Here is a 141,976-nt window from a genome sequence, read left to right as displayed (position 1 = left end):
TTTTCGGCGCGATCGCGCGGTCGACGGCCGAGATCTTAGGGGGGGGCCTGGGAGGCCCCCCCCCGGCCATAGGAACTCCCAAAATACCCCGGCCTAGATAGGGTTAAGATACATATTTTGTATTAATATTCCAAGTAATGTTTTTGTTTTCATATACTTTCATTTTTTAGACAACTCACCCCCCCCCAAAAAAAAAGAAGAATGATTCAAAAGGTTCCCCAAATGAAGAAAAGAAGAGAAATTATTGTCACATGATAAGCATGTATTGTAATTTTTTCTCATGATCCTGTGATTTCATGAAATAAAACCTTGATAGTTTTAGTGTTTTTTTTCTTCAATAGCATACCTTAGCCATTGTTTAGACATATATCACATATACATGTAATATTCCATCACCTATATTTGTATGTTCATCTACATGTTTATTAAATTATTAGCAACTTAACCCTAAAAGGACACCCCCCCTCTCAACGCATTTTTCTTTGAAGTCCTATAATCAGGATGACATCGGAAAAAAGAAGAAAATTTGAAGTGAAATTGGGGGTTAAATGTGCTAATTATGTTTTATCATGAATAAATTTGCATATTTTATTCATAATAAATAAGAAATAATTATTTTCAGAATTTTTTTTCATACTGGCTTGTAGTTTATGTGGTAAAGAATGTGCGTGCCAAATTTTGGCGCAATTGCACAAACGACAGCCGGGATCAGTCCTCGATACATCTCAAACAGCCCAGTCCTTTTAGGGTTGAAGGGAAAATCCACCCTTCTGTCAAGATGGTTATGTTAAATTTTGAAACTTGATAGAGTGGAATACATGCATTCTTTAATGAAAGATCGCTATGTTAAAAAAGATACTAATATGAACATTTGCAATGTGCCAGTATACATGAGTGAATGCTTATGATGCAGAATATAAAGGAAACCAATATTAGAAAATAGCTGTTTCAGGGCTCAAAGGAATTAAAGCTAAACATTGATAAAAGACAAGTGTAAGGATAAGTGAAATTGTAGATCTGAATGTCTTTTACAATGTAAGAATAACGTAAAGTGAGAAAGGAGAAAACCTAATGAAAATTTGTAGGCTTGTTTTTGTCTGCTTTTATTGAAACGAACATGACATTTTGGTGGATTTTCCCTTAGAAATTAGTAGTGAGAACTATTTATTCATTTTCACTGTATGATCTTAGTTCAGTAGATAGACAAATTCCTTGATATCGATCATGAATGCAGACTTGTATATTTGTATATGTTTACAAAGGATTATATATTTTTATGACATAGTTTAGTCATACGTTTATCAATCATATTATTCTGTATCCCATGTGATCATGTCCACATTATGTAGACCAATTTGTTTCAGGATTTCATTTTTGTGATTTTTTTTTATCTTGGGGCCTCAAATGTGGCCTACAATAGATCATGAGAGCATCAACTTAACACCAATCCGGGGCCTTTCCAACAAAGAGTTAGGATAGATTCAAGCAATTTAAGGAGTTGTGTGGTCTAGTGGTTAGAGCATTGGTTTAATAATCGCAAGGTTGGGGGTTTGAATCCCTACTCTACCATTTCTCAACATTGATGAAAAGACCATAGAGTAATATCTGTAAAGGTCAGCCACTATGACTGATTAATGTAGACGTTAAAGAGAAATGCCAGTAGTTGCAGTAAACACTGGTTTCATGAGAAAGTCTGTAAAACCAGGCTTAATTGTCAGAATATCATTGAGGATCTAGATCTGGTACAGTTACATAAACTGAACTTTGTGAAATCTTGAAATCTATGCTGAAAAACGTTCACACTGAAGATCACCAACACAGATAGGCACACGTTGGACAGTGTATTATTATTGCTGGAATAAAGACCCGACGGATGTGACCGAATCCGCGCTTATTTTGCTTATTTCTCAGCAATTACACAATTTCTCCCAGAATCCTTTGGCACATATTTTTTATTCATACAAACAGACACTTGGGTGGTCATTATATTAGATTCTGTAAAAAGTCATTTTGAGATCGCTACCAAAACTGGAATTTATCTTTAAAAGGTTTCCTATGTAATTGGGTATATACCAGCTTGGCATTTACCAGCATAAAGCTGTCCTGCCGAGTTCGTATTTGAGTTATCTGTCTATTCTTACGCACACGACTCGAGATTAAGCTCCTCCTGACCTTCCCAGTGCTCAATGAATTCACCTCACCTGGGTGGAGAGCAGCACAATGTGGGTAAATTTCTGGCTGAATGAAAACATGCCATGGCCAGGGTTCAGTGTGTATAAATATCAGGGCCCGCGGAACGGTTTTCAAAGTTGGGAGGGGGGGCTGAGCCAAATGTGGGGGGCCTGACCATGCAAAAAAATGCAAACATGGTCATTTGTACTTTTTTGTACACGGTTTTGGAAAAAAAGTGGTTCAGCCCCCTCCCACTGCCCCTGTGCATGGTAGGCCAATTAGTTTAAATATATTCAAAACTTGCTTCGCTGTGATTGGATTACATGTAAATGTAACTAAGCTATACAGAAGTTGCATAAACCCTTTCAATGAAAAAAAAGGATACAGAAAAGACACTGAAACTTATTCAGATACATCTTCATATGTTTATTAAAATACACTGTATGAAAATATATAACAGCTTGTTTACAAATGCTTTTCAATAATATTGTGTATTTGTTTTTATTTAATATTATCAATTCCCAACTCCCAAAGGTGTACAATGTACGGTAAATTAATTTACCACACTAAGTATGCATGCAGTGATATCTTTGTACAAAATACACAAATGTACAGAGAAAGGTTGATATTAGTATCTACCCAACACATGTATTTCTACCCACGTAATGGCTATTTCTCATTTGTTGAAATTGTTGACATGGCGACATAAGTTAACTTCTTAAAAGTATGGCGATGTAGGGTGTTGTCAGCGTGAGAGTCTGCACCTTCTTGGTTTCTTCAAGTTTCCAAAAATAGCAATCCACAGTCTGGCCGAAAAAAAATATCATGCAGATGCCAAATCTATGTATGTAATGTAGGTATTTCTAATGTAAACAACTGAACCTCAAGTCTAGTGGTATGAATGAGCATGTGACTTTGTGGAGAGCTACCAGAACTGTGTCTTGCTGTCGACCTACTTTCGTGCATACCTGGGACTTCACTACTCTGGATATTAACTGAGATCCAAAAGAAAATGTCAAAGTTCACAAGCGCACTACACAAATTCCACTCCGTCAAAATGAACAGAATTTTGACACAGGCTAGCTTAAATAATCTTTACTAGGCACATGTCACAAATTAAAAGATTGGTTTAATAACAAAGAGGCTGTAGCCCCTCAAGTCAATTGGTTCCGGAATCCAAAGTCACAAAATGGCAAAAGAAATACCAATGAAAATGAGACGGGATAAAACAAACTTACATGTACCAGTTTATAAAGAGTCACAGTATGACCATCAGCAGGTTTCATTGATTGCCTCTGTAATGATATGAATTAAAGGTGCAAGTTTAACTCTTGCCTTGCATAGAGCCTGAATGAATGAAAGAAAGTTATGTAAAATACTAACAGGTGCAAGCATAACTCTTGGGCATAGAGCCTGAAGTGAATGATAAAAAAGTTATGTACAATACAGGTTAGCTTGTATTGTACATGTATGCCTGCACCAGGCAAGGTGCTTAATGAATAGAAACAATTTTTTGGTTTGGTTTTTATGGTATGTCCTGAACAGGACCATTGATACATGTATGTATTGAGAGAGTATAGACAACATGTACCGTGCTATGCAACCTGGAGTTGACTCTTCATGCTCTTCAACCTTGTACATGGAGTTGTATGTGAACTCGGTTCTTGTGAAGCCTGAAGACTATTGGAGTTAAAAGCTGAAAAAAGTGATTATAAAGTGATTTTCTGATATCTATACCCCGTATATTTCAACTGCTAGAAACTGGATAAAACTCCTTGCTGTCAGACAATATGTGAATAGACAAGAAACTGCTACTGTGTGCATACAACTCTGATAACTAGTGAGGATAGCATGCTTTTATGGAAGGCATACAGTGACTGTTTATCGCTCCTGCATGCACTGCGTTACTAAAGAGTCATGACAACATGATGGTCAGATGGTGCTGTAGCTGGAGTGGAGGTCAAGTGGTTCCAGTGACATCTATCCTCTGTGTCTGCAATATCAATTATCTAAGGTGGAACTGGAAGTTGCAGGTTCGGAATACCGGTATGTGATGTTTACTTCTTCTTTTTGAGACTGAGAGTAAAATCTTTGTTTTGTGAAAAGCATTTGCTGACTGAGGAGCCCAGCAGAATTTGTTTGAGCTGTCCTAGCTGTTTCATCATCTAGAGAATAGCCTTTGTATTTTGGAAAGTGTGGATACTTGGGGAAGATGAAAATGGCATTTGACCCATACGAAGGAGGTTCAAAACTGCATGAGTAAATCTAGACCTAGAAGTACTGTTATGAGTTTCCAATAAGAAGTTACAGGAAGTTAAAATTAACATTTTAATCACACCTACATTGTAGTGAGGTCAAAAAAGCATAATGCATGAATGAACTAGACCATGTCAATGCAGTCATTTGGTTGAGACTGAAGCGAAGACTTTCGTGACTTTGGATTCCGGAACCAATTGATTTGAGGGTCTACAGCCTCTTTATTATTTAACAAAAAACATCAAGAATTAATGTTATAGCCTAAAAAAATATTTTCTGAATGAATGACTAATACACACAACGTGTGAGCTGCGGGCGTGGCGTGTCTCGATGAGCAATGCATGGAGTAGCACCATGCTCGTAGTAAGCTATACTACACTGTATACTGTACGCACGATATATCCTTGAGTAAATCGCGATCGTATTTAGTGTAGGCCTACCATTTCTATATTATATTACAATTGGTGATTGCTAGAAAAAATGCCTAAGACAAAGCTAATGGAAAGGAAGAAAGGTGTAGTTAGTCAGGAGAGAGGAAAGAACTGGGAGCCAGAGGAGGTGGACTTGTTAATGGAGTTGTGGACGAGAGAGGACGTGTATAAAACAAATTGGATGGGAGCATCAAGTCGGTTATCACTCACAAAATCATTGCTAATCATCTCCAAGAGCATGGCTCTGAACGGAGTATCATCTCCATCTAGAACAAGGATGAGGCCCTCAAAAGAAAGTTTAATATAACCCCTTGGTGCCAACAAGAAGAGTGGTGCAGGGAGGAAGACTTTCAAATATTTTGACATCTTGCATGAGTATGTGGCAATAGGCCGTCAAGTACACCATTGATCACAGGGCAGGCAACAGAAGAGATGCTTAATACAAAGTACCATCATAACAAAATAATACTAGGTTACTAAGGTTTAATGATGATAGACAAGACTTCTTATGGTAATGTTCCTAAAATGTTTTGAACAAAATTAGATATCAAGCTACTGGCTATACTTTAAATACGTGGGCAAACAGAATGTGGCTCACAGAGCATTGTAGGTATCGGTGATGTTTTATCTGATTTGTGTTTTTGTCCCACAAGATGAGTCTGATCTGCGAGCTGGGGTGTGTAAACGCGACACAGAATAATGCGCAGGCCAAGTCTGCTCCACAAGGCGGGTCTGTCCCGCTAGCCAGCGCAGCGTGTAATCACGGTAGATACAAGACAGCATCAAAGAGGTCCAAAAACTTTACAATTTAAAGGTCACTGAATAACCGCATTAGAAAGGAAAAAATAAAGTTAGAGAAGCACCTTGAAAAGATAGAGAAAGAAAACCAAATATACACTGTAAGACAAGGAGGACTGCTAGCTAATATGTTGTTGGGATGAATGAGGTGAAGGATGCCATAGAAGATTGTTCAAAGGCTCTGGAAGATATACTTTAATCCAAGTTCAAACTCAAAATAAAAGTGGAAAGTGCTTCCTATGCTGGGAAACAAGGAGATAGACCAAGACATATACATGGAGTTGTGACAACCTGGTGTGTGTTTCATAAAGCTGTTCTTAAGAGCGACTTTAAGAATGATTGGTGATCCTTTCTTGTGGTAAATGATACATTCATAGGCGATGGTTATGTGTATAAAAAAAGGTTCACCAGTCGTCTGAAAGTCGTTCTTAACTTACGAACAGCTTTATGAAACGGCCCCCTGCTTTCACAAAGAAAAAATGCAGATGATGATGAAGGCCAAAGTTGCTGTTAAAAAAGAGGATGCATGTATATACTGTACCTCACAGATGATCTAACAAGGATTGATCTAGAGGAAAATGAAAAATACAAGAGCAGGGTCCAAGACCCATGTGCCAAGGGCACAATCTACATGTATGTTTCTTTTATGGACATTGGAGAGGAAGTAATGCACCTCTAAAATACTGGAAATATGACGTTTTCAAGCAAAATTTATGACAGATTGCACAGCACATGTAAGTCCACGTCAAGAAGAAACATTTAGGCCTTCCTGATGATGCCCTGCGTATCAAACTGGTTGTCGAAATGACAATTATTTTTTTCTCAATTTTATATATGATAATATATATGTAATTGAGAGAGTCAAGGTCACAACAGAATTTGTAAACATTGATTTATCTTGAATTAACAAGGGAAACAAACTAACGAAGAATAAAAGATGAAAAGATTTTTATGATTAATGAAGTTTAGAGGTTCCAACCAACACCAACCATTAACCGTAGTGACTGTAAGTTTACACAATGATACTGCAAAATACCTTATGTCGCCATGACAAGTATCATTCTACTCATAGATGTTGATTTGCTAGAAATATAGCACAGATGACAGAAGTTTTTAGAAGTCAATTTGACAAGAAACCTTACATCACCATGTCAAGATAAAAAGTCAACTTGAAGAGGCTAATATTAGCTTGACAAAATAAAAGTATCTTGCCGTCTCATTAAAGTACATTGCATGTTAAATCTTCCATACATATACAATATCTTTGAGCATGTACATGATCTCTTCATAATTACTTCAGTCATTTCTTCAAAAAGTGAAAAAATACTGATTTTCACAAGAAAAATATTTTTACATATTATAAAACAAATCCCAATGAACACCTATCCACATCATGTCTTGGTGACTATTTTCAATCAACTGATAATACAATATAACATTGTGCATCTGACAATTTTAATACAAGCAGTACTGTATTGCACTTAGTGAACAAACATGTATAGAACTTTCAATGTGTAATATTATAGCCCTGTGAACTCAGACCATGCATTGAAGCAGTCTACAAAGTTAAAAAACCTAACTGAACATAAACAATACAGAATTTGTCGCGTTCCCGCAGAAAGGCCGTGAACGCGCCCATGTGCGCAAAAAAGTACATTTTCAAGAAAACGCAAATTATGTTTTGACCTTATTTTTGTGCCTTGCTTAAATGGGCTATTTCAGACCAGTATATACAAGGGGGGGTCAATTTGACCCCCCCCCTCAGATCTCAGCCGCTGATCGCCGCGAAAATTTGCAAGCGCGAAGAGCCGGATGTAAACTACAAGACTGTATAGTTAAATTTTCAAAATATTAATTGTTTACATTCTTTATTTAATTATGCAAATAAGTATATGAAATTTGCCCTAAATTTGTTTTTTGTGTATGTTTTGGCTTTTAACTCAATTTATATAGCTGGTAAAATGCCCATTTTTGATGGGATTGTCAATTATTACATTTCTAACCTACAAAAAATTGCAAAAATGTAATTAATTTCTTATGTATTTCATTGTTTTTTAAAATTCTTATGTATTTTTTTGTTTTTCAAACTTTTGTTTTTTAATTGTTTTTTTCCAATGAACTTTGTCAGGGACTCTTTTGCAATCATAAATAGCATATAAAATAATTTGAAACCAACAAAAGTAAAAATAAGCATACATTTATGATTTTTGGTTGAAAAACACAATTCGCATTGACTTTGTACACGGAATCACGTTTTGAGCAATTTTGGGTCTGACATGCACTTATTAAATGTTGTGTAATTTCAGAACCGTGTACCCGGGCGTTACAAATTTGGTCGCAAAAGATGCGCAAGACTTGAAAATAAAAAATCAGCGAGCGGCGTGACGGCGTAGTGAAGAAATTTGTTGAAGGGGGTCAAATTGACCCCCCCCCCCCCGATTAATAACGGTTAAGCAGCTAGTGTATTATTTTCTGTCCTAATTCTCATACTTTCTGATAAAGCAAGATGTTTTCTTCATTGATATTTTTATTGTTCTATTTAAAACACTCTGAACGCTTTCTAATCGTAAGAAGAAACACCTTACGCCCTTTTCCCGGGAAGAAAAATGCGCAATCCGCTGATCCAGTGACCGCAGACAGGCTGCTAGCGCGAATCGGTCTATGTGCGCACGCTAGTTGAGAAGCGTCTTGTTCCCAGACTAAGGACGTATCTATGTGCTAAAGCACATGGGAATGTTTTTGCTTATTATGTCATGACATCAAATTAAGGTTCAAGAATGGTTACAGAAAAAATTTTGTGACATGCTTTTTCCATTTGCAATAAAACAAATTTCATGTTTTGGCGCCAAAATACGTTAACAGCCTTTCTGCGGGAAGGCGATGGATTATAAACATGGAGATTAGAAAAATCACCTCATTGAATGAACTATTGACTTTGTACACGGAATCACGTTTTGAGCAATTTTGGGTCTGACATGCACTTATTAAATGTTGTGTAATTTCAGAACCGTGTACCCGGGCGTTACAAATTTGGTCGCAAAAGATGCGCAAGACTTGAAAATAAAAAGTCAGCGAGCGGCGTGACATCGTAGTGAAGAAATTTGTTGAAGGGGGTCAAATTGACCCCCCCCCCCGATTAATAACGGGTAAGCAGCTAGTGTATTATTTTCTGTCTTAATTCTCATACTTTCTGATAAAGCAAGATGTTTTCTTCATTGATATTTTTATTGTTCTATTTAAAACACTCTGAACGCTTTCTAATCGTAAGAAGAAATACCTTACGCCCTTTTCCCGGGAAGAAAAATGCGCAATCCGCTGATCCAGTGACCGCAGACAGGCTGCTAGCGCGAATCGATCTATGTGCGCACGCACGTTGAGAAGCGTCTTGTTCCCAGACTACGGACGTATCTATGTGCTAAAGCACATGGGAATGTTCTTATTATGTCATGACATCAAATTAAGGTTCAAGAATGGTTACAGAAAAAATTTCGTGACATGCTTTTCCATTTGCAATAAAACAAATTTCATGTTTTGGCGCCAAAATACGTTAACAGCCTTTCTGCGGGAAGGCGATGGATTATAAACATGGAGATTAGAAAATCACCTCATTGAATGAACTATTCAGCATTTCAAGTTCCGATATGATTTTATGATAGCATCATCATCAACATTAACCATTCAGTCTAATAAAAATTCTGAAAGATTTCAATATGACATCACAATCACCATTGAATTTATTGTCATCATGCGATAGGAAGTTTCAATATTCATCATCATCTTCATCATCGACATCGTCTTCTGATTCGAACTGCTCATCATCGATGTCACCACTGGACAGGATGATCTCAGGGCACTTGAAGTTGAAGCGAGGACATATCACATCAAAGTTCTCACCTGGATAAAAGAAACAGATGATGGTACGCTCAATACCTTCAAATGCAAACAATTTTTGTGTAACTGTCAGAAATAATTTAGATAAGTAAAAAAAAAAAACATTTTTGTTCTTTGCCTAATGTAAAAATTTATCTTCCAATGACATTAATTTTTATGGAATTGTCAGCGGTAGTTTAGAAGTAAAGATTTACTGAAGTTAACAATTTTCTTTCCCTTCAATGCGAAATGGGATATCTTGTTGTGGAATGAGCATCATACATGTATTTGACATAAAGTTACATATGAAGAAACATTTCAAGACATTCTAATCCTGAAGATATTCTGCAATTGAATAATGGGCAAGATTTGCTGCTCTCTACACTATCATCAAATATTTCAAAAACTTAGCCTTGCTCAAGATTTCAATGTTAATGACGTGGCCACCACCTCCATCATCGGAAAAGCAGCACAAATAGTCTCATTCTGCTATGCAGGAGAGACAAATGTGTTGATAAAAACTCTCCATTTAAACTTTGTGAGACACTGTCCAGTTCCTGCTTAGAATGCCAACTCATATGCGTACGAAAAAAGTAAAACTCACCGGTTTTAAGATTAACAAAGGTAAAATGACCCTCCATGAAACCACCATCACTATCGAGTGGTGTCCAGCTACAGTATGAGAACTTAGCCCCAGGCTTCATCACAGGGTATAGTCCTATAGGATAAAGAATGGGGGAAAATTTACATGGGGGGCTTGGGCAGTTTTACCCCCAAAATGCTGAAAAAGAGCCCTGAAAATTAAAAAAGCCCAGGATATTCCCTTTTTTTTAACTGCAACGTTAGAGCTTATTCAATGCAACAGATTTAGGCTGGACACATAAAGTAGCTCCAAAAATAAAAAATATACATATTTTTTTGGGGGGGCTTATATGTTCCACTTTTTTGCAGAAGTGCAATTTTGTTTGACCATCTTGCAGATGGTCTAATTATCAAATCAACCAATGCCATCATGGCTAAACCCACTTGGTCTAAGTGTCATTTAGTCTAATTACTGTTTGGTCTAACTGTCATTTAGTCTAATTACTGTTTGGTTCAACTGCAACGTTAATCAATTGGTCTAACTACCATTTAGTCTTATTACTGTTTGGTCATTTAATCTAATTTCCACTTTGTCTACTTATACCTTTTCATATTTTGTCAAATGAAAACTTGTTTCATATTATTTACATAGTTGATATGTGTACGCAAGCAAATGGGAGGCTCAATGTCACACATTCGTACCGTTGCACACAAGACGTACCATCCAAAATGTACCATTGCACAGCTTTAGGAGGTGACGTCACAATGCGATTTCATTGAATAAGGTGACAATGCGCGTACAGCCCGCTGGCTAAATGCGCAATGCTGTCCAAGATCATGTGCTTGTGGGATTTGCTTTTCGCTTTCAATATTTTTGCTCCCTTTTCATAGATTACAGGTGGGAAAAAGTTTTTTTTTTTCATATTTTCAGTAGATTCCAAGGCGTTGTACAACACAAATAGCGAACATTCTTATTTGTGCAATGGTGCGAGATTTCGCATTTGGTGAAAGAAAGAAACGCTCTATTCAGCTCGGCTAACGCATCGTTGAATAGAGCATCTTTCACCTCATGCGAAATCTCGCACTCAAGCCTATTCGCTATTTGTATATAATCATATAACCTATTGTTTAAGTGGATGTCAGACGAAAAAGGTATAGCCGAACTGGAAATTCCCATACCCTTGCCGACCATGTATATTATATACTCACCAATCACCGCCTCACCGTTGACCTCGTGATACTGTCCCTGGGAATCAGTTATCTCCCAATGCCGGCTAAGTAATCTACATGATCCTAGATGAAGAAAATTAGACAAATGCTTTATAAACCAAAGCGCCAACGATAAAAATAGGGTATGGGACCACGCACAAATCTGATGCTGAGGTTTGGCAAAAACAAATCACATAACTTTCCAATGTAAGGGATTTAAAGTAGGGTGATTCTTGTCACCTGTCAGTGAGCTGTTTTGCTATTATAATAGTCTTCTTATGCTACGTAAAATGCCACACTATCAACTATTGGTCAAGTACCTTTTACAATGCACAGGATTTTCAAGGGATGAATCCTACCATGTCCCCATTTACCTCATCTGGGGTTGGTGTGGCAAACTGTGGATAAATCCCTTGCGAGAGAAACTTAATGCCATGGCTTCTATTCAAACCCATAACCCTCTGATTGAAAGGCGAAAGTCAGAACCACTAGACCACAATGCTTCCAAAGAAGTAGAAGAGAACACAAAATCTCATTAACTATCCTTTGTTTTTCCAAGAACCAAACATGGCTTAAAGTACCAGCAACAGAAAGTGTTGTTTGCATAAGACATTGCGCGCATACGACAATAGTTTCCCTTGATTGAAACATCACTTACTGTCGGCTGGTACGTTTTCATCCATCGTCATGGAGATCCGATATGCAAACAGAGTCCTCATGTTATTGTTCTTCCAGATGTGACTGAGACTTGGTACAAATGACGTTGACACAGTAACCTTCACATCTCTTGTCACGGCAACACATGATGGTTCATGGTAAAACCTATCAATAATTGGAAAGCAAAAATATTTTTTTCAAATTGAAATATTGGAAGCCTGTAATATAAAGTCCTTAAATAGGAAAAGTTAATAAATATTTGACAAAAATGCTATTCCGTATTGCTTTAAATCAAATCAGAACTACATAGGTTGGTACCCAAATGCCCGCTTTTCATGGGCAAGCAACGATTTCGTTTCTCTCCCCAGCTCTCGCAGAATTGTAGCTCATAATGAACATACTATATATAATGAATTTTCAGACTTGGCGATATATCATGTTATCGGCAATATTTTGCCAGCAATAATCAACTAACAATGAAATCAAATATCAACCAGTACTACAATCCTAACCTTTATTTCCAATATAAAAAGGTTCAATATGTTGCCCTTTTTCAAAATATAGACCCAATGGCCGTATTCTGAAGTCAGGTTTAACTTAGACCATGGTCTAACTCTGCTGAAATTATCGCAAGCCAAAAGTGTCAAAATTTTTTATTAAGTTGTATGCTTCTTATGTTTACTGTGCTCTTTCCTGATTCATTGATGGGGAAGACAATCATCTTATTTCAAGTCCTAGACAATTATGAATGATTTGGGAGCCAAATGAGCTGAAATATGATGCCTCTACCATTAGTGATTTATGCAACAATTGGCTATCCATACTTAAACCACAACTTTAAACCTGAGTTTAAGTTACACCCGATTTCAGAATATGGGCCAATGAATTGAATGATCAGAAATCAAACAAGCATAGCTGACCTAGTGATTTTGGATGAAGAAACAATGAGTTCTGGATCTCCAAGCTTGGTAGCGAGTTTCTCTAACCATTCCATGTAGTTTGATGCCTCCACAAAATAACCTGCAAACTTCTGTCTCCTTACCTACAGGTAAAAGTAAGAAACATACCGATAAAATAAAAACCTTGGAGGTGTCATTGATTGGTGTCTTGTATTTCAATGCAGGGGTTTATCTCCTGTTACTGTGTCAATTTCCTAGGGCAAATATAAAATTCCTTTTTTGCTGCACTCAACCCAGGTGATGAAACCGGGGATAGTTCTGCTAAAGCCAAAATAATTATGTTGCATTACTGTTAAAAACTCTTACAAAGATAGTAAATGATGTGTTTCTTTTCTCACAGTGGCACTAATACATGATAACTGCAGCATTCAAGAAGCTACAGTAATCCTTCATAATTACTTTGACAAATCTGCAAATCTTAAATTTTATTTGCAGTGGACATATACATGCCTCCTGAACGTTACATCACGGTAATGCCGGATTTCCAAATATTTGGGATTTGTGAATAACTATTTTTGAGCAAGCGCCCTGAGTACCCCGCTGAGGCGGATACCGGCGCTATACAAGAACCCATCATCATCGTGGGTCGTGTGGTCCAGTGGTTAGAGCATTAGACTCATAATCACAAGGTTGTAAGTTCAAATCCCTACTTTGCCATTGTCTTTACTTTGATTAAAAAAGGCCCGAGAGCAATTTCTGTCATCTATAAATTCAGCCACTATGACTGATTAACCTAGACGTGAAATGTTTCCTAGGTCATTGGTTATATACCAGCTTGGCGTTTACCAGCAGAGCGCTGTCCTGCCGAGTTCCTACGGGAGTTACCATGAACAGAAACAGATACAGTGTTCCTGGGTTCTGTGTAAAATATATGTTAGATATGACCAACTGTACAATAAGCGTAACTTATATCTATGATCAAAATATGTAAGAACGTTTACAATCACTTGTGAATATTACATGTAACCACATCGCTATTGTAACACCCCCAAGATTTGCATCACTTACCTGGGTGAGATAGTAGACACATCCTATAGGCAGACCCACTTTCTCACTCACGCACACAACCTGACCATAGTTTGTGTAGGGGCACCAACTCAATGCTAACATACCCTGAATATGAAGAAACATATACTCTATGGTATTATCAGGAAAAAAACATTTGGATTACAGATAGGGAATATTTTATAAATGAGGGTACTTTCATAGCTACAATACAATCTCACTAATGAAAAATAAATGAGAGAATATGGCTGAGTTATGCACTGCTCACATCATACAGGAAAGACTGATATACATAGAATAAAAATCCATAGATATCTCACATTCATGGTAAATCTTAATCCTAAATAGACTGGGCTATTTTGACACCTAACGGGGGGGTCCTTATGATCTCGGCCGTCGATCACGACAAGAATTGGCACATATGCGTTATCCATGGCATAATCTTCAAAACTATTAGATCAAATTCTGCAAAATATCTCATTAATAATTTATACATAAATTTTTTTCGTTCATAGACTCTTAATAGGAATCTGATCAAATGTATTGTAAACAAATTTAACATCACATATATTTTCTTATTTATTTCATTGTTTTCTAAATTTCTCATGTTTTATTTTTTTTTTCAATGAAAACTGGACTTTATTTTGACCATAAACAAGATGAAATTGATTGGTTTTAAAGTAAAAGGAAAAATAATGATACTATAATGAATTTTGGCTAAAAAACACTATTTGCATTGGTGTACACAAATTCACATCTTTCAGCAATAAAACCCAAATGTTTCAAAATTTCTATTGATTCATTCCTATTAAGGACTGGACATCAACACATAGGTATGTCATAGACCATACCTAGAGAAATAACCACTTACTATTTTTGGCAGGGCATTCTTAATATTGAATGCCAGTGGCACTGCTACCTCCATGCTGTGATGGTCATAGACCTCTAGGTTCCCAAGCAGAGATCCCCTCCCAGGAATGACATCCTGGCCATTATGGATAAGATAGGAACAAGCCAATTCTAGAGGCAAAGGGCGATCCATCATGGCTTCTATTGCATCTAGCTCACTCTGGTCTATCGGCCCTGGTAAAAGAAGACAAGATCGAACATACTGTAGCTTCTAATTTAGTTTCTCATTTGTGTCTCAGATTGTTGTTGAAGACATGGCATGAAATTTAGTCAAGCAACAACTGCTCCAATTCACAATACACACAATTTAACAATAAAGTAAGGATTCAGAAATCTTTAGGCAAATTCTTAAATTTTCCTGATTCATTGAGCATAAATTGTAGGTTATAACTTATCGCAGATTTTTTTTTCACATCAATAGCTTTGAATGATATCATTATCTTGTTTAATTTCCTTTGGCCAACTTATCTTATATTTCAGAATAAGAGGCTTCTTAATTTAATCTATATGAAAAACTGAGTACTATTATTACAATGATTGTATATTAGTATTATTAATGTATATCAACATCATCACTGTCATCATCATCATCATCACCATCATCATCATCATAACCATCATAACCATCACCATCATCATCATAATCATCACCATTTTCATCATCATTATCTTCATTATCATCATCACCAGCATCATCACCACCACCATCACCATCATCATCACCACCATCATCATCATCATCATCATCACAATCATCATCATCATCACCATCATCGTCATCATCATTATTTATTCATATTTTTATGTACATTGATTACCTTTGAGAGATGATCTTGTTCCTGGGCTTCTTGCCTCCAATGCGCTTTCAATCTTGTTCCAAGCAGACCTGACCTTGGCGTAACAAGTTATGTACTTGCCCCAGTTCCTGTGCCACTCCAGGAAATTCTCCTTCCAGGAATCTGAAGAATGCTTTCTCCTGAGGGACAAGGAATAAAAAATTATGGGGAAATTTTAAATGCATCGTTGACACTGACCGACATACAAGTAACTTTGTAGCCCAGACTTTGAAACAGAGGGTCGTAGGTTCAAATCCCAGCCATGGTATAATTTCCTGCAGCAAGAAATTCATCCACATTGTGCTGCACTCAACCCAGGTGAGGTGAATGGGTACCTGGCAGGATTAATTCCTTGAATGCAGGACCGCTGAAAGGCAGCTCGAGCTAAAGCTGGGGTAATAATAATAGTAATGCGCCTCGGAATAGAATATTTATAGATAGATGGCGCTATATAAATGCCTATTTTTATTAACTCCTTTTACGCCCTCTCCCATTTCTTTTTATAAAACTGCAATTAATCTGAATGCAGGAAGATGGGACTCTAATGCCATCAAAGCCAGAAACGAACACGCCTATTTGATAATCCCAAAATTGGATGATTATGAATACACGAATAAACCTATTAACATCTTTACCATTCTCATCATTGCCCCTTCAAAAAATAACTAGAAATACCACTGGAGATAAATAATACCCCCTTCCCTATTACGGTGGCCATATGTGGGGAATACATTGAATTGATAACGCTGTAATAAAATGAGGTAGTTTGCTCTGCAATGTTTTCCTTGAATTGTTGCAATAATATGCTGTTACCATAGCAATGCAATTACCTGACATAATACGAGAATGCATCTTTCATGACTTTGCACCAAGACTAATGTATGTGTAAAGCCCCCTGGGCATTGGGTGATAACTGAGGAAGCAGTTTTATCCACAAAATTTGCAACAGACCTTCTAACTGCCCAACTGAACCCTGTTTTAATACTATTTTTATAAGGGGGGGGGGGGTTACGAATAAAACTCACTCTTTGTCCAACCAACACAAGTCTGAAAATTTCTTCCATAGGTTCTCTGCATTTGAGAGCTGATTCAACCTTTGGCAAGTACATGCCACACATCTGTAGGAGAAAAAAAAAATTATAGAGGAAGTGAAAGAGAAAGAAGATGATAATTGAGGAACTCTTCTAGTTATCATGCAAAGGATGTGGAAAAGGTGGAGGATGAGAAAAAAGAAAAGATCGGGAAAAAGGTCAAGTTAAGAAGGAGAGATAGAAAAGGATGAGAAAGAGGATGGCTCAAAAAAGGAAGATGACCAAAAGGAATTGTCAACTTGTAAAATTGGAAGGGGAGTACATGTATGACAAAGGAGCCAATGAATGATTTATCCAGTAGATGTGAAATGGTAATCAGTTATAAATATTTTACTGAAAATTTGTGAAAATTGAGTCAATGAATATATTGATGAAGAGAACAAAGGGGAAAAGGAGATGAAGCAAAATACAAATATTAGGAATCTATTTATTAAACAAAGAGTCATACCGTACCTAACCAGACATTGTATATCAAGGCAGTCCAAGATCTTTATAATAAGCTCATCTGGCAGATCTAGAAGAGTTCTAGCTGCAGCCATACTGACATTGAAACACCTACTCTCTCCCTGTATAATTAAAAGAAAATGAGATTAATTGCAGTTAATCTATCCTGATTGTCATTCATTTCTCTAACTTCTCAGTCTACTGGACTCCAACTTGCTTCAGGAGGATAGAAAAGTATTTCTAAGGGAAAAGTCCACCCCAACAAAAAGAGTGAAAGATCCAGCAAGCATAACACTTAAAATTTCATCAAAATCGGATGTAAAAACGAAAGTTATGACATTTTAAAGTTTCGCTTTATTTCACAAAACAGTTGTATGCACATCCTGGTCAGTAAGCAAATGAGGAGACTGATGATGTCATCCAATCACTATTTCTTTTGTATTTCATTATATGAAATATGAGATATTCTAATATTCTCCTCATTGTCAAGTGAAAAAACAATTCCTCCATGAACATGTGGAATTAGCATTGTTCAATACTATATGGTTCAGTCAAGTTGGTCCTTAATGTCACATCTGTAAAATATGAAATATTGTATAACTCAAACAGTAAAAAGCAAAAGAAATAGTGAGTGATGGACATCATCGACTGACTGTTTTTCATGACACTGAGATGTGCATATACCCGTTGTGAAAAATAAACAAAACTTCAAATGCCATAACTTTCTTATTTTACATTTTGATGAAATTTTCAGCATTATGCTAGTTTGATTTATTTAAAATTTATTCAAATCAACATTTTTCTGAAGTGGACTTGGCCTTTAAATGCTTAAAAAACTTCTCTGAAGTGATTTATTATTGAAGAACTCATAAGGCCATGAAGGCAGAACTGCTAGCTAAGCCATGGAAATTTAACACTATGTACATGTGAAAAAGTCACTGTATGCAATCATCAATAATAAAGAGGCTCGTAGTCGTGCAATTTGCACCTTGATTAATTAAAACCCAGGATTACGACGTTTACCTTCAATCAGACTTCAGTTTCACTTCACTCAGTGCAGACTGCAGTCAGACTAGCCAGGCGTCTTCTAGAGAGTAAAAATCATAAATTTACCAACGTAAGGTTACTCTCAGGGCAAGTCCAAGAAAAAGTCACCCTAGAAGGCAAAATTTCATTTTTAATTTAAGAAGTTATCTTTGGTGGGGCAAGAAAGCCCAAATGTTGAATTTTAAAATTTTATTGAGAAAAATTTGATAATATGCATATTTTAGCTAATTTGGGGCACCTAATTTGCATAATTGGTCAAATGGGCATTACGTATGGGACAATTATGAACTCATAGAAAATAATTTAAACAAAACTTGTGAGATAAAGTCATAGGTGGGACATGGACCCCTTAACATCTTATTACTTTTGGAGGAAAAAAAGTGGTGTCATCTAATTAATTATGCAAATTAGGTCTTGTCCAAGGATGGAATGTCCCATACGTAACATTTTGAGGATGTTTTTTTAAGTTATTTCTCATAATACAATACTTGTATTGTTGCATCTCTTGGAAGTTCTAATTTATAAAGTATGAAAATGTTATACCCAAATAAAAAAAAATAGAGTTTACTTTTTTAATTAAAAGTTAATTAAAAAATTGTTACGTATGGGACAACATGTTACGTATGGGACATTTACACACAATGTCAATGGGGAGATTTATGTACAAAGTGAATGGAGAAAAACAAATTTCTAGAGTGCTCTACTTTCCTTAGAAAATAACGAGCGTAGAAATGTCGGAAATGAAGTTTACATGATTTAGGGCAAGATCTTTTCTAAGGTCGAAAGTAGAAATCTCGGGGGTGAAAGTTTCAGGTTTTGGCTTCCGTCGTGTGTGTTAATGAGAAGACCTGGCTTCCTTTGAGAGTAACCTTAGTCCTTACGTTAGTAAATGATTTTTACTCTCGAGTCTAGAAGCCGCCTGGCTAATTCAGAGAGATACTAGACTGTCTAGAGTCTCAGGAACGTCAGGAAAGGAAGGTCTTTTTCCTTATTCATTTGATTTATCGCCAGGTCTGGCCTCTGAATATTTAAGTGCAGTGATTCATCGTATGTATCATTCACAGCGCTCTAACTTTTAACATTAAAATGTGAGCTGGCCTACATCTGAATGGAGCTAAGCCCAAGCCGCCCCGCCCACCATGCCCGCCACTGGGGGCCGCGGGGCCGGGCCCGGGGGTCAACGTTCGCTCCTCCATCACTCCCTCTCTGCGGCATTTTACTAATTATAGTAGTAGGAGCTCGGCTTTAATTTCGATCCTCTTCCCTCGCCTTTTTTTCTTCAGGCCATTAAACATCGTAATGCGCATCATTATGTTTACTGATCGACTCACCTAACTTGTTAGGCCTATTTTTCATCAGTCTACACGGGTACCACTGCACAGCCACACAGCTAACTTCATGGGATTTGTTTTGTGTGATGACAAAGACGCTAAATAACGAGATATCACAATCCTCCGGCGCGGCGCGGCAGCTGCAGGAGGAATTATGTTGCGCACTCAAAACGCCCCACCCCCGGACCCCACCCCTGTTCCCATTAAATCGATGTAATGGGGTTGCCCCCCCCCCATGGAAAATGAAAATGAGAAAAAAAGGACAGACGCCAAATCAAAGGGTGAACAAAACATCAAAATCAAGCTGAAAAGAATAGAGTTAGTGTAGTGAACGGTCATGCACTAGCTGCCCCGTTCCCCCATAAAAAAAGAGTAAAATGGGGCCGCGGAAATGCTCTTGGCCACTGATCGTAGCAGCATACGCGGGGGGGGGGGGTTACAGAGGTTTGAACCCCCTAAAAAATGTTGAACCCTTCTTGTACGCAGGGAGGTGGCCCGGGGGGGCCACTTACATTGACGAGTGGATACCATGCGCGACCAAAAAAACACGTAAAAAGGATGTCTTTTTCACGATAGGGCACGTTACGTACGTAACGTGATAAGGGTGTCAAAAACACAAAAATAATGAAAAAAGGGTATCTATTTCTCTAGGAAAATTACGTGTTTAGGGTCGAATTTGCGGGATGATAAAACAAAATTAAAATGTATTATAAAGGATGTCCTTTTAGCCCCAACACTTCGTGTTTAGAGTCCGATTTGCGCGAGGTGTAGAAGGTGGGGTCGTATACTAAACCAAATAAGGTAAAGCCGACGACCGAAGGACCCGTAACAAGAAAACATTCCTGTACTTGGTTAGGGGTTCATTTCAGGGAATATTTGCCAAGAGTAGTTTTGTTTCCAATACTTGTTAAGGGTATAGGTTTCAGACGCCAATACTTGTTAAGGGGTGCATTTTCAGAATATGGAAATTACGTGTTTAGGGTGCTTTTCGAGACCCCATGGTCGCGCATGGTATCCACTCGTGAATGGAAGTGGCCCCCCCGGGGGTGGTGATATGCATGCAGCCCCCCACCCCCCCCCCCTTAATTTTTTTTCAAAACTTTTTTTTGCTTGTCCAATTTTTTGGGAACAAACGACCTCATTAAGACCCTTCCCCCTTAGTTTGCAGGCACAGACCCTGATTGACACTTTGATCAACAAAGACCTGGCATTCAGTAGCTAGGCCTACACAAGGCATGCCCATAGCTGCAATTCAGACCCTTAACTCGAGTAAAGGGTTTGCACAGCTGGCCCCCCTTCAAAAATCCTGCTTACGCTACTGACTGATTGCTACACCCATCTCCCAGCAATTAATGAAGAAATTAATATTCATGAAGGAAAACGAGTGAAACGACACAAAATGAATCGATCGAGAGACTGATTGGCCGGGAATCGAACGGAGAGAAAATAATTCCGGGGAAAAAATGAGGAAGAATTAAAGATCAAGTCCACCTTAGAAAAATGTTGATTTGAATCAATGGAGAAAAATCAGACAAGCACAATGCTGAAAAATTCATCAAAATCGGATGTAATATAAGACAGTTATGCATATGACATTTCAAAGTTTCGCTTATTTTCAACAAAATAGTTATATGAACGAGTTACAGGCAAATGAGAGAGTTAATTATGTCACTCAATCATGATTTGTTTTTTATTGTTTGAATTATACAATATTTCAATTTTTACAAACTTGACGATGAGGACCTCCTTGCCTGAAGCACAAAGTGTTAAAACAATGGAATTCCACGTGTTCAGGGAGGAATGAAACTTCATTTTACATGACAATGACGAGAAAATAGAAATATTTCATATAGCTCATATAATAAAATACAAAAGAAATAGTGAGTAAGAGATGTCATCAGTTCCTCATTTTGCATACCGGCCGAGATGTGCATCTAACTGTTTTGTGAAATGAAGCGAAACTTTAAAATGCCATAACTTTCTTCTTCCACATTTTCAGGTAGACCGTTCCACAAACGGATGGTGTTTGGGAAGAACGTATCCTTCAGTAGTGATGTGCGTGATCGTGGGATTAGAAATCTCTTGCTGTGGCCTCTGGTTGGAGTGTTGAGCGGTACCAACTGGTCGTCGGGGATGTCAATCAGATGGTTGGTGATTCGGTACATCATAGTAAGCTTTGACACTGCTCTACGATGTTGCAGGGTCTTCCACTGAAGCGCATCAATCATGGTTGTGACGCTACATCGTCTTGAGTAATTGTTCATCACATAGCGAGCTGCACTCCGTTGCACAGATTCTGCCTTGGAAATGGCTTTGCTGGTGTGGGGATCCCACACACAACTTGCGTACTCCACGATAGGCCGAACAAGTGTGTTGTAACAGGCAGCTTTGGTTTCCTTGGAGCATGACTTACCGGGCAAGTTTCTCCTTAAGAAGCCAAGTGTCTTCATTCCCTTTTTGGTAATGTTGTCAATGTGTCTGTCAACCCAGGACCAAAATCCAGTTAAAACCAATTAGAGCAAAACCAATTGAAACCAGTTGGCCAACTGGTTTCAATAGGGAAATTGGAACAACTGGTTCCAATTGAAAACCAGTTGCCAATTGGTTCCAGTTAAAACCAATTGGGCAACTGGAACCAGTTGGCAATTGGTTTCAATTGGTTTCCAATTGGTTCCAGTTGTTCCAATTTCCCTATTGAAACCAGTTGAATCCAATTGGAGGTAACTGGTTTCAATTGGTTCCAGTTGAAACCAATTGGAGGCAACTGGTTTCAACTGGAACCAGTTGAAACCAATTGATTTCCAACTGGATCCAATTGGAACTTCCAGTTGGAATGAACTTAATTAGTTACAAATTAATTAACACTTGCACTAACTATTGCTCATGTCAACACAGAAGCAGTGTTATGCCTGTATATACCAATGTAAAGGGCATTGATAAAATACAGACTTTCATTATGTACATATTTATGGAAGATCTTCAAATATATGTATTTTTATTTGATGCAATTTGGTAACAGTTAGTGGTGTACTAATTATCTTTTAATCTATTCTAATTATAATCTATAACATTTATGAACATGGTTTTCACTGCTAAGTATTCCAAACACTTATCTAAGTGTGGTACTTCAAATTAACAAAAATCAACAGATATATTGTAAATTATGATGAATCTCATAAAAACATTGATTTGTGCACACTGGCAGAAAATATGCAAATTAACTGGTTTCAATTGGATCCAGTTGGGTAACTGGAAAATTTCCAATTGGAAACCAATTGGAAATCATTTCCAGTTACCCAACTGGATCCAGTTAGGATTTCCAGTTACCAAACTGGTTCCAGTTTTATTTACAGTTACCCAACTGGTTCCAATTAGAATTCATTTCCAGTTACCCATCTTTCCAGTTAGAAGTCATCTCCAGTTACCCGATTGGTTCCATTTAGGATTTCCAGTTACCCAACTGGTTCCAGTTAGAAATCATTTCCAGTTGGAAGTCATTTCCAGTTGCCCAACTGGTTCCAGTTAGGATTTCCAGTTACCCAACTGGTTCCAGTTAGAAATTCCAGTTGCCCAACTGGTTCCAGTTAGGATTTCCAGTTGCCCAACTGGTTCCAGTTAGGATTTCCAGTTGCCCAACTGGTTCCAGTTAGGATTTCCAGTTGCCCAACTGGTTCCAGTTAGGATTTCCAGTTACCCAACTGGTTCCAGTTAGGATTTCCAGTTGCCCAACTGGTTCCAGTTAGGATTTCCAGTTGCCCAACTGGTTCCAGTTAGGATTTCCAGTTACCCAACTGGTTCCAGTAAGGATTTCCAGTTGCCCAACTGGTTTCAACTGGAAATTGTTAAATTCCAGTTAAAACCAATTGAAACCAGTTGAAACCAATTGAAACTAATTGAAACCAGTTGGAAATCCAACTGGTTTCAATTGGATTTTGGTCCTGGGAAAGGAGAGATCACTCGAAATCTCAACGCCCAAGTACTTGGCAGATTCAACAGGCTTCCATGGACTGTATATGTATGGCTATGTCGGTCTTTTTTCTTCCGTTTGGAGACATGAAGAACCTGGCATTTCCCGGGATGAAATTCCATTAGCCATTTCCTTTCCCATTCTTGTAGTGCATTTAGATCTTGTTGCAGCTGAACTGCATCATCATGGCTGTTGATGGCCCTATACACCATGGTATCGTCGGCAAAGAGCTTGACATTGGTGCCATCGGAGACACAGTTGGGAAGGTCGTTGATGTAGACCAGGAAAAGGAGCGGCCCAAGTACACTGCCCTGGGGTACACCTGAGGTTACTGGTGCAATGTCGGAACTTTCCCCGTCAATTACTACACGCTGAGTACGGCCATGAAGGAAATTTCTGATCCACGTCAAGAGGCTGCCGGAGAGACCGTAGTACTCTAGCTTACGTAAAAGATGAGGATGGGGCACCTTGTCAAAAGCCTTGGCAAAGTCAAGCAGAATCACATCAGTCTGGACACATGCGTCGATGTTGCGAGCAAGGTCGTCCACGGTTAGGATCAGCTGGGACTCACAAGATCTTGCCTTCCTGAAGCCATGTTGCACATCAGTGAGAATCTTATGAACATCAAGATGGCCCATTATGGTGCTGTGGATGATATGCTCTAGGATCTTACAGCATATGATGGTCAAAGAGATCGGGCGGTAGTTGGATGGTAAACTCTTGTCCCCTTTCTTATAGATGGGTGTTACATTAGCAGATTTCCATGCCTCTGGTAGAATGCCAGTGTCAATTGATGCTTGGTAAAGAGTGGCAAGAACGGGACCAAGAATATCTGCGAGTTCTTTCAGAAGTCGGGGAGGAATGTTGTCGGGTCCAGATGCTTTGTGTGGGTTTAGTTTCTTAAGGAGTTTGATTATTCCATTTGAAGTGACGTCAATGTGCGATAGGCGGGGGTACGGACTAGGACCAAGGTTGGGGATGGGCTCCCTGTCCTCGTCAACGTTGTTGAAGACTGATGAAAATTGGTCGTTGAGGAGGTTTGCCTTGTCCTTACTGCTGGTGAAAGTTGCGCCAGTTGGTCCACGAAGGGGGGAGATGCCATTACTATCACAGCGCTTGCTTGAGATGTAGCTCCAGAATCTTTTGGGGTTAGATCGAAGATCAGGACAAATGATGTTGTTTATGTATGTCTCGTAGGCCTCCTTACAAGCTTTCTGCGTTTTCCTCTTCAGTGAGATGAATTTCTCCCACATCCGTGCCTTCCTCGGACCACAGTATGAGCGGGCCTTGTTGTAGGCTCTTTGTTTCTGTCTACTTAACCTCTTAACTTTCCTGTTGACCCAGGGTTGATTGTATCTTTGAGTGGTGAATTTTGATGGAACATGTTTGTCAAGTATTTCCTGTAATTCTGTTTTAATGGATGACCACATCTCATTTACCGATGAGGACGCGTCGCTTGCTAAAGAATTCTTCAGCCATCCTTTCACCTCCTTTACGGACATCCTCCATGTTGACCTTGTCCCACAGATAGATCTTGCGTTTGGCAGGTTTGCGTCTGCGTGGTATGATGTCGGTGTTGATACACACTATGTCATGGTCACCAATTCCAGGCATCGACTGACAATTGTTGATGAAGGCTGGTCTATTTGTCAGGAACAGGTCGAGAGTATGTTCCAGTCTAGTGGGAAAGGTGACAATCTGCTCAAGACCTGCTTCGACGATTGTAGTGAAGATGTCATTATTCACTGATTGCGTGTTGCGGTGGCCAGTGACCACATAGTCACTCCAGTCGATGTCTGGTAAATTGAAGTCTCCTCCAATCCATAAGACAGACTTTCTGTGTTGTTGAGCCACATTTCTTATGTTGGTGCAGAGACTCTCCATGTAGTCATTCCGAGAGCTTGGTGGTCGGTAGACTGCTCCAACAATGATGGACTCCTTCCGACTCCTGTTGGCTGTAATATTAAGCTCGATAAACAGTGCTTCACAGTCATCTGCAGTGTGAAGATGTTTTGCATCAAAACTCCTGGAGATAGCGACTGCTACACCTCCATAGCCATCTGATCGATCTCTTCTGAAAAGCTCATAATGCAGACCTTGTGGTAAGATCTCACTGCTCAGGATGTTCGAGTTCAGCCATGTTTCAGTAAGGATTATGATGTCGGGCTTTGCTGTTTCAATGATTATCCAAAATTCGGCCAGTTTATTCTTGATGCTTTGACAGTTAATTACTAACACACTAATGTTTTTCTGTTGAGCACTCATGGGCACCGTGTCTGGGGCATCTGGTAGCGGTGTTGAACAGGCCTGGGGATGACCAGGTACAGGACTCTCTCTACCAGAGTTCACCGAGTCTAAGATGCTGTCAGGTATTGAAGATTCAAAGAGACTTGAATGGAATTGAGGTAAACCGCATGAGCAACATATCCAGTCTGCGTTGAATTTTTCCAAGGCATTGAAGACCGCGGTACTGATATTGACACAATTCTTGTGGTACCATATACCACAGCTATTACAAGCAATAGCTGGCGCCTTCCAGGTGACAGACCTATCACAGATGCCACACGGAAACTTTGGTTTGGGTAGCATTATCGAAAATACAATAATAAGGCAGAGAAAGATGTAGCGAAGCAACATATTAGCAATGAGGTCATAGGCATAATGGAAGAGTTTTCTTATTTTACATCCAATTTTGATGAAATTTTCCGTCATGTCCGTGTTATTCTTGTTGAATTTTTCTCTCTTTATTCAAATCAAGTTATCAAGTTTTTTTTGTGGACTTGTCCTTTAACAAATTGGGCAGAACGAGAGAATGTGAAAGAGAAGAAATAAAAAAAATATGAAAGTATTCTCATTGTGATTCGTTCCTAGGGAGCCGAAAGCCCTTGATTCCTCCTATGTTAAAATGGCAGTATGCCTACCGAAATAGGCAGGTCCGGATCACGGAAATATTCATTATGAAAGCGGCAAATGGAATTTTGGCAGCGCAAAAAAAGAGAGAAAATGAATGCAGAAAACGAAACTAAAGAAAATTAAGCGAATCAATGGTCGATGAAAAGTGAATCAGATAATATGGAGAGAAATCAGAGAATGTAAATTTGCAAAAAGCAAACATCACTTTAATTATACCGCGGAATATGCGAAATGAACTCTCGATTAATCTGAAGACCGAATTTATGTTTACAAAACTAAAGGGTTGATGAAGAATGAATCAGATAAAAAGAATGACTTGAATTATAAGCTTGCTCACAGTAGCGCATACAGAGCTCTCGGAAGCAAAAAAGGGGGAGAAAAGGGGGGAAGAAAGAGAAAAAAGGGAGAAAAGAGAGAATAGACGGTGAGACGAGTGAAAAAAAAACAAGGAGAGAGAAAGGCTTGCCTGGAAATTACAAAAAAAAATCATGTCACTATAATTGTATTTATTAAAGGCTATTTAATTTGTATATGTTATGTAACTATTATATATAAGAATATATAGGAGGCTGCACACAAGCTCCGCATTTTTAGCAGCCTCCTCCATTTCCAACCTGACTATAATAATCTTGAATCTAATTTTTGTACAGGGATACTTGAAATATGTTTTGTTATTTATATGTCAAAATTTACAAAACCAATTAACTGTTATTGTTGAAAATGGAATTAAACGAAACGAATTGCTATTTATGTTTAAGTTTATGGTAACTCGTATGAACTCGACAGGACAGCGTGCCGACAGCCAACCCATGCATCCTATATCATTATGAAAAATACGAGACATTTGGCTTCCTCCATAGAGATGTATATACATCTCTATGGCTTCCTCCTGCTCGTACGCACGGGCGTCCGTCGATATAACACATGATATTTTTATGAAAATATGCACCCTTTTTCTTAAAAGTTGATGGAGAGGGAGAAAAATTAATCGTATCAAGTCGGGGTATTCAGTAATGAGTACAGGAGAAACTATATTTCACTGATTTTCATGATTCATTCCATTTGATTAACTCATCTATTCGTGTTTTGGGGCTAATCTTTCCCTTACGCATTGCTTTTTGGCAGAAGTTCTATGGAAAATGCACCTTTTTTCACACAAACTTTGAGACACTCTGTATTCATTCCCCCATTGCTCGAGAATGAATGGGCAGTTAACGACGGGGTTAAAAATTTATTGAGGAACGGAATGTATATTTCATGAAAATGAAAGCCATTTTCCCATTGGATATCTTCAATACGTGTTTTTTACTAGATGAAGTTAGTTGTCGAATAGGCTGTCCTGGCATTTGAGGTCTCTATCGGTGACGTCACTCAGGATCGTCATGCCTGAACCATCGGCCGGGCAGGGGTCGCAATGGTAGTATGATTTATGGATAATGCACTCGATATATACAATAATCTTGTCCTCCCGTTCAAATGAATGTGAAACTCATATAATTTTCATCAGAGCATTCAACAGGAGTACTGTAGTACACATTTCTTTGTTATAAGTGAATTAAAGTCCCTCCAGTGAGTTTGATCACACCTATTGCGAAAATGTATCACCCCTACGTTGTAACACAGTCAGCTGTTTGCACTCAGGGTCACTCCGTGACCTGTGTGTGCGTTCAAGAGTTGTACACGATTTTCTGTCTCATCTAGGCAGAACTCTTTCATAATATCTATCATGATGATTACAAAAGTGCTTTGTATATATGATATTATGTCTTGTTATTTTATGTTTATTATTATGTACAACATTGTGAAACGGAAATCAATAAATCAAATGAAATGATTAAAAAATGTATAAATGCCCAGATTCTAGGTCTAAATCTTAAAAAAAAAACACGCACATGCATGTTTAAGATACGCAGCTTGTTCGTCAGTCAAAATGTTTTTAAATTATCCATTTTCAGATGAGAATACCCATCCATCGTTTTCATGATTTACAAAACATGAATAGAGTGTCTCGTTTTTTAGGTCTGAAAAGTCACTTTTTTCCGCTCACCCTTCGCGCTAGTGATTGTTTAATTAAAAAGTGCTTCGATTTTTTTTTTGGGGGGTCGCAATGTCATTTTTTAGCTCGCGATTCACGCTCGCATTATTTAACTGTTTAAATATCTATCGTCTTCGTGGCTAACTGCAAACAGTCGTTATATTAGATCAGGCCAGAATGATTATTAAAAATTTCTGCTCGCGCTTCGCACTCGCAGTATATATAGCGTCTTGTTCAGGATCACAATCATTGCCCAGAATGTTCAATTTTCAGGACAAAATACATAAAAAAATCTCCAAAAACTTTTTCTCGCGCTCGCAATATTTAAAAAGGGTTATCAAATATTAATATTGTTTAAAAATCTACCATAGGAAATGATTTCTGATTACCCCAGCTAGTTGACTGTCCTTCTAGAGAACAAACAAAAATCAACTTTAATCGGCCTATTTTTGTTTTGCATAGTGTAACTGTTTTGTGAAAATAAGTGAAACTTTAAATTGTCATAACTTTCTTATTTTATATCCGATTTTGATCTTTTTTCTAAATCCGGAAAAGTAAAACCTCATCATGGGCACAAAGGATTACGGTTGTAGATAATTAGTATACATCTCTATAGTGTATCCCATATACTGAATGAAGTGAGATGTCTTATTATATCCGGTCTTTGCTCCGTAAACCGCAAAGCATCTTGGGTAAAAATTCTTTCAACGAAAATATCGAGTGCTACTCTCAAAATTTACTTGTTGGTATGTTGGGTCACTTTTCAAGTTTCATATGTTAATGATTGGACTATTTCGACTTTTATATAAGTTATGTTTAGATCATATAAATGAAAATGCGCATAGGCATAGATATATTGGTTAACAAACTTCACACATTTCGTGTTTCCATGCCCACCGGTGACGCTGATCGCCAGCGGATTGTTGAAGACAGTTGACCCGAGGCACGCCGGCACCCTCGCGGTCGCTTGCTCGGTAGCGTTTCGTGTCGCTTGCCGCGGCCGTGTCGCTTTGAAAGAATTTTAACGTTGCTCCTCATTGATTTTCCTTTAGACGTATTGTATGCCTGATCTACATCTGCACTATGTCTGCCATCATCACGTCTCTCTGTCAGTGTCAGCACCATGTCTCCCAAATAATGCTGGTTTTTAATCCCTCACCTTTTTTCAGTAGAGGCGCACGGCCAATAATTATTGGAGACTGTCTCCAATGTGGGAGATTATCTTCAGAGACTTTTGTAAAGAATTTGGGTATCCAATTTCACAGACAGTCTCCAATGTCGGAGACCAATTTCCTTTGTTTACATTTGCTGCAAAAGGATTACCTTGGCGGCAAATAAAAATGTGATAAGCAGATTCCTCATGAAAAATTACCCCTTTTCACCGTCTACTTTAAAATTCACCATCTACTTTTGTTTTGATAAGGATTTTTGTTGTCAATCACACACAAAACAAATGGGCCTCTGACCTCAGTGAAACAAAATTTCGGGTGGAAAAAATCATGCTTTTGTTTGTGTTGTTTCTTTTGTGCTTTTACAAAGCAAGTCTCCAACGTGGGAGATTGTCTCCCCTATTGGCCGTGCGCCTCACTGTTTTTTGCCTGTTTGGCTGGGCTTTTTTGGCCCGGGCCAAGTTTAAATTTGCTTCTTTTTTTTTTATTATGTGACTGGTCTGAGTCTGACTCGTGCTCTCTCTTTGGACTTGGGCTGACCATAATTTGGCATTGCTATATTTTATTGGGCACTTTTCAGTTTTCAAAAATTCAAGTTCTAACTTTGTTAAACGTACTGGTTCAGTTCACACAAAATTAATTAAAATCCTAATGTTAAAAATATTAAATAAACATGAGGCTAATATAAATTGAATTGAGGCAAGATCAAAAGTGTCAAAAGAGTCAAAATCATCCAGCGTGACGGAATTAGAAATTAGGTCAAGCAATAAGGGTTTCGCTGGTATTATTTGTATCACGATCTCAATTACAGCGATCGACTAATGTGTGCTTGGCTTAATTTGAAGGTGTCATTAAAAAGTGACCTTCATTTGCACACAATCGTTTTGCAAAGCCAAAGCCTTTAAAAGAGAAATAGATCTAGGGTCTAAAGTAGACAAATGCAAAATAATCAGATGGAGGTTAAAATCTTATTTCACTTAAATCTACCTGTTAGTAATGTTACGTGTTAGCTGTTTGCTGTCGTCTGCTCGCAAAATGGTGTTTGCATGATGCTTGTCGAGAAGTTTGGATTTTCTCAAAATGGACGCAAAAGATATGTTTGCCAGTGTTTTGTGGATGTTTTGCCAATATTCTAATCTTCAAGTAATATGGGGAATTTTACTAGTTCGCACATTCTGTAGGATTTATCATATTTTAAGCTATTAATTACTTTTTTAGATATGTGACAATGTGCAAAATAGGGTAATGAGCAAATTATATGCCTAATCATCTGACAGTCATTGAGTCCAATTGTTAATAGTAACCTAACTATATGGATTAGCTGGATTACCGAGATGGGATTATACTCAACTTAAGTCCTGGGTCAGTCCTTCTAACGGGTGGAATACTTGAATTGTCTATGTAGGATGGCTGCAATGGAGCTCAAAGTACTTGGTGCATAAACTTAGTATATTCAGTCTGTCGTGTGAACTTGACTGTGCGAGATCGAGAGTAGTCGAGGGTACAGGTGTTGAACTAAGAATGGCGTCGTATATGTCGGGATGGTCTGTGTGTGTGGAGGGTTTCTGGGGGACATGGTCGGTCGTGCGTAGTGAGAGATATAATGACGCACTTCGCGCGGCGACCAAGTTCCCCATATGTTTTACATGTACATGTAGGATTGAATTTGAATGTTTCTTTTCAGTTTTTTACAAACCTGCACAAAATTTTACAGAGAAAAAAATATTGGGATAATAATGTATGCTATTATTTCTTTTTAAATGTTCATGGTTTTCCCAATCATTTGCCCATAATCTAAGATCACTGATATATTTTGCTCATTTTCGAAACAATCCTGGTTTTGAATTCCTGTATTCTAAATCATATGACATCATCTGAAAGAGAGCACTCTAAGTTGTAGAAAAGTCCTAGCCTGAAAGTGAAAATTTACAATTTTATAGCCAACTATGAAAATAAATCTAGAGCTAAGTTGTAAGGGGTCAATTTTTTACAAAAAATGGCTTGGTGAAAATTTTTCGCAACTGTTAGTTGTACAGGATCTAACTTTCAATTCATTGCAGGGTGTCCAAATTTCATGAAATTGACTTTTGGTTAACTGATGTGAAATTGTTCAATGGAATGAAAAAAAAAAGAAAATGCTTAAAACTACTTACTGAGACTGAACTAGCAGGGATGCCGCTTTTTAGAATTTAGGCATTTAAAACTTATTTTCAGCCATTATAGTTTTTACATTCTGTGGTCTGCTTGTGCGATCACTTATCTGACTGTAGGGTCTATGAAGGGAAGTTTCTTGAACCTTGGACCTGGAAGTAGTAATCCCTTAAGCAGCTATTCCAAGCTAAACTGGGATGGGATGTGCTTTGACAGGAGGTATTGGTGCAAACAATTTATTGGAATTTTATTTACAATAAGAATGGTGAAGTGCAAGTAAAAACCATGTTTCCAGTGCTTAAGCTTCCTGGAACCTACAGGAGGCTGTAACCCTCTGATGACTGGAGGGGTAGCCCCCTGGAAGACAGCAACTGCTGGGGCAGTAACTGCTGCAGCTGGTAGTTGGTTCCAGATGCGAATGGTACATGTAGAAGGATACATGGATATTTGTATGCATCAATCGTTGCTTCAGGTACAGGGGCCGGTATTCTGATAGCAGGTTTAACTTAAACTCAGGTTTAAAGTTGTGGTTTAAGTATGGGAAGCCAATTGTTACATAAATCACTAACAATAGAGATATTCTTCAGCTCACTTGGCTCTCAAATCATTCATAATTGTCTAGGAATTATAGATAGATGATTGACTTCACCATCGATGAATCAGGAAAGAGCACAGTAAACGTAAGAAACATACAACTTCATAAACACTTTGATACTTCTGGCTTCCCATACTTTAACCACAACTTTAAACCTGAGTTTAAGTTAAACCTTACATTAGAATACGGGCCAGGGAGTTTTAGCATATGATCTCTTCTACTGATTTACATGCATGGAGCCTGGGTTGTGAAGTGCGGAAGCTGGATGTTCACAAGCTGGTGGTGTATTTGATTGACTTCTCATTTATTAGTGTGCCATAAATTTCCTTTTCTTCCATAGTCGGAGACGGTGATATAAGAACAAAATGGCAATGCAAAACCTGCATCTTGCTGGAGAGGATGACGATGAGATGTACTCTGGCTACAATGAATACAATCCATTTTTTGACACAGAGGTAAGGAAGGAAAAGAAGTTTGGACATGATTTCTAATTGGATGCTAATTAATGTTGTTGTGGATGTGGCTTGATTGACTTGTAACTCACTTTTAAACTTCTCAGAATACATGATTTGCAACCAAAAATGTAGGATAATCATTACAAACCTTTTAACAGTACTTGTAACAGTTTTCAGAAAACCATCTGTGACTGTTTCTTTTAGATGGCGATGTTGTAAATGATCATGCCTGACTGAAGTTAGGAACACCTTTTTTCATACATAGAGCATATATTACTTGAAATAAATTTTATGAATTTAAATTTATTGTTAATCTGTGTATTTATCTTCCTTTCAATGTTCTATCAATTATCATTATTACAGACCAATTCTGGGTACAGGTACATGTAGCTTTGTCGGGGAGGGAGACCCTCGAGTCACAGTTATCAAGTTAACTTTTCCCATATGCAGGCAGCTAAGCTACATGTACCCATCTACTGCTCTGCTTATATTTTGTTTAAATTTTATTGTATATTGTAATTGCCAAATTGATAATGAATAAATAAATTTTTTTTTCCTGCTACAGAACCTTGAGCAAGATGAAACCTTTCAGAAAACAGTACAGAAAACAAGTCATGGGAGAAGACCACCCGTAAGTTTGATCTTAAGACCTTTTATGATCAACCTGCTTGATAAGACCTTTTATGATCGATTCCTCCCTTAAGGTTTGCTTTTTTTACTCTGCCCAACGAGTATTTTTCTGACTCTGCTCTGAATGTTATTCTTTGTGACTATATTTCATTCTAGCAGTTATACATGTACCTAATTCTTCACAAAAAGTGCTGATTACATTGTCCTCTTCTTATTTCATTCATCTCTCATTTCATTCAATGCTATAAAATTCAAATGATATGTTCGTCCTTAATTGGGGAAAACAAACTCTATTTTTGTAGTTCATTACACAATTGTACAAAAAACACCAGCCCAGACTGACAAGAATATTAGCCTACTACAAAAGGTGCTTAATTTAATCAGCTTATTATTGGTTGAGCTACCTTGAATAACCAATGGTCTGGTTCTGTCACTTAATAGTTTAATACCATATCTTTCACTTTATTTTTATTATTTTATTTCATTTATTTATTTATTGACTTTTTTTTTTTCGGGGGTATATTTCAGGCCTGGTATATATTGTCAATCCTTTTCTAATTCCATGGAAATTTTATCATGGACCCTTTTGCCATTCAAATTCTATACTTTTTTAAAACATGTGTCACTTGTTGTCCCCCACCTAACTTTTTGTCATTTTTGTGCAGGATTGTACTGTTTGATATGTAATATGTCTGTCATATTAATTCTTTGCATGCTTTGTGTAGAATGCTCTCTAGTCTAATCATATTTCTTCTTTTTTCTGATAACTTGTTTCATTTCTACATCTCAAACTATTTTATGATCTCAGATGACAGCTGCTAGGCAACCCCAGGTGAGAATTCTTCTCTTTTCTTTTCGTTTATTTCACTATTAAACTCATTTGTCCGGATTCTGAAGTCCTGTATAACTCTAGACCATGGTCTTACTGTGCTAAAATTAAGAGAAGCCAGAAATAGATAAAAAAAAATTGTGTAGATCGTTTGTTTACTTTTTTGTTTGGAGTACCCCTTTAATCATATGTGAATGTGTGAACAAGGCAACAGCAGAGCTGCCAAGTAGGACAGATTTTCCGTATTTAGTACTGAAAAATGAGAAGAATACTGATGGTTTCATGCAAAATACTGATTTCTCAAGTTTCAGTTTTGTGTGTTATCCTATGGTATTTCTTTGAAAATACTGATTTCCTTGCCAAAATACTGATTTTCAGCTTTAAAAATACTGAAATGTTCTTGTTCAGGTTGGCAGCTCTGCATAAGACAACTCTAGTTTGTGGTCACTGGCAGATCCAGGGGGGGGGGGGCATGGGGGCACAGCCAGCCTGTGCCCCCCTTTTTTCGAGGCACAATTAAAATTTGTAATGAAAAAAAAATGCCAGAAGTGTGCCCCCCTTTGAAAATGAAGACCTTAGAAGACCTTTTTTTTTTTGCTTTCATGGACAAAATTCACTTAATTTTTGGTTGAAACCCTTTTTTTTTGCTTGTCAAATTTTTCCTCGGGGAAAATGTGCCCCCCCCCTTTCGAAAAATCCTGGATCCTCCCCTGTTTGTGGTCATTTTAAAGGAGAGGTGGAAAGGAGGATACTGATTGGGAAATAGAGACAAGGAGCAATTTATCAAATTACATGGATGAATTTGTTGAACTGGCTGGTAGTTAAAAGACAAATTGACCATTTGCAAGATGCAAGGCACATATCTCAGAAGTAAAGCAGCTTTCAAGAAATGCCCATTCCTTTCCATATATATGAGTATTTGAAACCAATTGGAAAGTCATTATCGGCTTTTCATTTTTTCATCCCTTAGCATCAGAAACTGGAAGGTCATAGGATGCAAAAATCTCCCGCTCCTCCCACCCCTTACTGTCCTGTTATACCTCCAGAGCTTTACATAAACTTTGAATGAACTTTTTGAAATATTTGTTCATGCTTTATATATTTTTTTTAATAATGTTATGGTGATATTATTTCTCATTAAGTATTGCTTTTTTATCTTTTCCTGTGATTTTATCTGTATAAGTATGTACAATTCAGCTCATGCTGGAAACCAGTCTTGAAACAAAATACCATTATTATTATTTTATACTTTTAATATAAAGCAACTCGTACTCATATAAGTTCTTTTGAATTTACAGATTGGTGCACAGAGAGGTATGATGGGAACAGCTGCTGGGGTGAGTAATGTCTTTTCAGTTCTTCTGCACTAGTTAATGATGCACCAAAGTTTACATGTGATCAAGCAATAATAAAAGCCAATTTTTAAAACTACTTTAATAATGCTCATGCCCACCTGACATGAGTTTTTCTTATAATAACGGTACTCCTGTTGCCGCAGACTCCACAGCTCTTGCCCCTTGCTCCGAGCATGGCTTCTAAAATAGGCTTTCAAAGAATCATTTCCTGTCAAGTACCCTTGCCTCGCCTTCATCCAGTGTGAGAAAGATGACCATGTAAATCATAATAGAATACCTTGAAAATATTTTAACCAAGTTGACAGATGGGTCACATGGTCTAGTGGTCAGAGCAATGGACTCATGATTTAAAGGTTGTGAGCTCTACCATATTCTTCACTTTCATAAAATGACTTGAGAGTAATTTCTGTAGTCTATTACATGTAGTTCCGCCACAATGCATGATTGACTTAGATTTAAAATTTGTTTCCTATGTAATTTGTGATACCAGCTTGGCATTATGCCAGCAAAAAAAGTTGTTCTGCCAAGTTCCTAAATAAGAACTATCTCATAGATCAAATTTGTTATGCTAGGTGCTTTCATCCATTGTTAATGTTTGAAATTTACAAAATTTCCACCTATTTGTTAACAGAGTCGTCTAAAAACGGGTCTTACATCGTCAATGGGAGCTAGGCCTATTACAGGGATGGCACCTCAGGTAAGTTTCAAATGTAATTTTTGAAAAGATTCTTGTAGATGGTAGGTCGTGAAGGTTGGAATTGAATGAAGATAAAAAGGGAAGGAAAACACTATGGGAGAGGGATATAAGTAAAATTGAAATGTGATGATGGTGGTGGTGGTATTGTTGATGATAGTGATGATAATGGTGATGATGATGATGATGATAATGATGTGAATGATGGTGGTGATGTTGATGATGATAATGATGATGATAATACTTTATAGGGTTATGATGGTGATGATGATGGTCTGAAACTCAAATACAATAAAATGTTAGAGTAAATGTATGTGTACAGACAAAAGAAAAACCACATTGCTGATCTTAAGAGCAACTGTTCAGTAGTAAGAACTCGAGTAAAGATGCTGATATAATAACATTGATAAAAAATGATAATGAAAATAATTATATGAACACCAATTGATATGGAATTCATTACTTGATTTTCTTTCCATTTCTCTTCAGGATGGCAATGTTGCTCGGCCAATGACCGCTGTCAAAGCTGCGGGATACTCATCAACTGGCAGAGGTAAATACAATATTCTTTTAAATACTTTGGGTACCACTATTCCTTTTAATTTTTTTTTTTTCCCAAAATATATGTATTGCAGGTTGTCATGGTAAATGTTTTCCTTAATCATTGGCTTAAATTACTGATACACTGTAGATGGACTATAAAAGTTGAGCTTACCTGACATAATTTGTCTATCTGTTCTCATTCCTTTTCCTCCCCCCTGTTCACTGTTATCCAGGACAAGCATTTGACCCATTAGGTCAGTCATCGAAAGGACCAGCGCCCCCATTAGAGACCAAGAATGAAGACTCGTGAGTGTCCTAAAGTATTTCTTTTAACGATCATAGTTAAGCCTTTATCCATCCTTTTGTTTTTGTTTTTTAATAACTTGCATGGTTTGAATTGAAAAATGGAGGGTTAAGTATGAAAGGTCTGTCGTATAAAAGCTGAATATCAGTCAGAGTAATGGATGCTTAATTTACTCGGTACCCAGAAGCAAGGTAAATGAGTTATCCCTAAAAAGACTGGGCTATTCCGAAACCTAAGAAGTCAGGGGAAGGAATCATCTTGGACCCCTACAATCTTGGCAATTGACTGGGCTATTTTGCCGAAAAGTTTATTGTTATCAAATATCAATTTACCATGATGTTTCAGTTGATGCTTTCTCTAAGGGATTTTGTGATGAAGATTAATGCCTTACTATAAACAGATCTTGGCTCATCAATCTTGAATCACCAGGTCCAAACGAAGATTCTCTGTCAACTAAGCTTTCACCTTGTTTACATTTCCACTCTCTGGCCCGTATTTTGCACTCAGGTTTAAATTAAACCCCAGTTCAAAGTTATTTAACTATATTGTGCCAATTGGAGCACATTCAATTTATTTTCTCATTTGACACTCAAATTGTTCATAATTTTCTGTGAATGATAAACTGAAGTATTTTTCTTCATTATGAAAGCAAAAGGAAACAAAATAGTAAACATAAGAAATATACAATATAAACATTATTTTTTAATTTTCGGCTCCCTATAATTTTAGCACAGAGTTAGACCATGGTCTAAGTTAAACCTGACTTCAGAATATGGGCCATTGTGTATTTTGGGGATTTTACAGATTATCATTCCTTTGAATTTCTTTATCCCATGATCAGTGCTGAAGAGAAAGTAAAACAGCTTGAGAAGCAAGTGAATGATCTGATAGAAGAAAGCTGCTTTGCTCACAGTAGAGGAGAATTTACTCTGGTAAGAATAGGGAATTTGTTGATACATATTGATCATAGGCAAAAATCAGTAATGATGATTTGCTGGGTTGTATTTTCAGTTGCACTGTCACTAACTCACTATAAAAACTTGCTCGTAGAGCATAAAGCTGTTTGCGTATTCTCACCCAACTGGTTACTCGGTTTTATTTGCATCTGAATAGATACTCAGAAATGCATATAGGCTTAATCTTGATTGCAAACATTCAATAATTTTTCAAGTTCTATTACTTTGGCTGTTTATGTCACAGATGAGAATACAATGTATGAAAATAAAATAACCTGTGTTTCATGAAAGTTGTCAGAATTGACAATGTCAGTCAAAATCTCAGTTTTTGATGTGCTGATATGCACCAGTCTCTGATTGTTATTTTGCTAACTGTCAGAGAATGACAAAATGTCAGAGATGGCACAATTTCAGTTTCTTGAAATTGTGCCCATCCAAGAAAGAACTCTAACAGTCTTAAAGTACAAGGTAATAGATTATGACGACCCGCTAATTAAGTTTTGAATGAAATCACCTTAATTTATTCCTAGTTATTTATATGTTTAATTAATTTTATTGCATAGGCTCTTGATAAGGCAAAGGAGGCTGGACGGCAGGAGAGGAGACTAGGATCGGTCAGAGATCAACTCAGTAACAACGAACAGGTCAACCTTGACTTGACCTACTCGGTGAGTATATTCTACATTGTTTCCATAAAACCTATTCGTTTCAAATAATGTTGAATAGACTGATATATTAACAACATTTCCTTTGTCTGCATGCAATTGCTCTTCACATGAATACACTGGTTGATATTCTCTTAGCATTGATAAATTAAATTCTATTTTATTTTACCACTTTATGTAGTGTCTGTTGCCAACTCATACTCAAAGTGCAGATTATTTCAACCCTGCATTTTTGTGATTTTTATTTTCCGTTTTATTTCAGCAGGGTAGCCCTTTCAGTTACAAAACTGCTGTGCCAAGGGGCCCTTCACAATAAAAAAATAAATACATTTAAATAGCAATTTACACACACAAAAATAAAACTATAATACTATAATACATGAAATGTTTTTTGCAGTGATGATAAAAAAATAAAATGATTTTTTGGGGATGAAGTGAGAAGAGAAAGTATAATTATAAGATGAATTTCAATTGATTTTTGGTACTTTTTATATTTCATGAAAATATAATTTGTTAGAGAAAACTTAAAATTTCTTTTTTTATTAGGTCAACTTCGGAGAATGCCGCCCTCTGCTTAAAGTACATGTGGAAGCCACCTTAAGTAATAACAGAAGAAATGAAAAGAGAAATGAATGGTCCAGTTAACAAACAAATAAATGTTTTCTTTAATTAACAATGACTTGTAATTTATTACTAGTAGTGTTTTCAAAATGTTCTCTCACTGCCTATCTGTATTCGTATTTATGCTCTTGTCTTGTAAAATCATCAATACTTGAGTGTTATTATGTCATAATTTTCCTTTCATTTGATTTAATGTTTGTTTACTTTTATATTTGAAATAATTATTTGTTTTCAAATATTTTCACTTAATGTTTCTAGGTCTTATTCAATTTAGCCAATCAATATGAAGCTAATGAGATGTTTACAGAAGCCCTCACTACCTACCAGGTTATTGTAAAGAATAAGATGTTTTCAAATGCAGGTGAGTGAATGTACATGTAGGGCTGAAATTAATCTAAGGCTATGGATAACATTTTACTGGCTTCAATGACCCTGTTATTGGTCTCAATTTTTTTTGTGCCATTTTTGTCTCACCTGCGAAGCAAAGTGAGACTATAGGCGCCGCTTTTCCGACGGCGACGGCCGCGGCGGTGGCGGCGGCGGCGGCGTCAACATCAAATCTTAACCTGAGGTTAAGTTTTTGAAATGACGTCATAACTTAGAAAGTATATGGACTTAGTTAATAAAACTTGGCCATAAGGTTAATCAAGTATTACTGAACATCCTATTAGAGTTTCATGTCACATGACCAAGGTCAAAGGTCATTTAGGGTCAATGAACTTAGACCATGTTGGAGGATTCAACATCGAAATCTTAACCTGAGGTTAAGTTTTTGAAATGTCATCATAACTTAGAAAATATATGGACCTAGTTCATGAAACTTGGACATAAGGTTAATCAAGTATCACTGAACATCCTGCATGAATTTCACGTCACATGACCAAGGTCAAAGGTCATTTAGGGTCAATGAACTTTGGCCGAATTGGGGATATCTGTTGAATTCCCATCATAACTTTGAAAGTTTATGGATCTGATTCATGAAACTTAGACATAATAGTAATCAAGCATCACTGAAAATTTTGTGCAAGTTTCAGGTCACATGATTAAGGTCAAAGGTCATTTAGGGTCAATGAACTTTGGCCGAATCGGGGGTATCTGTTGAATTACCATCATAACTTTGAAAGTTTATGGATCTGATTCATGAAACTTGTACATAAGAGTAATCAAGTATCACTGAACATCCTGTTCGAGTTTCAGGTCACATGATCAAGGTCAAAGGTCATTTAGGGTCAATGAACTTTGGCCGAATCGGGGAAATCTGTTGAATTACCATCATAACTTTGAAAGTTTATTGGTCTAGTTCGTTAAACTTGGACATTAGAGTAATCAAGTATCACTGAACATCCTGTGCGCATTTCAGGTCACATGACCAAGGTCAAAGGTCAATGAACTTTGGCCGAATTGGGTGTATCTGTTGAATAACCATCATATCTCTGTAAGTTTATTGGTCTAGTTCATAAAAAGTGGACATAAGAGTAACCATGTATCACTGAACATCTTGTGCGAGTTAGAGTAGTTTTCAAAGTCAGCACTGCTGCTATATTGAACTGCGTGATGCAGGTGAGACGGCCAGAGGCATTCCACTTGTTAGATTTTCACATTTGCTTTATATTATAGAAATGGGTAGCATAGCATAGATAAGTGCCCCCAACAACAACTGGAAAAAAAGACACTTGGAATTGATAATAAAGAGGTTTTGTCGACTAAAGAATGAAATCTGGTTTACTAGACTTAGTTAAAATCCGGGATTAGGTTTCATAAATGACTGAATTTATCTGACATATACGGTATATTTACAGTAGTTAATCAAAAGCCATGAATTCATCGGATGTGAAAAGTTGCCATAATTTTGTTATTCATGAAATATCATCTGTCTGAGAAATTGGTGATATCAAAATTATCATCATGTTATGATAACTGTAAAAGTTTTATTCCGCATCGAAGATGAAAAATTCTTTGTAGTTCAGTGAAATTTTGAAGGGAGTGAAGTCTAATAATGTCACTGATAGACAAATTGACCAATAGTATGTCGTCCAAACTATTGCAATATTAGGTTTGATCAGCCTGAAGACCGTTTCATTGATGTAATCGTAGCTTTGTGGATTTTAATCGTATGCTCTACTTTCCCTGTCAGGTCGTTTGAAGGTGAACATGGGTAACATCTACTACAAGCAACGCAACTACCCCAAGGCTATCAAGTATTACCGTATGGCCCTTGATCAAGTCCCCAATACCCACAAGAGATTAAAGTAAGTTTACTAACTTCTGGGGCCCATTTCTTAATCCTGCTGTGATAATGAATTCCCAATAACAGTTAAGAATTACTGAAATCCTTTAATCTGATTAACTGATATTAAACTTGTTGTAGAAATTGTGCATTTGTTATTGTAACAAGTCTTTATGGAACAGGACACTGGCATGGATATATCTTTATATCGCACCATTTGTCAGAATAACTGTAATAATCATAAGGTGAAAGAAATCAGAGGATACTTGAATTATTTATTTACTTTCATTTTTTGGATGTTTGCAGAATAGATTATTTTGTTTGATATATATGACCAAAGTTATCTATTTCACCTTTTTAAAGTGAACTTGACATGGACGCTCATAAGGTGTAACCTTACTTCAGCTAAACTGTGATTACATACTGATTTTGGCTAACTTCTATGAATTTATAGTTTGTTAGAACAAGTGACAAATACTTCATATGCGTCTACATCTCTCTTGCCCCCTCCCCCCTTCACCTATTCCCACCCACCTCCCTCTGTCCAGGATGAAGATAATGCAGAACATCGCCAACGTCTTCGTCAAGATGGGCCAGTACTCCGACGCGATCACCTCCCTAGAGCACATCATGGCTGAGAAGTCGGATCACTCTACAGCGTTCCATCTCATCCTCTGTTACTACGCGACGGGAGACAGAGATAAGATGAAGAAGACCTTCCAGAGGCTCCTTGGAGTCGAGATGAACCTGGAGGACGAGGACAAATACCTGCCGCATCCTGTAAGTCGTCACTCAGAGTCTTTTCTTGCGACTACCTTGGGATTTTCCTTCCTATTTCTTCACTCCTTTCTTGTTCGCCTTTATCTGCTGTAACATTTTTCCAAACTGATGAATAATCTCCACATTTGCTTGTGGACTTTGTGCAATTAGAATACTATGCTGTGTAGTTCATGGTTTAGAAACTTTTGTCTGTATGTTGTGTTAACCAATATTCCTCTTTATCATTATTGTAGTGTTTATCCATTGTTCCAATTTATTTTGTTCGTATCCCTCCTGTTTCCTATTCTTTTTGAGTAGAGCACTCTTTTTTTTCATTTTCTTTTGATTTTACATTGAATGTTTGAATTCAAGCATTTCCCTCACAACCAAAACCTTTCCCCATAGTATATTGTTCTTTATTTACCTCCATCCCCCCCCCCAAACTAGCAGCTTAAGTCACATCAACACCCACAAATCACTGCAGTTTTTTTTTGTTGTTGTTGATTCAGTCAAAGTTCACAATTTCATTTCCATGCACATTTCATGCTTTTGTCCTTCATTTTCCTCTAAGTTGTCATTATCCTTTCTGCTTTGTTTCACATACCTTTGCTTCTTCCCTTCCATTTTCTATATGTTATTAAATGTAAAAGGAGGAAGAACCTTTTATACCAGCACCGGTGAGTGTTCTAGTTTAGAGTTTATGTTATCTTCTGATAGCTCAGACTAGTGTTAGCCTGGCTATATCAGAAGTTTAAATTGCATTCAGTCATTTCTTTTAGTTTTGTTTAATTCCTATCATTTTTTGTGTGTTTCATGTCTTATCATTAGTTACTACTTTCTTATCTCATGTTAACTTGAAATTTGAGCCTCTTTAAAAGATCAATCACTGTAACCAAGTGCCTTTGCTGCTTTCAGTGGTCATTTATTACTTTGTTGATGTTGTTTCCCTCTTAAATATCATTCTATCGAAACTAATCTAACATTTTATTATTTGAGTTGTTCCTTATTGTTGCAATTATTTCAAATTAACCATTTTTAAAAACTATCCAATATTTCAAGAAAAAATTGCATTTGACTTGTTCCTGCCAGTAAAGTTGCCTATCAATATCTTCAAATCATCAACAAAGCATGTGCTTGATATTTTGTTTCTATATATGTGTTTTAAATTCATCTTGAAATTTGCATTAAAAACAGTATAAGCCAATTTCAGAGTTGTCCATTAATTTTCTCTTCTGTAAAATTATGAAACCCACAGTTTAGTTAATATTAAAAAACATAAAAAGTGTAGACAGCGCTGTTGTATAGGGTTACTTGAAGATCAAACTATGTAGTTCTTGCCTGTGTAGCACTTAATACCACCTTATATTCCATTGAATCTGTATGTAATATGTCGCTGAACTTTTTCGTTCTGTTTCTTAACAAGCTTTGGATTAACATGGCTTGACTCCTCCATTTCCTTTTCTAGGATGACAAGCATGCTAACATGATCCTAGAAGCAATTAGGAACGACGGTCTCAGGCAGGCTGAAAGGAAAAGGTAAGGAGGCTAAACAAATTCTGTTTATAAAATATTTGTGTTATTTGGAAGGAGATTAGACTGAAAGAATAAATAGGGCAAGCCTTATCTCATTGAAAATAGCAAGAGTATCATCTTTCATTGGAAAGAGCAGTCATAGTCTTCTCATTGAAAAAAAACACCACAAGTAGTATTTTATGCCTCGTAATATGAATGTCGCTTGTACAAATGGTTTGACCATCAAACACAAGGTGGTCCTCTTTTTGCCTATCCCCTCACTTCATCCAATGGTAATTATGTGCCTAGTATATACATATGTGTGATGTGTTCTCGGCCCTGTAACAGAAAAACAATTTTGCAATGAATTATAGCTGTAAGTCTGCGCCAAACCATGTACGAAAAGTTATTATCAATTGTAGATATTGATCACAGCATTTTATGTTGCCAGACCCTGCTACATGTTTATGTGAATTTCTATTGAAATTGTCACAAAGTCTTACAATGAAAATGCAATGTATGGTTTGACTGTGCTAATGTTTGAGTAGTAGTCTGTTTTCAGAAATTAAAATGAAAATTTTGCATTTGATTGTAAATTGGATAATGTGACCTTTTTTGCTGATTTATCTCTTTAGGAAAGCTAGTATGGAGAAATGCGTCATGGCTGCAGCCAAGCTGATAGCGCCCTCTATAGAGCAGAGTTTCTCAGCAGGATATGATTGGTGTGTTGACTGTGTCAAGCAGTCCAATTACATTGACCTTGCCAACGACCTTGAGATCAACAAAGCCCTGATGTACCTCAAACAGAAGGAATTCAATCAGGTATTCATTGATTCAAGTTGAAAAAGGTATCAGTTAACTCTCAGAAAAATCATTAAATTGACAAGGATGCAACTTTTCAGGTTAAAGCTTGAATTCAGATTTTTTTCCAGGCCGTAGATAACAACTTTTATTTGTTTTATTTTCATTTATTCATTCATTCATCCATCCATCCATCCATCCATTCATTCATTCTTTCATTCATTCATTCATTCATTCATTTATTTACCCATTCATTCACTCACTCACCCACTCATTTATCAATTTTTTTTTTTTGGGGGGGGGGTTGAAATTGTTTCATTCTAGATGACTGTCTCATGAATTCTTGTGGCATACCTGATTTTAAATTAGCCATGCAAAGTTACAGTCTATAACGAATAAGCAGGTGAATGCCAGTTGATTTACAAAATTTCAACCTGTAGACATAAACAGTGAATTTTTTGCTCATTCATGTACCAGTATTAAAAACATTTGTATATTCACTGGTAAAAAGTTTTCTGTTCAAGATGGCAAACATATCAGGTTGTTACAGATCAGTGCTTTTTTATGCCAAGACCAAAAAAAATTCTAGTCCACAAGTCTGTGGAATGCTTATTTTCCTTTTATGTATTCAATGTACATGTATGTGAATAGGATATTGTGCCAAAGATTTGACTGAAATTCATTGTATACTTGTGCTACTTTTTTCATCTCATTGCATTGAAAAATTCATTTTCTTTTCTTAAAAATTTCTGTTCCAGGCTGTAGAGGTTCTAAAGACCTTTGAGAAGAAGGAGTCCAAGTGTGCCGCAGTGGCTGCAGTCAACCTATCCTTCATCTACTTCCTACAAGGTGATATAGCTATGGCTGAGAAGTACGCAGAGGTTGCCATGACAGCAGATCGATACAATCCTCCAGGTATGTCAGCATTAGATGAGGGGTGGGAAGGGATAGGGATGAGGGTGTATCATAGCTGACTGTTATTTTTCAGTTCAAACCCAGCGCACACTATGCGATCCGACACGACGCGATTTTCTAATAAATTGCATTTTGCTTTAAATGTGAAGGTTCCAAGAAGTCAACTTATTTTATCTGAAGTTCGACATTGCGTTAAAAATAATATAATCATAATTTTGCTTTGCGACAAGTCCTATGGTCGGAGTAAAGTCCAAATCCAAGTCGCAGCTGATGATGACGTCATTACGATTTGAAATTGAATTTGCTTTTATTTCTACAGGGAGGCACAAATTTGACTGAATTTTGATTTCAGTAGTCCTACTGATCTCTGATCGCTAAGATTTTATCGGCTGGAATGTTCATATCAAACGTTATTACAATTTCTTTGAAATTTGGATTGCATAGTGTGCACCAGACTTAACATAGGGAACATTCAGCGAACTATGCACTGATGGTAACGGTTTGCACTGCTTATTTTTTTCATCTTCTTTCAGCCTTGGTGAATAAAGGTAACTGTGTGTATGTCCAGGGAGATCTTGAGAAGGCCAAGGAATGCTACCAGGAAGCACTCAGAACAGAAGCATCCTGCACAGAAGCTCTCTATAATCTAGGTCAGTATATAAATGAGATATTGACTGGCCACGAGGGCAATACAAGAATACATTGTCCCATAAGAGAATGATATTGTCCTGAGTCTCAAGGCAATATATTTCTTTAAAGGGCAACATTTCCTATGTTTCCAAAGTAGAGCCAGACATTTTAGTTTTACAAAAATTAAAAACAGCTGTTACAAACACTACAATAGTTAAATAAAAATCTATTGTCCACTATTGTCTCACATTTTCACTAAAATTTGAATACATATCCAATGGTTACCATTGACTTTCAGTATTTTCAAACTACAAATATTATGTACTGATACCATACATCAAAATTATTTTCATTTAAATGTTAACCAAGGACACTTTGACAAAATTTTGTCCCTGTAATCCAGGTCATGCGACCAACAGGCTTCGTAGTTTGATATATTTCTAATCTCATATCACTCTTTTTAATAGGTACTCCACCTATCAGAAAGAAATGTGACAAAACCTGCATGAATTGAGGGTAATTGCTTTGTGTAATGAATTAGCATATCTTTATAATTTTTTAGGTCTCGTCAACAAGAAGCTCGGTCATCTAGAGCCAGCGTTGGATTGTTTCCTCAAACTCCACGCCATACTCAGAAACAATGCTCAAGTAATATTCCAGATAGCATCAATGTATCCTTGATAAATAACACTTCTTTGTAATATTTCAAGATTTTTAGGGGATTATTTGATAGTATTCATTTGGGGAATTTTCTATTTTTTTAAGTGTGCAATTTGATAATTAGTTCTAGATAGAGGAATTATGTTCTGATTACTTCATATTCAATTTAATATAATTTATTTCCATATTCTATTCAATAATTAAACTTTAATACTAAATATAAACAAATGTGGACTCTTAAATGATACAATCAGATAGCAATAAGCAGTAAGTAATATAAAAAAATCTGACTCTTCACAAAAAGTGTAAATGAGCATTATACTCCAGGTTCTCTTTTCACAAAGACTAAAAAGGTAAACTTGCCATTGTGGTAACTAGCATGGCATCAAGTTTCTGCATCCAATAAAAAGTCAAGTTTTCAAGGTATTGCCATAATTGTGAAGATTCCATAATTGTAAGTCCCTATAGTAACAGTGCCTCTCAGCCAATCAGAATCAAGGAAAGATGTCAGATCTGACAACTTGTCGGCTGAAAATGTTGATGAAACGCCCCCCTGATTTAGCTATTCGGGGGGGGGGGGGGGCATACATTTTGACTGTATAGTGAGAATCCATCAAAGTGTAGCTAAGCATAGGGTTAAACCATGATTTTGTCTTACATGTAGCCAATCAAATTGCTAAATTTAAACAGCTTTCAACTGATTATTGATAACAACATGAAACGGGTCCCTCCTTTTCACTCAAAGTTCGATAGAGCTCCAAAAGTTCCTTGACCTTATGTTTGATGTATAGCTATGAGATGTTAGAGGACATCCCTCAAGCCAGTGAATGGTTCATGCAGCTGATAGGCATCGTACCAACCGATCCGGGTATCCTCTCCAGAATGGGAGAGCTCTACGACAACGAGGGCGACAAATCACAAGCCTACCAGTACCACTTTGAGGTCAGTATCCATTGAAACTGACGGACATTGAGGTCATGCCAGTATCAGTGCTGTGGTCACACCTGGTGGTACTGCTAACCGCCATTTTGGTTAGCACCTCACCATAGCAATAGACAGGAATTCACAAATGTTAGAGATATATTTGTAGTTTGTAAAATTGTTTCTTGATGAGTGGTACAGCAGGGAAGGAGAAAGGAAAGATAGACCTTCATCTGTGCTTGTCCATGAAAGCGGGCATTTGGGTACCAACTTACAAAGCTCTGATTTGGTTCAAAGCAATACAGAGCAGCACTTGTGGTCAATAAACAGTGATAACCTTTTCATAATCTACAATACTTTGGGCATATCACCTTACGACGATTTTTCAACACAATCATAAACCATTATCGAATATTCAATATTTTGTCAATATCACATATTTTCGATAATATTGAAATATTGCCCAGCTCCAATTTTATAATAATGTTCATTTTCTCCCATACAGTCATTCCGTTATTACCCGTCCAACATTGAGATCATCGAGTGGTTAGGGGCTTACTTCATCGACTCTCAGTTCGTCGAGAAGGCCATTCATTACTTTGAGAGGGCGGCGGTCATCCAACCCAACCAGGTCAAATGGCAGTTGATGATTGCCAGCTGTCATAGAAGAAGCGGTAAGAATTAATCTGTTGCTTATTAGGTCTGTGTGATCTCTTTACAAGGCATATGGGAATTACAGAATTCATTAGTCAATATGTTAACAGTGATAATTTTGTTCATACTGTTAAAAGATACCTTTATGTGCACATTTATACAGGAAATGGAAACCCCAGCGACATTTATGTGTAATAGGTTGAAAGCTTATAGGGTGACAACAGTAAATGTCTTCTTTTCTGTGCAGCCTGGTTGAAAAGTGCTAGAGCCCGTCAGAATCTACAGAAGAATGTTGTGTTTGTGTGCAAACTCTATTTTATGTCAGCTTTATGTTGTGCATCTATTTACAGAGAAGATGCTCTTGATTGCCATACCATGTCTAAGAAATAGAAGGGGGAAAACATTTGTGGGAATCGATATGTTGTGTAATAAAAACCCATAATGCCTATTCTTACAAAGGAAACATTTGGTTGGAGAATGCCCTGAACGAATGTTTCAAACTGTAACAGTTTGTTTCTTACTAATTCCTTCCTGAAAGACATAATATATTTGCTTATGATGAAGCATAGGAATAAAGATTCTGATACCATCGTGAAATATCTCTCATTCATATACATCAAACAAATTTGATTAAGCTATAAAGTTTAAAAATTAATTGTACCAATGTAAATCATATATGATTCTCTTTCAAATACAGGAAACTATCAACAAGCCTTGGAGACCTACAAGAAGATTCATAAAAAGTTCCCTGACAATGTAGAATGTAAGTGAAACCTTAGTCACTTCTCCATAGAAAATATCATAGATCGTGAATAATCACTTAGGAAAAGGTACATGTAACAGCGAAGCTGTAATCAAAGTAGGAAAGGATCGTAATAATTCACCACCGTAGGTACAGTTAGTTATCTTCCTTATGTAGTGGAAATTGTCTTTAGAGACCACCTAAGGGAGACAAGAGAAATGGTCTTCATGAACAGGTAGCGTGTATGGTCATGTTATGTATGTTAAATTAATATGTGTTTCAATGGGGAACAGTTAATGGAAACAAAGTTTGTTGTCAGTCCTTCTATACAGTCGATCATTAAAGCAGCTTTTTATGTAGATTTTGACAAATATCCTTTAATAGCCAAGGACTGACGCTTTGATTTCTCATGACAATTATTCTATTATCTGGCTAGCATGTAAGTCCGCATGAAACTTAGCAGTGATGTTATTTAGTCAATCCTATCTCAATTTGTCTCTGAGGCTGACTTTATTAGAGGTTTTTATGCCATTTGTCTGATATCATTCTTTAGGTTTGAAGTTCTTAGTACGTCTTTGCTCTGATCTTGGACTGAAGGATGCCCAAACATACGCAACCAAACTGAAGAAAGCAGAGAAAACTAAAGAGCTCAGAGAACAGGTTTGATAACAAAATCATTTCTTTCTTACATTTGTTCATTTCTCTATTAATATATATGTCTTGATATTTATGTATGTGTTCATTTCTTTATATAGATATACTTATTAATTTTTATTAATTTTATTCATTTATTTTTATTTTTTTTGTTAAATATTTATTCAATGTTTATATTTTTGTTAAATTTTTTTTCCCCTTGTCATTTCTAATTCATTTAAATCCATATTTGGATTGTCAGGGGGAAGGGTCAGCTCTCTAGTCTGCTCTCCAGGATCAGCTAATTAAACATCACTTCGGTTTACCAAATTTCACTTGATTTGGAATGTTCAGAAAGCAATAACAATATACAGTGATATCTGCATATCAAAAGCCACACAATGAATAAAGGTCTTTATGATTTTGTGGTCTGTATAGACAAATTACTGTAATAGTTGTTTCAATGGGGAAAACAATTAAATTTCCTATGATCAGGAATGTTTGGACAGTAAAAAGATATGCAGTAAAACCTGCATATAAAGACCAATGCAACATTTGTTATTTTGTAAGCAGGTGCCCAGGTGGTCTTTATTAACAGGTTCTATAATACATGTTTCAATCAGGAAACTTTATTCAAGTGAAACCAAATTGGTGGGCTTAATTTACAGGTGGTCATTAAATTAAGTTTGACTGTGTCACTGTACAGAAGGGCTGTGGTCATTTTTTTTTTAAAATCTATTAATATGGCCTATTAAGATTGTCATGTGAAACTGAAATGATAGCTGGTGGGTGTCTTATAAAGCTGTTCGTAATTATGAAAGACTTTACGAGCGACAGGTGACCCTTTCTTGAGGTAAATCATGTGCACCAAATGGTGTGGATGTAGCTCTTAAGCAAGGATCACCAGTCGTTCATGAAGTCATGGGTAACTTACAAACAGCTTTATGGAACTCCCTCCTGGATACAAAATTAATATATTCAAACAGCCAATGATAAGGTACTAAATAGAAAATCTAATTATTTTGTTTGTTTCAGAGGGCCACCAGTGGTAACAGACGTGGTAGCGGTCGTGGTGTACGGCAAGGAAGCGCAGGTCAGTTATTTCATCGTACACAAATGCATGTTTCATCATGTTTATGAATTACACTTTAATATCTCATCTCATATTTCAGTAATTTATCAATTGATGTGATTAATAAAAATAGCAGTACCCAAGGGAAGGATATATCTGTCACTTCCTCAAAATCATACGTTTGGTCATAAAACATTAACATTCATCCATTTTACAAGTACAAATTGATTGCCGTGTTTGTTGTATGATATATACTCCCTATTGACATCTAATTTAATTATGTATTTGATTTGATTGTTGACCATTTATTAACTGAGAGCTTGATTCAATGACTCCAACCAGTTTGTAGGCTCAGTTGGTAGAGCGTCCGTCTCACAACCGGGAGGTCGGGGGTTCAAACCCCGGCTGCGTCAGACCAAAAGACGTTTGATGTTGAACGATTAAAGGGAAAGAGCCTCGTCTATCTGGCGCTGCACAGCGACTGCCGGGCCCACGAACAGTTGGGCAAAGTAAATTTTCATAGTACTTCATTTCATGTCTATTTTGACCAATAAATAAAATGAAAAAATATGGATTTGGGTATTCTGATTAATTCATATGATAATTATAGTTAATCGGAGGGAGAAGGGGGATATATAAATAAACGCAACTGAAAACTTAAGCCCCAGATCCGCTTGAATACATACCGGTACAAAAAACTTTGTCATATCTCAGCTGAAAATTGAATCACATTAAATTCATCAGTGAAATTATGATAAGGAACAAAATGTAATAAAACAAGAATTAAAGGGTGAGTGATTAGTTTCATGCAGATTTTAGAATAACTCAAACCTTGTGTTAGCTTATTTATGGTTTGCAAATATATATTCAGGTGTTTATCATATATGTTAGTTATTCTCATTTGGTAAACAATTTTGCTGCTTATGGCAGTCAAAGTGGTCGTTGATTAATTTAAAGATTTGTTTTACCCGTATTATCCTTTTTCTTCTAGCCAAATCATGCCCATTTTGCATCTAAATCGTAAATGTTGAACTATTCAATTCACATCATCCATTATTTTATTGATCGTACAAGGCTAATATCCTTTCGGAATTAATTTTGATAATTTAGCATATCTTTCTAAAATACATACATACAAGTAGCTTTCAGTTTCCATGAATTATATTCAATTTTCTTGCATTCTTTGTTTAATTTCTGCTGCTATTGTATAGACATAAGAGGTGAGAATTGGCATGGTTTTGAAAAAAAATGGAAATATGCACAAAACATTTCATTTCCATGGTTATATTTCTCTATAATTGTTTTATTTGGCACAGTGGCACATTTTTGGGTTTGAAGATGATTTGTTTTTGGTTTGGGAATTTTTATTTTAATTTTGTTACGAAGCAATTAGTAGTGTCTTATTCTTTTTGATTTTTCTTTGGGTAACTCGGAATTAGCACTTGTGAGGCAATGTGAATCACATGACAGTTTTCTTTATTTTTGATGGTTTTATTTTACTGGAACAATCTGTATATGTATTACTAACACTGTGCACATGTGTTTTATCCTGAATTTAATTTTCTTTTAATCACAATTTATATAGACAATTAAAAAAAATTCAAACCACCTTTCATCAATTGAAATTTTTTTCCCAGCAGTCCGCTCTAACGCACCATTCCAATCACCTTAATGCAGTTTTAAATTTATTTAATTAATGTACAGTACTCACATAAATAATTTTGGTACCTTAACTCAAGTGACAAGTTTAATGGGGCTTTTCAACAGTGATAACTCACTCAAAAGTATTACAAGCAACTGAAATCATTGCATCTGATGAGTTGAGAGTGAATTTGATTCTGAAAATCGCCAACAAGGTGTTTGACGAAAAGCTCTCCTTGGGGGCTGTTTAATTAAGCTGTTTGCAACTTCGTAGTTCTTAATCAGATCCTCAATCATGTCAAATCAAAATGGCCAGAGTCAAAATGTGATCTTTGTAGATTGGAATTCTTGTCGTAAACAAACATCTCAATGCAAAGTTTATGACTTGTTGAAAATTGATAAGGGTTTTTAGGAGATTCATTCCCACACATGAAAATAATAGGCTCATTTTAATTCCAGTTGTTTGTAAAGCATAAACTACACCACCTTGGAATCTATCACAGATAAACATTTGCCTTGTCATTAATATTAGCACATTTAAACGCTCCAAGTCACAATTTTCACTAATTTCATACTGCATTCATCAGCATATACATTCTCCCATTTATTGAATGCCCATCTTCATGAGTGTCGAAATGATGAATCGTTGGCCCTGTTAGTTTGCACACCTAAAATATAATTTTGTTTGTTTCCTCTGAATTGAAGTCATTTCTATACCATATTGTGCTTATGGACATACTACTACCATACAAGTACATGAAATATGTTTCGCATTAAAACTGCTTTATTGATACACTATGAGTTAATCAATTGCATGATGAAGCCCTTGACATTTCACCTCATTCTCATAAAATACACAGGTGATATTGCAAAATTTAGTGACTACTTTTTTCTTCATGCAAAAATTTTGTAAACCAAATCCATAACATACTGGTGTAGTATCGTAACTCTAAGTGACATTTTATAGGACAATGTCATGCCATTTTTTTTTGTAATTTGTGTACAAATTCAATGGAAGAAGAATCCCTATCCTACCCCCCCCCCCCCATTTGAATTACAATTTGATATAATATAGGTGATGCAATATTCGCTGGGGCTTTACTTTCATTAAAAGATTGAGAGTCGAAGAGTGAAATCTGGCTCCAATCTCTTAATTAACTATGATACATTCCCAGTTTATGATTCAATTGCAACAGGGGGTGTGTTTCACAAAGATTTAATTGTGAACTAAAGTCACTCACATTGCATTATTGGGTACATACATGTATGAGATGACTATTTTATATCATATGTGTGTTGACATCGAAGCATGACTTTAAGCCACACTTAACCCTTGGTGAAATACTCTTTTCTAAGTCATTATTTATCACTAGAGGGCTTTGCACATGTACATGTAGTATAAACTAGCTATGGTAATAAATTCACCCACCCCTACCACCCACTAATCTGATAACCTTGTCACACACTACCATTTAATGATACCCTCTGGAAAATGAGTTTGTATATGATGTATCTGAAATGGAATTTGAATTGAATTTGAAATTGAAATCTAAATCGAAATTGAAATTAAAATTAGATTTTAATTTGAACTATGTGAATTTCAGTCATGTAGTTGATTTATAGACGTACATATACGTATAATTACCGTAGATATGGACAGATGGCTTAAACTTGAATAGCAATGTTCAAATGGAATCTGAGGCAGTCTACGCACTGCCGGACGAAATATTATTATAAGTTGGAGACAAATGGTAGAGTGTGACAGGGTCTTAACATTAACACTTCACATCCCTTGCACTGGTTCTGTGTGTTGTTGTTTCTTGGGTCAGGTTCAGAGCGAGTTGGTAGTGGCACGAGGAGGGGTCTGGAAGACGACCGCCTCGATAGCCCCGCTGGTAAGTTCATGTATGGGAGAACTGGTTATGCTGTATCTGATTGTCATTATGACTGTACATTTTGCATAAAAAGCACTTCATGCTGTTTATGGTAATGTATTTTGTCGCTGAGCTGTTGAAATCTTTTATCTCAAATTTTTTTTAACATTAAAAAAGTTAAAAATTTGAACCTCAGCTCAGCAAAATCTTGATTTTAGAGTTATGATATTAGTCATACTGTTTTTTTGCATACAAACAATTCCCTACTATAATACTATAGGTCAAAATTGCCATATTTCTAAGATAAAACTTGAGTTTCCCTCAAATTTTTCTTTAAATATGAGCTTTTAACGGCACAGCGACTTTATACAAAAATTACTGTGAATTCTTCATGTGGTATATCTAAGTGAGCTATGTGCCTGCAGGCTGCATAAGAACAAATATAGGTATTGTTATCAGTATATTACATTACCTTGACCAAATCTAGCCAGCATAATTAACATGATTGCTTTTCATAAGAGCCTTCTGACTTTCTTTACTCCTGTCATTAGATCAGCTTATGTAATAGAAGAAGACAATTGACAGCAGTTCTTTCTGCAGAAATCCCACACCCCAAGGGCAGATCCAGGATTTTTGGAAATGGGGGGGGGGCACATTTTCCAAGTAAAATATTGACAAGCTGGAAAAAAGGGTTTCAACCAAAAATTAAGGGGATTACGTCCATGGAAAATTTGAAACTTTGTTTGACAAGCAAAAAACAAAAAAACCTCTTCACTTTTAAAAGAGAGGGGGCACACTTTTGTCTTAACGGCATTTTTACATTACAAGTTTTAATTGTGCCTCTCAAAGGGGGGGGGCCTTGGCCGTCTGTGCCCTCCCCTGGATCCGCCAGTGCTCCACCCCCCCCCTCCCACAAAAAACAGAAGATATGTTATACTTTGTAGCCCACTGTCAGAGTTCTGTAGGTAGTAAAAAAGTAAAACAATATTTACCTATTATCAATGCCTGCCTACTAGCAAAGGACATTTCCCCCTTTTTTATTTCAATTATTGTTATTAAACTCACAAATTGTCTAGCAGCAATTTTGATCAAGTGCAAGAAATTCTTATGCCAGGACTTGTCATCCATTTTATTTTTTTGTCTATTTTGTATTTATATATGATATTTATAAATTGAATGTCACCAATATTTATTCTTTTTATTTCAAATTGCAGCATTGACTCTAATATGATAATACTGTCATTTAAAATGCTTGTATATCTGCGTATCTTGTTAACATTACATTCATAAACTTAAAAGTTCATTTCCCCTTTAATAAATTCTGTAGTTATTGCATTGGTAATTTCTGACTGTATGTATTATGTAAACCTGAAGCTTTTGTGCTCACTACATAAACTAACATCTCTGTCCTATATGTTTATCTAGTACATGACACTTCTATTTTCCACTCTAGTTTGCCTCAATCAACTATTGTGTGCTGTACATTTAATGATAATATTTATTAACTTTCTTTGAATGGCTTATAATTTGTATTGACCGTCCTTTTAATTGATTGAAGTGAAAGATTATATTTCCTTGTGCATTATCATTTAAAATGCTACGAATATTTGAAATGTCAAAAAAGGTAATCATAACTTAATTATTAAGTATGAGCTGTGTGTTTTGGATCCATTACTGTTGTTTCCGCTATATGAGATCCAGCATGACTGTCCTCTTCTGCTTTTTTCTTGCAAATGATAATAAATGCCAAAACTACTGAAAAATTGTGAACATAATTAATTCCCAAATCTTAGAATAGATGTGTTTTATTTTTTTAATACAATATATATAAGAAATGTAAATTCTTGAGCATTCAAAAATATGCTAGACAAGTAATCCCCCGTTTATCATTTTGGCTTTTGAGGACAAAATCAAGCAATGAATTTCCATATGTGTCTTTTGATTAATTTGATTCGGTTATACAAATATATTTTAAAACAGATTCAGGGAGAGGAGGTAGCGGAACAAGCAGTCGACAGAACAGCGGACGGTCAAGCGCTAGACGGAGCAGTGGGAGGATGAGGGCAGCATTACCTGAATCAAGTGGTGTATATCAAGTAGAGGAACAGAATGTTGGTATGTTGTACATTGGAATCTACTCCGTAGGCTTGTATTAAAAAAATGGGCATTTTAATAAAATTTTGTACATCAGACCCCCCCTCACTATATGGCACCTCATAAGATGATCTGTCTCTGTTTTGTAGTTGATATGAAAACTTGTAGTGCTTTAAAATTATCATGGCTTGAGCATTCATGAAATGACCTACGATTTGATTTGAGTAAAATATGGGATGGATGATTGACTTATGATATTATAGACTTTATCAGCACTATTATTATCCCCATCTTGGTATTTAATCAGACTTGCCTGCACTCACTGAAAGCACATACTTCACGACCTTGAGAGTATTCCAGATAGTGACAACTGTTTGCAAACATTTATGTTCTTCATGTTTCCTGGAAATTGTCATTGTGCCCTCGGCCTAGTGGTCAATGAAATCACTATGATTATACATTTCTGCTTTCCCACATGATCAGAATGATAACCTTACCATTGAATTGAAGACTGGGTATAAGTTATACCATCGTTTGAACTTTGACCTTCACATTTGTCTCACCTTCATTCCAGATGCCTCCTACATTGATCCCTTAGGCCCATCAGCGGAGAGGCCCAAGACAGCAGCGAGGAAAAGAGACGCTGAGGATGAGTTTGGTGATGAGGAGCTCGGTGATGACCTTCTCCCAGAATAAACGCAAAGTGTGGTGTCAGAAGGAATATACCCATTTTAAGAATGCATGGGAGGGTGTTACGAACGGCTTCGTTCAATTTTAAGCTAAAAGAAATTGATTTTAGGATTTTGGATTGGTTTACCTCTTCAAAAACTGATTTTTGCTGTTCGTAAAGCTCCCCTTAGTGTAATGGAACATCTGTACAATCGATAGAGAAGATATTTATAGAATTAGCAATCGAATAAATTCAAACAACCAATTGAGTTAACAATTCCATCATTTTCATGGTATGAATAATTCGAATTCAGATTTCCAATGAGATTTTATCCTGTGATATATTTATAAGTATTTAGTTTTGAATTAAATTTTGATGCTAATATATTTCTTTCTGTGAATGTGCTCTAAATGTGATACTTCTTGTTAAAGTGTTTGTCAGCACTAAAGTGATGAAGTCACTATGTCACCTTGAGAATTACATAGTACATGTACAAGTAAAGTACAATCAATTCCGTCTAGTCATAGATTGCCATTTTATTTATTTAGTTCAGTCGTAATCACAATCAGAACGATGGACAATGTTTCTGGTGAAATGTGTAGCTATTAAAGAGTACTTAAACTTCACAATACATGTGTAACATATGATCATACGAACTGATATAGGGTAAAGAACTGTTTCACGTTTCAACAGTTCTGCAGCAATTACAAGTCTTCTATCAAATTATCAACCATTTTGTAACCATATGATCATACGAACTGATATAGGGTAAAGAACTGTTTCAACTGCAGCAATTACAAGTCTTCTATCAAATTATCAACCATTTTGTAACTTTTTTGGTAAATGACCTACCTTCTCTTCACAAAAGGGACATGAAATGCCTTTTATTTTGATACATTTGATGCAGAAGGGTGAGGGTAGCTTTTGGGTCTGTCTAAGTTTTTCACGTAAATTGAATTGACTGATGATGTATATTCCATAATTTGAAATAGTTGTGATATAAATTATTTTCAACTGTCTGCTTTACAGACAAGAACTATGAACTATCAACAAATGAAATTCTTTGTATCAATAATGGGACATTGACTTGCAAAGTTATTCACGAATTTATAAGTGACTTAATTTATCAAAAGCAAAATGGGGTGAAGATACACATGTGAGCAAGGTGAAAGTATGCAGATATAGATCATATCGAAAGAATACTTTGTGCCCAATTTTCATGGAAAGTTTGTAAAATGCAATTATATATTGCTTACATACCTGTGCTCCGTAACACAAAGGTTTGCGATGAATTGCAAATATGAAAGAACCACACTGATTGGTTCCCGGTCAGTATCTTTAACCAAATACGCGTATAACATTGATCTTGATTGGTCAGTCCATTTAGCGATTGATCGCATATCTTTGTGTTACGGAGCCGTGGAAAGAGATCAGGCTTATCTCTGACTTACTTATTATTAAAAACCATATATTCTTATCCAAATTTACTAATTTGACTCCCTAAAATAGTAATGGACAAAATAATTTAATGATTTTGATGTGTTTGTGTGATGTATAGCTAGAAGAGATATATCTTGTTGAAATCCTGCTTTGTGATTTTAAATATGTATAAAAGAGAAGTGAAAATTAAATATTATTACCAAGCATACATAAAATATTTTGTTCACATGTGGAGTTTTCATTTATTTTATCATCTTGGTCAAATTTTACCCAGTGCATATATCTTTTTTTTTTCTCAACCTTCTTCCCCTATTTTTTTTCTCTCTCTCTCTGCCTTATTTTCACATAATTATATGGTGCAGTTGAATAGTGTATTATAACTTTATAAGGGGCATGAGGGGTGTGATGAAAAGAACATGATGAGGATAAGAATTAGGAGTGTGATAATTTATGAGGATGGCTGAGCTGAAGTGTGATGACAGTCATGGAAATGATGATGATGATAAAGAGTGTGATGATGATGCAGCTATGGAAGATGAGTGTGATGGTGATTGTCAGTGATGAGGAGTGTGATTTTGTTGAGGAGGGTGATGATAAGGAGTGCATAGTGACAAGATTAATTCAATGAGGAGGAGTGCGATGATTTTTGATGAGGAGATTGATGAGAAGGATACTGAGGAGCATGACAAGAGTATATATAAATAGGATGAGGGAGTTTGATGATAATGATCAAGATCAGTTGATTGTGATGAGAAGGAAGATGAAGAATGAGATAAGGACAAGGTGTGAGTGGGGAGTTGGGGACCTTTTTTTTGCATTATGTTTAAACATTTCCGAATGAGATCGTAATGAGTTTATTCTCAGGCATTGACAGTCCAGACTGTGTCCATTATCGGCCATTATCGTGGAGAACACAGTCAGACAGTGCAGATAATTACATGCGGCTAACTTCAAAGTACAAGTGCTGAAGTTAGCGCTTAAATATTGTCTGCCTGGCGAAGCACGAGCGAAGCAGTGCCTGAAATGAATCTATTTTCTAATGGATGCAAGTTTTCAAGCCAAGTAAAATTCAAAGATGACTTTTATTATTCGTAAGCTGATAGCAAGGATGGTGAGCACAATTTCGATTGTTAAATTAAATCAAGAAGGATATCATTCGCCAGTTCATGTTTTACTGTGAGACGGTGGCAGACGACAGTGTTGCCCCACCCGTTCATTTTCATGTTGGAAGTAAATGCGAGATGTGTGAGCGTCGGCTGTGCCACCCACTCCTAGTAGACCTACCAATGAGGTCCAAACATTACATGTATGGACCTCATAGGCGACATCAGTGCTAAAATTGGGTTAGAGATTTATGTGGATCTAAATTTATTGTAATTTCAACAAAAGTACTAGCTAAATTTGAGGCTTTTGTTGAAATTTTGCTTTAATGATACATTTATGCTTCAATAAGTAACAAAAAATTGAAAGAAATGAAGGGGAACTTACATTTTGACGACTTTTTCCTGATTTTCTTGGCAGTTGTCCTTCACTTCTGACTCTCGATCGGACCTGATATGCAGATCACGTATACGCGTTCTCGTCAGGTGATCGGTCAGTTATTCTTTTCGCCAGATGTTGATAATTATATATTTCATAACGCAGCGTTCATCGCAAATTTAGCTGAAAGAGATTGAAGTTGAACAGCGCAAGCTTTAATTTATTCAGAAATAACGTTTGATTGCACAAGTTTCGCCTCGGACATTTAGGATCATTTGGTCCCATATTGGTGAACTACGGGGGGGGGGGTGTCCCTACCACCGTCCACACCGGGCGTCCACAAGCCAGCAATTATCTTTTTTCTCTCTTTTTAACCAAAATGCTTCCCCCCAGAAAAAAAAGAACCAGGGTTAAAGAGAAAGACAATTATGATAGAGGAACACAAAATACTTTATTTTTTCAGCTTTTAATGCATCGACTTATAATCAAATATTAAATGGGGCTTAGAACATTTTTTTAAAAAGTCAATTAATAAAAATATTCCGCTCTTCGGGATTTGAGCTTTCATGAAATATCAATCTTTTTCATGATTACCGAAAATACTTCAAATGTCCAAAAAAAAATTATCGGTGTATTAGCTGATACCTTGCGCCCGCCTTAATTATTTTAATGTTGAGATACTTTGCTTTAATTTAATGAATTCCTAAAAGCATTAATTCTCAGATCATTTGTCGCAATCAAATGATTCGATTGGTAAGCTAGTTGTATAATTATTATGATTCATGAATTGTTTAAAATGTGTCTCTCTATCAGTTTTGAATATTTAAAAAAATGTCAGCTCGTGCTTTTTGCTCGCAATATTTTGATTAGTAAGAAATTCTTGTGTATGCGAGTTTGATACATAAATAACTAGAGAGAGAGGGGGGGGTGTCCCTCAGCTACTTGTCCTTGCTTATTCCATATTTTTTTATTATGCTCGTGTTGTGAGTATTTCAAAGTCTTTTCTTTTTCTCACCCTTTTTATTGTCTCGGAGCTTCCCTCTATTTCTTTGCTACGATGTATAGCCCATCTTACTTGTTTCATTTTTTTATGTTCTCATTTCATTGAAAACATAATTATTAAACTGACGTAGAAGACTTTACAACAAAATTTTGATATTGTTTTTTCTTGTTTGTTTGGCTTTCTTTTTTCTTCTTCTCAGTCCTTTTTCTAATTAGTTTCCCTTTCCTTATTTTATATTATTTCATTTCATGAGGCATCCGCCAACTTATATACAACAACAAACGTTAGAGGCGGATATCCAGTAAGGGGGTGTGGTGGTGTGCCCTCTAAAAAGAGGAAAATAGGAAGGAAAAAAAGCAGGAAGGAGAAAAAATAAGAAAAAAAGACGATGATGGCAATGATGATAATGATGATGAAAATTATCTTGGTGAAGATGATAGTGGTGGTGATGGTGGCGGTGATGATGATGATGATGATGATGATAATAATGATGGTGGTAGTGGTGATAAAGATGAGAATGAAGTTGGTGACGATGATATGATGATGATGTAATTTTGTCTTTAAAAAAATAATAGTGCAAAGGCGAAATCATTTAAAGTTTATTATGAAAATAGCAGAAAAAAATAATTTGAAAAATTGTACGTATGCGTATGGAAAATCTATCCCCCACCAAAAAAGAAAAAAAGTGAGATTTTGTTTTGTTATTTGTGACGGCGTAGGCCTATGCGAACAGCTGTGTGATATAATTATGGTAAAAAAAGTAAATGAAATGCCAAGAAATACATGATAATGACTTTTATTGTACATTCAGTATATCAGTAGATAAATTCATACTCGTTCCAAAAAAGAAGAAAGTGGGTATATTATGGACCATTAAAAATGGGCAGTTGCTCTATATATTATATTACATAGAATATATAGAGCAACTGCTCGTGTGTAGCGGTAAGTTATTCACCTGATCTACATAATTCATGCGGCGCACGGCGCGTGCGCAATGTTTAATAATTATTGTTGTGAATACAATGAATGTCATCAAAAACATAATACTAGTAACACAGATCAAATAGTGCCAGCTCGACGCGCAAAATGAGAAAAAAAATATATATTTTCTGCCCTGATAATTTGATAACCCTAACCTAACCCAATTTCTAAGTATTTTTATCATAAACAGGATAACTATATACAATGATTGAAATTAACTTTATACTCTTTTGCGAACAAAATGAATATGAAAGACAGCTTTTTGATAAAGAACACAGTTTTAGAGCGTTAGAGCGCGATTTATACCTACAACCGCTAACATAGGCGGATCCAGGGGGGCCGAGGGGCCCGGGCCCCCCTATTGGCGGAGCAAAAAAAGAAAAAAAAAGAAAGGAAAAAAGAAAAGGAAGGGAAAAGAGAGGAAAAAAGAAGAAAGGCAAACATAAGAGGAGGAACATGATTAAATGAAATAACATTAGGGGAAGACTCTGAAAATAATTTTTTTTTAAATCTATTTGTTAGGATAAAAAATTTTCGCTCACGCTTCGCGCCTTATTGTCTTTTAGGGTATTTGCATATCTTGCTCAATATGGAGCTTGAAAAATCAAACTTTGAAGTCATTATACAAAACATATTTCAGCTGGGAAATTGAACTTTCATTATTTTGTTTCATTTACAAATTGATTTTTAAAAAGTGCTCTGTAAAAATGTCTGTGTTATCATCTGAACATTATCATTTTCTGCTTGCGCTGCGCGCTCGCAAAATTTGAATTTTCAGGTACGTATTATTTTCCTGTATTCCATAAAGTTCTCAAAAAGTTCCCTATTCAGGTCAGATTGTTAAAACGTATCAGCTAGCGCCGCACGCTATAGCATTTGGATTAGTCGGTTATGTATATCCCAATATTAATTCTAAATCAAACTAATTTGATGACAGTTTATCAAAAAATTCGACTCGCGATTTCTGCTCGCATTGATAGATATATAATGCCTCTTATGCATAATTACAAAGTGCTTTAAATGTCCAGTTTTCAGGCCATAAAATTAACACATTTCGCGCTCCCATGCGAGAGAAATAGGAAGATGGTCATCAATTTCATATGATGACATAATGCCCTCATAGCATGTTCCGGTCCTATGTAAAAACTCAAAGTAATAAAAATAAAATACATCAGCTCTTTTTTAACTGTGATCCATCACAATTCACAATTTTCCCACAAAGTGTTTGCATTACAGAGCTTAAATTCACCCTTTGTTATATCATATATTTTTAGCTCGCGCTTTGCGCTCTCTTTATTGATTTTCATGATAAGAAAGTTACTTAGAATACCCAAATTCTAGGTCGAAATCTAAAACACACGTTAATTCAGATACGCAGATTATTCTCTATTTAAATCATTATCCAGTTTCAGATCACAATATCAAAAAGTGTCTGCTCGCGGATAAATAACTTATCCTTTTCATGATAAAACATGAATAGTGCGTCCAGAATCTTTCCCCATAATTTTGTTTACCCATCACATTTCTCCTATTTTCTCCTCCCTTTTATTTTCCATTAATTTTTCTTTCGTTCACTTTTTTTCTGTCCTCTTTTCCCATAATTTATTTTACCCATCACATTTCTCCCTATTTACTCTTCCCTTTTATTTTCCATTAATTTTTCTTTCGTTCACTTTTTTTCTGTCGCCTTTTCCCTTCTAAGTTCTATTTTTTTCTCGTCTCACCGCTTTTCCTCATCCCCAGCCCTCGATCGACGCCCGTGCAGATTCGCAAACAATATCAAGAGTATGTCTACTTGCAAGGGCGGAAATCTCTCCCCAAAGGTAGGGGGACCAGGGGCTGGAAAATTTGACAAGCAAAAAACAAACAAAAAAAGAAGGTTTATCACCCTCTAAAGAAGGTCATCTTGACCAAAAGAAATTTGACAAGCAAACAAGCAAAAAAAAGGGGGCATGCCAAAAGTAAGATCGTCTCTTCCAAAATACATTTCGAATTTGAACGAAATGACCAAAAATAGTAGGGGGACATTTCATAATGTGCCCCCTACTATTTTGGGTGAGGGGACATGTCCCCCGGCCCTGGGGTTTGTGCCCATGTGGGTGGGGGTGTTGCGCCTCCCTATCGGGATCATATCACAGCGAGTATACACTCTTCCATATTGGAAGAGTGTTTACTCGCTGAGATTTCGATCTCACACATAATTTTATAAAAAAAATAGAACAGCTACGCCTTGAACACAGGCCAAAATGCCTAACGATTTCTCCGCGGCATTAACAACTCTCGTAAAGGGCGCTCCATTTATAAATAAAGTTGCATGAACAGCTCTCTATGGCGACAAAATTTACCGCGGAATTGCAGCCAGCAGCGTGGGAAATTGGCAGAAAATTCAAGAAGAGAACCGGTGAGTACCGATTTAACAGTATTCATGTATTAATTAATATTTATTTAATCGTAAGAATAATTTTTTTTTACGGAAAGAAAGCTTAGTTCTAAGCTAGGGCGGCCCAAATGCGCGTGAGTGGAGTCCCAGTTTCTTAACACGGGTAAGTATTGCGGTGTCGCCTAGAGTGGTGCCACCCTGTGCTGCATGTGTTGACAAAAAAATGAGGAAAAAATAAATGGATTCGAGTTTGTTTTAGATATTTGCGAAGTCTGTGGTGTGTCCAGGCAAAGATCCATGGAAACAAGCCCCCCCCGCCCGAAAACTGGAGGAAGAGCGCAAGCAAAGCTTTAAAGAGGGAGATGAGAGAGAAAGGAAAGATCGAGGACGAGGAAGGAGGAAGAAAAAAAGAGAGGAAAGGGGAGAAGGGAAAGTAAAGCCAAAGGGAAGGAAAAGAGCGAGAAAGATTCGGAAAAGAAAGGAAAGAGGCCAGAGAGAGTGGAAAGAAAAGATAAAGATGGAAAACAAAGGAAAGAGAAAGGATATAGGGCCTAGAGCGGATTTGAAGGGGCAAAGCCTAAAAGCCACATAAGCGAGAGAAAAGTTACAAAATTTGTTTCTAATTAAAGAACAAGTCCACCCCAACAAAAAGTTGGTTTGAAAAAAGGAGAAAATCCAACAAGCAAGACAATTAAAATTTCATCAAAATCGGATGTAAAATAAGAAAGTTATGACATTTTAAAGTTTCGTTTTATTTCACAATTTAAAGATAAATTCCAGTTTTGGTAACAATCTCAAAATGACTTTTTACAGAATCTAATATAATGACCACCCAAGTGTCCGTTTGTATGAATAAAAAATATGTGTCAAAGGATTCTGGGAGAAACTGTGTAATTGCTGAGAAATAAGCAAAATAAGGGTGGATTCGGTCACTTCCCTGGGGTCTTTATTCCAGCAATAATAATACACTGTCCCACGTGTACCTATCTGTGTTGGTGATCTTCAGTGTGAACGTTTTTCAGCGTAGATTTCAAGATTTCACAAAGTTCAGTTTATGTAACTACCAGATCTTCATCCTCGATGATATACTGACAATTAAGCCTGGTTTTACAGACTTTCTCATGAGATCAGTGTTTACTGCAACTACTGGAAATTCTCTTTAACAGTATGCACATCTTGGCTGGTATGCAAATTGGCAGACTGATGACGTCACCCACTCACTATTTCTTTTGTATTTTATTATATGAAATATGAAATTTTCAAATTTTCTCCTCGTCAAGTGAAACAAAGTTTTATTTCTCCGAGAACATGTGGAATTACCATTATTTTAACAGTTTATGGTTAAGTTAAGTTGATCCTTATTGTCAAAGTTGTAAAAATTGAAATATTGTATTATTCAAACAATAAAAAACAAAAAAAATAGTGAGTGATGGACATCATTGATTCTCTCATTTGCATATCGTTGAGTTGTGCATTTAACTGTTTTGTGAAAAATAAGCGAAAATTATAAATGTCACAACTTTCTTATTTTACATCCAATCCAGATGAAATTTGCATTGTTATGTTTGTTTGATTTTTCTCTATCGTTTCAATGCAACAATTTTCTGGGGTGGACTTGACCTCTAAAGAGTCTTCTGAAGTTCTGGGGAGCGTTTCATCAATATTTTCATCCGACAAGTTGTCAGATCTGACATCTTTCCATGATTTTGATTGGCTGAGAGGCACTGTTCCTATGGTAACTGTCAGATAAAATGGGACTTGTCGGATAAAACGTCTGACAAGTCCTTTCATGAAACGCCCCCCTGTTTACTAAAAATATCCTCCAAATTCTGCTTGCACTTTGCGTTAACAATAATTAGGTATGCTTATATGGTTATAGTATTTTGGGATACCATAAAGTTAAAATGTACACTTAACTTCCATCCTTAGGAATACTCCCTCCCTAAAAAGTAAAAGAAAACAAAAATGCTTGGTAGTCAACCAAGAGAAATACAAGAATCAGGCATTATCCTGGCTTAAGTCACCACTCCATTCACTGCCAGCGGCGGTGACTTCTTTCCTCTCCCATTGACTTTGTATACAATGAGCGCACACACACCGACACACACGAGAAGAGAGGTGACTTATTTCAGGATAAGGCCAAGAATCATTCAAGCAAAAATTTGCCACACTCCTTCGCCCCCCCATCAGTAAATGCTGGATGTGCACCTCTATTACATATACTTGTGTATCAGTTCCAAATTTCTGATGGGTTATACCAGGCAGCCCCCCCCCCCCATCCCATCCTGAATCCGCTCCTTGGTGTGCACTTCGTTTAATCTTATTCTTACGAAAACGCTGAGCTTACTTAGCATGACTTCTGACCCGGACCTGGCGTACTTGTTTAGCTGTGAGCAGAATTCCGACTTTTTTATCACATTTTGATTTATAAAAATAACACATAAAGAAATTTTTCAATGACAAGTGCTATTTTCTTCATTTCTGGCATGATCAGCAAGAAATCAATTTGATTATTATCATTGAGAATGTAAAAAATGTATGCAGGTTCAAAACGTTATTGAATTTGCCATGAGACATGGATCCAGCTTTAGAGCGATTTTTGTCAAAATGGTTGTGGGCAAATATATTTGTTAAATAACTTCTGAACTGCGTGCCTGGACATTGTGAATTTGATCTTAACTTGTGTTAAAAGGAAATAAGTCCTGAAATACCATGGTTGTTTTATAACACACTGAGAAATTATCACTCAAAGTCATTCAGGGGAGCAGGTTCTCATTAGTACACCATTGCCCCCCTACCCCCACCCCGACCTGTTACAGTTAATTTTGAAAAGAAATGATTTCTTCAAATTTGGTTAATAATAGGTAGCTGATGCAACTGCTCGAACAGAGGATGCCATCCTTCCACTTTTGACACCAGCACTGAAGGGCAAAAAGAATAGGTAAGGTAATATGATTGTAATCTATTACCACAATTACTACTATTGCTGCTTCTACAACTATTACTATGTACTATTACTACTGCCACAGCAACTACCACTCCGGCTGCCACCAGCTCAATGATTAAAGCTCACAAAGGACATTACCGTATTTTCAAATTTTGAAGTTGGTAGAATGTGACATATATGTCATCAATTGAATTTGAGAAGATATAAAAGCCATGCAGTTTGATAGAAATTCATTAAAGTCTGTGATAATTCTAAGATAAAAGTCAGTGAGTCCTGTTCAATATTCCTTTTTTTTTCTTCTTTTCAGCCTTGATCTCAAGCTTGGACTATCTGTTACGTCCCTGAACTCTGATGAAGAAGATGGTTCTCGCTCAAAGCGGCCAGATTTTAATGTTCTCAATGAGAAAGCTATGCAAATAGCCAAGAAGGTAATGCACCTTATCAGCAGAAGGGAGCAAGTGACACATGATCAAAATTTTAGAGAGGGATATGTATTATTTTCTCTTTTATATTTTCTGTATTCTGAGTATGATTAATGAAATAAAAGTACTCCCAACCACTTTTTTCATCACCTCAAATGCCAGTTGATATGTCACATAACTTCCCTTCGGCTGCTTTTATTTATTTGTTTTACTTTATTTTAATGTTGCCAAAATGCCAATGAAATTTAAATGTAAATTGTACACAATACAGCAATTTAGCTGCCATGAAACATTCAATGGAACATTTTCAAATCAAATCAGATCAAATTAAAATAAAAGCTAATTGTATTGTAATCTACTTGATATTATTAAATTGCTGATCTCATTCAATGTTTGTTAAGATGCTGATGTCGATGCTGATATTTTGAAAATTGTTATATTCATTGATAGCCTTACATGTATTACTGTAGCTAACTGGCTGAATTACAAATGATCTCATAAAATATTTAAATCAAATATAAAAAGTGAATGCAATATGAAGTATAATTAGTATAATTCATGGAGCTTACAGTGACAAAGACATAGTAATCTTAGATTATTAAAGAGAGAAATGAGATGGGAATTAGAATATATTTTGGTTTGTTAAAATAATGCAGAGGAAGGGATGCAGGCACAAATACAGCTGGCAGCTGTATTAGACACAATAGTTTAATGGGGGCTGGCTGACTATGTGCAGTTAGACACCGTTCTCACTACCTTCCTAAAACTAGTTTACTGGAAACTAGTTTAGTAGAAACTAGTTTAACGTGTAGTGAGAACTGTAGAAGCGAACCTCCAAACCGGTTCTGGGGTTCAGAAAACCTCGCGATGTAGTTTTCAAGATCACTTTGCCTCGTTAAACTGGTTTTAGCATAAGTGAGGACACAACCGTTCTCCGGAAAGTGATCTTTGTGCATTTTGAGCGCGCTGCTCCACACGACGGGTGTAGAAGGCCTATGCTGCAGTTTCAAATTTCGCGCGAAACGTGTCACCCCACTGAGAGCGTTTCCATAGCAACAATATCACTTTACGTGAAGTGATTTTGTAAACCACTTTCGTGTTATCAAGTGGGAACGCTAGCGATCTTCCAAACTGTTTGTTTTAACCGGTTTCCAGTAAACTAGCTTGGAAAGCGTAATGAGAACGGCCTCAAACAATGCCTGCCCTGAAATGGTATTGTATCTTCGACCTTATCCATCAATAGAATGGGCTGCCTATCCATATGTCATTAATTGTTCAACTTTTTTTTTCTTTGTAGATTACCTGCCCTGATCATGTACAAAACATAAGTGTGGAGAAAGGGGTGTTGTATTTCTCTCTGGATCCTCTGTATGTTATCAAGGTATATATATATCCCCTCTCCTTCCCCCCCCCCTCCTCTCTCTCCATCTCTGTTCCCCTCTTTCTGTCTACTCTTTGTCAGAGACTCATGACCTCTCTGGAAATATATTTGCCTGTTCATTTCTTAATACAAAATCAGTGAATGTGATAATTGACCATGTGAGGTTATTACATTCTGTTGAATAATATCTCTCCTTTTTTAGACCTGTACTATGGTATGAACCACTGGTCCACTGAAATGTAAAACTGAACTTCTTGGTTATAACTTAAGCCAAAAATAAAATCTACCAATTCTTCATGGAAATATAGAAATGAATAATGTTAATAGGAATGTGGTCCACTGCATTAAACTTTCACCAAATATGAGGCAGCAAAACCAATGCATCAGTTAAAGCAAAAAATATGTTTGTTTCTTTATTACTGAGATGTGTGAAAGTGGCGATAGAAGGCCATTGATATTTCAAAATGAAAGGACTTTTAGCAGACATGCCATCTGTTCTGTTTTTAGAGTATTTGTTCCTCTTTTTTGCTAAGAATACGCCAATACTTTTTTGTATGATTTTTTTTTATTTCTGATCATAGAGTATGTATTATACACAGCGTGCGACACTAGCACCGGTCCGACAGTCCCAGACCAGTATAAATCACTGTCAGGCCAGTAACTTTTTGCATAAAAAGGAACAAGTAAATTCTTGCATGTTTAAAATGGTGAATTATCAGTCTTCAAGTAGAGTCATTTTACATGTTTTTTCACCGATCTCACTACAACAGTCTGGCATTTGTTACATTGAGACAAATTTTTAAAAATACACTTTTTTGTCAGAAAATACTTTTTTCCTTCTAAGAATAATTTTTTTTTTGTTGGAGAAGGTTATAATGTTCTACTAATACCCCCACTACACAAGACATGCATTCTGTCTTTCAGGTTCCCATGCTCTTGGTATAATACCTTCATGTTACTTGTTGTTCCTTATTACCTTTTAGCAAGTCATCCAAGATGTCTCAGAGCAACAAGGGCACTATGGCTATCAATCTTATCCTGGCATTGACAGCAAACTCAATATCATTGTGGAATATAGGTAATGAAGGTCAAGGAATCTTTGAAAGATCATTGGCAGGGGTCAGTGACCTTTCTGAGCCAAATATTTTTTTAACAAGTTTCTATTATGGCTCATACTTTTGCCCCCTTTGGCAATTATGAATAAACTTTAATAGCACATGTATGCGAAACTCAAATCGAGACATTTTGCCTATCACTTTTTCATTGTTACAGAACAATTTTTTTTTCATTTTGCCTTCGTCATTTATAGAAAGACATTTGAATGATTGCCCATAATTATATTTTACCTTTCCTCGTAGTAATTGGATATGTTTCTTCACTATTCAGGTTGAGATTACACATGATTAACTATATCAGCAAGAGTGATGAGAGTCCCTTTTCTAGGCTAAAATTTAGAAATTTTAAAAGCTTGTATGCACATATTACACTTTTCATTATTTGTGCTTTTGTATTGATGAGAAAATAATGTAATCACTCTCTTATTTTTCTCTCTCTATCTCTCTGTTTCCTTGTTTATCTTACTATCTTACTCTTTCTCTCCCTTTCCCCCTCTTTTCCTCCCTCCCCTCTCTCGTTCCATTCTTGCACTCTTCATCCATACCTTCTTTGACAGCTCTCCTAATATAGCTAAACCATTCCATGCTGGGCACCTTCGATCCACTCTCATCGGAAACTTCTTTGCCAACCTTCAAGAACGTCTCGGCCATAATGTCACCAGGATCAACTACCTTGGGGACTGGGGTACTCAGTTTGGTAGGTATTTCAAAGTCGTAGACAAATCGGTCTGTATTCTGAACTCGGGTTTAAATTAAACCCTGTTTTAATGTTGTGGTTTAACTATGGAAAGCAAATTGGAGCACAAATCCCTTACAATACACATTCAATTTATTAACTTATTTGACACCCAAATTGTTGTTGTCTGGGAATGGTAACTGAAGTATTTATCTACGTTATGAAAGCAAAGTGAAACAAAATATTAAACATAGGAAATATACAATATAAACAGAATTTTTGAATTTGTGGCTCCCCATAATGTTAGCACAGAGTTAGACCATGGTCTAAGTTAAACCTGACTTCAGAATACGGGCCAAGATGTCAACTCGTTGCACATTTCACAAATACATCATTCATGTCAAGTGTTCCTATTTGTAACATACTCTGCTAAAAAAGACGGCATCTTAACACAAGCTGTCCTTGTTCAAGAGCGTTTAAATTCCCCATGCACCTTTTCTTATGCTACATAGTTTATTCAATCATATGTAACACTTGTTGGTGCAATGGCAGTTAATATTGCCATTCAAATACTAGTTAATATGGTTCTCATATAACTTACATGTACATTGCTAACAAGAAATATTCCTATTTGGGGAAAAGAAAGTTGCAAATTTACCCATGTTTTCCTATTTATTTATTTCTATTATTGGATTTAAGAATGTTCCTTTCTGATTTTTTTTGGTGTGCAATTTGTCTCTATTGCTGCCAGGGTTGCAAGTATGCAATGTATATGCCACCAAATCTGATTACCATGTGATGCCTGCTTTTCATTGCAGGTCAACAACCTCTTCTTAGATAGCATGTGCTGCGAGTAAGAATTGATTAAGAGTTCTATTTTTAAAAACTGAATGATGATTCCCAAGAACAGAAGAATAAGGAATAATATGTAGAACTAGCAGTGAGATTCCAGAAAAAAACTAAAGTGTCTTGGTTTCTTGAATGACAAAGAAAGAGATTAATGCAGGGTGCTGAGTACACTGTTGTTGACCAGTCTCTCAGGATAAATGTAAAGGAGCAACATCACAATAAGGGCGCAAGTCTCAATTGTTCTCTTTATTTCCTATATCCATAAGGTATTCTTGGAGTAGGTTTTCAAGACTTTGGGGATGAGGAGAAGCTGAGGGTGAATCCGATTCAACACCTGTATGAGGTTTATGTAGCAACCAACAAGGCAGCCCAGAATGATCCGTCCATCTGGGAAAGAGCTAAGGACCTCTTTAGAAGAATGGAAGAGGGTTAGTGATTGGGTTCCATGGCAATTGATCTGGCAACAATTGCTCCACTATACATTCCACACACTAGTCAAATTACTTCAACCCTGGGTTTAAAGGCCACCACACACCTTACGACCCGACTGGTCGGCGACTGCTCGCGACTGAGTGAGGGGAGATGTGACGTCACAGCTCTTGTCAGCTTGAGCGTCACAGACTGGTCAGAGACAAGTCGCAAGGATCGTAAGGATTTGACATGTCGAATCCTTATGACAGGATCACAAGCTCAATCCAACTTCCAGCCAATCAGACAGCAGAGTTGCACGACCGGTATATGATAAACAATGCACATACGCAGTAGTAAGCGCACTTTCTCAGTTGCTATACCAAAAAGCGCATGCATGAGTTGCAGATCGGATTGCAAGGTGTGGGGTGTCGAGGTTTATGACTGCCTTACGATTCATCTCCCCTCACTCAGTTGCAAGCCAGTTGCTGACCAGTTGGGTCGTAAGGTGTGCGGTGGCCTTATCACTATACCCTTCCCTAAACCTAACCATTAACTTTACATAAAACCCTATTGCAACCCTAACCCTAGATGTATTTTTGATGAAGTACAGCCTGGATCAATTGTAGCAGGAGCAAATGTTGTTTCACCAAATTAAAGACCATAGGAACTTGTAATGAAGGTTTGGGAAAAAGGTTTCGAACAATGCTTATAGAACCATTTTTACTTTGGCCTATAGGACAAACTCTGCTTAGGTTTTATTTAAATGAAATACAGAAGAGCTGTAATACTTACTTTAGCAAGATCATAATCATAATAATAATGCTATATTTGAATCGTGCTTATTATAATATTTTTAAGCAATGTATAATGTTACACCAGCTTTAACATGGCTAATCTTATCAAGTGCTCAAGTATTCAAGCAATTATCAAACATCATCATGAATCCCATTTTCTTCTAAAAATCCTTAACTTTTACTCTTTTTACTCCAGGAGATTCAGATGCATTAGCAATGAGACACAGATTTCAAGAAATGAGTATTGCAGATTACAGAAGAACATATCAGGTTAGTATTCACTTTTTCTACGAGCGGATGGTCTAATTCACAGACTGTCTGTTACCATCATGGCTAAACTCACTTGGTCTAGTAGCAGATGGTTTAATTCATCATTTGTCTGATACTTGTACCATCATGGCTAAATCATCTTGGTCTACTAGCAGATGCCTGATGGTCTGATTTATAGATTGTCTGACACCAGCATGGCTAAATTTTGTTTGATCCGTTATTGATTTTGTCTAATTAGCATTTTGTCTAATCCTGACTGTATCTTATATTCACTTGTATGTTCACAAGTATATTCATCGTGAATGTTCTAATGTTAAAATTTATCTTGATTTCTGTAGAGACTAGGAGTGCATTTTGATGAATACTGTAGTGAATCCCAGTACAGCAGTGAAGCACAGAATCTAATCAACATCCTGAGGGATGGAGATCTACTAACTACGTCAAAGTAAGTGAATATTTGCTGTGTTTGCGTCAAAGTATGCATAGCACAGCCTGAAATTATGACAGCTTTTTAATGTGAGACATTGATTTTTTTTCCTTTGTTACAGTTGAAATTGGTGTTGTACCCGAGCCTACGTTCAAACAAGATTAACTGTTTACTGCACACCAGAGTAATCAAAATTTCAAGTAAAACATGTCACGTCACAGGCTTAATTAGTTTTAGCAATCAATCATTTTGATGATGTGTGTTCATATCACACTGGTGCTACTTCATCAGTATGGTATAATTTACACCCCCAAATCTATTATTTATTATGTTTAAATTTTATGCACAACACAGTAGCAAAGGAGTGAATACATACAGATGCTGACCAAGCAGACAACCAACACAAAGTGACCCTATGACAGTATAATTTGTTGCCATGGATTGGTATATTTCTTAATGTGGTACTAGTATTGGTAAATTAAGAAGTACATAAATCCCTTTCTCTTTGAAATTGATATAGAAGAGGAACGGGTGACATCAATCTCTCCGACGTCTGTCCCAGGTTCCCTGTCGCCACCCTTGCTAAGAGTGATGGATCATCTCTCTATCTTACCAGAGACATTGCTGCCGTCCTAGACAGGAGGAAACGTCATACCTTTGATGACATGTACTATGTAGTGGACAAAAGTCAAGAAGGTCATTTTGAGCAGCTGAAAGGAGTGTTGAGGAAGATAGATCAAGATTGCTTTCAAAGGTAAGATCGGGAGGGGGGGAGGGTGTTTCACAAAGATTTAAGTGTGACTTAGAGTCGGTCTTCATTTCCAAGCTGCGGTTTCAAAGGCATCACCGCATTGGTTGATTCATGCTAAAAGGACGGGCGATATTGTGTACCAATCTTAAGGATTGTGCGTTACATGTCAAGTGCGCATCAGCATTTAAGCATGACTCTATTAAAAAAATGAACACTTACCTCTTTGTGAGACATCACCCAGGTTTTTAGTTGGTTAACTAATATAATGTGAGGATGATATTAATATGAAAAAGGGAAAATAGTAATCCAGTTTCTTATTTTCATCTGTATTTTACTTTTATATATTTCTAACAATATTATAGTTCTATCTATCTTTCCATATTCTTTTTGGCCTACAACTCACAAGCTTTACTTTCAACTTAGGCCCCTCCATTCTTCTCTGGTTGAATTCTATTGTATATATACTTCTTGTTTCAAGAACCATTTATTTCATTTCAAATAGTGTAAAATGTTTGAATGCGAATTATGGAATATAAACTGAAGCTTAAGTCTTCAATGAAATATGTGGTGATGATTCATTTGTTCATTTATAAAGTCTTTTATACAAGGTAGCTACATAAGAGGTCTTGATCAATTTGCTGTTAAACGGGAAGGCCCGTATAACAAAACATACATGATAAAATTAAATGCAATCGTTCAAACAGAATACAACATTTCAAAAATTAAAACAGAGTAAATCAAATGAGACTGAGGGTAAATTATCAGGTTAACAACTCAAACTTCTGTAAGAGTTCAGAGATGATATACTTGACATATTCTGAGTATATTTACTATTTTGAAAATATGTATTATGTCAATACATGTATGTATTTCATTATAACTATTCTATTGTGTCTATATACTACATTGTTATATCTTTATATCACTCATGTTCTTGCCACTATATTTAATAAAAATTTATGTGGATTCAGAAAACAATTTTTTGGGGTCAACAAATGAATTGAATTAATTACATGTAATTAAATTAAATTGAGTTGAGTTAAATTACTTGAACTTTAATATCATTGAATTGATTTCACATAGAATCCACCACATCAAGTTTGGTAAAGTTTTAGGAATGCAGACTCGGAAGGGAACTGCCGTCTTTCTGACTGATATCTTAGATGACGCGAGAGACCGTATGTTGCATAACATGGAACAGACATCAAGTGAGTTGAATGTTCATTTCTGTTTGGTGTCATACATGTATGTGTCATTTTTATTGGTTGAATATTTTCCAAAGCAAGTACCAATTGTGGCACACTGATTTGTGATATTCTGTTATTGTTGATTACGTAAGAATGTTACATAAAAAGCTTTACCCTTTTATCCTAAAATGTTTAATATTATTAATATCACATGTTATATTTTATTTTTCATTTTTGTTTGTTTGGTTTTTTAGAGCTATTAATCCTCCATCTATTCCATGCGTGAAGTACATGTACAATTTTCATTTTGGGATTTGAATGTATTTTATTTCAATATCTTCAAGGAAATTACAGATTGTAAACTGAGCTAGCTTTCTTGGTGCGAGCCTTCTTTTTATATAAGACTGGTTGCAAAGTACCTTCTATCATTCCTTACACCAAAGTGTAATCATTTAGTGGTTAGGTATTATTGCTGTGTCTTTAGGAAATTTTCTTACAAGACTTATGGATAGATTCAAATCATACATATTGTGATTGATCTAACTTTGTGTAGTGAAGATCAGATTAATCACAATTTGAGTTTGATTCTCAGTTTTCAAAAAGAAGCCCTGAATTTCCTTTCTGCAAATGTGTTGTTCTCTGAACACAACTTTTTCTTGTGGCCCTGTATTAAGTCATTGACAGTTCAGTAGTAATAAATAAATAATTGAATCAGACATAACATTCAGTCTTTAAATCTCTGAACAAACCACTGTTCATTCTAAGTTTCAAACACTTACCTACTCGTTCATTGTTGATTTTCATGATTATTTTAGCAACCAAAGCGCAAGAAGACCCTGAGCGCGTAGCAGAGATCCTTGGTGTGTCAGCTATCATCCTTCAGGATCTCAAAGGGTCTATAATCACAGACTACAAGTTTGAATGGGATAGAGTCTTGACTAGTCAGGGAGATACGGGAGTCTTTCTACAGTATTCTCATGCAAGGCTTTGCAGGTAATTATTACTTCACAAACCCTAGCTTAAATGGAAATGTGGTTAGAATTGAAAGGAGGGAAAAATATAGAGGAGAGGCGAGAGTAATCTTTTGTGAGATAAGGTGAAATCCTCCAAAGGACTTCAAACATAGAGGATGTGATGACTAGGAGCAGAAGAAAAGATGAGATGAGGAGTATTGGTAGCATAGGGAAGGTGAGACGAAGAGCAGCTTTGACATTCCGAGCAGCGTGCCTTTTCGTCCTCAGGAGTGTAGAGTTTCCCTGGCTCAAAAATAAGGCAAGTAAACGTCTGCTTTTCCTTTCTCATCAAAAACCTGCCTTTTTACCATCACTTTTCAGTAATTGTTGGGCCCTTGAATTTATCGATGTCATGACAGAAGCATTCTGTACAATGCTCTTTTCTAGATTCTTACTTGCTCAAACAATATACATACACACTTCGTAGTCTCCTAGGAGCATTTTAGCCGGGGGCTAAGTCAATGGTCAAACCAACCATTTATTTCTTTGTGTCTTCCTTCACCGTAGCATTGAGGTGCTGAACAGTATACCAGAGCTATCTTCTCATGAATATATAGATTGGAATCTGTTATGTGAACAGGAAGCTGTACAATTAGCCTGGTTTATCAGTCATTATGATGTAGCAGTTAGGAGAGCAGCCTTTGAGAGGGAACCTAAAGCAGCGGCCCAGTATCTACTACAGCTAGGGTGAGTGGTGCTAGATGAATGGAGGGATGGATGTATGGATGGGTGGGTGGATGGATGGATTGATAGAGGTATGGATGGATGGATGGAAGGAAGGAAGGAAGGATGGAAGGATGGGTGGATGGATGGGTGAGTGGACGGATGGGTGGATGAGTGGGTGGATGGATGGATGAATGGATGGAAGGATGGATGGATGGGTGGGTGGATGGATGGAAGGATGGATGGAGGGGTGGAGGGAGGGATAGATGGAGAGATGAATGGGTGGGTGAATGGTTGGATGGATGGAGGGAGGGAGGGAAGGAAGATAAATGGAAGGATCTATTTACTAATAAATAGGTGTATTGAAAGCTGGATGGATGTATTGAAAAGTAAATGTATGCATTGAAAAATGAATGTATTGATGCTATCTATAAATTGACATTTCAATGAGGAAAACTAATGAACGATTGGATTAAATGATGGATGTATTTAAAAAGGTGGATGGAAGGACTGATTAATGGATAAGTAATTCTTTTTCTTTTGAAAAGATTTTTTTGAAGATGTTTATTTTGTTTTATCATGGTTACCTAATTTTGTCTGTTAGAATAAAAGAGCCACTATCATATATGTTTCGTATTTGCTGGAATGCTGAATTGGTAATTGAGAAAATAATTTCCCTTTTTTGACAGACATTTAATTTCCAGAGCAAACAACAAACTCAAAGTTAAGGGAAGTCCAGTTAATGTTCAGAGGGTAAGTAATTTGGTTGATACACTCTTTGGTGGAACCTATATAGTGTTTCATTAAAGGAGTGACCTTTGCGATAAAATCTCACAATAAGTGTCCGAAGTGTGCTTTATGTATACATTTATTGGCCCTTCTATATGATGACCCCATTTTGTCCTTTTTTACTTCATGAACTTCTCAAGCCATGATAATTTGAGAGCATTGCACCTCTTCATATGAAGCACAAAGTGGAGAAGAACCATTTCAGGAAGATCCCACATATAGTGCATACTGTATGGAATAGCTTTGTGTTTGGGGGTTGTTTGTGTTATTTTAAAACATGGGCGGAAATCCAAGGGGGGATACAATATCAAATGTCCCCCCCCCACTATTTGTGGTCTTTTATGATGGAAAAAAGCCGGCTCGTGCCCCCCTCCCCTTTGGAAAATCCTGGATCCGCCCCTGGCCCCCCTACCTTTGGGGAGAGATTACCGCCCATGTTTTAAAATGTATTTTTTTATAATGTTGACGGAGGAGAGACATGTTACACTAGAATTGCTCACTGGATGATGCTGGTTCCAAGATTTCTTAACTTATTTATCAGATCGATCACTGCAATCTAATTTACTGGATGTAAGCCAGTAATCAAATATTCAATATGTTACTCTGAATTATGAACATTTTCCCTATGCAATCAGCTGGTATTAAGCGTAGATTGTGGTCAGTATTGCTTTCTCTATCACTCATTGCATTTAGCTCTGTTGAGTGCAAGTCAAAAAGCTGTAGCATGTTTCCATTCAGTGCTATCATTTTTTTTTCTTGTATTTCTTCTGTTTTCTCTTGTGTTTTTACAGGCAAGACTTGGACTATTCCGATCAGCTAGAATAACCTTGGCCAACGGGATGAAGCTATTGGGCATGACACCACTTACTAAGATGTAGAAAATAGCACTGATACCGGTAACACAAGGCTGTTCAATTGATCATTCAATTGATTTTTTATTATTGATTATAAAACATCAATCATAAACTAATACTTACTGTATATTGTCCATAATCAATTAACACTTGACTATGTACTAAACAAACATCTCTTTAATACTACTTCATTACAAAAAAAGACATGTCTTTACTGTACTCTTAAATGATTCCACCAATGTAAAAGACTGTATATGTGCTGAAAACTATTCCACAGTTTGGGTCAAATAAGTCATTACTAACAATCCCTCTTTCTGAAACAGCTCTTTGAATGTGTAAGATCAAAGTATGGTAAAAAATGATAATAATGCAATTCATAGAGAGCACATAATCCACTCTGCACTGTGCTCAAGGCAACATTCTCATCATTATCCAGGCTTTAGCCCCGTCTCACATCCAATGGCAATCAAGCATTTCAAGGAATGAATGTTCCTGTCAGGTACCTGTTTACTTCACCTGGGACGAGTGCAGCAAAGTTGAATTAATTTCTTGCTGAGGAAACTACCACCATGGCTGGGATTCGAACCCACAGCTCTCTGGGCCCCTTCTTACAGAGAGTTGTGATTGATCCGATCAATGGCAACTATGGATGGCCAACAGTGTCAACATCTAAAATGCGAGTTCTGAATATTTTCTTGATATGATGTATATTCATACATTCATTGTTCTCTTGAAGATTCAATGTGATTATCTTTCCAGTAGAAAAAAAATTGATATGGATGGATTTCCATACAGTTGAGATTGATTGGATCAATCATAACCCTTTGTAAGACCCTGATAAAAATGAGGGTCAAAACCACTTGGACCACAATGCTTCCGGTCTACCATAGATGATTCTTAAAATCAATTTAAAAAGTCAGTCTTAAAGCATGTTTTGTGTTATTGGGTCCTTGATAATCAATGTAGTCTTCCCTCAATCCATGTCTGGTGGGTGTTTTATAAAGCTGTTCGTAAGTTACCAGAAAATTTAAGAATGACTGGTGAACCTATCTTAATCGCTAAATAATCACCTATGAACATCAGTTACAAGAAAAGATCACCAGTCATTCTTAAACTCACTCTTACCTTAATCAGCTTTATTAAACGGCCCCTCGGGTGATAGTTTAGATGCTAAGAATACGTGAATGCTGCTTAGTGAGCATCTGTAGAAGGGCTGACAGCTTAAGGTCCTATGCAAGGGACATTGACAAGAGCACTAGTACCTCAGCAAAGGTTACTACACCAATGTGGGTTCAAACCTGGGTCACCAGCTTATAAACTCATCACTCTACCTACCAAGTTAGCTGTTATCTGACCTGTAGGGGCCTCTGGAGTGCATGTTGTACATGCATTGAAGATGACAAGAACACACTTGTCGAAACATCGAGTTTGGATGGTTCTTTTCAGGAGCAACATTCGCCCAAGGAAGATACATGGTGTACCATGAAAACTATTACACCATGTTCATTTTGTAATCATCTTTTTTTTTTATTGTATGGTGCCATACATATGTTTTCAATAACACTGTACTTTAAATATATTGATGTGAGGAATAAAATTTGAATGTCACCGAACTCAGTGAAATAAAGCATTGAATGAAATATATAAGAATAGTTTATTTCGTATGAATTGTAAGACTGCAAGGGCCGCTGTGAAAGAGAGTTAAAGTATTTCACACCACCTTGCAATCAAAATGAGGGCTTTCTGATTTGGGATCGCCATATATATATGTAGGGATTTAGGGTTTAAAATATGAATATTATTTACTCCATGACTATTTCCAGTGAAACATTCACTGCAATGTTTCATATATTTGTTTCCTCTGATAAATGGTAAACAGATACCATGGATTTCATTTTGCATGATCATATTTTTTTCTATAACTTTATAAAGTTTGCTAACCCACTTTGTGACATTACAGAGATTTAAAATCACATGGCTTTATTCTCTTTGTTTATTTTCCTGTGCAATAAAATATTGTCATGTTAAACATCACAACCGTTGGCAAAATTTGAGTTTATTTATGATATATTGGAGATACTCAATGTATGATATCTTTATATGAGTCAGGGGGCAAAGTTTATCAGCTGTATATCAGTTTAAGGTCTTATCATTTCAATAATAATAATAATAATAATAGGTCCATTTATATAGCGCAGTTACTATGTGCATATACTCTACTGCGCTTTGATAATTGGTATCAACATTCTTTTAAAGAGGTATTTTTGTTATGGGTTGTTGACATGACTAGATCCGAGATGACATCATCTGATCATCCCTTGTACAATACAAGAGATGATCAGGGCCCCGTCTTACAAATAGTTACGATTGATCCAATCAATCGCAACTATGGACGACCAGGAACGTCAACATCTAAAATGCAAATTTCTTCAAAATATTTTCCAGCTTGTGATGGATATTCATGCATTCATTGTTTTCTTGTAAAATCCCTGTGCTTCTCTTTGTTTACACAGGACATTGTGCAAATTTCCTGTAGAAAAAATTATGACACTGATGGATTTCCATAGAGTTACGAATGGTTGGATCAATTGTAACTCTTTGTAAGACAGGCCCATATGATAAGATCTCAGTTCATGTCTTCTTCCTGTTTAAGGGGTGATCACTTGAAAAGGACTTGGATCTAGTTGTGACAATTCAATTTTCAATTTGTCGAGGCACAATTTTTGGGGGGATTTTACAAGAACTATCTCATTGCATAATAACCTCAACCTGTTTAACCAGGGCCGTCGCCAGGGGGGGTGCGAACGCACCCCCCTTCAGAACAAAAAAAAAAAAAAAACCCGGAGGGGGGGTAAGCCAGTATCCTTCACAGACACCGAAACTGCATTGAGGAACAATAGGCATGTTGACCAGTATGTACTTTCTATATCCATTCTGGCCGGCGGACTATATAACTGCATGAAATTGAGTTAATACGTTGTTTTTTGTGTTTTTGTGTTTTTTTTTCATACAAAGCACCCCCCCTAGAAAAAAGCTGGTGACGGCCCTGTTAACAACTTTAATTTTCGAATACATGAGTAAAAGTAATACAGAAATAAGGAGATTACTGGAAAACAAAACGTCTTCAAAATAGGAAATCACCAGTAAAACAATTTTTCAAAGAGTGCATAGATTAGGAAGTACACCAGTCCTTTCATCCTTTTTACTCTCACAATGTATACCCAAGAGGGTGACAGAAAGTATTTATGTGTGTGTGTGAGAGAGAGGGAGACAGATTCAGAGAGAGGGAGGGAAAGGGAGAGTGAAAAGGAGAGAGAGGAGGGGGCATGAAAACACAATCCCAAGTCACAGTACAAAGCAGATCCATATGCAAATAGTTATTGCAGCAAGATACGCAATGTACTTATTTAGCAAAAAACAAAACAAAAAGAGTGACATCCTTATAGAAGAGTTGATGATGAAATGATAGTTCTCTCATCTCAACAACGTCATAGTTAGTGGAGAGTTTTAACCGCCAGTTTTCTTCTACACAATCCATTATGACTGAGCTTGTGTCTACTTAATGTGATGACAGGCAAGGGTGTTGCCTCACTAATACAGCATTACATAGTGTCCACACAAAGTATTAGTCAAAATTTACTTGATGGGCAGGCTTTTCATAGTCGACAGATACATGATTTCAGAACAAGGGGGATTATTTTTATGATGTAAAAAGGGTAATCACGAAGTTGATCACTAGATTATTTTTTTTTAATCAGCGGGATTTAATTAAACAAGACGCTAGCAGATATATAAAAAAATGAGGGCAAGGCCTTCTTGGCACTCCCCTCACTGCTTGTTCCACGTTTGTCTGGTTGTTTGATGCTGCTTGCGGTATATGACCAGGTTGCTGGGAAAGCAGGGATCAACCTTAGAAAGCAAGGACAGCAATTTCTTAATCCTAAAAGCACTGGGCTATTTCGCTGGTGTTGATGACTGTTGATTTGTATGTAGACCCCTTTTTATATAATTTGGCGGTTGTCTAGCTGTGAAACCCCTTGAACTAAAAATACTGCCTACACATTTCCGGGGCCCATTTTACAAAGACTTCCAATCAACTCTCATGCCTAAATCCTTAAATTGTTTAGATTGGCTGTTAATCATTAGCCATGCATGCATAATTACAACCCCCCCCAAAAAAAAAAAACGCAAAGAAATCGTACTCATAAGTTTGGCGGGCTCGAATCTGCATGTAGTATAACATTTCTATCATAATGATATACTGCATATGCAAGGGCGGATCCAGGTTTTTCCCAAAAGGGGGGCACATTTTTCCGAGGAAAAATTTGATAATGTGACCAGCAAAAAAAAAAGATTTTTAACCAAAAATTAAGAATAATGCGTCACCGAAAAAAAATTAACAAAAAAAAGTTTTCACTTACAAAGGTGGGGGCACACTTCTGTTTTAAGGGCATTTTTCCATCATAAATTTTGATATTACTTCTCAAAGGGGAAGGGGCGGCACGGGCAAGCTGTGCCCCTCCCCCGATCCGCCAGTGTATTTATGTAAATTCATGCGCTACAAAGCCTATTATTTGCATAGTAGGTTTGAAATTAACATTTAAGGTAGTTCAGTAATGCAATCGCGGATGGGAATAGAAATTAATGAGGCGGATAATGTTATTCGCACGTACTTTGCCAGAATATGTGTCCCTTAGTTACGCCACTAAAGCCAGGAATGAACCAAATTGTGATGTGCCTCGATAATATGGTGCACTTCCGCCGGCGAAACCATTTCCAAATCCGAGTCGACAAGGTTATATTTTCTTTCCAAAGACTTACCATCGGTCTGTTTTGAGTCGCCATGAGTGTCACTTTATAGACTGTACGATGAGCTGTAATCAGTGGCCTAACGAGTAAAAAAAAAAATAGGGGGCGCGGGAGCAGAAATGGCGTGTCGGGCAAGCCTTATAAAAGTACGAGCGAGCGAGCTGAAAATTCGACATTTTTATTACAAATTTTGTGACAGATTTTGATATATTCGGAAAAATGATATCATATTTCACATGTTCTTTCCTTTTTTTTTTTGTGGGGGGGGTTAGCGCCTCTAAGCCCCCCCCCCATCTGTACGCCACTTGCTGTAATAGCTGTAGTCCTACCGATGAACTTTGAATCTCACCATGATGATAAATTACCACGTTCTAATCTATGACCTTAACGTAAATAATACAACATTCGTCTGATATATTAAACCTACGTGCGCCTGTTCAATTTTTGACCTGCTTATGTAAGTTGTTCTGATTTATAACTTGCTTACGTACTCTAAACCGTCCAATTCAGCATAGGCCTAACACTCAAGGAAAATGGGGGAAAGTCAATGAAAATGTTATTCTCGATATTCATTGTTTTCTTCGAAATTTGGAATGGTCGAGAATTTGACTTCTTCTCTGATATAAACAAATTTCAGAAGAAATCGGCAATCCTACCCTTATCTTCAACTTCTTCCGATTTGTTATTTTTTTATTGTTCAGGGCGGCACTTGGAGAATTCCATGGGGGCTTGCAATTTCATTCTAAGTAGCATTTTCATGATTATATGTATATTTATTATATTCATTTTTCTAAGTATTGTGTATTATGATATGTCAATGTATAGGTTGTGGTAATTTTCAACTGAACCCAATGTGGCTGGTATGTAGTGTATCAGATACTTTAAGCGTTTACAGTCGGCGTATCTAGGCATTGTGACGCCCGGGGCAAACGTTAAAGCTGACCCGTTCCGATTTATCATTAACTCAATAATAATATTCCTAACGCATTTTGCCGGGCCAAGAAGCTAAATGAAAAGGAAAAAACCTGAAATTGAACAGTGCAGAGATGATCTAATTCTTGGAATGATAAACATCGTCACCGTGACGGTGAATAAAATCAGCGAAATCCTTAGAGATATTCGATGCCTTATTTTTTTTAGCAAGGGTAGCAAACCATTCAACAGTTACAAATGCTCTCAAAATCTTATTAGGTCCTGAAAATAAAAAGAAAAAATATGCAAGGGATCGAAACGACCGACCTCCATAGAATTGTGCCATTTCATCCCTCAAAATATGCATTTCTGATGCATCTACCTCGTGCATGCTGTGTGTTATTGCAGGGTCTCATTTTTCTTCATTTCCAACTTGTTTTTCTATTTTACTTGTTTTCTCCTCAAATTGCCGCACTCGGAAGTTACATTTCTTGTATATTGATGTTTAGGCATAAGCTTTATAAATGCTGCAAATAGGCCCACTAACCCCCGATCCTGCTTACAGAATTGTGATTTCAGAAGTTTTTGTTCTTATTTCACATGCTTTGGTGTTATTATTGTTATGATTTCAGAAGTTTTTGTTCTTATTTCACTTGCTTTTACATGGTGTTATTATTGTTATTAGTGATTAATTTGGACAAATTTTTGTATATCTAGAATCGTGATTTAAACTTTACACTTATAGATGTTTTATCAAAGTGAAAAGATAGCAAATGAACATATTGGGTAAGAACAACAGATTAAGAAATAGACCGACAATTTCCACTTCCAAGAGTAATACATGCACAGCAGTGGCGTACAGATGGGGGCTGGGGCGCTTCCCCCAAAAAAATATATATATGACGATAATAATAGTGATAAAATTAAAATGAATGAAAAAAATAAAATCACGACCAAGAAAAAAAGAGACTGAAAGGAAAGAGAGAAAGGTGAAATATGATTCATTTTCTGAACATTATGTCAAAATCTATCAAAAAATTGAATTTCTGGAATATATATGTCAAAAGTTTTTGCTCGACTGCTTCGCTCGTTCGCATCTTTTATAGATTTTGCCCTATATACGCCATCTCCGGACCCTCCAAACTTTTGGCTCATCACGCCAATGATGCACAGTGGCCATCTTTGTACATTATATCGGGAGAATTGCTTCGCTCGTTCGCATCTTTTATAGATTTTGTCCTATACGCCATTTCTGGACCCTCAAAACTTTGGGCTCATCACGCCAATAATGCACAGTGGCCATTATATCGGGAGAATTAAGGAATAAGAAAAACATGTGTATTAATTTTTCCCCTAATTCAAAATCTGAAATGGGTATGTTATCCTTAAATCATTAGTAATTTATTGGACACATTCTTTCTCAAATCCTGCTCAAAAGAAGTCACAAAATTCAAATGTTTCAAATTTTCAAAAATTATTTTCAAACTTATTTCAAGTAATTTTGTTACAAAGATTAGTCAAACCTTTTTACATCTTTCATTCTTAATTTTTATTATGTCAATATTGCGCAAATTTTGGATCAAAATCCGAAGTTATGTATTTTTTTACTTTTTTTCTGTGCGTGTTTTGAACAAGCATAGCATTTATTAGATCACAAATCACTTGATCGTGTATACTGAACCAATGATTAGGCTGACACGGTATAACCCAAAATAATCGGATATTCACGAAAAACCCGAACTTGTAATAATTAAGTCCTTTTCAGCCTGCCAATTGATTAATTAGTAGACTGTAGACGAGTTGCATCTGGAAAACAAATGATCAGAACATGCTTACAAAATAGACATAGTAATGTGACTTCTCACAATTTGGCAAAATTATTTATATTTATTTCAGTTGTCACCCGCAGAATATCGAAATACCCAAGCAGTGGCCTGTACATTTTGATGGGATCATTTTCAATGCACTCAAACGGTACGTTGTTTAAGCTCCTTTAACAATTGTTTAAAAAAAATTAAACATCTTGTTTAAAAGTATATTTCAACAAAAGTTGTTAGAACGAAAGGCTTATATCAATGTGCCTAAAATTTTAAACATCATTTACAGTGTACTTTTCATCAATATATCAAAATGATAGCGACATCATTATGATTACGATTATTCTATACATCTGATTAATATGGATATTATAGAGTAACACAATTGAAACTCTATTTCTTGTAGATTTCCTAAATATTTTCACTTTCTTCATCCTAAACGCTCAGCCTCGATGAACAACTTTTATTCAGATACTCGTGACACCAGGCGCGCCGGAACACTTTCAGTTTTTTTTTTTTTTGGGGGGGGGCAAAATCCTGAAGGGGGCACAATATTTTTGACAGCGTGAGATACCGAAGCGATCGAGCGAAAGAGGCTATGGGACCCCCCCCCCCCACGGTAAGGATTTTGTGTAAAAATGGAGTATAAAAGTTGCGTTTCTAAGTACATTCAAATATAAATTTCTTGAGAATTAAACAGTTTGGAGTTCTTTTTGCTCCTTCTGTTTCCTCCCTTCTGACCCAGCCTGGTGTTTCTTCATGACCAGGGTCGCAGTTCCAGCAAATTACGAGCCTTATTGCAAACGAAATTGTTTCAAACCAATGTAATATAGGCCTTTTAAAGACTTTAAGATGACAAACATGACCGTACGCAGCCGGGGCCGCCGATCGAGAGGGCAAAATTCACAAAATTCACCAGAAGTGTGCACGAAATCCTTCAATTTTATTCTAGAAAATGCAAAAGCTCCCCCATCACAAATCCCCTCGCTCTTACGTTTCTTCGAAAACTTAGGTCTTGCAGCCCCACCCACTCCCGGGTTTTTTTATTTTTTATTTTTGCAAACGTCCATGAATAACAAAAGCTGGGATGAACCAGAGAACATAGCTGCCATCTCGATCTGATTAGTAACAGGTAATGGGAAGAAGTTTTGGAATCTAAAATACATAAGTGCTATATATGAGCTGAAATAGTATCAGACAAAACGCCTTCCAATCATGCCAATGAAAAGGAATAGAGGAAAATACGGGGCTGTGAAAATATCTTAAGATTTTTTTTTATAGTAGAGCAGTATACTGTAACGCTTATTTTTTTATATTCTTTACATTTTTATTCATATCTCGGATAATATGAGTCCGGTCAAGAAGACACTTTCACAGATGATTTTATTTTTTACATGCTAAACATTATCTCTAAGTTGCTTTCGAGTGGGATTCACCATTTTTACAAATCATAAATTATAATCCTCTACACATGATTATTCTGAGTGTAATTTTCTGATAACATGTCTATATTGAGTTGAAATAACCTTGGTAGTTTCTTTAGGGCACTGAATTGTTATTATCATTTGTTTGGCGTCACCTGTGCCTGGGAGGCGAAAAGCGAACTGAATCACGATGATCCACAGGTCTCTCCTCCCGATATAACTGATTGGGGGGATACATGCAGGTGGACTTCGACACCGGGGTTTCCTTCTACTCTTATACGAAATTGGCGGATCCAGAGGGGGGGGCCCCCCCCCTATTTTCGCCGGATTTTTTTTTTGATGGTTATATTTACTGGATTGGTACAATGTAGTCAATTTCAAGGGCTAGATCTAGTCAAAACTATATTTTAACTTACGCTCATGGCCTTTGTGTTCGCACAAATGCACCTCTGTCATACTGTATTGCAATATGTTAATTCCGGAATTCCAGGGCGCGCAAGTCAATTGGTCGGAAAGTTGCACCACTTCTAATCGGGAGTTGCAGTGCAGTGACCAGTGTGAAGATGTTGGATTGGATATCATTTTTTCCCGAAATTTTGTGTTTTTTGTAACATGCGTTTGTCCGTCTTTATGGCAAATACATGTAAATTGTAAGTAAAAGATCGCGAGAGAAAGTGTCAACGATGCGAATGATAATGTCTATCCCCGAGATTATTCTTCACTCAAAGATGAAGCCCTATATCGGGCGCCACGTGCGCAGCATTATCATTCTGCCTTGGTCATGTACGTTTCCACTGAAATGTATAGGTCAGACATATTTGTATTTAATGTAAACTAACTTTTACACTTTCTGGTAGATTCAGAGGCATATTATCCAGGGCGCCCCAACTAAGTTTCGCCGAAGCAATCATTCCAACGAATTATCAAGGAGCAAAATTGTATATTCTCAATCACCAGTCGACCCCACTCCGCGTTTGCTGTGTATAGGCAGCTATATGTCAGCGTAAGGAGCGAAGATTTTATGTGACGGGGGGGGGGGGAGAATAAAAATACTTCCGAAAAAAACGTCCCGAGGACACATTGTGTATTGTTAAAAAGTACAAATTGTGACATTAACCCCCCCCCCTTACCCCATTTTTAATGTTTGATAATCTATAGGTTTGCTGATTACAATATATCTTTTAAAAAAAATTGCCAGCAAAATCGAAAAAAAAAATAGTTTTAAAATTCTAGGGGGGACGACCTCCCCCGAAATATTTGAGGGAGAACACGTCCCCCGTCCCCCCCCCGATCGCTGCCGATGATATGCGCGTAAACCCAAATCCATCTGACCAAGGAGGTTGGTGGAAGACAGATTTCCCCCTCCCTGATGTGTTCCTCCGTGCAGCACCCGTCCGATTGACGTGACTTGAGGCAACTTTGTGGTATAGTTTTAACAAGTGCTTCGTAAAAATTGATTATCTTATGTTAAAATAAATATAAATACAATTTCATCCTGGCTGGTCATAAGTTAAGATGGCAACGCGATGAGAGACTTTGAACGTAAACAATAAAAATGATGAGAATCCCCTTAAGAAGCATTATATTACTTTGAGGTTGTGCAGAATGACTGGATTATTGAAGATGATTTGAAAATAATACGAGGGAAAAGGTTGATTACCAGAAGATGATGTCGTTTTTTTCTGTAGTTTGTAACAATTTACTGTGCATTTTGGGGAAAAAGGAACCAAATTTTATGCATGTTGCCAGACAACAATTCTCGTTTGAAACACACAATGTAAATACACAAATGACAATAAACAGAATGGATTATTCGGAACTTATCGATTACAAGTCTCAGTTTCGTATCATTTAAATTTGACGTTTCAATCACACGATGCAAGCAAGTGAAGAGCCTATGCCAAATGTATGTTTTGAATGACCGCTTATACGGTGTGTGACTGGAAACCAGCTCTTAAATGAGTCAGTATGTGTCTTTTATTCATGAAGTTACAGTGATTTAAGTGTGCATTTTTCTTCTAAAGGTGCTCTCAAAATACGACTTTTGGACATGATTTTTTGAAAAAGTCCTTGCCGTCGGAGGGGGGTATCCCCCCTCCCACACCCTCCCCCCGCTCGGTCGCTTCGCTCACTCGCCGCTGGCGCCCCCCCCCCCTATTTCAAAATCCTGGATCCGCCCCTGCGAATAGTGCAGTGGGTTCTTAACGTGCAAAGGTGGTGACTTTCCTCTACACGGGGCCTCCATTTAACGTCCTATCCGAGGGACGGAGTGTTTTCCATTGAAACATAGCCTGCATCTATGAAACATGGGAGAGACGTTTACACACAACGCACTGACTTCAGTCATCCGCCCAGGGTGGACTCGAACCTACGATCTTTGGTTCGACTTCGACGGGCAGACGCGTTACCGACTGAGCCAACACCGCTCTCTTGTTATCACTGTATTAACTCAATTTATATTTAGTTGAAAATGAAATAATTGAAACAAGTTTCTCGAGATGTTATGGTTTCTGGGCTTGACAGCTATGACATAGATTCCATATCTTGCTCGAGTAACTAGTGTTCACGCGCGTTAGTGATATCGTGTCCGGTCTGAGCGTTTCTGGGCGACCGCGCGTTTGTTAGACGACACAGCCAGCATCATAGAATTATAAACCTATATCATTGGTGGACCACTATCAATTTGCCATTCGCTTTTAGTCTGAAATGTATTCATTAAAATGTTAAACGTTATCACACTGTAATAAGATGGAAAAGGTGCTTATCAAAGCTATGTTTCACAGAGGAACTGTTCGTCAAAAGACGCGAGGCTTACTATGATAATGTATTTGCCCCGTGAGGGGCAAATTTTTTTCATTTTTGACAATGGAAATGACAATTTTCAGGCAGAAAAGTGCCTTCATTTACTTTTGTCCTTAAATAATTTATCGTTTTTCATCTTTCAGGGGGGCACGTTGGGGGGGGGCAATATCTCGTTTTGCCCCCCCCAAATTTTATTTGGGGGGGGGGCAAGTGCCCCCCCTGCCCCCCGCTTCCGGCGCCCTTGCGTTACACTATGCTTACATGTGTATAACACATAATATCAGATTTTCATTGATGAACATGATGTTGAATCCCCCCCCTTTTTTTGCAACGTACTTACATTCTTACCAAAAGATATTTCTTACTCTGTAAAAGAGAGACTGGGTCCTTGGCCAAAGTAAATATTTCCTACCGGGTTCAACATTAAATTAGGTTCAGACGAGTCTACGCTATTATAGTCCTGCCTGATAGTGTTATAGAACTTGATAAGCATCAGGCATCTATCCTCCAATTTGTTTGCTTTGACGGGGTTTATACAGTGCGTTTCAGAAAAAAGGTAATCCAAATTTAGAGGGCTGGTAAACGAATCATATTTATTTTTGTGGAATTATTATGCACGTATGTGAAAGAGTAACACCCCAGCCTTCCATTGATACCCAAAATACTCTCAAAAAGGCATTTTCAGGTTTGTTTGTCAAAACCTATCGGCCAGCGCCGCGCGCTCGCATTTTGATTGGTGAGTAATGTATACCTCTGTACTTACCTTTATACTAATGAGTAATTATATAACAAACTACTTAAAATCCCATTTTCATGACATCGCGATTTGCGCTCGCATTAATTGTTAACAATATATTAACCCATACATCCTATTCATAATTACAAAAGTGCTCAAAACCGCCAGGCTTTATCAACAAATTTCGAGCTTTCAATAGGCTTATTAGATCAGTAGATAAAATAACATTTTCATGAATTCCTAATAATTAAATTTTCCCTTTTTTCAGAATGAAATATCTTGCGCTCAGGAAGACAAATAGGAAGATTATAGTCATATTTTTCATAAAATGACAAAATGTCCTAAGAATTTCCCGGTCCTAGGTAAAAATGATAATATTAAAGGTATCAGCTTACACTTCGCGCTCGCATCATTTCTTAAAGGTCAAGTACATCCCAGAAAAAATCAGTATACATGGTTCATGCAAAATTTACAATACACAAGTATTTGAATTACAAGTCAAAGTGAAAGTCTGGTTTAAGAATTATTCATATTCTGAAATAATTGTGTATGGTTATGAATTAGTTATCGGCAAAAGATTAGTGATGGATCGAAAGCTAGTGCAAGTAAAGTTGTAATTGTAGTTGAGAGGAAGGGAAGTGCAAGTATTGTGTGTTTGTTTCATGTAATGTAATCATAATGTAATTATTATTATCATCGTTGTAAACATTATAATTTCAGTGATTATCGGCAAGAATGCATTTCGACGATATCCTTAATGAGCTGGGATCGTTCGGTCCCTATCAGCGACGCGTATATTTCGTAGTATGTTTGATGGCGGGTACGACTGCATTTCACTCGATGACACAAGTTTTTATAGCTGGGACTACAGATCACTGGTGTAAGGCAAGGAGAAACATTATTATCCTTTATGATATAATAGAATCATTCTTAATAAATTTTAAAAAGTGAAAGTACTTAAAGGGGAAGTTCACCTTGACAAACAGTTTATTGTAAAAATAACAGACAAAAGTATTGCCAGCGGTTTGGAAAAAAATCCATTAAGGATTACAGAGTTATTAGGATTTTTATTATTTGATATGTGGCGTAATATGATAGCGAATGATAAAATATCAATGAAATGTCATTTTCTCAGAAAATTGTTTTTACTGTACCTTTTGTACATCAATAGACAAATCATTTCACTCCGGACCATGAAAAGAAAACAAAGTAGGTCATCAGGAACCATTAAAAAATAAAATTCATGCATTTTATATTATACAACATCTGGGGCAGTTGCTCGTTTATGACGTCACAAATCCAAAACTTAAGATTCTAATAACTTTCTTAATCTTTAACGGATTTTTCCTCAAACCTTCACCAATATTTTTAATTATTTTTTCTGCTATTTTTACAACAAACTTGTCTTCAGGGTGAACTTCCCCTTTAACTTGATTGATAAAAATCCGACGAGTTAGATCTAAAGGGGATGAGTGATGGATGAACAACAATGATAAGCCTACATTTATGATGGCAGTGATGAACATTTTATGATTATCATGAATATAATGTATTCGTATTCATATCATACAGAATAGAATAGAACGTTTTATTGTCTGTGTAATCAGAACATTCATGAGCGCAAGCATTGTGATGAGTAGGCCTTCAGAATTGAATGTCTTTCTTTGCATAATTATGAGCGCAAGCATTGGGTCAGATGCATGAAGAATAGCAACTGATAGCCAAGCAAAAGATCATGCCTTAGCAATTTCTTTGTGCATAACCATTTGATTCTGCTGAAACCCTTAGTGACATCACGCCAGTGCGAACACGACTCACAGAAGAAAAATGGTGTTGCAGTGCACAAAATCGCTTCTGTCATGTAACATCTTTTCCCGAGACGTGGTGTCAAACTATTCCCTTAACTTGATTATAATTAATGAATTTATATAGTTGGCATTAGGTTTGATCTTACTAGGATGAACACATTTACACTGGGGTTTTCTCTCTGGTGCATATACATGATTACGAAACGCAAACGCCTTGATCAAGCAAACGCTCAAGCTGCTCTGACAGAACTTACGACTAAGGTTCGCTTTATGCATGCATACGATTTTAGCAAAATATAGCTTTAATCGTCAAGCATAATTCTAGCAGGCAGCTATCAATTTCTTGTGCTTACAAAATCATTTGCTAGCTCATTGTTATGCACACGGAAACAAGCAAAAGCAATTGCTACTTTTTATGTATCTAACCCATTGATGTTTACCGTTTGAATTACGTCTTCGGAGACTTCAAATATGTATTTAGAAAATGAATCTTTGTATGCATGCTCACTCATTTTGTCTTTTCGATAAATTGAATTGAAGGTAATGAATTTCTATATGATGTTCGAAATATTGAATTTGAATTCGAATTCGTATCTGTCATTTCCAACAAGAATATATGGAGGCGCAAAAGCTAAGTCGGTAGAGCGGGGGTTTCGGATTCCGGTGACCCGTGTTCGATTCCCACTTGGTGCACTAGTGCCATTTGGTAAGGTATTAATCCTCATTACCAGGTCACTCGGAGAGGAACTTAAGTCATCGGTCCTCTGGTTGTTTGCTTACAAGCATTCATGCTTTCTTAACAATCAGTAAGCATTCATGCTTTCTTAGCAATCGGTTAAAAAAAATCACCATCATTTACTATTCACCAAAATAGAAAGTGCATTTCTCGTTAACCCCTGTGATAATGAAGTAACCTACAAGGAAAACATTATACACTCTATTATAATGATGATGACGGAGATGAAGAAGAAGATGATGATGATGATAATGAAGGTGGTGATGATGTTGATGATGAAGATGGTAATGAAGATGATGATAACAATGATAATGGGGGTGATGATAATTATGTTGATGATGGTGATGAAGGTAATTATGATGATAATGAAGGTGATTTTGGTAATGGTGATGATAACAGTGACGATGGTGATGATAATATTGATAAAATGCTGATGATAATGATGTTGATGGTAGTGGTGACGATGGTGATTCGAAAGGTAAAAAAAATCACCACCATTTACTATTCACCAAAATAGAAAGTGTATTTCTGGTTAAACCCTGTGTTAATGGAGTAACTTACAGGGAAAACATTATACGCCCTATTATAATGATAATGATTATAATGATAATAGTTATAATGATACTGGTGATAAAGATGATTATGATGATGCTGATAAAGATGATAATGATGATGATGATGACGGGGATAAAGAGGATGATGATAATGATGACCGAATTGCTGATGATGGCAGTGGTGGTAGTTTAGGTGCTGGTTGTGAAGACGATGATGTTATTAATAACGAAGTAAACAACGAAAAGTAACAGATCACTGCATTTTTACCGCGTTAAGAATGATGTGACTCTACCTCCATCAATTATGACATTCTGATAAAGATGATAATTTGCATACCTTTTTTTAATCAGGCTGAGTATTGGGAGGATGAGAACTGTACTGAATGGAATCTATCTGTCGAGGATTGTGAAGAGGCAAAGAAGAATGGTAGTATCCCAACCAGTTACGAAGACGGGGATCTTGTTTACGATCAGTGCTATATGTATAATATCACAGGTAAACACAGTAGTCTAGAAATATTCGTATATTTGCACAATAAAGTACGTGCGATATACAATTTGTGGGCTCCGTCTTACAAAGAGTTACGATTGATTAATCAATCATAACTCTATGGAAATCCATCAGTGTCATAATTTGTAGACAAAGAGAGCTAAAGCCGGTGTAATAATAATAATAACAACGCCTTTTGGAATTTCTATATAGATGGCGCTATATAAATGCCTATTATTATTATTATTATCATTATTATTAAGCACGGTGAATTTTCAAGACAACAATGGATGCATGAATATACATCATAGGTAGAAAATATCTTGAACAAACATGAATGAGAGATGTTGATGATGCTGGCCGTCCATAGTTGTGATTGATCGGATCAATCACAACTCTTTGTAAGACGGGGCCCTGATCTAATTTCACTATTTTTTTCTTTTTTTTGGAATCGTCTTTGTAGAACAACATGCCAAAATACTCTTTATTCTAATATTATTGAGTAATAATAATGAATGAATGAATGAATAAGTAAACAAATAAATTCCTGCAACGAATCTGTCATCGTGCTGTCCATACGTGCTCATGTGAAATTTGGACCATGAGTGGCTTTACAGAGAAAACAAATGACAATCATTTAATGAAAGGATAACTAATTGATATCAAATGGAGTCAGTTTATGAATGAAAAAGTAAATGTTCCGCATAAGCAAACATGAAAATATTGTGCATTTTCAGCATATACTAGCCTATATTTTCTTTTAATTTTTTCCAAAGTGTGTATATTATTCTCCATTTGACACTTAGGCATGGAATTCGACCCATCATACGACTCATCGATGAATGGTACAGCCGAAACCATCCCGTGTCAAGATGGGTGGGAACACGATAAAAGTCAGCTGAAGTCATCCATTATACAAGATGTAGGTTTTCACTCCTATCTATTTATATGTAAGCCTAATTGTCGATTAACTCAGGACAGGTCGATATTTTTAACCAATTTTTCCATCATGAATGAATATATTGGTCATTATTTTGGTAGTTTTTATTGTTATATCACGTTCATCTGCCCTACTTTGACCAATAATATGGCTAATAAAAGTCAAGGGCTCTCTATGTTTGTTATATATCGTGATTTAAATTGATCAATAAGATCGAAAGAAAAAAAATTGGTCGTATATTTGGTATGTACTTTATTCTGTTCTTTTATTGCAACTTGTTCAATAAGGTGCTTCAAAGCAAACATTAACTACAGGGATTGAATTGCAAACGTTTTATTATATCAATTCCATTTATAATTGGAATCAAACGATTTTTCTCGAGAAAAAAACAATATTGTAATGTTTATATATTTGATACAGAGGCAACCAAAATCAAGTATCCTTGTCACAAGATTTTTACATTGTTTGCTTGAAGACATTCTCATCTAATTTTCATATCTAACTTTACAGTGGGATCTATTATGCGACAAGAAAAACCTACCGGACTATGCCCAGTCGGTATTTTATGTTGGTAATCTAGTTGGATCTTTTGTATTTGGGGTCCTTGCTGACAAGTAGGTTCAAACAAGGTTTTCGTTATAAATTTAGATATGAACATTTTTTATTATGTATCTATTCGTTTGATCCGCGATCATTCAACTCTTAAAAGTTGATGTTCTTTATTGGTTCAAACATAAATCAAAACATTTTTTGTTAGACAAACTTCTTTGGGAGTGCCCCCTTGTTCCAAGAGTTTTCAATAGGATTTCACGGTTCTAAGAAATCGTAAGACCAGCCATTGATCTAAAAAAAAAAAATTTTCAAAACTAGTTGGAAGGCAGCTGCATGGGGATGGGGGGGGTTAATACATGGCATCCATGGGTAATACTGTTTAAATAATATATATATGTTTCAAGCTAAATGCATTTTAAAATTAGGACATACACAGAGTCGTACAACCGTAATGACCACCCCGAAAAATAATTGACCTTAAATATGGTATTTTGGGACCGTTTTTGTTGGAAGGGGGTCCTTTTGATTCTTTTTTTTTGTTGTTGTTTGTATATATGTTCTTCCGCTTGTCGAATTATAGAAATGCAAATGTAGGTTCATTTTACATCCTTGGTCGGCCATTTTTTGTCGACAAGAATGATCTTTTTTTTAAGTGAACTCCCGAAAAGCTTACTATATCTTCAAAAAAGAGGAGATTTGTTTGTTTCTTTTCTCTTTCTTATCACATCACAATATATTGATCATGTGGAATATGGCCACTTTTTTGTATTTTTCCCTCGGTATTTTATAAAATTATTTCTCTCAATCATTATTTTTCTCTTTTTTTCTGACCACATCAGAATTGGGCGCTATCCCACCCTGTTTATTTGCCTCGGTGTCCAGGCTGGATTTGGAGTACTGGTTGCTTTCTCGCCTAACTATTGGGTGTACATCGTCCTTCGTTTCTTCCAAGCGGCTGGCAACAAGGCTGTGCTACAAGTTGCCTTCGTCATTGGTAATATTGTATTTTGATCATTAAAAACCTGGCATTTATTGTAACACCTCGATCACTTCGGATCAGATATCAGGTTGAGTGAAAATATCTGCTTGTCGGATTTATTCACCCCCATCCATACATCCAAATACACATCGCTCGAACTTCTTAATTGACTGTCAATTTGTACCTCAGTCTCTCTTATGAAACACATTGTTCTCTTCCTATCACCCTCTGTCATTTTATTTCTCAATGGTTTTCCTTGAAGTTGTCTTTTTATGAACATTTTTCATCTATTTAGCTTTTTCAAAGAGATCCCGTATGTTCCGTATTAATCATCCACATGGAACCAAGAAGTTCACTCAACCCAGAGCACACTGAAAAAAATCCGGTGTTGTTTTAACACCAGCCCGGAATCTTTATATGTCCACACCAGTTTGGTTTTGGTCTAGGTCTAACACCAGATATGTGTTAATACAACACCAATTAGTATCAAAACAACATCGGTTTAATTCCAAACTGGTGTTTTTTCAATACTTCTCTGATGTGGACAGATATAGATTCCGAGCTGGTGTTAAATCAACACCGGAGTTTTTACAGTGTGCTTTGGGTTGAGTGAACTTCTTGGTTCCGTGTGGATGATTAATACGAAACATACGGGATCTCTTTGAAAAAGCTAAATAGATGAAAAATTTTTGCAGTGCATGTAACAGTCGAAAACATGGATACGTTTTGATTTCTTTTTGTTTTAATTAAGCCTACTTTCTTTCAAATTTCTTTTATTGATGATAATACAGGTCTGGAGTTCGTCGGACCAAAATGGCGGACAGTGACCGGAATAACCGTCCAGGTTTTCTTTGCCTCCTCCTACATGTTTCTTGCCATCATTGCCTACTTCGTCCGCTACTGGAGGACGCTGCAAATTATCATTTCTGCTCCTCTTTTCCTTTTCTTTTTGCTCATGCCGTAAGTTTCACTTACCCCGGCCCTTGGTAGTGCCGTCAACGATCACTCAATTTGGAGTTAATTTTTGTACTGTGAATTTGGAGTGAATGTGTGCATGAAAAATGGTAAAATTTACTCAACAACGATTGAAAGTTAATTAAAATCTAGTGAAATTTATTCACTTTCTTCATGTCCTTCGAAGACAGAAATGTTCACTTGATTTTTTATAGAATGCTGTAGGGCCTATAAGTTAATACGGGGGCCAATAGTTTCCGGATTTTCAGTCTCCAATAAGTAAAAGTATTAAATCGCTATTAACATATTATGGAGAATCCCACGTGTTCATGGCTTGTCAAGATCACATGAACTCAGGCACAGACCCATTGGAAAGGGGATGGGACTTAGAGGGTATATAGGGTACCCCCCCCTGGCGCCTTCTGACTCAAATTTCTACAAAAAGAATGTGCGTGTTTCCCCTTTTGTTTCAGTTCATTAAAAAATGAAGAATAAAACAGGCTTCTGTCGAAGTGATTTCTCCTGTTTTGCTTAATATCAATATTTATTCTTTTTAAACTTTTTTCTTTTTTGGAGTGGAGATTATCGATTTTATAACGATTAACCCTTTTCTTGCTTCTATAGAACGACGTACATTTTATGTCAAACACGAATTGGCTCCATCACACCATTTAAGATAATTTTGAAAAGTTCGATTCTACTTACCATTATTCTTTATTGGAATAGACCTTTTTATTGATAATTTCTCACAAGTTTCATTCCAGAGTCAGCACGTTGGCTTCTCTCTCATGGCAATAGAAAGAAAGCTGAGAAAATCATTCACAAAGTCGCCAAGGTCAACAAACGAAAACTACCGGATCCTCTCTTTACAGAGGAAGAAGTAAAAGAACAGGTAGGTGTGAGTCGTGCTGCCATGGTTACTGGTATATCGCGTATATAAATCATGTTTTAGTTATTTTTGAGGGTGTGAGGGGCTTAGTAGTTAACCCAATAATAATATATGTATCAGTTTATAAACTATAATGGGTACCTTAAAGCATGATTAAACATCAATGAAGCCTGCCAGCTCGTGTAATGACTTGCCACATAAAAATGCAAGAATAGCCAGAAATGGTCAAATTTAAAAGAAGCAATTTCTGATAAATATTCAAAATATAGGCCTAGGATATTTACGGAAATTAACCATCTTTTGTTGTAAAAGGTCAGTCAAAGCGGGCAATTAGAGCTACGAGAAATTAGGTGCTTTTATTTTTTCTTAATGAAATACAAAGAAGAGGGACTAAAAAAAACCCACCTACACTGTCTTTTATTATAATTTGTGTGTAACATTCTAGAAAGCTGCAAGACTAGCCCCTAAAGCGGGTATTCTCGATCTTTTCAGGACACCTGTCCTTCGATGGAGAACTATCAACTTTATTTACAATTGGTGAGTAATTGTCTTTCATTGATTTAAAGACAAAAGGCAACAAAAATAACATAACAAATCTTACAAATACTAGCTGAAAATTAAGTTACATTAATTTGTATCTTGTTAGTCATGATCAGATAAAGTTTGTGATAATATGTAATTGTTTTCTTGATTTTTGTATAATTAATTTATTAATAAAAACTGAATTATTAAAAAAAGACTTTGTGGTTCTACGGAAAGAAGGCAGGTTACTGATTATTATTTTGATACGTAATGATTATGTCAACTTTCGTGATATTATGAAGCACGGATGTGTGATTTGTCGTATTACTATGAATTTTGTTTTAGCTCTAATAGATGTTATCTGGTGCAAGTTTACTGACATTCTCAAATGTAATGCAGAATGTGTGGGCATCTTAGCATCACTATATTAAACACAATTAAAAAATAAATAAATAACAATAGGACTTGGTAAAAAAAATACCGCGTCATGCCAAAAATTTATTACATAGGGTGAGCCAGCCCGGAGACATAAAAGACATCTCTCCCGGGAGGACAATATGCCTACATTTTCAAATCGCTGGACCATTAAACGAAGAACTCTTAGATGTCAAGGGCGGATCCAGCCTTCGCCAATAGCAGGGGGTCGGAATTTTTTTTCAGCCACATTTTCCCCGATCAGCCGCTTGCGTATCTGTCTTCATTTCCCTACGCATTATACACCACTTCATATTTGCCACTTTCTCCATGCATCCCCTCTCAATTCCGGGATCATTCCCTTGTCCAAGTATCGGGCAATTCGATGACTGTCTTATCGATATTACTCAACATTTTGATCCTTTCCACAGGATGGTGAATAACATGGTATATTACGGATTGACCTATAGCAGTGGTGACCTAGGGTTCAATGTATACTTGAACTTCTTCCTGTCCGGTGCAGTCGAGATCGTCGGTTTTGTGGTAGCCATATTCGCCATCAATTTCTTTGGTCGTCGGCCAAGTATCGCTACTTTCCTCATCATTGGTGGTTCGGCTTGCCTCATCAGTATCGGTCTACGTAAATAAAATTTTTCGTTTATGCATCCTATGTTTTGAAGAATGTTATCATTCGTGGTGTTTTTATCAAAATAGAAATTAGTCCAATTGTAAGCCCATTTAACACGTAAGGTCTGACATTAAACCCACAATTGTTCAGGAAATAATTGAAATAACAAAACATCTCAAATCAAACAAATCTCAAGAGCATTATAGAATAAGCTCTATCCTTCTTAAACACATCATACATTATATTACATCTTCTTTTAGTCATGTTTTTAATCTATCGATCAGCATCGGCAAATGTCCTGAGTCACTAAAAAATGGAAAGGTAAATCCTGTTTTCAAAAAAGACAATCCACATAAAATAACCAATTAGAGGCCTATATCTATTCTTCCTAGCACATTCAAATAAAAATTCAAACAATATGTATATTTTACAGCAGATTTTATACGTTCGTAGATACTTTTCATTTTCTAAACTCAAACCAATATGGATTCAGGAAAGGACATTCCACGGACCGGGCTTTATAACATATTACAATAACATTGCAAATGCAATGGCAAATAAAGAACTAATAGGAAGAGTATTCATTGACCTAAGCAAAGTCTTTGATACTCTCGACCACCAAATTTTACCTAAACAATTGAAAATTATGGAGTTAGAGAAAGTGCATTATCATGGTTTGAGAGTTATCTGTTAGATAGAAAACAGTGTAACTCATAATAATATTTCTTCTAACCTTCAATCCATAAAATGCGGAGTTCACCAAGGATCGATCTTGGGCCCCTTGCTTTTTTATATATATTAATGGTTTGACTAATATAATGCCTTTGTTATCATTGGTATTATTTTGGGGGGAGGGGCAAGTGCCCCCACGCCATCTGTACGCCACCGATAGTATTAATCTGGTTTCTCTCTGTTTTTCATCAGCTGCTGGTGTTTGGAATACAGTGGTTGCCTTGATCGGTAAATCAGCCATATCGGCTTCTTATGCCATCGTCTATGTTTACTCAGCAGAATGCTTCCCTACACCAGTCAGGTAGGTGGATTTAACCATTTAAATCCAAGTCTATCAACAATATTTGTTAAGAGGACTTGAACTCATGAAATAATAAATGGGCAATTACGAGGGAAAAATTCAGCGATATCGCATGTAAGCTCTCACAAAGATGGAGGATAAAAATTGAAGTTTTTATTGTTTCTTGGAAAGGTGCACATTGTTCAGTTAAGTCAATATGCCAACAATTTTGCCAGTTAATATTTTATATTTCATCGTATGAAAGATGCATGTAAAGTATGGAAATTTGAATGTGGCCAGTCTTGTAATCTATCAACTACTTTCACAAGAATTATTATTATTATTGCTTAATATTTGTACTGCGCTTTTCCCATTATGCCCAAAGCGCTTACAATGAATTAATAAGATGTAATATATTAAAAATTACAAAGTAATAATAAAAGACGACTCGAATACATGTTACAGGCCTATATAATACAGTGTACAATGTATATTAGGCAAAAATACTTCTATAAGCTTTTAGTCTGTAGGCCTACATAAAACACCACTGTGACTTAGCTGTTATAATCATTAGGGGCGGAAGCCAAACAATTTATGGGGGTCCACCTGAAAAAAGAAAAAAAAATGGGTTTCAACAACAATTTAGGGTGGGCCGTCCCTCCCCTCCCCCTCCCCCACCTCAATTTCCCCGCTTCCGTCGCCAATGGTTATAATCACTGAATATCGTTATGCGATATCATCATATCCATTTCCATTATCATTATCATAGGAGCGTTGGTGTGGGCACCTGTTCGATGATGGCTCGTGTGGGTGCCATTGTTTCACCTCTGATTCTCATCCTAGGGGACTACTATTACCCCGCTCCTCTTATCATCTTTGGAACAACCACCATCTTGGCTGGGTTTCTTTCCCTTCTCTTCCCCGAGACGCAGGGCAAGAAACTACCGGAAACCATTGAAGAGGGGGAAATCTTCGGAACGTAAGTATATAATTATTGTCTAGAATTTCTGTAGGCATGGTAGGGGTGTCGCCAGGATCGTTTGATGGGGGAGGGAGAAGACTGCCGATTGCTGACTCCATTTTTTGTTCTTAAAGGGACACTCAGGGCGGAAGATATTTATATCTTTAGAGTAAAATTCACAGAGCAAAATGCTGAAAATTTCATCAATTGAATTTTAAAGATTTGCATTATTCAGGTGATATTTTACGATAAATCCGTATTCCGCCGCGCATTTTTTTTTGACCGGGTCGCGCATCGCTCGCTGACTTTTTACTTTCAAGTTTCGCGCAACTCTCGAGACCAAAATTGCGACACCCAAGTAAGCGGTTCCGAAATTACGCAACATTTCGTAAGTGCATGCAGAGTTGTAGACCCAACATTGCTCAAAAACGTGAATTTGGGTACACATTCAATGTAAATAGTGTTTTTAGCCGAGATTCATAGATGTATCATTATTTTTCCTTTTACTGATTAAAATCAATGAATTCCATATTATATATAGTCAAAATAAAGTCCCCGACAATTTTCATTGAAAAAATAATAATAAACAAAAAGTCGAAAAACAAAGAAATACATAATTTTGAACTCAATGAAATACACAAGAAAATGAACGCGATGTTGATTCTTTTTTAAAGTACATTTGATAAGATTCCTATGAAGAGACTGTGTACCATAAATTAGCATTCTAGGGGCATTATATTGTTAATTAGAGCAACCTTTTATTACACTAATAAATTAGCATAATTAATTAGCAATGTGATTTTCCACAGAATTTGATTATAATTAAAGAGATTAGGCCATAGGTAAAGCGCGTGCTAATTTTCGTCGCGATCGGCAGCCGAGATTACAAGGGGGGGGGGGGCGAATCAGCCTCAGTCTTCTTATAGGTATCGAAATAGCCCCGTCTATTTAGGATTAAAATCGCATTTTAAGTTGACCTTAACATACAAATGAAGAAAATATTTTAAACAATAATTATGATTGAATAAAATCTCAATTTGTGTTGAGTAAGAGGCTGTTCTCACTACGTTCCTAAAACTAGTTTAGTGGAAACTAGTTTAACGCGTAGTGAGAACGGTCAAAGCGGTCTTGGAAGCGATCTTCCAAACCAGTTTGGAAAACCATAGTCCTGCTGCTATAGCATAATGGTCAATTTCAATATTAATCATTCTTGTGATTCTCTATTTTTTCATGTTTTTATAGGAAAGCTTATGATGAGAAAATACCAACTGACGAGCTAGCCAGGGAGAAAAAAGAAAATGACGTCTCAGAAATATCACTTAATGACATGGAAAGGCACACTCGAACAAAACTTTTGAATCAGACAACACCAATTTAGACATTAGTCAGGTCCAGATTTGAGAAAAGTAGACTGCCTTAGGCAAATCGTGTTAATGCTGAATTAAGAAGTGTTTTAGCATAATTCAAGGCCGCTGAGTCCAAATTTGCTGTTTGCCAACCTTGATTTTGATGTTAAAATCCTCAAATTGGCAAAAACAATATGGCCGCCATTCTACACCCATTTTTACTCTATTCTGACCCCCAAAACTTGTAAAAAAAAATTTTTTCAATGATTTTTCGTACTATTTGATCTCAGGAATAACATACTAAAAATCCACCAAAATCTGGATCCGGGAAAGTGGTTATTTTTAAGATGGCGTCTAAGATGGCCGCCATTAACTGAAAATTAAAATAACCGGCACTTTTTCTACCCTAGACACCTTTTTCGGTGCATACAAGTATTCAATGGTGTATGAGGGTGAAAGGAAATAGTGAACATAAGCACCCCAGGGTACCTGAAAATCAAATATTGCGTAAAAATAGCTGCCATGGCCTAAAAATTCACAATTCATCTATTACCTATTTAGTGTCTTTTATTTGGGTTTTATTCATTGGTGATTTTCAAGGGTCTAGAAGTAAACCAGGACAAGTAACAAGGTCAGTCAACGGTCCACTATGTCCAAAAATCCAAGATGGCTTTAAAAAATAGGAGTCTAAAAAGCTGTTGTTATCTAAAAACCCTAAAACACAACATAGTTTGCTTAATATCTGCCTTGGGGATATGATGTTGGTGTCTAACCCATCAATTAATGGGTCAAGAAATACGTTGGGACAAATAACAAAGGTAGTCTATGGTCCTCCATGTCCAAAAATAAAAGATGGTTTGCAAAAATGGAGTATTAATGTCTGTCGTTAATTACAAACCGGCATAGTTTTTTTAATAATCGCCTGGAGAATATGATTTTTTTAGTATAACGCATGGTTTAAAGGGTCAAGTATTAGATTGGGACATGTTACAAGGACAGTTAGTGGTTCCAGTATGTCCACAAATCCATAATGGCTTCAGAAAATGGAGTCTACATAGGCCGATCTTACCAAAAAACTAACATAGTTTGTCTAATATCAGCCTGGGGTATATGATTTCGGTGTTTAACCCATGGTTTAAAGGGTCAAGTAATAAATTAGGACAAGTTACATGGACAGTCAGAGGTCCAGCGTGTCCAGGAACGAAAAAAGGCTTCCAAAATTGGAGTCTAAAATGGCTATTGTTACCTAAGAGCTGACATAGTTTGTTTAACATCCGCCAGGGGATGTAAAATTATGTTGTCTTAACCTTGGTTTAAATGGTCAAGTAATACATTAGGGTAAGTTACAAGGGCAATCAATGGTCCTGTATGTCTAAAAATCCAAGATGGCTTCCAATTAAGGAGTCTAAAATGGCTGAGCTATACCTAAAAATTGACATAATCTATTTATAATCCATCTGGGAGATATGATTATAGTGTCTACACTACGGTTTCAAGGGTTAAATAATACTTTTTGATTAGTTACAATGGTATGAAGCTGCCTGTTTTACCCATTATTTAAAGATCGCTTTTAAAATGCCGGAGTCTAAAAAGTTTTCCATTACCTAAAAATAGTCATTATTTGATGAACAAAATCTAGACTTTTGTGATTTGAAGGCTAAAATAAAATAATCGGGACAAATAAAAAGGATGGTCAGATTTTATTTTTGTCGTAAAAAGTCCAAGGCGACTTCTAAAATTGCGTGAAAATAGCTGCTGTCCCCTAATAATAAAACCATGGGATAGTCCTAAGCACAAAAATGACGTGTCTTGAAATACTTATCAGTGAATTATGGAACTTTTTAGGCGAAGTGTACTTAAATTCTAAAGTTTGTTTTTCGGATGTTTACTTATTGTTGCACCACCATCTAATTCTTGTAAAACGTATTTTCATGAGTTTTAAAAACAGAGACATCAAAATAGTGGCACTAGATTGGATATGAAGTATTGTCGTTTTTGTATCAATGGTGGCCAATTCGAATGTAATTTTTGGAGCGTTCTTCAATTTTTTACAAAATGGACAACGGTGTATCCATGTAATTCGTCTTCACCTACATTATTTGAACCTTGAAATCATGAGAAAGACCCAAAAATGTTTATAGGTAGATATAAAATGCACTTTGCATCCAGATTCTTAAGAAATAATATTTTTAGGCCAACATCATTTTTTTTTCCCAAAACTGCACCACTGATAAACCTTGAAATTTTTCCAATGTAATTTTTTCCTTTGGAACCATGATTTTTATGTTTTTTTTTAAAGGTATTTCTACCAGGTGTATATTATGAATTTGGACCATTTCAAAGATACAACGTCCAAAAACAGACGTCCGTTTTAGAAGTCAGTTTGGAAGGTCATCTTGGATTCTCTGACACATTCACCGACTATCTTGTTAACCTGTCCTTTATTTGCCTTGATAGCTTGATGGTTTTGATTTTGACTTTGAGGATTTTCTTTATTTTTGGAGTTGATGGGACAACGGCTGCTGTTGTGGACGCCATGCTGGATTTCCATGTAACCTTGCCGACCTTTTTTTAACTATATAACCTGTCTCAATAGATTTTGTTTAATCCTAACATGCCTAAGTTTCACGAAATAGACATCTATACCCTAAAAGTTATGACATTTCAAAAACTTAAACTCGGTTAAAATTTGATGTTCATCTCGCGCTTCGCGCTCGCATCATTTCTGTAGCAAAAACCCATACTTTTCATGATTTAATAGATGAATACAATGTCCCGTTTTCAGTTCTATACCTCAAAAAAAACTCTCGCTTCGATTTGCAATAACCTTTTGTTGGATATATATCTTTTTTTTTTATCAAAAACGTCCATTAAACTGTCATTTTTTGTCAGATCGAAATATCAAAATTTTTAGCTCGCGCTTCGCGCTCGCATCATTTATGTAGCAAAAACCCATACTTTTTCATGATTAAATAGGTGAATAGAATGTCCCGTTTTCAGTTCTAAACCTCAAAAAAGCTCCCGCTTCGATTTGCAATAATCTTTTGTTGGATACATACCTTGTTTTTTTTATCAAAAACGTCTATTAAACTGTCATTTTTTGTCAGATCGAAGTATTAAAATTTTCAGCTCGCGCTTCGCGCTCGCATCTAATGTTCTTTTAGATACCAATCTTAATCATCGCTACCAAAAATACTTACAATATCAAGCTTTCAGGTCAGAATGCAAAGAAATTTCAGCTTGCTCTCGGCACTCGCATTATCTGTTTAGTGTGCACGTGATATGTATCCTCATGAGTTACTACAGTCCTAAACAGGTACGCTTTTCCCGTTTTAAGGTCAGTATACTAAAAAATTTCAGCTCGCGCTTCGCGCTCGTATTTATTTGTTGGTGAAATTCGTGTCTGTATCTCATGAGTCATATATATATATATATACATACCTGTGTGTGTGTGAGGGTGGGTGTTTTGTACGATCGAGCGCCTTTGGAACGTTGACTCATGATTTTGCCCCCCCCCCCATCTGAAAAATGCATCGACGCCCCTGCTTTAATATATGCAATAAACCGAATTGAATTTGAATTTGGAAAATGAGGGTTTTTAGGAGAAAGGAGGAAATGCGAGTTAGCGCAGAGAATGAGCTTGGAAGGTTGCGCGCATTTTCAGATTCGAATCTATTATTTAAATATTTTTGCGTTTCCAGTCTTTTCACTACTATTCGTTATATTTCTTATAACACTGCATTATAAAGGGTAATTAACAAATTCCCGTTGAGAAGTGTGGGTGTTGAGTCACCGCCAAGATGTTTATTGAACTTGGGTTCTAAACTTCGATTTATATAATTGATAATTGACACTAACCTCCTCCATTTTGGTGCGATTTTTTTTTTTTGCTTTTCATTTTTTGTTCTAAACGAAATCGTATTGGGTGCGAGTTTAAAATTTGTGTACTATTTTCCATATAGTAAAAACTGCAATTTGTTGTTATTTTACATAGGTTTTAATTTGTCTTGTTTCAGCTGTTCAGTCGGCGTGCACTTTTTATCTCACCTTTCCTTTTTTTTCTTATTCTCTTTCTTTCTTTTTTTTCTTTCTTCTTTTCTATCTTCTTTTCTTCCTCTCTTTCTTTTTTTAATCGGGGGGGGGGGGCTGTCCCCTCCACTTGAAAATTAGGGGGACGCGTCGCCCTGCAGCCCCTCCGCCCCGTATCCACCGTCTGTGTATACATTCATGTGCTAAAATTATTTATTTGTACAGCCTAGGTTAGCAGCCCGGGTTTGCAGTTAGCATTAAGAAATGAAAATTGGAAGCATATAAAAAGTTCGGTAATGAAATCTCAGATGAGGATAGGAATCAAATGAGAATGAAGGCGAAAAATGACATTCGCACTTCGCCGGACTATGATCCTTGGTTGGGTAACCTATAGACCAGTTCGTAGTTACTTCATGGGCAATTTTGTTCAAATGACCTTTCATTTCTTTCATCATGATAAGCAGATTTCAAAGCAAGATCTTACGTAAGCTTGCCTTACATAGCAGGATGAAGAAATTGAATAGACAAGGTGACTAGAATAGCACACCAGTGAACACTTAATGAAGGTATTTGTTGCATTCCTACTTTGAATGCATATCTTAGCATGTTGCACAATGTACTTGACAAACTGTGAAATACCAGTCGTTCGTGGGAAGCATTGTTGTTTTTTGTGGATGTAAATGAAAGCGACAATTCAAAAGAATATATGAATAATCAAGACATCAAAGTTGGTGCTTATCTCATTAGATTTTAAAGCACCATGTCACTTTAGTACAAATGACCTTCTTCTGATCATGGGTAGAATCTTTTGATCATGCGCAGAAAGGAACTACGAACTGGCTTATTGCTTGTGATATGCCTCTATAATGTGGTTTACTTCCGTCGACGCCCGGCGAAACCACCTTCAGATCCGAGTCGACGAAGGTTATGTTTTCTTTCCAATGACCTACCAGTATGAATGTCACTTTATAGACTGTAAGGTGAGCTTTAATCAGTGGTATAACGAGCCCATTTCTTGGGCGGGGGGGCGGGGGCAGAAATGGCGCGTATTTGGCAAACTTTATAAAAAGGTACGAGCGAGCAAGCAAAGATTTATGTCACAAATTCAAATTTGTGATAGATTTTGACATAATATTCAGAAAACTGATATAATCTTTCACGCTTCTTTCTTTTCTTTGTGTGTGTGTGTGTGTGTCTCTCTCTCTCTTTTTGGGGGGGACGGGGGGTAAACGCCCCCAAGCCCACCCCCATCTACATACGCCACTTGCTGTAATCTTTGATAACTGTAAGCCAACTGATGAACTTTGAATCTCCCCATGGTGATAAACCATGTTCTGGTCTTTCCATGATCTTAACCTAAATAATAGAATATTTGTCTGATATATCTCCAACCTGTACTTTGTATCTGTGCGGCTGTTCAATTCTTGATCTGTAATTTCATTACTATGTAAGTTATTTTGATTTATAACTTGTTTATACGCTCTCTAAACGTTCTTTAATTCATTTAGCACTTCAAGAACGAAAATGGGGAAACTGTATGATTTTTTTTTATGTTCATTAATTTCTGAAAAAACTCTTCAGATTCTCTATATTTTTATTTTTAAATGTCCAGGGGCGGCACCTGGGTAATTCAAGTTATTCAATGGGGGCTTCTTGAAATTTAATACCAAGCCATATTTTCATGTTTATATTTTTTTCTATTCATGTTTCTATGTACATTCGTTGTTATTACGGATTATATATTTGGGTAGAATGAAATAACTCTTTTATGTTTGTTTTAATCTGTTTGTGATGTGGATGATATTTGATCAAATAATTTCACTGTTTGTAGTGGTTTATCTAGGTATTATTTGGCCCCCGAGGCAAACATTGCAGCTGCCCTCATCTCGGCTGTTAGTTTTCATATTTCCATGATATAAGCAAGCGACGAAGCGACCATGTGTGAAAATTCATTTTAAATTTTAATCAAGGAATGCTATATTTCTAACGCATTCTGGCCAAGAAACTGATTAAAAACACACTGACATTAAACAATAGAGATGATCAAAATCTTGAAATCAAAAAGAAATTTTCTGTTTTCTTTAGTTATAAAGATTGTGAGTAAAATTAAATGAAATCCTGACAAACATTTCAGGCCAAATTTATTAACAACGGTAGCACATGTTCAACATTTACAAGAATTTTACGAGGTCCTTAAGATTAAAATAGAATATCGGTGCAAGGAATCGAAGCAATCGACCACCATGGAATCAGGCATTTTCAACCCTCAAACTATAGATTCACCTCTGATGCATCTACCCCGTGCATAAGGTGAATTACTACAGGGTTTGATTTTTCTTAATTTTTAGCTTTTTTCTTAATCTATTTCAAGTTTTTCCCCTCTCAATTTGCCCCACTTAGAATGAGTTTCATTTCTTTTGAATTGAAGTTCAAGCTTTACAAATGCTGCAAATAGGGCCACTGGCCCCTGATCAGTGGCATACAGATGGAGGAGGGCTTGGGGTGCTTGCTCCCCCCCCCCCCTCCAACAAAAAAGTCACGACCAAGGGGAAAAGAAGAGAGAAGGATGAAATATATTATTTTATGAAAATTGTGTCTAAATCTATCACTAAATTTGACTTTTGCTCGTTCATATTTTGGGGTAAATTTTACCTCATACATCATGGGCCTGTTGCACATGAAAGAAAAAAATGTGGCCTCCTCAAAAGCCCATTACGCCACTGCCCCATCCTGCTTATAAAATTGTGATTTCAGAAGTTTTTGTTCCTATTTCACTTGCTTTTACTCAACGTTATTATTATTGGTGATTAATTTGGTCAAATTCTTGTATATCTAGAATCGTAACTCATACTGCACATTTAAAGATAATGTTGTATTGGAGTGATAAGATAGGAAAGAATATTTTTGGGTAAGAATAATAGATAAAAACAGCCCTAAAATCTCCACTCCCGAGAGTAATCCATTCACAATGGCCATCTTTGTACACTATATCGGGAAAATGAAGGAATTGCGGGAGAGAATAAGAAAAAAATGTGTAATTCGCTGATATTTCTTTCCCCAAGTTCATTATCTGAAGTGTGTATGCTAACCCGAAATACATTAACAATTCATTGGACGCATTCTTTTTAAAATCATTTATTTATGCATAATTAGATATACAAATCAGCACAAAATAGATTATAAAATATAAATGTTTCTCATTTCCTTATTTTTAACTAACGTTTTTACAAAAAAAATAGTCAAATCTCTATACATTTTTTTATTCTTTATTCTAATTATCAACGTATATGCCGCAAATTTTGGATCCGACTGTATGTGTTTTACTCTTTGACGTATTTGTGTGTGTGTTTTGAACAACAATATAGTGATCACAAATCATTTAATCGTTTATACTGAACCGATAATTATGCTTACACAGTCTGACCCAAAATAATCAAATATTCATGAAAACCAGAACCTGTAATGATAAGGTCTTTATCAGCCGATAGATTAATTAGTAGAATGTAGATTAGTTGCATCAGTGAAACAAAAGATCAGCAAGCATGCAAAATAGGTCTTATATAGTCATGTGAACAACACGTGACAGCAATTGACTGCACACGTGGCCTCTCAAAATTAAGCGCTGTTATTTTTCTCTATTTCAGATTTCAGTGAAAAACCCATGAAGTGGCACTTTTTGAGGGGATATGAATTTTTATTACTTTTCACAAATCCTGTGAAAATACAAGCGACACCATTATTATCGCGACTATCAATTATAAATTAAATACCCTCTTTCATGCAGGCCTATCGTTTTCTTTCTTTTATATATCTTCTCATATCCCCCCTCACCATTTGACAAATCATATGAGACGTTTGCCCATTGTCTCTCCAGGCCTGTTGCTCAGCCCCTATGTTTACATAATTTTCAGGTTAAGAGGGGAAGGGTTGACTGCTAAAATTAATGAAGTTTTATAGAGGTACTCGTGACAGCTATTTTATGCTCAGACTATTATATATATAAGAGCATAGAGGTATTGCTCCATGATAAGAGGATATCAGATTTTCATTGACGAAGATGATGTTGAATTCCCATTTTTGACAACGTACGGACATTCTTCCCCAAAGAGATTTCTTATTTTGTAAAAGAGAGATTGAGCCCGGGCCAAAATTATTATATCTATATCGGGTTCAACATTCAATTAGGTTCAGACAAGTCCACACTATGATGTTTATATCCAGTGATTAGCACGTGCTTATCAGCATATCAGCAATTAATATTTATATAGGCATTTATCTTCAATTTATTTATTTGCTTTGACGAGGTTTATAAGTATTTCCACTCAGTCAAATCAATATGCCAACTACATCAAGGTTCAATCTTAAAAGTAATGACAAATTGTAAAGCACTGCAGTAGTGTCTCAACAATAAAAACAACGATTAACATGAACAAACAAGAGTTTTGTCGTGTTTTGACAGATTAGAACCACCGTAGAATCTATTTAGATAAAAAAAACCATCTTTTTATTGGAAAATATATGTGTAAAAAATGTATATGATCTCGAGGAGATATAATATCTGGGGTCAGTTGCAGAAAGAGTTGCGTTTAAACGCAAGTCAAAAATTCAATCGCAAGTCCGAAATGCGCGCTGTTGATTGGTTGAAAATCAAGTTGCGCATGATTTTTAGAGTTGCGTTTGATCGCAACTCTTTCTGCAACGGGCCCCTGGACACAGTTGCATAAAACTTACCATTTTGGTATCTTTGTCATCCAATGATTACTTCCATGGGATCCTGGATTTTGATTGGTTGTTGACCATTGCTACCATGGTAGTTACAATATTATTAATAGTTACTTATATGGAACGGGCCCTGATTAGTAACATGATTTGATTTCACCCAATCGGGATGAATAAACCAGGGGTCCGTTGCAGAAAGAGTTTAAACGCATGTCAAAAAATTAATCGCAAGTCCTAAATGCGCGATGTTGATTGGTTGAAAATCAAGTTGCGCGTGATTTTTAGAGTTGCGATTGATTGCAACTCTTTCTGCAACGGGCCCCCAGAGATACTAGATTAATGAGACCATTCATGAGATGCTCCTGTATAGTCGGGCGTTAGCCTCATTGTACATCGTTATATATCGGGATGTAGTTTATATCATCTTGTCATTTCACAAATTGTGTGTACCAAGTTATTTTAAATGATTGATTCGAATTCATCTAAATATTAAACAGGAAAGCATTTTGAAAGCAGAAACGTATGGAATTACAAGATATTTAAATTGCGAGCTAGTGAAACTTCTTAACTTTTTGTGAAAATCTGTATAAAATTGTGTCACATCTCGCACTTTATCTCCTTTCCTTTTTTTCCGAGGGGATGGAACCTTTTCAGGGGGATGACGTTAATAACCTCATCATAATCAAAATGTGATTATCAATATCATCCTTGTTAACATTATAATTTCAGTGATAATCGGCCAGAATGCGTTTCGACGACATCCTTAATGAGCTGGGGTCGTTCGGTCCCTATCAGAGACGCGTATATTTCGTAGTATGTTTGATGGCTGCTACGACTGCATTTCACTCCATGACACAAGTTTTTATAGCTGGGACTACAGATCACTGGTGCACGGTAAGGAGAAACATTATCCTTTTTGATAGTAGATACTAGATAATGACTAATAGTAACTAATAAATTAAAAAAGTGAAAGTACATAAATTACACGTGAAAATTGCAATTTAACTTGATTGAAAAAATCTGATGACTTATACCCTTTTCATAAACCTATCCTCCAATTAGCCGCCTAAGAGTAATGCGGATAATTCAATAAAAATTGCGTTCATAAACTCCGAAAATAAGCCGCATTATTTTTACGAGCGCCCGTCCTGAAAAAGGCGGATAATCGCCATGACAACTGGACACGCCCCCTCCGATGCGGTTGTGTTGGAAAAGGGTGACCTTGTGACCGCACCATGGCAATTATCCGCATAATTTGGAAATGCGTTCATAAACTCAAAATCTTGTCCCGATGCTGCTATTATGCGGATAATAGCAGCATCAGAGTAATGCGGATAACTCTTGTCCTCCTCCAATTTTACGACCAAATTATGCTGCTATTAGCCGCCTAATTCATTTTAATGGGGTTTATGAAAGGGGTATTAGTCCTAAGGTGAAGGTATCGTGGTGATTCCAGCCACCATAGCGGTTTAGTAACTCTACTCTTAATCAAAGGGTCGAGGGTTTGAATCCCACCCGTTGCTAATGTCCTTTGGCATGGTACATATCCACGATGTCACTCTCTACTCAGGTGTTAGATATACCCGGTAGGATGTGAACGTCAATGTGAGATTGGCATGTGTGCACCGATAAACAGTTGCCTGTCCAGGATACACCCTGGTCAGGGAGTGGAGATGATGCACTTTATGTGTGGAACAGTGATGGATATGACCTGAGTAACAATAACAATGTAAAGCGCTTAGAAACTAAAGTTTGTATCGCTATATAAAATGTAACTATTAGTAGGAGTTAGAATAAATGACGGGAATTTACAACAATTGCACACTGTTAAAAAAACCCTGATTTTACAGAAAAATAAAAGAAGATTTTGCAGAAAGCAATACCAGAATTATTCTTTAAATTCATGAAACAGGAATTTTTCTGCAATTTAACAGAACAGGTCTGTTAGAAAAAGGGGAAAAGAGTGTTTTATTTAAGGAAATTTGTAAGATTACACACACCAAATACCAATTTCCTGTAAGATTACGCAATCTGGTAAGATTACAGGTGTTCTCGAGACTATGCTGCAGGAACTTCTTTTAGTTTAAGGATAAATTTTCTAACAGTGTAAACCACCGTATAAGCCTATATTTATGATGGGAGTGGCGATAATTTTTATCATATATTTGTCTTCACATCATAAGCATCTGAGAATAGAATAATAGAACGTTTTATCGTCTGTGTAATCATAACATTCATGCGCGCATATAATTATGTAAGATGGGGCCTTCAGAATGGAATGTCTTTGTTTGGACTATGAGCGCAAACATTGATCTATAGTGTTTTTAGTACATGTACGTGTATTTTGAAAGAAAATATTTGTATGCATGCGCACCCATTGTATCGTTTCTATAACCATTTAAGGTAAATATCTTTCTATGTTATGTTGTTAGTAATAAATATGAATTTGATTTCGAATTCGTATTTATTACAGAAAAAAATAGAAAGTGTATCTCTGATTAAACCCTGTGTTAATGGAGTAACCTACAAGGAACACGTTATACGCGTTCTAATATTCTTCCAACGTCTGTCAAACCAGCCTGTTGTTGTTGATGATAATAATGATGATGATAATGAAGGTGATAATTAGGGTGATGAAGGAGATGATGATGATCATCATCATGATGTTAATGAAGGAGATGACGACGATGATGATGATGATGATGATGAAGGTGATGACAATAATGAATGTGATGATGGCAATGCTGATAATCATGATGATGACGACGACGATGATGATGATGCTGCTGCTGATGATGATGATGATGACGACGATGATGATGATGATGCTGCTGATGATGGTGATGGTGATTGCCTTGCTGCTGGTGGTGATAACAGTGAGGATGGCGATGATGATGATGATAATATTGAAAACGTTGATGATAATGATACTGATGTTGATGATGGTGATGACGATGGTGATAAGGAAGGATGGAATTCGTGGCGATGATAATGATGGGGATGATGATTTTTTGTGTGATAAAGATGGTTACTATGATGATTGATGAGGCTGATAAAGATGATAATTACGGAGACGCTGATAGTGAGTGTTGGTGGTGGTGATGATGATGATGACGATGATGCTAATGATGGGACAAAAAAATGATTATGATGACCGAATTGCTGATAATGGCTGTGTAGGTGATGGTGCTGGTGATGAATTCGATGGTGATATGAATGAAGAAGTAGACAACGAAAAGTTACAGATCGCTCCATTATCACCGGGTCAAGATGTGACTATACCTCCATCAGTTATGACATTCTAAAAAAGTGATGGTTTTCATACCTCTTTTGAATCAGGCTGAGTATTGGGAGGATGAGAACTGTACTGAATGGAATCTATCTGTTGAGGATTGTGAAGAGGCAAAGAAGAATGGTAGTATCCCAACCATTTATGAAGACGGGGATCTTGTTTACGATCAGTGCGATATGTACAATATTACAGGTAAATAATGATGGTCTAGAAATGCTTGTCTAGCCCTCCAAAATACTACATTTGCACAATATAAAAAGTTTGATACGATTTCTGTACTAATTTCATTATTTTATCGATTTGGTGTGGTTTTTGTGGAGCAACATGCAAAAATGCTCCTCTTAAAAGCAATCATGAATGATTGAATAAGTAAATAGATGGATAAATAAACAGATACAATTCAGCAAATACTTTCCATAAAGTCTAAAGTATTTTATTTTTATTTTGAGTGACTTAATAGGGGAACAAATATAAATTAATCAACGAAATCGTACACTCTAAAAAAAAACGTTTACCAAATATTGAGTAAAATGGGAACATGCATGTTGGTTGGGTAAGAAGATACCCAATACTTTATGTCAATTTTACGCAATGTTGCGTTGAAATGGCCCACAGTGGGGTAACAAAAACTACCCAACAAACATGCATTGTTCCCTTTCTCCCCGGGCTTTCTCCCCAATGTTTGTTAAAATTTTACTCAGTGTTTTGAGAGTATAACTAATTGTATTTTAAATTGAGATACGAATAAAAAGACTTCCGTATAAGCGAACTTTAAAATAAAATCATTAAAATCAAATTTAGCGAATTCTCAGTATTGTTAAATGTTACTCGAAGTGTATATACATGTAGTTTTCCATTTGCCACATAGGCATGGAATTCGACCCATCGTACGACTCGTCGATGAATGGTACAGCCGAAACTATCCCTTGTCAAGATGGGTGGGAACACGACAAAAGTCAGCTGAAGTCATCCATTATACAAGATGTAAGTTTTCACTCCTATTTATTTATATGTAAGCCTAATTTGTGTATTAACTCAGGACAGGTCGATATTTTAACAAATGTTTCCGTCATGAGTTACTTTATTTGCTAATGATATATTGGTCACTATTTTGGAACTTAATTTTATTGTTATTTTATGTTAATCTGCCCTGATTGGGCGAATACTATGGCTGATATAAGTCAAGGGCTCTCTTTGTTTGATTTATACTGTAATTTGAATTGATAAATAAAGACTGAAAGAAAAAAATGCGATGTTCATTTGCTATGTACTTTTCACTGTTCGTATATTACAACCTGCACGTAATGCAAAACAAAAATTGGCTCTATATAAGAGGTCTACATGGAATGGATTGCATACATTCTAACGATTTCTGAAAAAAATCATGTCGTAGATGTTAAGATATTTTCATCGTTATATCGTTAATTTCTGAAAGTTTCAAAAGGGACGGTTGAAGTTTATTTTGCCCAAGAATCGAGAGTTTGATAAAGACACGGGAGCTAAAGTAAAACAGAAGAAGAGATGGAGATAGATATATAGACAGAAAGATAGAGAAAAGAGATGGAGAGAGACAGGGAGAGAGAAGGGAAGAGAGGGGGAGACCGTGGAGAAAATGGGACTCACTATTTTGACCTGATTTTAAGGAGGCAACCAAAACTAGCCTTGTCACCAGATTTTTACATTATTTATTGAAAACATTCTCCTGCTTCATCTAATTTTACAGTGGGACCTAGTATGCGACAAGAAAAACCTACCGGACTATGCCCAGTCGGTATTTTATGTTGGTTATTTAGTTGGATCTATTGTATTTGGGGTCCTTGCAGACAAGTAAGTACAATTTTCTTTTTGTACTGTACGTATTTATTTATTCATTCATGTATCTATTTATTTATTCGTTTGTTGATTCATTTATTATTCAAGTTTTGAATGTGGACATCCAGGAGTGGCTCAAACTTTGGTCAAAACAATTTTCGTCAGGCAAACTTTTCTGTGCGTGTCTCCTTGCATGTTCAACCCTCTGTGCACTGATGTTGCAATCTTGCACATTTGTACAATTAAATTCAACAATCGTAATACTTATTTTTCTCCCTTACCTTCAAATAAGAAAAGCTAATAAAAGGCAATAGTTTTTGGATAACATTTATATAATAATAATAAGGATCAATGCGGTGCAATATGGAAATCTTGAACTAAAGAAAAAAAAACATTTAAACAATTTTCATTATTACCCCCTCCCAAAAAAAAAACAATATTAATAATTCAGCGTGTTTGTTTGTTTCTTTCTTTCTTTCCTTTTTTCTGATCACCTCATAATCTACATGACTTTTTTATAATGGCCCTGGAAAGTAGAGGTTCAGAGGGCTTATGTCGAAAGGGTGGGTGCTGTCGCGTTAGGGTGCGTCAACGCGAACGCGAAGATTCGTCCAAAGCCCCCCCCCCCCCCCCGGTTTGGCCGAAAGGGTGCGTTGGGAGCGCCACGTCGCGTCGCGTTCACTGGAACGCGCCCTTTTGTCCAAAGCCCCCCCCCCCCGGTTTGGACGAAAGGGTGTGTTTAATATTAATGAATAAATAAATACAAATATTTATAAGAAAGCTGAATATAAGGTATTTTGTCAAACATTGCCAATTTGCACGTAAAATAGTGGATTTTCAATCATTTAAAGCATTGACAATTTGAGGAAAAGAAAGAAAAGTTCAACTAAGAATAATAATAATAATAATGATAATAATAATAATGATAATAATAATAATAATAATTATAATAACAATAATGATAATAAAATCAGATACCCACCCTTGCAATAAGCCACTTGGCGCCAATTTTTCACTCCAAATTCATTTCCATAAATTCACTCTTTGGGGTGAAAATTATTATTATTATCATTATTATAATTATTATTATTGTTATTATTTTTATTATTATAAGTATTATTATCATACAAACAACACGCACATATTATTATTATTATTATACACACAACACGCACACATACACAACAGATACATCTCACAAAATATACTGAGGCAGGGTCTCAAGTGTAAAATATAGTAAGGTAGGGTCTGAAGAGTTAAACGTTGTGAATGCTGACCCGACATCAATTTTGGCCTTGCCCTTCCAGGACACATCTGCCGTAAGTTTTATAATTTGGGGGACACCGAATATCTCCAGGTATACGAATGTTTTCCTTTGTAATAAATACACACCTGCAAAGTATAAAATTGAAGGTAAGTTACTTTTTTTTATTTGAAAGAACCTTGAAATCAGTCATAATTTGTACATGTATCAATATTACACCATAAAATATTTCCACCGAAAAATCCTCATGCAGCATGCCGTCATTGTTTTTTTTTTTTACCTTAAAAAGAATGTTTGTGCCATATGATGATTTATGTTCCTATGCAAATTTCATATATCACTCGTCTTTTTTGTTTGTTCAGCTTTCTTATAAATATTTGTATTTATTTATTCATTATTATTAAACACACCCTTTCGTCCAAACCGGGGGGGGGGGGGCTTTGGACGAAAGGGCGCGTTCCAGTGAACGCGACGCGACGTGGCGCTCCCAACGCACCCTTTCGGCCAAACCGGGGGGCTTTGGACGAATCTTCGCGTTCGCGTTGACGCACCCTAACGCGACAGCACCCACCCTTTCGAAATAAGCCGGTTCGGAGAGCGCTGAAGCACCCCCAAGATTTTGTCGTAAATCACCTTCATTTTTAAATTTCTTTGAATTTTTGCTGAATAAAATCATAATCATTTGGAGTAAAAAGTGGAATGCCTCTGGCCGTCTCACCTGCATCACGCGCTTCAACATAGCAGCATTGCTGACTTTGAAAACTACTATAACTCGCACAAGATGTTCAGTGATACTTGGTTACTCTCATTTCCACGTTTTATGAACTAGACCAATACACTTACAGAGATAGGATGGTAATTCAACAAATACCCCCAATGTGGCCAAAATTCATTGACCTCACATGACCTTTGACCTTGATCATGTGACCTGAAACTTGCACAGGATATTCAGTGATACTTGATTACTATTATCCAAGTTTAAAAAGTCAGATCAATAAACTTGCAAAGTTATGATGGTAATTCAACAGATAACCCATTTAGCCAAAGTTCATTGACCTTTGACCTTGGTCATGTGACCTAAAATGTGCACAGGATGTTCAGTGATACTTGATTACTCTTATGTCCAAGATTTATGAACTAGACCAACATACTTTCAAAGTTTTGATGGTAATTCAACAAATACCCCCAATTCGGCCAAAGTTCATTGACCCTAAATGACTTTTGACCTTGATCATGTGACCTGAAACTTGCACAGGATGTTCAGTGATACTTGATTACTATTATGTCCAAGTTTCATGAATCATATCCAAAAACTTTTAAAGTTTTGATTGTAATTCAACAGATACCCATCGGCCAGACTTCATTGACCCTAAATGACCTTTGACCTTGGTCATGTGACATGAAACTCATGCAGGATGTTTGATGATACATGATTGACCTTATGTCCAAGTTTAATGAACTAGGTCCATATATTTTCTAAGTTATGATGACATTTCAAAAACTTAACCTCAGGTTAAGATTTCGATGTTGATTCCCCCAACATGGTCTAAGTTCATTGACCCTAAATGACCTTTGACCTTGGTCATGTGACATGAAACTCTAATAGGATGTTCAGTAATACTTGATTAACCTTATGGCCAAGTTTTATTAACTAGGTCCATATACTTTCTAAGTTATGATGTCATTTCAAAAACTTAACCTCTGGTTAAGATTTGATGTTGACGCCGTCGCCGCCGCCGCCGTCGGAAAAGCGGCGCCTATAGTCTCACTCTGCTACGCAGGTGAGACAAAAACCATGTTCTTGTTTTTGCTTATCAATACCTTGTTAACAAAACAGCCCCCAATCTTTAATTATCGTTCCCAATTAAGCCCCTACTAATTACCATTGAAAGTACTGATTTCTTCTGTACGAATTGTCAACTTAAAAAAAAGAATACTCGTCATTCCACAACATTATTATACTCAAGCATTTCTTTATTCTTTTTTTTTCTGATCACATTAGAATTGGGCGATATCCCACCCTGTTTATTTGCCTCGGTATCCAGGCTGGATTTGGAGTACTGGTTGCTTTCTCGCCTAACTATTGGGTGTACATCGTCCTTCGTTTCTTCCAGGCGGCTGGCAATAAGGCTGTGCTACAAGTTGCCTTCGTCATTGGTAATATTGAATTTTGATCATAATAATAAAAAAAAGTCTTGACTGTCAATATACCCCAGTCTCTCTTATGAATCCCATTAACTGTCAGTGTCAATGGTCTCGCCGTATCACTCTCTATCGGTCAATTCTTATACATTTTTTCTTGAAGTTTTCTTTTCCATGCATATCTTCCATCTGTTTAGCTTGTATATTACACAGGAGCTGATTTAGATGGCGGAATGGGCGCACCCCGTAAAATTTGAAATTCTATAATGATGTAGCATTTAGAATGCATTACTTGGGCACCCTGTAAAATTTGAAAATGCTTAATTGTTACTTTAAAAAAATTCTTTGCTTGTCAAATTTTTCAGGAAGATTTGCACCCTGTTAAAATCCGACTATTGATCCGCGCCCGATATTTGTTTCGCATTCAAAATCATTCCTATTATAATCAAGAGATTCATGAGGCCCCCAAAACGTGTTAAATCTTAATTTGCAGTGTTTTTAGAATATCATTGTTACTTAGACAGGGTAGGTAAAGGGAATGGGAATACAGGAGAAGCTAAATGATGTACGGGCACTTTACACAATCTACGGATAATTCTTGACATGTCATTTGGTTTCAAATAAGCCCGGTTCTTCCAACTTTCTTTTCTTGATGATAATACAGGTGTGGAGTTCGTCGGACCAAAATGGCGAACAGTAACCGGAATAGCCATCCAGATTTTCTTCGCCTTGGCCTACATGCTTCTTGCCATCATTGCTTACTTTGTCCGCTACTGGAGGACGCTCCAGATTATCATTTCTGCTCCTCTCTTTCTTTTCTTTTTGCTCATGCCGTAAGTTCTTATAGACTCTCTCCTTACCGTCTCTTTAAAATGAGTGCAATATTTTGAACTCGCTTCTCATCCCCTTGATAGTGACGTTAACGGTCGCTAAACTTAGACTAAATACAGTGTGAACACAGGGTGAAAGTGGCTCTTAATCTAGTGAAATTCACTTTCTTTGAGGAGTTAATTGTTCACTTGAGTTTTTAATAGAATATTGTAGGGTCTATTACGGTGATACAGGGACCAATTCGATTTCCGATTTCTTGTCGCCAATAGGTGAAAATGTCAAGTGATAAACATAATGGAGAACTCGGCATGATAGCAAACCTTGTCATGACCACATGATCCCAGGCACAGATCCAGATCCAGAAAAATAAGACAATGAGGATACATGACCCCACCACTCACGCTCCAATTTCTAAACGTGTTTTTTCCGCTCTTGTGTCCGTTTATATAAGAAAAGAAGAATGAAATGGGCATCTCCCAAAGTGATTTCCTGTTGTTTTTTTTCGTTTTCGTTATGCTTATCAATTTTTTAAATATTTTTATTTTCATAAGGAGGTGAAAATTATCGATTTTAGAATGATAAACCGTTTTCTTGCTTTTATATAGGAAGATATAAATGTAAAATTAGTGCAATCACTCCATTAAAGTTCGCTTCTGCTACATTGGAATAAACCTTTTTATTTATAATTTCTCACAAGTTTCATTCCAGAATCAGCACGTTGGCTTCTCTCCCATGGTAATAGCAAGAAAGCTGAGAAAATCATTCACAAAGTCGCCAAGGTCAACAAACGAAAACTACCGGATCCTCTCTTTACAGAGGAAGAAGTGAAAGAACAGGTAGGTTTGAGTCGTGTTGCCATGGTTACTGGAATTATATCACGTATAAATAGGTTTGATGTATGTTTTGAGGATGTGAGGGGCTTAGACGCTGTAGCCAATCATAAGATAATTAATTCATGAAATAAGATGGGCCCTTTAAAGTATGTTTATACATCTTTGAAATCTTCCTTCTTGTATCTGATGACCAACCACATAAATTGGAAGAATAAACAGAAAGGGCCGAATTTGAAAGAAAGAAATTTCTAATAAACATTAAAAGAACTAGGCCTTTTTATGGAAGGTCAGTCAAAAACGGGCACTTAGAGCTACGAGAAATAGGGTGTTTTTATTTCAAAATTTATTTTTCCGATGGGGATTTTTTTATATTCAAATACAAAGAAGGGGGACACATGTGGAGCGTTATGGCCCAGTGGATTAGTTTCCGGACTTTAAAAGAGAGGGTCGTGGTTTCGAATCCCAGACATGGCGTAATTTCCTTCAGCAAGAAACTGATCCACAATGTGCTGCACTCAACACAGTTGAGGTAAATGGGTACCGGTAGAAAGTAAATCCCTAAAAAGCTGTGTGCGCTATGAACGCCTAGCTTAGCCGGGTAATATAGGAGCGCCTTGAGCACCAAACAAGGTGGATATGTGCGCAATATAAATACCCTATATTATTATTATCATCATCATCATTATAAACCCCTCCCTCACTGTCTTTTTATTATATGTGTAACATTCTAGGAAGCTGCAAGACTAGCCCCTAAAGCAGGTATCCTCGATCTTTTCAGGACACCTGTCCTTCGATGGAGAACTATCAACTTCATTTACAATTGGTGAGTAATTGTCCTTCATCGCAAAATCTTAATAAAAATAAAACAACAACAACAACAAAGAAAAAATAGCAAATCTTACACAGCAACGCCAAACACTTGCCAAAAGTTAAGTTGCATTGATTCATATCTTGGTTGTTATTCCTCAATAAATTATGATCAGCTCCTCTTTATAGTAAGACAGGCAGGTTCCGGAATATTATTATGTATGAATTGACATGGTATTATACAAAAGTTTAAAAAGATTATAATTATATAAAGTTTCGTAATATTACAAAGCATGCATGCATGATTTTCCTTGTTTACGAATTATATATTTTAACTTTAATATGGGTTATCTGTTTTATGTTAATGGGGCAGTGCCCTAATAATGGTAATGCACAATGTGCCCGAATATAGATTCTACAGTAAACACAATAAACACATAATAAACTTTTTAGTGTCTTTTCTGAATCAAAAGTAAAATGAAGCTTTTCGTGATTCCTCCAAATTGAACGGGAAAACAATTAAAAAGGGAAGCAAAATCACAAAAAATGCAACATTATTTTGCTTGAACATGCAATAAAAACAAAAAATCTTAACCATTATGACGTACAGAACAAGTTCGGTTACTGACTCCATAGAAACTGCTTTCGTCACAATTATCAACGAGTGAGAGCCTGTTTTAAGCGCATCTTTTTCATAACGCGGAAAATGACTGGTTGAAAGTTGGACGCCTTGGAGTTCCGACGAAATATAGGACGCTTTGATTGGACCGAAGTTTTATGACGTCACATCCTGCGCACTCTGTGAAGCGAATGATGATTATGTAAACAAAGAATTGAGTATTCGCATTCACTTGAGATTATATGCACTTCATCTTATTGACGTTGCTTATATCTGAGTTTATATTATCGAATCTTCGATCATTGGACTTTCTTCAAAACCTGAAATCATGGATAAATTGGTAAGTTTTTTTCTGTTTCGTCAGTTGTAACATTTTTAATAGATAAATTAAATCATTGAGCTATACTTGGGCAACAATCCGCAACATCCAACATTATTTAGCCCAGTTCCGTTATCCTTGATGATAATGAGATTCAAGAGATAATCTAACATGATAACAAACATGTAGGTGTAAGACAATTATTTTGGCTTTCTTAGATATCTAGGTCAATGACTTAAATGAATTGACCTAAGCCTACTTTTATATTAGGTGGTGATTTCATTTTGAAGTTCGTTCCAATTTTCTTCAAAAGACAGGAAAGAGTTTGTTTTAAAAACACTTTACATTAATTCTTAACTTGGTATGTATCAACAAAGTTGTATGAAGGCTAGCACACTTTGTAATTTTTGAAAAAATAATCTGTAGAAGATAAATTTATATTATCCATTAAATGCAAGTATAATATTGTAAGCTAATAGAGATAAAATAAGCAAGTATTTATCTAAAGGTAAGAAATAACCTACATCAAACACACAAATTGAATACTGTTTACATTATGATTATGCGAATTTGGTTAATATTGTCTTCAAAGGACAAGACAGATTTTGTTTTAAAAAATCTTTTTCTTTAATACTTAACTTGATATATGTATCAACAAAATTGTAGCATTGATATTTAATTCAATTAAAACAATAACTTTCAAGAAATTTATTAGAAAAATAACACACCATCGGCGTTTCGATCTAATTAATGTTTGTAGGATACCTTCCTTTTTTCTTTAATTAAATTTGTGAAAAAAATAATTGCATACAAATGAAAGCTTTTCTAAATTTTTGTTACAACATTCTTGTTCTGCATCACCTACAACCCCCCCCCCCCTTCAGCGACAAAGCTACAAATTTGTTTATGTAGATCAGACTTGCGTGGTATTTTAGTATAAAAAAAAAGAACGTTTTCCCTTTTTTCCTCCCCATTCGTTGACAGACTATTCAACCCTCTATCCTGCCCAATGAGGAAGACGAACCTGTTACCAGTGTACTCTGTTTTCCTGGATTCTTCAAGGTTCCCAAAATTTGCTCCCTGAAGTCATTCAGACGGACATTTCGCCGCCATTCACCCAAAGTCGTTCCCGCCATTATTGAGACGGATGGGAGTTCATCATCGCTCTCTGATCAATCTGAACAAGGGACCCCAGTGACCACATCATCAAGCAATGGACTAAGAAGGCATTGCTGGGAAGAGAAGGCCACCACTTGTTCTACTGCAGAAGAGCAATCCAACAAGAGCTTATCAGAAAAGTGCCAAGAGCTGTCGAAAACTGTTTCAGCAGCCATAGGACACTTACCCAATTGCTCAAAGCTCAAATGCATCCACTCCCGATGCGAAGGGGCATGTGGATCCAGTCAGGCAGGAAATGACTTCAATGAGAGTTCTAGGGCATGCTCTCTTCTTCTTCGTGCAATGACCTTGAGTCATGCTCTTCATGATGGCATCATCTCCAGCCTGAACCTGTGGAAGGTTGTTGGAAACAAGCCGTTTTCCAAACCCGGTGACTGCAAAATGACGAATTTAGAGTACGAGGCGAAGATCACCAAACCCATCAGGAAGAGGATGAAGGAGATCATCAAAGACCTGCGTCTACAGATTGCCCTTGTTGACGAAGTGTTGCAGAGGGCCGATGCAGCATTGGAAGGAAAAACTTTTCCCAAAGTAAGTATTTTATCTTTACGATCTTTCTCAGGTTAAACATTAATGTATTCTTATATTTTTGATATTCCTGATGATTTTAAAAAAAAACCATTTCTCATTACTTAGGAATCTATCACTTTTATCATTAGTGAAAAATAAACCTAATTGATATACGCTTTCCTACTTCAATAAATAATGTGATTTGAGTCACAATTTAATAAAAAGATGCTTTCCCCTTGTCAGATTGTATTTACTAAATAATCTACTAAAGACACGCAATATATTTTGTTTCTCTCTTCCAGAAATTTGCTGCAACAAATGACTACTTCAAAGAGTTTCGAGAAGTGGCATCCAATTGCAGTCCCTCAAAAGTCTTGGCAGACTTTGCTCGAGTTGTTTCCGCCACCCAGATGCTTATCAACAAATCCTCCTTTCTCTCTGATCGCCTGTCTGCTCTCGGCCCGGACATCCCATTGACAGTAAAGCAGCCGTTCCTCCGCACATCTGCTGACGGCATAACCTACAAGGGCTACACCATGGAGAAACAGTTTACAGGAATAACCAAGGAACTTATTAGGTATCGTAAAGCCATGCTCTACGTATCAGACGAGATCAAGACCTTGGATGGTAAGCTGAAGAAGCAAGCTATGAAGGATAAAAAAATAGCTCTTAAGATGAAACTAGGAAAGAAGAAGTGCCCAAAGTCTAATCGCACTGCTGCCCAGCTTAACATGGCCAAGGTTCCAAGCAGCAGAGTCATCAGCATAATGCCAAGCATCGAAGAGGTCGAGGAGGCGGAGTGAAACTCGCGAAAGGCGGTTATAGTAAGACTGACGAGGAAAAAAAGAGTTGTTGCTCCGTATCTCATGGCTAAGGTCCTATGAATAAGTCATCGTTGTAGCACCGATCATCAAAGTGATATAGGAGGCAGAGTGGAAGTCGAGAAACGATGGGCACAAACTTCTATTTGGAAAGACTTGACTTCACGGGAAAGGCAGTGTCCAAAATAAGTTTCACCTGGCCGAGGTTCCAATGAAGCAAGTCATCACCGTGATGCCGATCATCAAAGTGATGGAGGAGGCAGAGTGAAACTCAAGAAAGGGTCAAACACAAACTTCTGTTTGAAAGGCTTGACTTCATGGAAAAGAAGGTCTCCAACATATTCTGTGATTGAGAAAGGATATGTTATCCTGCATCAACGCTTTACTGTGAAAAGCGGACATCCTGGAAAAAGGAGTTTCCTAGAATGTCTTTAGAGCTCATAAAGAGCTTCAGAGATAAAAAGCTCCCAAAGACACCTGACATCTAAGCTTTCGATCAACCATCCTGCAATGGTTACTGATAACTAAGAATCTACTCGTAGCGTGATAACTTCCAAACAAAATGCTGGGATTAAAAGCAGTCCAGCTGCAAGAGGTGGTAGTGACAACCATTCATGGAAATACTAATTAGGGGCAGGGAAGCGGTTGATCATTAACAATTTCAACAGATATTAAAGTAAAGCCTTTTGAAGAGGAAATCAATTTTTGCAGAAACACTTGTCACCGTCGAATGTGATACATGACCACGGATCATTCAACATACTCTTCACTAAAAATTGATATATGCTTACTGGAAGGTGAATGATAACGAATTCAGTTGCAAAAAGTAACGGAAATAAACTACAATAAAAGGCAAACAAATTGTGTTATTACTGTTTGATATTAATGTGCTCTTGCTTATTTTATGTAAATTGAATGAATGAGACGTATTATAATCTATTTTCTTTTTTTATCAACCGTTTATTATCATAATTATTTTTTTATATGTAAACATACGCTACCGCGTACAGATAGGGGTGGGGGCAATAGACACTCCACAATTGTCATGACTAGGGGAAAAAAGTGGAGAAAACATCAAGGAAAGTAAAAAGGTGAAATGTGACATAATTTCTATTTTATGTCAAAATTCATCGCAAAATTAGACATTTGTTTTTAAAAAATATAAAAAAATTCGCTCGCATCTTTCTTTAGAAATTGTGCCCCTTACGTAATGTGTAACCCCTCAAAGTGTTTGACTCATTATACCAATGCATAGAGACGAAAAACAATGAAAAAGTGAAAGCTCATTTAATGCCTACAAGTTTGAATTGTTTAAATGTTTGAATTACCCTATATAGGTTGCTCTTTACAATCTTGTGGTGCCATTAGTTTGGGATCCAACGCTGCATAAATCGATTAGAATCACGTATTTACTGACGATATAATATGATCCAAAACAAATTCATTACCAGTGACGTAGGAAGCCCCCCCCCCACAAAAAAAAATGATGATAAACATTTTAAAGTGAAAATCTAGATATCATGATAATTTTCAAATGAAGTTTACATTGCAAATACTGATGACCAGTCCAACAACATTTTCAGAAGAATGTTACTACTCAGTATTCCCATTTTTTCAAATGAATAAAATAATTGAAGGAATATCGCAGGTTTGTTGTATTATTTAACTTCAACTCAAGAAAACATTTGCTTTATTCCAATGGACATTTCGTTCATATGAAATATATATACAAATTAATAATTTCATAAATGTAATACAAAAACAATGAATTTAAAAGACGGTATATAAAGGGGGAGGAAGGCAAGAGACGAGAAGAATAGAGCATAGAGAGGCAAGCAATTAGCACGTACAATAATAACGGGCATGGGCTTCAAATGAAAATGTCCTAGGAGTAAATTTAACGCAAATTTTAATAAAGCAACTTTTATTTGTATTGATTTCCTGCAAATGATTTATTTATTAATTCTCAAAAAGTTAGTTTTGGCATATGTTAAACGTGTTAAAAGTTACCTCATCCCTTTTCGTGCTTGACTTATATTCGGAAATCGTCTTTTGGCATCCCCATTGGATCATATCATATATATTCTAATGTGGGCTCCAAATGGCAGATTTTTCCATAAATAGGCAAAAAAAATTAAAATGGCTGGGGTGACTTTGGCAGCCCCAGAGGGGAATATGGTTCGCTGTTCCAGCACATCTTTAGATGTAGCTGATAAAGAAAAGCTTACTCTTTCGTCTCCAAGTGTTTTCAAGAAAATTTAAGTGTCTATAGCCGAAACACCATTTTGCCACAATGGGGGCTCCAAAAAAGCCCGATATTTTAATAGTTAACTACGGATAAGGGTGGGGGTACCTTCGACAGGCTCCTTGAAAATCCAGGATGGCCGCAAAAAAAAATACCAATTTAGAACCCCATGGGACACGAGTTGGCTGCAGGAACATCAAGATTCATTATCTAGACACTTCAGGCAATACATATAAAAGTTAGTAAAAAAATATATCCCGATGGTGCACGGGAACCCCCTTTCCGACTAGATTATTTTCTCTTTTCTTCTATAATCAAAATTTCGACCCTCACAGGATGGTGAATAACATGGTATACTATGGATTGACCTATAGCAGTGGTGACCTCGGGGTCAACGTATACTTGAACTTCTTCCTGTCCGGTGCAGTCGAGATCGTCGGTTACGTGGCAGCCATATTCGCCATCGATTTCTTTGGTCGTCGGCCAAGTATTGCTACTTTCCTCATCATTGGCGGCTCTGCTTGCCTCATCAATATCGGTCTACGTAAGTGGCAGTTCTTGATTCATGCATTCTATTTTTCGAATATAATTCGTGGTGTTTTCAATCGAAATTGAAATTTAGCCCAGGTGAAAACCCACTTTATAGGTAATGTCCGACATTATTCTACGACCAATGCTCGTCTGCTACTGAATCGAATGCGTCGAGATGAATAAATGACGTCTGATGATTCAACCACTCCCCCACCGCGTCTCTGATTGGCTGGAAGTTGGATTGAGCATATTTATGGTTGTAGAGATTGGCGTACAGGCGAAATCCACACGATGTTACAACACGGTGCTCCGTCGATCGTGGATACCGTTCAGCTCCTCGAATAACATGTATCACCGTTGCAACTTCCCGTATGTAATCTTAAAAGTATATTGGGAATCGATAATCGTGAATATCATCAGCAAGAGATCAAACGTCATTTCCCCCTTATCGTTATTATTTTCAATTTCTCTCGCGCTCCTTTCCTTTTCTTACCGGTTATGTATTGGCTCTCATAATAGTCCCTACCACCAATTCCGATATACCCCAACCACACTCCACTTCTTTCTTTCTTTCTTTCTCTCCATTTTGTTACCCCGCCTTTTATTTTATTTTTTTTCAGAAGTTGCGTCATAAGCCATTCATTTTGACTTTTTGAGGGTAGAAATTTGGATTTGATAAATGCAAGCGAGCGAAGCAAGTGGTAGGCCTATGCTAGTGTTTGACTGCTCCCCCAATGTCACATACCAGTGCTCCATAACCCTGATGTTATATCTGTCTTTGTTTTTCATCAGCAATTGGAGCTTGGAACACAGCGGTTGCCTTGATAGGTAAATCAGCCATATCGGCTTCTTATTCCATCGTCTATGTCTACTCAGCAGAGTGCTTCCCTACTCCAGTCAGGTAGGTAGATTTAATCATTTCAATCGAAGCCTACCAACAATATTTCTTGAGAGGACTTGAATTCATGAAATAATAAATGATCAAGGATCATATATATCAGCTCTCAGAAAGTGACTTGAAATGGAAGCTTTTGTAGTAGGTCCATGGTTTTACTAGTAATTGAAAAGGGTTTTTTATTATTATTTTATGTAACTTGGATAAGCAATTAAATTTTTCGTTTATTAAAATTCATTCTAAATGAATAGTTTTGATTAACCCATATCCATTTCCATTATCATAGGAGCGTTGGTGTGGGCACCTGTTCGATGATGGCTCGTGTGGGTGCCATTGTTTCACCCCTGATTCTCATCCTAGGGGACTACTATTACTCCGCTCCTCTTATCATCTTTGGGACCACTACCATCTTGGCTGGGTTTCTTTCCCTTCTCTTCCCCGAGACGCGAGGCAAGAAACTGCCGGAAACCATTGAAGAGGGGGAAATCTTCGGAACGTAAGTTGATACATTGTCTAGCATTTCTGTAGGGGCGGCGCCACGGCAAAATGATGAGGCCCTTTTTAGTTCTCAACTGAATAAAAGGGGTATTAACATAACTTTTGGGGGGGCCTTCCTTTCCTTCTCCTTTATTCCCTTTCTCTTAATTTATTTGTTCTCTCTTTTTTTATCCAATTTAGAAATAACTAGTAAGGGGTGGTCGACGATTACCCGTGCATATATTATGACTGTAAAAGTTCAAATTCCTCCTTGGCCTAACAATGGCAGTCTAACTAAGGGAATATTCCCTAATATGATATGGCTATCATGATACAGATATTTCATACATATATCAATGTCGCATTTCAAGTTAACTTTGAGCAGACGAAAAGAATAAAAACATATATGACAATTGAACTATATCTCCAGTTTTGTTGTGTAAGATGCTGAATAGGCCAAACGATGGTGTGTTTGTTATTTTCAAATCAAGTCATTCTTGAAATTCTCTATTTTTTTCCATGTTTTCATAGGAAAGCTTATGATGACAAAATAGCAGCTGACGAGCTGGCGAGGGAGAAAAAAGAAAACGACGTCACCGAAATACCCCTCGATGACATTTCCAATGGAAAAGCAAATTCGAACAAAGCTTTCGAATCAGACAACGCCGTTTAGACATCTTTAATTCTACGTGGCAGTAAAACCGATAGACTTTATGGAGTCTGAACAAAATGACCTCAGACCAATTAGGCATTGGCAGACAATTCTCACCCCACGCAAGATACACCTGCATGTGTTGCACCTCCACGTCCTCTCCACATATGGCTGTCTTATCTTATAATCCCCCCCCCAAAAAAAAAAAAAATGAAGTGTGGTAGCGCTTGTTCATTTAAAGAACATTATATTTTTTCTTGATTTTTAAAATTGTATTTGATTATTGTTATCAAACATTTTCAGGGAGATTCGCTGACTTTTTAAAAGTCTCTTATAATTATGTAGCTAACGATGAACTAAATACCGTTGGTGAAAGCAACGAAGTAGACTATATATTTCGAGACTAAAATGTGCTGTTGCTCTTACCATTATTTTGTTGTTCATTATCAATTTATCATCGTTTTTCTTGTTTGTCATAAAATCATCATCACTATCATCATCATCATTAGACGAGCACACTTACTCGCATCATAAACGTTCTTCCGTCTTTTGTCATCGTCACTGTTTGATAAATGAAGCTTTTGTGTCATTAAGCATTTTATAACTGAGGAATTTATTCAGCTTTGACATTTGAAAAATATATATAAGTGTTGTATGAATTTTCATGTTATCGTATTTTTTATAACTGATGTGCCCTTGCATTTTGTTGAAGTCTTAGAAATAAAGACAGATAAAATTAGGGCGCGTGTGGGGGGCAAATTTATGACGAAGGAAAAAAGAAATAAAGAGGTCAAAGGTCATTACTCTTGAAGTCAATTTTCCGTAGAAAATTCCTCGGACAAGTCAAACATATATATTTTTTAAAAAATATATAAAAACAGGGCGGCGTGCCCCTTTCAACCCCCCCCCCCCCCTCCGATTCTCATCGAATGAGGGTGAAACGCGAGATTTTTACTGAAATCACTAATTTACAAATTTTTGCAATGATAGAGGAAAGAACTAGGATTGTAGGAATAGAGAGAAAGAAACTGGAGTTTTTGTGAATGAGTGTGATTGTTTTATGTAAACTTTCTTTTGTGGACCCTAAAAGATTGGCCTTGCTATTTATTATGTCAGCTCCAATTACCAAATGTTTTTTTTTCGTATGTGACGCACTCTTTGATGCATGTATTTGACATTGAGATTTTATAATATGGGCTAAAAATTGTTCTTGTTCTTGTTTATCGGTCTCAAGATAAGTAGGGCAATTATTCGATCGGAGACCACTACGCGCACAAAACATTGTGCGCGCTAAAATTTGCGCGCTTAATATATTCAACACGTGGAATGGATTGAGAGGGTAGAAATTGTTGTCATTCCCTAAAAATTTGAAAATTATTTTCATTAAGATTGCATTTTCTGGATAGAATTGTTTTGCACAATGTCAGAATTAAAAGTTAGTCCACGCAAGAGGCCCCATGAGGGTAAGAATAAGCCGTTTATTTCGAACGAAACAGCGACCAGCACACGGGAGATGAAGCCAACTATCTTCAGAAAACTGTATCAGAGGGGTGACTTGCCCATTGCTATGGAGCACTACGGCATGGGCAACAAAATATTTTGGAAGGTAGGCAATTTGGTAGCTTTATATAGGGTCTATATAGCACGTCAACGTTTGGCAAATATAGTCATCTAGTGAAGATAGAACATTCTATCTGCCATCACCTCAAAGCTTATCTAAAAAAAAAAACTAGGCCTATGCCACGAACATGACGAAGTCCCTTTAACCGATGACAGAGAAAGCATGTGGTTTTATTGGGAACATTTGGCGTCGTCCATAGTTTTTCCCCGGTCATTGTGGCAGTTTGAAGCAATTTTCAGGAAAATAATCAAAAACTTTTTCCGTTTTTCTTTATAAATCAGGCCTTTGATCGAATATATTAACCAATATTATTGATATTTGATTGACGCCAATGGTATTGACAAGGGGAAGGGGTGGGGGTCAAGATGACCTACCTAAAAAGTTACAATATTTTCCGAGTTGAAGAGGTTTAACATGTTTAATCGAGTTACGTTGCAAAGACTATTTTTTGTATTCTTGTTATTATTTCCCCATCGTTTCCTTCCCCTCACTATATTAGGTCACATGATAAGATGATTTGTTTTGTGATTCGTAGAAATTTAGGACTGTCTCGATTTCAATCCGTAGAAAGAAATTGAGAAGTTGGATTACCACCACTATCTTCCCCTATTCTTCGAGGGACTTCGAGAAACTGAGCATCCTTTCGACTTCTTCGCCAGCCGTGGCATCAATGACATGTTGGAACATGGCGGTCGAAAGATACTACCCGTCATCCCTCAGCTCATCATACCCATCAAAGGTAATAATATAAATATAGGGCCTATATCCTGATGCCCTGACATCCCTACTGGAAAGAACACAGTGTACCACAGTGTGTGCACAGTGTGTTCACAATGTGAAACCCCCTTCACACTGTTAGATTTGAGCACTTGAACACATCCTCACTCCATACACACATCCCTACTGGAGAGAACACAGTGTGTGCAACAGTGTGTTCACACTGTGAAATCACCTTCACACTGTTCACCTTCACAATTTTGAGCATTTGAACACACCCTTACTCCATACACACATCCCTACTGGAAAGAACACGTGTGCCACAGTGTGTTCACAGTATTTAACACATTGGGAAATCATTTTTACAATGTTAAATTTGAGCATTTCAACACACCTTCACTCCATACACACATCCCTACTGGAAAGAACACAGTTTCCCTCTTGGTGTGTTTCACAGCGTCTTCACAGTATGGAACACATTGTGAAATCACCTTAACATTGTTAATTTTGAGCATGTAAACACACTTCCACTCCATACACATTCCTACTGGAAAGAACACAGTGTGTTCACAGTATGGAACACATTGTGAAATCACCTTCACACTGTTAAATTTGAGCATTTCAACACACCTTCACTCCATACACACATCGCTACTGGAAAGAACAGTGTGTGCCACAGTATGTTCACAGTATTTAACACATTGGGAAATCATTTTTACAATGTTAAATTTGAGCATTTCAACACACCTTCACTCCATACACACATCCCTACTGGAAAGAACACAGTTTCCCACTTGGTGTGTTTCACAGCGTCTTCACAGTATGGAACACATTGTGAAATCACCTTAACATTGTTAATGTTGAGCATGTAAACACACTTCCACTCCATACACATTCCTACTGGAAAGAACACAGTGTGTTCACAGTATGGAACACATTGTGAAATCACCTTCACACTGTTAAATTTGAGCATTTCAACACACCTTCACTCCATATATGCATCCCTATTGGACAGAACACAGTTTCCCTCTCAGTGTGTGCCACAGTGTGTTCACAGTATGGAACACAATGTGAAATCACCTGAACACTGTTTAATTTGGGCATTTCAACACACCTTCACTCCATACACTTATCCCTATTGGACAGAACACGGTGTGTTCACAGTGTGGAACACAATGTGAAATCACCTTCACACTGTTAAATTTGAGCATTTCAACACACATTCACTCCATACACATATCCCTATTGGACAGAACATAGTGTCCCACGGTGTGTGCCACAGTATGTTCACAGTGTGGAACACAATGTGAAATCACTTCACACTGTTCAATTTGAGCATTTCAACAGAGTAAATCACATAATCATAATAGTCAACCATGTGAACACACTTTGAACAGTCACACTGTTGAGGTGTCCACTGTATGGAAATATCTAAAAAATAACCCGACTGGAAAGGACACACTGTGTTCACAGTGTGGAGCACAATGTAAAATCCTCTTCGCACTGTTCAATTTGGGCATTTCAACAGTGTGAATCACATAATTATTCACATAGCTAATCTACTATGACAAAACACTGTGAACATCCACAGCATATAGAGGTAGCGACAGTATGAAATCAATTCACTTTATTTTTAATTTAAGCGTTTTATTTTTTAACAGTGTGTCTCATGATATTTTCACATACAATAGTCCACGATGTGAACACACTGTGATGTCACTGTATTACAATGTGTTCGGCCAGCGTGACAGATCGGATATAGGTCATTTGCATGACATGTATTAAAAGTAAAACATAAAGGGATAATTATTATATAATAAGCCCGATGCTTTAATCCTCAATACATGCTAAAAGAAATAAAGTTGATGCCAAAAAATATATTGAGACAGAATTAACAAACAGACGAGAACGTAATGAAAGGAAAGTAACCTTGTAATAAAACTAAAATACATATAATTACACAAAATGTACAAGAAGATTTACAGGGGGGGGTCCTAAATAAAACTGGGACAATGCAATGATTATAATGAAAGTGACCGAAAGATTTCTTTCTTTTTCATTATTAGGGCCTACATTAATTTTTCCCGAGGAAAATTTGACAAGTGTGTATGAACGACATATTCCCATTCAAAATGATTGCTGTGACTTTCAAAGAGGGGGGCACACTTGTGTTAGAACGGCATATTTATATCAAAATTTTTATTATGTCTCTCAAAGGGGGCACTGCCGTATGTGCTCCCCCCATCCCCCACTAGATCCGCCACTGGTCAGGATCATAATACTGATTTTAGATTTGTGAGCCAGAACTGTATGCGGATTAAACATTGACATGATTGACGAGTGTCTTGTTGGGCGTAATGTGAATTCTAATTTCTAACCAAATCATGATTAGACAGGAATGAATATATAAGGATAAAATATTACTTCCCAATGATATTTTTGTGTTTCCTTCATTTCTTTTATTCTCAGATGCTTTGAACACACGAGATAGGCGGGTCATCTGTAGCACATTGAAGGCCCTCCAGAAATTGGCAGTCTCGGGCGAGTTCGTCGGAGAGGCTTTGGTGCCGTATTACCGTCAAATCTTACCTGTACTCAACATCTTCCGAGGAAACAATTGTGAGTTTTAAGAACAAAATGTTGCGCAGTTTCCTTAAAGGTCAAGTCCACCCCAGAAACAAATTTGATTTGAATCAGTAGAAAAAATCAAAGAAACATAAAGTTGAAAATTTCATTAAAATCGGACGTAATCAAAATAAAGAAAGTAATTTTTAAAACTTTCGCTTACTTTTTTAAACAAAACAGTTATTATGCACAACTCGGTGTTATGCAAATTATGAAAGAATTGATGATGTCCCTCACTCACTATTTCTTTTGCGTTATTATTGTTTGAATTATACAATATTCGATTTTTAGAGATTTGACAATAGCAACACCTTGACTGAGCCACAAAATGTTAAAACAATGGTAATTCCTCATGTTCAGGGAAAAAGATAAAAGTTTGTTTCACATGACAATGAGGAATCTTTTTTATATATACTTCATATTTCATGTAGTAAAATACAAAAGAAATAGTGAATTGGTGATGACATCAGTCCCCTCATTTGCATATCGACCAGATCGTGCATATAACTGTTTTGTGAAATTAAGCGAAACTTTAAAACTTTCTATTTTATATCCGATTTTGATGAAATTTTTAGTGTTATGATTGTTGGATTTTTCTCTCTTTCTATTCAAATCAACTTTCTGTTGGGGTGGACTTGTCCTTTAAGCAGCTATATACGACACTTCTTGATCATAATGAAATAGATATGAAGGGAAAATATTGATAGTATTTCCATATAGCATTAATTAAGATGATGGGAAACTCGGCTAGACCACACGTACGTTTACATTGGGATTGAAATGGTTGGCGAATCATTTGCCAAGTCATATAGACCGAAGTACAGATTATTTCAACCCTTTAATAAAGAGCGTACATATTTTTTTCTTCAACTAAGTAAAGTGTACACATTTTACCTTCAATGGGGGGGGGGGGAGGGTAATGATAATGCACCTTGTGCCCCCGGCTCCGGGTCTGCTCACCCTCACCATATATCTACCATCTCCTCCCTCAGTCAATTCTGGTGATGGGATCGAATACGGACAGCAGAAGGGCTTCAATGTGGGCGACGTGATCCAGGAGACCTTGGAAGTCCTTGAGAGACATGGAGGAGCAGAAGCATTCGTCAACATCAAGTACATGGTCCCAACTTACCAATCCTGCATGACCGTTCAGGAGTGACGAAGATGCCACTTACTTTTGAAGTTCACATTTTTCGATCTGAAAAGTGCTATCCGCTTGTAGAAGTAACTGCTATGTAATAATGCGGCAAAGAAATCCTTAAAATAGTTTTTTTGGTGATTGAATTCAGGAATAGCTATAGAAAGTAAAATTGATAGTGGTAAGTGTGGCAACCAAATAGCAGTGACTTTTATGATTGGCAACCTTCATTGGTGTATAAAAACGGATCGCAACTGATCGAATAGTGTGGAGTTGGATTTCCCCACTAAAAATTGAAATGGATACAAGAATCAATTTCACGAATAGGTATTCTGCTTAAACCTCTGTCAAATCTGAATGAGTACTGTCTCCTTTCATTCCATTAATGTCAATGCCAATGAAAAATATACATATAGAGATTGCAACTCTTTACAACTAATTGTATGAATTAATAACTGTCTTTATATTTCGTTCAATCATTTACCAGTAGCTTCTCTTGTATTTCAGTTTTTGTTCTGTTAATTCACTCCCGTTTGGGTGGGAGTTTAAGAGACCTGAAACATTTCGATGGACCATTTTGACCAATGTAACTCCTTAACTGCATTATTGTCTTATGTCATGTCGTGTAGTATGTACAGCATACCTACACTTAAAGCGTCACATTATTTATTTATTCAATTATCTATTGATTGATTGATTAATTTATTTATTCACTTACTTATTCATCATTATCATCTGTATTAATATTCCACAAATTATTTGAAAGACTAAAAATTATAGTCATGATGGTTTGTTTAGGAAAATTTACAGCATGTCATTTTTGTATATGTAATCCATTTGCTTTGTCAATAAATTAAAGAAAGTTTTGTTCTTTGGTCAGATGAAGTACGAAGCAAGATTCGTTGATATACTGTACTATATTATATCAGAAGATCACATGTTTTGTAAATTATAGGCCTTTGTAAACCTTTGTTAATTTGAGATGAATTATTAATAAAAGCGAATCATTATTTCAACTAAATTCTCAGTGTTGATTATAATCGTCAAACCACTAGATGTATTCAACAAAAAATGCTCAATAATAGTTCCTCTATTTGTAAAACAGAATAAAATCAACTCTTGTGTATTACAATAGGCTAAATGATGAATATTTATAACCGTGGAAACGAGTTTATATAAAGACTTGGGATAATTCAGTTTTCAAAATTCACACTCATTTTCGAGAAAACGTTTGAAGGGCCCGTCTTACAAAGAGTTCCGATTGATCTGTTCAACCACATATATGGACGGCCAGCAACGTCAACATCTAAAATGCAACTTTGTTCAAAATATTTTCTACATATTTTGTATATCCATACATTCATCGTTTGTTGAAGATTCGGTGTGATTCCTTTTGTTTATTAAGGGAAAAATTATGGTATGATTGGATTTCCATACGGTTGAGATTGATGGGATCAATCTTAAGTCTTTGTAAGACAGGGCCCTGAACTTTTGATCTTGTGAACCCTTGACGTGGATGTTGACTGTATATCAACAATTACAAAACAAAACAAGTTTCCGTTCCCCATCCTCTTCTGAATTACACCGCTGTTTTCATTATATGCTCATCTTTCTTAAAAATAGAAAAAGGAAATAATGGGGAGATAGGAAAGAAAGTCATGTTTGGAGAGGGGGAAATAATTCATTAATTGCTTGATATATGCACCACATTCACATTATAACCTTCATGTGGTCATGAGGTTCTCCTAATGTAAAATCTCCCTGAATATAGCAGTTGGGCTGCATGAAATATCTACAGTATATATCTGCGCCAATGATAAAAATGATGGTCATACTCCAAAAGGTAAATGTAGTGCCAACTCGTCCATTCATCACACATGGTGATCTTCAATTAGTCTAATGCCATTCTGTCAACATTTCCTCTAACAGCTATTTGGTCCAATAAACATTTTGGTCGATTAGCCACTTCGTCACACCAGTTCGTCTATTACCATTTCGTCTCATTGTAAAGTATAGGCATTTCCATAATGATTAGAATATTTTGTGTAGGCAACACTCTCACCCCACTCCCTTTCTCTTTCCCCCTCTACATTATCCTTGAATGTGTGTATGTTTAGTGTTAACAGGTTTATGGGCAGGGTGGTTGACCCAGACGGTCACTGAGCAGTGTTCCCATTTGAGTCAGCATAGTTTATAGTAGAATAGAATTAGTTTAGTCTCAGTATAAGCTCATGGTCAGAAAGTCTATGGGATGTAAGTGTAGGATAGTGTAGATCTGTTCAGACTGAGAAATTTTGTTGTGCATAGTTTATTAATTTAGTTTTGTATGGCAGTAGAATAGAATTAGGGAAACACTAAATGGTCAGGATTTTGTAGAAAAGAGAGAACAGGACTTATGACGTGGCATAGAGAGCTGCCACATGAATGGAACAGAGGAGACATTTTTTTGCTTTGAAAAGGATTGGACAGAGTTGGATTTGATGTGAAGAAGAAGAGAACACATTGTGGCAGTTGTGGAATATTTAGTTTTGTGACAAACCGTATATTGAGAATTTTGAGCAAGTTATTTTTTTTATCTTGGAGTTTACCCTGGAAGCAGACATAATACACAACCTTTTTGCCCCTCTGCACCCAAACATTGGTATTGGAATCGAAGCATCTATCCAGCTTGTGAGTATTTTTTAGCCAATAATTAGAATCGGAACCCCTTTCAAGACATCAATGATAAACGCTATGCAGATTGTGAGTATTTTTTAAAGCCTATTTGTGGAATTATTGTGGAGTCAAAATACCTTGTAAGACGCTTACCTGATATATATTTTTTTGATCGTGCACATTCGTTTTGGTCGACACTGGATAAGAGACGCTATCCGGAGTATTTTTATTAATTTTGGATCCCTTGTTGGAGTATCATCCTGATCGATTGAGACATTTATTGAGGATAGATTCTACACTTCTTTCGCTACCGTTATCTCCATACCGGACAAAAAGTCTCAAACTGCTTCCTTTTATTTTGTTTGGTTCTCCTTGTGGATACTGACCGATCTATTTTTATTTAATGTTATTTAATACATAATTTGAGATTGCTTTCTGATTCTGTCCAAGTTGTGATATTACATATTTGTTACCTTTATATCTATAGCCTTGTATCTTTATAGCCTTGAATATATATATCCCCAGTCATCCTATAAAACCTGTTTGACTTTGTTTTTGTTTGGCTCCTTGACTACAGAAAAGTATATTGGTTTGAACCTTACATAATTTGGTGTCAGAAGTGGGATTTTAGTCAAGGAATATAATATTTAAGGCTCCTCGGTACCGTGTTTTATTGCTATTCTTGATTATATACATTATTACCTATTTCATTTCCTCCTCCATTGCGTAAATAATATCCAGACTGTAAGATGGCCACAGAAGGCAATAACGGGGGTGCCCCCATCTCTTCTTCCAACCAAGGCACAGCTCCAATAGTGCCACTCCCTTACTTCCCCTTATAT

At 36.6% G+C, this 141,976-nt stretch overlaps 7 protein-coding genes across 11 annotated transcripts; 6 read left to right on the top strand and 1 right to left on the bottom strand.

The window, feature by feature from the left end:
- Positions 1–7,886: 7,886 nt before the first annotated feature.
- LOC121413860 (F-box only protein 3-like) lies at positions 7,887–19,679 on the bottom strand. Its single transcript, XM_041606835.1, has 11 exons — positions 19,598–19,679; positions 17,229–17,341; positions 16,710–16,802; positions 15,667–15,824; positions 14,811–15,022; positions 13,943–14,047; positions 12,896–13,017; positions 11,977–12,140; positions 11,319–11,402; positions 10,132–10,245; positions 7,887–9,551 (listed from the first exon to the last, which is right to left on the bottom strand). Exons 2-11 carry the CDS (start codon positions 17,312–17,314, stop codon positions 9,418–9,420), a joined length of 1,272 nt encoding a protein of 423 aa, XP_041462769.1. The 5' UTR covers positions 17,315–17,341; positions 19,598–19,679; the 3' UTR covers positions 7,887–9,417.
- A 9,477-nt stretch (positions 19,680–29,156) lies between these two features.
- LOC121413859 (intraflagellar transport protein 88 homolog) lies at positions 29,157–58,040 on the top strand. 3 transcript variants are annotated; one of them, XM_041606832.1, is made up of 26 exons: positions 29,157–29,258; positions 32,768–32,882; positions 33,448–33,513; positions 34,321–34,344; positions 35,640–35,678; positions 36,328–36,393; positions 36,880–36,943; positions 37,167–37,239; positions 38,079–38,169; positions 38,757–38,861; positions 39,738–39,840; positions 41,614–41,728; positions 42,255–42,486; positions 43,931–44,001; positions 44,613–44,799; positions 45,537–45,693; positions 46,227–46,343; positions 46,886–46,994; positions 47,775–47,925; positions 48,410–48,578; positions 49,256–49,321; positions 49,854–49,960; positions 50,969–51,026; positions 54,476–54,541; positions 56,501–56,635; positions 57,189–58,040. In XM_041606832.1, exons 2-26 carry the CDS (start codon positions 32,793–32,795, stop codon positions 57,308–57,310), a joined length of 2,583 nt encoding a protein of 860 aa, XP_041462766.1. In that variant the 5' UTR covers positions 29,157–29,258; positions 32,768–32,792; the 3' UTR covers positions 57,311–58,040. The 3 variants fall into 3 exon arrangements, with proteins under 3 accessions (XP_041462766.1, XP_041462767.1, XP_041462768.1); XM_041606833.1 differs by lacking the exon at positions 54,476–54,541 and adding an exon at positions 52,217–52,225; XM_041606834.1 differs by lacking the exon at positions 54,476–54,541 and having other exon boundaries at positions 57,189–58,039.
- Positions 58,041–59,751: 1,711 nt separating this feature from the next.
- LOC121412657 (probable arginine--tRNA ligase, mitochondrial) lies at positions 59,752–79,375 on the top strand. 2 transcript variants are annotated; one of them, XM_041605433.1, is made up of 15 exons: positions 59,752–59,835; positions 67,432–67,508; positions 67,822–67,942; positions 69,234–69,317; positions 70,301–70,395; positions 70,990–71,129; positions 72,224–72,385; positions 73,359–73,432; positions 73,771–73,877; positions 74,380–74,613; positions 75,694–75,818; positions 76,613–76,790; positions 77,318–77,497; positions 78,163–78,226; positions 79,054–79,375. In XM_041605433.1, the coding sequence occupies exons 1-15, from the start codon at positions 59,800–59,802 to the stop codon at positions 79,138–79,140; spliced, it is 1,764 nt and encodes a 587-aa protein (XP_041461367.1). In that variant the 5' UTR covers positions 59,752–59,799; the 3' UTR covers positions 79,141–79,375. The 2 variants fall into 2 exon arrangements, with proteins under 2 accessions (XP_041461367.1, XP_041461366.1); XM_041605432.1 differs by having other exon boundaries at positions 67,822–67,972.
- A 15,695-nt stretch (positions 79,376–95,070) lies between these two features.
- Positions 95,071–104,433, top strand: LOC121412947 (organic cation transporter protein-like). The gene is made up of 11 exons (XM_041605709.1): positions 95,071–95,210; positions 96,011–96,126; positions 96,655–96,758; positions 97,536–97,690; positions 98,467–98,635; positions 99,383–99,521; positions 99,964–100,055; positions 100,886–101,094; positions 102,007–102,115; positions 102,864–103,073; positions 104,298–104,433. The coding sequence occupies exons 1-11, from the start codon at positions 95,195–95,197 to the stop codon at positions 104,431–104,433; spliced, it is 1,455 nt and encodes a 484-aa protein (XP_041461643.1). The 5' UTR covers positions 95,071–95,194.
- A 4,861-nt stretch (positions 104,434–109,294) lies between these two features.
- Positions 109,295–132,561, top strand: LOC121413857 (organic cation transporter protein-like). Of its 2 annotated transcripts, none has more exons than XM_041606828.1 (13): positions 109,295–109,410; positions 113,879–114,043; positions 116,489–116,633; positions 117,310–117,425; positions 118,165–118,268; positions 121,520–121,674; positions 122,324–122,492; positions 123,188–123,326; positions 124,055–124,146; positions 130,159–130,367; positions 131,147–131,255; positions 131,536–131,745; positions 132,258–132,561. In XM_041606828.1, exons 2-13 carry the CDS (start codon positions 113,894–113,896, stop codon positions 132,397–132,399), a joined length of 1,740 nt encoding a protein of 579 aa, XP_041462762.1. In that variant the 5' UTR covers positions 109,295–109,410; positions 113,879–113,893; the 3' UTR covers positions 132,400–132,561. The 2 variants fall into 2 exon arrangements, with proteins under 2 accessions (XP_041462762.1, XP_041462763.1); XM_041606829.1 differs by lacking the exon at positions 109,295–109,410 and adding an exon at positions 109,794–109,877.
- On the top strand, positions 125,981–128,450 carry LOC121413858. The gene is made up of 2 exons (XM_041606831.1): positions 125,981–126,778; positions 127,060–128,450. Exons 1-2 carry the CDS (start codon positions 126,530–126,532, stop codon positions 127,558–127,560), a joined length of 750 nt encoding a protein of 249 aa, XP_041462765.1. The 5' UTR covers positions 125,981–126,529; the 3' UTR covers positions 127,561–128,450.
- A 1,130-nt stretch (positions 132,562–133,691) lies between the features above and the next one.
- On the top strand, positions 133,692–139,371 carry LOC121412655 (parkin coregulated gene protein homolog). The gene is made up of 4 exons (XM_041605431.1): positions 133,692–133,988; positions 134,571–134,738; positions 137,186–137,335; positions 138,334–139,371. Exons 1-4 carry the CDS (start codon positions 133,799–133,801, stop codon positions 138,498–138,500), a joined length of 675 nt encoding a protein of 224 aa, XP_041461365.1. The 5' UTR covers positions 133,692–133,798; the 3' UTR covers positions 138,501–139,371.
- The last annotated feature ends 2,605 nt before the right edge of the window (positions 139,372–141,976 follow it).

The sequence above is a fragment of the Lytechinus variegatus genome, chromosome 4 (assembly GCF_018143015.1).
Source record: "Lytechinus variegatus isolate NC3 chromosome 4, Lvar_3.0, whole genome shotgun sequence".
In the NCBI taxonomy this organism is placed as follows: Eukaryota; Metazoa; Echinodermata; class Echinoidea; order Temnopleuroida; family Toxopneustidae; genus Lytechinus; species Lytechinus variegatus.
This window is presented reverse-complemented; position numbering and strand designations above follow the sequence as displayed.

Bases quoted from the DNA above. Each gene is read 5' to 3' on its own strand.
- LOC121413860 (XM_041606835.1), bottom strand. From the start codon at position 17,314: ATGGCTGCAGCTAGAACTCTTCTAGATCTGCCAGATGAGCTTATTATA. The intron at 15,023-15,666 runs GTAATCAATGTA...TTCTTTTACCAG, and splicing joins AACAAGATCATCTCTCAAAG to GGCCGATAGACCAGAGTGAG. The intron at 9,552-10,131 runs GTGAGTTTTACT...TCTTTTATCCAG, and splicing joins CTTTGTTAATCTTAAAACCG to GTGAGAACTTTGATGTGATA.
- LOC121413859 (XM_041606832.1), top strand. From the start codon at position 32,793: ATGGCAATGCAAAACCTGCATCTTGCTGGAGAGGATGACGATGAGATG. The intron at 42,487-43,930 runs GTAAGTCGTCAC...TTCCTTTTCTAG, and splicing joins ACAAATACCTGCCGCATCCT to GATGACAAGCATGCTAACAT. The intron at 45,694-46,226 runs GTATGTCAGCAT...ATCTTCTTTCAG, and splicing joins AGATCGATACAATCCTCCAG to CCTTGGTGAATAAAGGTAAC.
- LOC121412657 (XM_041605432.1), top strand. From the start codon at position 59,800: ATGACTTTTATTATTCGTAAGCTGATAGCAAGGATG. The intron at 69,318-70,300 runs GTATATATATAT...ATTACCTTTTAG, and splicing joins ATCCTCTGTATGTTATCAAG to CAAGTCATCCAAGATGTCTC. The intron at 73,878-74,379 runs GTAAGTGAATAT...AAATTGATATAG, and splicing joins GATCTACTAACTACGTCAAA to AAGAGGAACGGGTGACATCA.
- LOC121412947 (XM_041605709.1), top strand. The intron at 97,691-98,466 runs GTAATATTGTAT...ATGATAATACAG, and splicing joins ACAAGTTGCCTTCGTCATTG to GTCTGGAGTTCGTCGGACCA. The intron at 103,074-104,297 runs GTAAGTATATAA...ATGTTTTTATAG, and splicing joins GAGGGGGAAATCTTCGGAAC to GAAAGCTTATGATGAGAAAA.
- LOC121413857 (XM_041606828.1), top strand. From the start codon at position 113,894: ATGCGTTTCGACGACATCCTTAATGAGCTGGGGTCGTTCGGTCCCTAT. The intron at 116,634-117,309 runs GTAAATAATGAT...TTTGCCACATAG, and splicing joins CGATATGTACAATATTACAG to GCATGGAATTCGACCCATCG. The intron at 123,327-124,054 runs GTAGGTTTGAGT...GTAACATTCTAG, and splicing joins AGGAAGAAGTGAAAGAACAG to GAAGCTGCAAGACTAGCCCC.
- LOC121413858 (XM_041606831.1), top strand. From the start codon at position 126,530: ATGACCTTGAGTCATGCTCTTCATGATGGCATCATCTCCAGCCTGAAC. The intron at 126,779-127,059 runs GTAAGTATTTTA...TCTCTCTTCCAG, and splicing joins AAGGAAAAACTTTTCCCAAA to AAATTTGCTGCAACAAATGA.
- LOC121412655 (XM_041605431.1), top strand. From the start codon at position 133,799: ATGTCAGAATTAAAAGTTAGTCCACGCAAGAGGCCCCATGAGGGTAAG. The intron at 133,989-134,570 runs GCAATTTGGTAG...ATCCGTAGAAAG, and splicing joins CAAAATATTTTGGAAGGTAG to AAATTGAGAAGTTGGATTAC. The intron at 134,739-137,185 runs GTAATAATATAA...TTTTATTCTCAG, and splicing joins GCTCATCATACCCATCAAAG to ATGCTTTGAACACACGAGAT.